The sequence below is a fragment of the Hippoglossus hippoglossus genome, chromosome 23, assembly GCF_009819705.1.
Source record: "Hippoglossus hippoglossus isolate fHipHip1 chromosome 23, fHipHip1.pri, whole genome shotgun sequence".
Taxonomy (NCBI): Eukaryota; Metazoa; Chordata; class Actinopteri; order Pleuronectiformes; family Pleuronectidae; genus Hippoglossus; species Hippoglossus hippoglossus.
The window spans coordinates 8900387-9044565 of NC_047173.1; the positions used below are offsets into that span (position 1 = coordinate 8900387).

Below are 144179 nucleotides of genomic sequence, written 5' to 3' on the forward strand. Positions count from 1 at the left end.
TCCCAAGGTATAATGTTTATGTGGCCATAAGAGACTCTCAGACTCAAAGTCACTTACGAGCACAGTTTTGTTGACCACAAATAGAGTTCAAACTTGAATCCAGTCATTCTGACAAATTGCACAACATTATCCTCAGTAATGACCTGATGGGTTTTGGACATTGAGTGTAAATAGACATAAATTTCAAGATGTTCAATCCCAGTGAACCGTTTGAATGTGTGTATGTGTACAGTACCCTGTCATTTTGTAATTATCAAGAATGAGCTGTGTAGGATTTAAATGTTTTTTCCGATGCATCATCAACGATTATTCTGTAGTTTTGCATCTAGTGTTGAGTGTAGAAAAAGTTCACCTGTACATCAACTCCACACTCACGTGACAAGAACGTATTTTAATGCAGAACTTTCATGGTCAGTCGGGATAAAAGCACAGCGATTATGAAACTGTTTAGTAAATAAACAGAATAAATCATGTGATGTAATAATGTTATTCCAAGGGCCAATCATTAGCTCACAAATGAGCAAGCTTGCTATCAAGGTAGTTTCCAAGGTGTTAGCAGGGGTTGTGTGAAATATCCTTACTCCAGTGATCTCTCCTGTTGTGAGGGAAAAAATGACTCAGTCTGGAAATTATTTGTTTTCTTCCATTGTTTTTTGTCTTTGGGCTTTGTGTTACCAGGATACAGCCGCCTGCTACATCATGTCAGTTGTTTCACTTGGCTACAGGCCAGAAGTAACTGTGTTGCTCCGTTTTGTGTGTTTTTATGAAGGCTTCTTCCTCTCGCTATCAGTTTGGGTTTGACCTGGTTTACTTGGTTCACTTTCTCACATCGTCTCTCTGTGTCTCCATGACGGACCTTTTTAGTTTTTTTCTCTTGGCTGCTGCGCTGCAACCAAAACACTGCCTCACCTGCTTGGCTTGGACTCTCTCCATGAAATCATTCTCACAGAGCCCACAGGCCATGTCGACCATATGGCACTACACAGTCTGATAGGTTGTACTACATGGCGTACATTCATGACGATGACTTGGAACAGGAACTAATTAGCACAGACTTTCCATTTAATCTAAATTTCAGTTAATTGAGCTGTGCATATAAGGACTTACCTAAAGTAAGTGTCTCTGTTAGGGGGATATCATGAGCTGGACCTCTTTGGAGCACATTAATCATTAGTAGCAGTGTGAAAATATGTGATAGCAAAAAAGCAGGATATTACCATTTTGTATGACCCCGCTGCTGTGATTAATCATGTTATGAATACATGGTACTACTTGTTTAATCCCATAAGCATTTAAAATGTTGATTGCTTTTTTGAGTTTTTTGAGAACTTAAGCAATTGTATTGAGAGTGACTGTCTTTGGTCCTCTTACTGCATTTAAAGATGGGGCTCATTCTAGTGTAAAGAAATACTGGTATCTAAGCAACCCCATAATATAAAAACACATCCTGTGTGTCCTTACACTTTTAATGGCAGGAAAACGTGACAGGAAGACACGCACACTTTCGTCTGAACTTCTTCAAAAACAGTGTGACTGCCACCACACACTGTGCAAACCTTAGAGTCAGCAAATATTAGTGCGAGCATGTGTCACTTCCTTTTTAACCTCGCCATCTGCCCTGTTCCCCTGTTTCAGTACAGAAAACTGATGACTTTAAAAAAAGATTCAGATCTGCTGTGTTACTTAATATCATCCAGCTAAATGCAACACACCGTCACTCAGTCAAAATTGACACTTGTATTGAATTAGAACATCTGTATCAACACCTGTAGATCAGGGTGACAAATATTGGATTTCTTACAGGGCTGTTGTCTTAGATTGCATAGAAATGTAAAGTTGTATCTAATACCTTCATTACCATAGATTTAGCCGTTGTCCGTTGCTACGGATATTTTCCAGAACTTTTCCTGCCGGCCCCCTTCTCAAAAATGTACGAGTGAGCCCATGAGAAAATACAGCTGGAAAATGTCCGAACATTTTTACTAACATGCGAAGGACGACACATAACTGAAAATAACTAAAATAATACACATGTGCTGTAAACAACGGTACGTCATGTCCTGCCTCCCGTACCCAGGTGTCTGGACCTAATTTTCTGGATATTTTCTGGAGTTCATGTCTGAAAATGGCTGTAGTGTAAAGCCCTCTGTCAGGTATGATCTTGCTTGTGCTGGAAGGAATTGTAAAGATTTCTGTATCTCATCATATTGGACTGTGCTTCTAATGTAGTAAAGAAAAGATGCTCTACAAGGGAGGAATCATTTTTTTTAATTCCACTACCATAAAATCCCAGTTTTATTTTCCTCCTCCTCCTCATTATTACTACTTTTCCTCCCACGTTGCTGACGGAGACAGTGATGTCCCACTTTGCATCCCAAAAGGCCCTCGTCTCATCGTACACAACTTGCGCGTGTGTTTGTTTTTTCGCGGTGTTTGTTCTGTAAATCACAACTCCTTGTTTGAATTAGAGGCATCCACCGCTGTTCCCACTGGGGAAACATCAAGTATTAAATGCCATTCCCCGGCATGCTTGTTTGAGTAATTTACGCTCAAACGAATGTCACTTGTCGTCTCCAGGTGGTCCTTTCTGCCACGTCTCCGCATTCGAGCCGACACCGCTTTTGATGGCTCCACCTGAGAGAATTGCCCAAATGTGTCTGCTTTTTCCCCAAAGTGGGTTCCGGAGTTTCCGCTCTGGGCTTGTTTACCACTAAATGTTTTTGTGATTTCCCGAAGCAACACGAGTCGTTTCTTTTATTTTTTTCTTGTTTCCTTTTTTGTCACAAGAAAAGCTGCATTTGTATTTCGTTTTATTTGTCCCCCCCCCCCCCCCCCCCCCCACACTTCACTTGCACTCAAAATGGATACAGTAAACAAAGTCTAGTTCCCATTAACCTCTGATTCCCTCCGAGAATTTCACAAACAAGTCGAGTGTCGACCGACCTCAAACAAACTGTACGTGCACAGACAAATCATCCACACACACACACACTCGTGGCCTGAAGAGCAATATGGAAATGTTCGTCCTTCCTCTCTTCCCATGCTTAGCCCTGGTGCTCTAGCCGTCTGTTTTGCCTAATTGCTTTAACACTAGCCTGGCATGCTAATTGCACTGGGCCCCCTGTCACCACATCATTTACATGGCCTGCTTGATTTGAAATTTAATCTGCTTGAAGGGTTTGTGTTTCATGCTCACTTTAAATCCCAATGCTCTGTGGGATTGAAAGCAGTCGGCATTTCTAAAATAAATCCTTGTGTATTTGTTTGGCACCACAGTTTTTTTTTTATTACTCAAATAAGAGACTTTTTGTTATATATTTTTTCAGAACTTCTGGATTTCAGTTTCAGTTGAGAAACTTGCTCTGTGGGAAAAATCAAACTTTGTAATGCCACTTTAGTTTCACTCTGTGATGAAATCAAAGGGGAAAATTGATGAGACGGTGGGCAGTACTGTGTCTGGACGCTGGGCAAAGGAAACTTGCGGATGAGGTGGGAGCGTGCGGTGCGTTGGCCGGCCCTTTTTTTACTGCAGATGGCCTTTTTGATGTGGATCTGAAAGAGTTGGACAGACAGAGACACACAGAGGGCTCATACAGTAGAGTGAGATCACATAGTGCAATTCAATCAAAGGCCAAAAGCTATTTCAATTTCTTAGAGGTTGAGTCCATCCTACAGTGGCGGGGCCTCCTCCTCTTGTCCGGCTGTGGTTTTTTATGTCTGGACCTCGACTGTGTGATGACACCTCGGAGCTCTGGGTTTGCAGTTGTTTCTCAGTCATTCTGCAGTGAAACATGACCGTCGAATTAAGAAAAGTACAACACCAAATTGCCAGTTCACTGTGAACAGGGGGCATCAACAGCATCACAGGATTTGTTGCTGGCAGTTTCACTTGGATGCTTTGTGAGGTACAGATGTTACACTCATGTTCAGGGGTCTAGTCACTTCAGGGCTGAAAATGGAGTTTGTGTATTATAAAAACTATCTCTTACTTGGAAGACTTTTTTCTGTTTGGGCATATGAAGATGTCCCAGGTGCCACAATCCCTGGTTCTTAATTTCTTGAATCTTCGAAGGCATGTTTTTGGGTTGTCCGTCCCTCCCATAGTTTGAACTTTCTTTAAATTTGGTTTTGATGTTCAGCTGGAGTGACGGATGAACTGATTAGATTTTGGTGGTCAAGGTGACCTCACAAAACTTTCTTTACCTTGTAAGCGTGACATCTCGAGAACAACTCGAGGGAATTTCTTGAGAGTTGGTACAAACTTTCACTTTGACTAGCTGGAAATTAGCGAATCAAATTTTGGTGGTGTCAAGGTCACGGTGACCTCGTTTGTTCCTATGAACATGATATATCAGGAACACCATATCCATACAGTGGCACTTCACATTTCACAAACAAAATATGGCTTTTATTAAATTCCTGTGAAGTCAACAATCCCATAATGTATAAATGTGGAAAACTAAATGTCTTTTGACTGCACTCATAGGTGGAGGCAGACAATTCAAGTAATTCTACTTTGTATATATTTGGAGGTTGGATCCAGTACAATATATACAACAGTATTCATTGTTGTGTTTTTGACTGTTCATTATGGTAATTAGTGATTTTTTTTCTTACCAATAACGCCTCATTCAAAAATCACAGCTCCTGTCTTCTCCTCTCACCTCAGAACCAAATTGCCAGCACTGTCAACAGCATCGCAGGGTGACACATACTGCACTCAGATGCTCTGTGGGGAAGTTTGAGGTCAGCGGGTACGAGTGTGTGCGTCTGCTTGTGTCTGTGTTCAAACGTACCCGTGTGTCTCTTACATAAGCTGATAAATGGAGGAGGTACGACGACAGGCGAGCTCTGCCCCCTGCTCCACCACTCGATTTGCCCCTTTTCCAGACTGGGCTGCTGTCCCAGCCATGATCAGACCAGCTCGTGATACTTTTATTGGAGTAATTTTTGATCCGGGCCATGTTTTCCAACGTTTTTCTTTTAAGGCGAGCATGACTTTATAGTGACCTTGCTGATCTCTCTGAGAACAAACTCTGAAGGAGACCTCGCAGCTACACACAAGTCAAAGTAATGCTCATTATCTTCAGTAAGGAAAACACTCACACACACACACACACACACTGCACAGGGAGGCTTATTTATGTGAAGATGGAGCTGCAGATGAAGTGGATTGTGGTATTGTGGTATTTTTTGTGCGAAAATTAAAGCTTTTTTTTTCTTTTTCCACCCCTTATTTTTCTCCTCTCCCCATACAAGTTCAACCAAACAGAGAGAATATAGTCAATACTAAGTCAATTATAAATATTTATAATCTACACATTTTAAAAATCCTGTCAATCATAAAAGATGTGGGGGGATAAGCTCACAGCAGCTGGTTGGTCCGGATGTGATTTGCATGCCACAGAAAGCCTCGGCTTGCATCCCCATTTTGTTTTTGACTTTGCATGACTGCTTGTTCTCAGCACAGATTAAATATAGAAGTTTTGTTCTCGTTGAGGGTGGATGTTTTTTTTTCCTGCGCTCCAGCACGCACACACACACACACACACAGGCAAGCGCTGGCACACACAACACAGAGGCGTAGTATTGACGCCCGATGCTGATGGCGATTCATTATTGAAAAGGAAATCGTCTCAATATGAGTGGAGTTTGTTATGTGGAGCTTTGTTCTCGTCATCTATATTGCAGGGCATCTTTGTCAGTCAGCACTGCGAGATCTTTTTCTTCTCTCTGTTTGTGTGTGTAGTCGAGAGAGTTTTCTCCCGCTCTCTGTAGTGTTTGCCAGTGTTACTGTCCTAATAACTAACCGCCTTATTTTTCAGTTGATGGAAAACTGAGATACGGCGCTGCTCTGTTCAGCCTAGCAGTTGGTCTCTGATAACATCTGCTCGGCGTCTCGGCTCGGCTGCGTGATCTTCCGAAAAACATGATGCTGCCCTCTCGAGTCTCGAGCACCTCCTCAAAGCGGCTTATTTTTCTGCTCCTCTTGCTCCTCTGTCATCGTCTTATTTTTTTTTTGTCCAGTTCAGACGTGTAATGAGTCTGTCAGGGCACGGTTAAAACTGTGACCCCAAAACTTACAGTCATAAAGGCTTTTATCAACTGACAACCAAAGACTCTTAAATTTAATATCACGTAAACAGTGTTGCAGCCAAATCCAATTCAATTGAAGTGTAAATGATGCCGTTTCGAATTTGAATGTCGGTGCTTACAGACACTTTGATGACACCACAGGAGCATTTAATGTTTTCTGTTGTTTTTTTTTACGTTGGAAGAATTTGTCCCAAGTTACTTCAATTGTATTGGATTTGGCTGCAATGCTGTTTACCACTGAAACTTCAAAAGTGTTTTCTGGAATCTTCACAGTGAACACTTCACTGATGGAGGACCATCAGGATAGTGGTGAGAAGATAATGAGGAATTTTTCATTTTTCGCTGAACTATCCCTTTAAGAAAACGGGAAAATCTCATTTATAGCTTCGAACAATCCAACAGGATATATTAAAATGTCTTTTTTTAGACTGAATATAAAGATGGACAACACGTCTTCAACTTCCTCCCACTATCCAGAAAGGAAGCAAAAATTTCCCGAAGACAAATGACTCCATTTTGCGCATTTGGAGCAAGAGTAGCAGTCTCCAGTAGCGAACTGGGGATGGAACCCTGGGTCCGCTGACACACGCTCTGGAGTCGATCTCAGCTGTCAATCGTGACGTTTCACCTCGTTTTTATAGCATCAAATAACTAATTAAAATCAAATTTAAAAGAAATAATAGAACTTGAACATACACCAGCGTGATAAGAACGACCTAAAATGACCGAAACCATCTATATAATTTTTATATTCAGTCTATGATTCATCCACACTCTTCCCAAAGCAGTTGTACACAACGTCACCTACGTGTTACTTCATCCTTTGCTCCTGCCAAGTTGACAACGGCTGCTTAAGAATTAAATGTAACAATTGGTTGCAGTAAGCGGCACAGACGACCTTTTGTTTCTTTACACTGATCAGTTTCTTACACTTGGTTGGTGAAGGCACAAAAGCTCTCTGAGTATGTTACAGCAAGTGTTTTCATTCAGTAACCAGTTAAAATGATCAAAGATCTGTGTATCGTCTTTGTGTCAATGAAACGCCCGAGTCTGAAAACAACGACGGCAAGTAATTTCATGAAATTTGTAAAACCATCTCCCAAAGTCACATGTGTGCTCTCATCAACAAGCCTCTGATTGTCACTTTAGCTTAGCATCCACTTGATGTCATAATTTATTCAGAAGTTTGGATGTGTCTCTGCGTGTGTGTGTGTGTGTGTGTGTGTGTCGGCGTTTGCGTGTTTGTGTGTGAGTGCTTGTATGGGTGGGCGAAGCGGCAAAGTGTCCCCTCATAAGAGTGCTTGTTGTGTGGCATTCTCTCTTGATTTCATGCTTTGCTGATGGAAAATTAGGCCCTGGCGTATCTCTGCCTGAAGAGGAAGAGGAGGAGGAGGTGGAGGTGGAGGAGGAGGAGTGCTGATGGTTGCTGCTATCGCCTCAGGACACTTTCCCCGACAACAAGAAAACTGGAGCGATGGGGAGGGAGGGAAGCCGTGTCATTGGCTGCTAATGCACTCTAAACAAGACGATGAGACACATGGAATCCCCAGCGCGATGCAAAGAAGCCTCAGAAACGAACACATCTCTCTCCTCAACTCCCCCTCTCTCTCTTTCTATCTATCACTTCCCCCCCCAATCTTATTTTTCTCCACCACATTGTTGTAAAGTGCAGTTATGAGTCTGGCATTCTAAAACATTTTTAAATGCACTCTGCCTTTTTTCTTTTTTTTTGTGTGTGGCGGTTTTTGAATGCCGTGTGTCTGTTGAGGAGTTCATTTGCATTTTTTGTCTTGTTTTTTTCCCGCTGCCTGTCTGTTGCCCAATGAAGCTCTGAGGATAAAGTGCTTAAAGGACTGCAGGCACTTCACTTGAGTTGTTTGGTTGTTCAAAGATACGCCACAGTACACCGCTAGTTGAAATGCAGCTCAGCCCACTGTCAGACGTGTGAGGAGCATTTTGAGTCACAGGGAGAGAGAAAAAAAAAAGGGTTCTAATCCCTCTATGTTATGTAAGCGGAATAAGAGCTTTGTATATTGTCGGGTGCCTGTGTTCATCATGTCACGAAGATCAAACGTGGCACAAACGATTGTAAAGTTTCTCTTTGATATGTGAGAAATTCAAAAAAAGTTAAGTTTTCTATTGTTGTTTGCCAGTTAGCGTTTCAAAGGGGAAATTCAGCAGCAGTTTGAGTGTATGAAATTCAAATTTAAATTCGGCTTGTTGGTTTTTGTTCATATTCGTACGACATGAAACTGTTTTAATTTGTGAATTTTTATGCCTTGGCACAAATGAGACACTTTTGGAGCAGAGTCATGTCGCCCGTCTTTATACACAGTCTCTGGTGTGTGTGTGTGCCAGTGGTGTCTATTGACTGAAATGTATTTTTCCTAGCACGTATACAAATTGTTTAACAGTAACCATAGAAGATAAGTGAGATTATTTATAGGTCCTGTTTCAAAAGAAAGATCCTGTAGAGTCAAACTTGGCGTCTGCATCATGATCACAGTGGTCACGGAAAAACACACAATGAACTGCATTCCCATCCGTTATTAGTGTGTCTGTGTGTGTGTGTGTGTGTGTGTGTCTCTGCATGCTTCTGTTCATGTATCCAGCAAAGTAGAAAAACACGACACACCCTGTGCTAAAGCTTCTAACCCAAATACTTGGCCTTTGCTATTATGTAACAATATGGTTTTTTTCCATACATTCAATTTTTCCCCCTGGAAAAACGATATGAATTCACTGCTGTGGTATTTAATGTGGTCTGTCATCCCTTAGGTCTGTCGTAGTTCTATAAGGTTTTTGTCACACTGTGTGGTCAGAGGGCAGAAACTTTCCCCAGCTAGTCCCTTGCATATAGCTTACTTTATAGTATGCATCCATTTTATAGTTTAGCCTGTGTTGTATTGTTGCATATTGTTGCAGCGAGTATGGGTCACTGACACTGTCCCAGGATTTGGAAGTGTTCATTCATGATTGTGTGACGACTGCATCAGTAACAACCCCCACAGCTTCATGCATCATGCTGAATTGAGCTGTTATAATGAGCCATTTTCAGAAGCACAACAGGCAATAAAGTGCAGAGCCACTCCACAATAATATCGACATACAGTACGAGTCAGCAGTTCACTCAGTTGAGTAAAAACTTGGAGCTTTGAGGATTTAAACTTGAGATCCACGGTCAACAAGTTGTTTTTTTCCAGGTGAAATGGAAAAGAAAAGTTCATTATTTGAGAAACGATGAAAGAGCAGAGAGGATAGAAAGAGCAGAGAGAGTGTAAAAAGGAACACGATGGTGTCTAGATTTTGAAAATGTGTCCATAACACCTGGGGCCACTCAGCGCAGTGACGCACGCAGAAGAACACTGGCTGTGGGGACTGGCAAACTGCAGCGGCCACATCTGGACCAGCTTCCCTTCAGGGAGGGGCCTGACGGAGACGACTGAGCTCTCACTGGATTGGACCTGACTCTATGTGGCTCATGAGTTTTGGACGGGGAGACGAGCTGGGTCTGGAGCAGGCGAGGCTGTTTACAGCAAAGTGCAAGTTCAAAAACAAGGATACGAGAGGCAGTGAGGAAAAGAAAAGAGAGAGCAGGCGAGAGATGGAACAGATAAACTGTAAATGTATCAATAAGTCATCTCCGTTCTTATCTTTCTCACTCGTAATGGATACCTGTAATTGAAGCTGGAGCAAATTTAGGATCCGAGATTAGCAATCTTAAGTGTTCGGTCGAGTCCTGCACTTTTCCATTCGCTGCAATCACCGAAACTCTAATATTCTATTTCCACAAAGTAATCACAGAGGAAGTTAGAGGGAATCTAACTCATTCCAACCCATCTGAGTCCACAGATAAATCAATATTCACAGACGGAGCCTAATATTTGGTGTGGGATAAGACTTTCTTTTTTTTTTTTTGGGGGGGGGTATAATCGCACAAGCAAGTGGTGGTGGAAAGGACTTGTGAGGATGGAGGGGAAAGACATTTGAACCTCAAAGGCAGAATCCACCCCTGCGAGCCAAGACTTAATTACAATGACCTTACAACGGGGCAGCAGCCTAAAGACACGCGTTCAGGCGAACTGAGCACCCCCACCAGCGCACAATAGACCCCCCGCCACCATCAGTCCTGATAAATGAGTTCTCTCCCTTGATTGCTGCATCAGGGCCGAGAGCAGGGAAGGGGCATTAAAAGAAAGTAGAGGGAGAGAGAGTGAATGGGAAGAAAAGAGGAAGATGGTGAAGAAGGGAGTAGTGAGGGGGAAATGGAAATGCGGAACATTGATGTAAATGCAGCAACTTCAGGGAAAGTCAAAGTATTGATTATGATTATATATATCTGAAACAAAGTGATGGATTTCTTTTTATGAGTGTCTGTATTTTAATAAAATGAATTTGAGTTAGTGTTCAAAGGAATATTTTCCATTTTAGGAAAAAAACACCTCACTTAGATGACTAACTGATACGTAACTGATACCACTCTGCAATGCCTGTGAGATGCCAACATGTAAAAGTTTGCAGTTTTACAACAAACGGTATACTGGAGTGAGACCAGTTTATCTCTTTTTAGATATAATGAGCTGTTAATCAGTGAGCTTCAACTGAAGGTGGATTCTTTACCTTTGGAGTAAGTCGGATTGTCTCTTTCCTCCCTTTTCTAGTCTTTGTGCTGAGTTTAAGCTGTTCTTGCTCGAACTTTCCCCTGGAACTAGGAGCCTTTGCAGAAACTCCTTGCGTTTCTACCGCATGGACCAGGGTAAATCTTTTAACCCCCCAATAAGTCCCTAGCCGCGGGGTAGCACTCTGTGAAAGTACTGGAACTTTTAGGGAGGGGCCTGTAGCACTAAATATACCTGATCGGTTGAGTACTTCTGCATTTTATTTCAGACATAATTTCTTAAAACCTGTAGCTTTGTATCATTAAAAAAAAACCCAAACTGTTCTTTTGTATGGACATTATGGAGCTACAGAAGAGAGCCAATGACAGATGGGCCGACAATGAAGTCCAGGCCCTCCTGAGTGTTTTTGGTGAGGATGATATCCTGATTGAATTGGAAATGGAGTAACGATAAAGTTTATCTCAAAGTTTGACCACTGGTTGTGTTACCTGGCTGGGGACAAATTATTCTATTAACCTAGATAGTTAAGAAGAGAAACTAAACGGACGCAGATGCTTCTACACATGTGAATTGCTGCATGTATACAAATATTGGGAAGGTCCTGTTGTCTGATTTTTGAAATGACTGAACTGACTGAGAAACACATCACAGGAGCCTATAGTCTTATAGGGAATATACAAAAGATGTCAGTAAATAATATTGGAAATGTGTGGTGGACAGTGCTTCTTTGAAGACTGTGTTGTTAATGTCATGCAGAAAAACACAAGAGCAACTCCCATGTGCCATAGAATGTCAAGGTCAGCGAGATCAGCCTGTCGACAGTTAAACAGAGAGGGATATAATAGTACAGTTGCACTGCATAAACCCCTCATTTACAATCCTCCATGTTTGAGAATTCAGTGGTGCAAAAACCATAGGCGCTGGTCGACAGACATGTGGAAAAAAGTCATATATTCTTCAGATGAGTCATCCTTCACCGTGGTTTCAACAACCGGGCACGTGTGGTGTCCGCGAAGAGAACCGAAAGGCCCCAAAGGGAAGAGAGATCACTTTTATCCTGCGATGCAACATCCTGTATCCCGTGCGTCGCTAGGTGCGTTCCTCCCTTTACGGAGTCCTTTCAGGAGAAATACAGCCACACTTTTGACCGTTTAGCTTTAGGCATTTTGTTGTCGTGTTCGACTAATGTGCTGCCAGAGCCATGTAGAGAATGTGTTGCCACCAGAGTTAAGTGCAATGTTAACTCAGTACCTCCCGATCAGATTGGATTTCAGCACCCAACACCATCCCTGGTGCACAAGGAGGCCACTGAATGGATTTAGTAGCACGTTGTCGTCGAGCACCTCACTAAAACTCTTTCTGTTGGTTTTCCCTTCCCTCATCTGTCTGTATCTCTGCCTGAAAATGTTACACTACTTAAAACTCCTCCATACATTATTTGGTTTTTACCGGGCGCCGATTTACCCGCCCTGAGAGCGCATTGTACACACTCACTCACGCACGCACGCACCCGTCGAGTCACAACATTCGCAAATTGCATTCCACCCTCTCTCCTCATCGCTCTCTATTTCTAAGACTCACTGGCTGCCACGAGTTGAACTTGGTTTTTGATTAAGTGTTTGTAGGTAGCGCCTCGGGCCTCGTCTCTCATAGATAAGAAGCAGTAATCCTGGCGCGTGTGTGTGTTATTGTGTGTTTTCTGCAGGATTGTGTCGCTGTCTGCAGTTGGGACCAAGGAACAGTTTAAAAATTCCAGAATTAGATTTTTGCTTTTTTCCTCCCACAACTGAAAATGAAGTGTCATTAACTTCCCGTCACTGCTTTTATTTTATTTTTTTGGAATGAGCCGAACGACAAAACAAATTTAGCACGAGCACTTAATCTCATAAATCATCTCTATTTAAGATCAAAACATCTGATGAGTAGATTAATTCTTTCATTTCCCTGAAGAGGATCTCGGTCCCCCCCCCCCCCAAAATACCCCCCTCCTTTTCAGGAAGTGTTCCCATGTTTGACAGCATGCCAGTCTTAACAAAGGGGAAATGCTGAGTTCCCTTTAATAGATCTATATTCATTTTCAAATGAGTTGATTAGCCAGCACAATGTCATTGGATTCAGGGGCCCATTACACATTTATGATGGTAAATTACTGAACATTTACGATCCAAATGAAATTTCATGAGGAGGGGATATTGAAAAAATGGAGGGAGAGAGACGCTTTTGCGTTCATCCCTGTAGCCTTGCCTCATTGCATTTCTCCTCCTCTCTCTCTCTCCCTCTTTCTCTCTCCCCCACTCTCTTTTCCTCTCTCTCTCCCCTCTTGCCTGTCTCCTCCTCACATATCACATCAGTGCCCCCTGTGGTCCAAGTGGGCATCACACAGTGGTCGGCAGCTGCGTTCACTCACACAGCTCTGTCGCTGACATTTCGGTGAAGAAGCTGTGTTGTTTTCTTGCTGCCAGTCAAATATTATTGGCTCACTTGCAGGTAAACACGCAGCGAAAGTGGGTTCGGGCTAAAAATGGAGAGATCCAGACAGTTTTGTGGTGAAAGGACGAATGTGTGGGGCTGAGGAGCGTCTTCTCCCCTCCTCTGTCTTGGGTGTAGTGTTACATGTAGGTTCAAACGTCCTATAGATCCCTGTGCAAACACCTCTCCTCTCCAATCAGCTCCGTGCGCCGCACAGCCCTGTCATTGCGTCCACATCAATATTTTATATCGGCAAATTTGCGGTGACACGCATTAGTACAATTAGGGGAAAGTTTTTACTCGGATTCCCATCTTCTACAAGGAGAGAGAGCGATAAAGGGAAGCTGAACTCTCTCTCTCTCTCCCTCTCTCCCTGGTTTCTGTGCTCTCTCTGTCCCTCTCTCTCCCTCTCACTCTCCAGCATGGCTGGTTTCGTTCCTCAGCCCTCCACCTCTAAATAATTCATCATCCAATCAATCATTTTCTCTTTGTTTTGGGCCCCAGTGCCTGAGATGAAACGGCCCGCTGCCAAAGCTGCTTTGCCTCATCTGAGGCCTAGAAAACATGATCTGCTGCTGAGATTACAACACACACACTCACACACAACACACACACGCACACACATACATACATACATACATACATACACACTGACACACCAAAACGCACCTAGCATTGTAGTGCTGGCACCATGTATTTACTATTAGAGGCTTACACACACATAGAAGAAGTGCACGCACACACAGGTGCACAAACAGATGCAATGGAAAGTTGAAACATTTTTATTTTTGACTCAAACTGAGAACAGATCCTTGACCCTAAAAAAACGGAATCATCAAAATATAGTGCATTTAATGAGAAAACAATTAATAAGGTACATTTATCTACATCTCTCTCTCTCTCTCTCCCTCTCTCTCTCTCTCTCTATAATATCTATATCTCTATCTATCTATCCATCCATACAACAATGTGTGATTGTCACATTGAGAGGAATGTGATGTTGAGTATCTCCCTTTGTCCAACACTTTTAATTTGTTAATTAGTTATTTTTTCCTGATTTGCAGTTTTCTTGCACAGAAACAGATCATTCTACTTATTTACCTGTGTCAAATGTTGAGCCCTCTCTTTAGTTTTTTAATGGCACGCCATTGTCAGGGAGTTCTGTAATAGAACACAGACAGTGCGTGTGATCTCCCGGCTGTACCACTCGGGTTTGGTTAGCTTATCTAAAGGGCCTGTCTCCGCCTTAAAGCCCGTGCGCAGGCAGCCTTAATAGGGGGAAATGTCTTGGACAAGTGATTTGAAGATATTTTGCTTCATCCCTTTGGAGCGCTCGGCAGGTGATGCCGCGAATGTCTCCTCCGTTTGATGTCGAACAACACAGATTCGCTATTGAGTGATAGCTTCAAATGCGGAAAGAGTGAGACCCTCCGCGTGCCGCTCCCCCTACTCCAGCTACATCAGAGAAAACTGACATCTATTATGGTAAAGAAAAGACAAGTGTTTGAAAAATTCAAGTACGCACGCTGCAGAAGTGTCAGGATTTTTACAGGGTGCAATTTTTTTTGTTCGCTCTCTTTTTTGTTAACAAGGTGGTTTTAAGCCAAGCATGTCTATATGAACTCTGTTGGATAGAGCATGAAAGGATAGTGCGAGCCCATCATGGTAATGTTTTAGCCCCCTAAAAAGTCACCACAGGTCCCTTGTGTCCTTCTAACAAGAGCAGATTAAACCCAGAGACTATGAGCTTAAATTCAAGCAGTTTTATCAGCTCACACTCCTTAACTTTTTTTTCTGCAAGGCTCCGGCCGTATCTATCTGATTTTATCGCCTGGACTGTTGGACTGAAATATTCAGATTTTTAATGTGCTCACTTTATTATTAGTTTCTTACTTACTATTTTTGATTTATATAGTTTTCTGAGAGACAATTTGTGAGTTTTCTTTCCTTTGTGTGTGGGCAGGGAGGTTTACCAGGAATAAATCATCTTTTCCTGCAACTTCAGGAGAGTGGGTGAGATGCATTTCCAGTTATATATAAAGACAGCATTAGTTCAGAAAGCCCTTGTTTTGATTCAAGGTGAAAATACTATAGAATTTATTCAGCGGTTAATCAAATTCATTGATTGCAGTGAAATAGTTAATCAGCAACTATTTAAATATAATCATTGAAGCTACTTTTCAATGTATAATAAGACTTATTTTTATAGTTAAAGCTTCTCAAATGAGAGAATTTGCATGATGTCCGGGGGACTGATGTTTATAAGTCTGTGCAGTTTGATTGCAGTTACGGGGACCTGAGGGTCATTCTTTATTGTTCATGTTGTCAGAATTCTTTTTTCATTAAAGTGTGGACAGGGGAATTTTCTTACCTTAACTGATAACTGATTCAATCAATACAATCCGTGGTGATGATGTGATGCAGTGATTCTTGCGATATCTTACCAATCCATGCATTCATCTATATCCTTTATGTTGATCTTGTCAGCTGGTGTGACGTTTTCCAGTGGGGTGAATAGAACGTGTGGAGAAGAAGAGGAAACTGATCATAAACGTGTCAGACTAGTGAGGAAAAGAAGATTAGCGTCATCTTAAAAAGGTTGAAAGCCAGCACATGTATTTGAGACTTTACAGCCCTGATGGGACAAACAAACTCTCAGAGCGATGTGTAAATCTGTCCAATGAAAATAAAGTGCCGGGGAAACAACATTCAACATGAACAGCCACCTTGGTTGTCACAGTGGCAATGGTTCTAAGGAAGAAAGGCCCATGCAGCTGTTTACTCCAATAAAAGGTGATCCGGCTCAAAGCTTCAACTCAATGTCTCCAACGTGGATGTCAAGTCCTAATTTTACTGTTTGAAAAGAGGGAACATTTCCCCCCGAAGCGAGATACCACTTATTCCTCCGCACATGAAAACTAATATCCTCGTTGAAACGTGCCGCGGGGGATACTCGTACACAGTAAACGCATGTCTGAAGTCTGATAAATAACAGAGGCGGACGAGGAGACATTAACTGGAAGTGTCCTGGGCACTGTAAAGAGACGGAACGGCTTTATTTATCCGAGTGGCAGAAAGACATTATCACGACACAACGCCGCGTTTATGGGAAGTAAATAAAACAACTTGCACAGCGAGATAGATGGAGTTGAAGAAAGGAAGATATGAAGAGATGGATTGAGGAGAGAGGAGTGAAAGGGGTGGGCCGTTAAAAAAAAGAGCGAGGGATGGGAGGGGGGCAGGCAGCAAGTGTCAGGCGGCGAGCTGAAGGATCACCCAGGGCCTAGTAATCATGCCCCGTAGGGCTCAACGTCAAGCAGCGCCGGTGTGAATGAGCGATCGCACCTACCTGCCCCCTGTTTGTCCCCCTCTCTCCCGCTCCCTCTTCCTCTTTGTCTCTCTGCTCCTCTCTCACACGCGTGCACGCCGACTCAATAACGCCACGTGCAGCAAGTGCAAGATCTGCCCCACTTCATGAAATAAATTGGCCACCTACCAAAGGCGGCCGGCGTCAGATTACCTCCAGCGAGAAGTCGGTTTATCGCAATTACTGTTACAGAATGTGTCGAGGATCTGTTCAAATATGTCATTCGGAAAACGCGGCCTCGGCCTCGTGCGCGCGCCCCCTGAAATGTAAGATATTTATTAACAATTAGGAATTAATTGAGGAAAATATTTGGTTCATATGTGTCAGTGTAATTTAGGCAGGGGAATGTGATGAGTTCTTGGTTTTTTATTAGAATATCATTAACCCTCTTGTAATTAACCTCGTTCAAAAATTAACCACATGTTATTATCAAACCAAGCAAATAATTGAAGCAGCAGCTCAATTTATAATTTGACAATTTCCTGCCTCTTTTTTTCTCCCTCTTTCATGTGTTCCTTTATTAAAAAAGAAAAAGAGGAAATGGAGAGAAACATTTAACAGCGGTGACTTTAATGAACGTGTAGCGCGGTGCAAAGGACGGGCGGAATTATCTTACATTAATGGCATCCGTGGTCCGTCCTCTTAAAGTGGACTGCGTTACCCAAGAGAGAACCCCCCCCCCCCCTCCTCTCCACTCACCCCTCACGTCAGGGAGGTTGTGTGCGAAGCGGGGCCTCCTACTTTTCTCCAGGAGGCAGACGGAGGCCACGGGGGAACCGTATGGAGATTCGGCCCTGGCGGATAACACAGCCGAGCTTATGTTTAGGTTACACAGAGCAGCTAAGCAAGGTCCACACATGTCAGGGCTCAGAGGGAAGGAGGTGCAGTGGACGTGTGTGGCAGGAGGCTGGATGGTTGATGAAAAATGTTTCACCGAGTGGTATTTTTAGACTGCCCATTGAGACTGTAGTGTTGCCAACTTGGATATGTTGTAATGTCAGAGGCAGTATGTTGTGCCAGCTTCTGCAGAGCCTCACTATAAAGGCCCTAATGCATGCAGTGGTTTTTACTCCACTCACAGTGTATAATGAATACTATATTACTGCACTATAATTAGTGATGCATTGATGTGTGCATCACTTTAATGTTGCTGCTGGTAAAGAAGAGACAAAGAGACAAGGAGGTTGTTTTATCTGCCTTTCTTTGTCTGTTGGTTTGCAGGTTTACGCAAAAACTACTGAATGGATTTCCACGAAACTTGGCAGACGGATGTGGTTATGGATCAGGGAAGAACACTTTAAATGTATGTGCGGACCCATCATTTTGTTTTTTCACTTTCTTTAACATTGCGAGATGAGCCTTTTTCCACATTTTTGTTAATTTCTCAGGGAATGATTTCTGGATCTTGACGAATAAGCTGTCACGTTTAGGGGACTGTATAATTAGGTGCAGATCCAAGTAGAAAAATCCAGATCTAGTGAATTAGAATGTGGTTTTCACGAGGGGACTGTTCTGGGATTGGCAGAAGTACGTGCTCCACTGAGTGACATTGTAGTTTTACTTACTTTATATTTGCTGCTCCTACCTCTTGAATTGCCCCCCTTAACATGTGATGATACATCTGCAAATTAACTTGTATCTAAAGTGATCAAATACTGCAGTGGAGAAATTTCGAGATCCTAGTTACATACTGTCATGTCTGACGTCCCCTATGCCACACTCAGGGTGCTCTTACACCTGGTTTGGTCCGGACCCTCTGACTTTTCAGTTTAGTCCGAACCAAAATAACAGGTGTAATAGGTGCCTCATACATAGGATCTAGAAATAAGTCAGTAGAGTAAATACAATATGTGTCCCTGAACTGCAGAAGAATAGAAGTATAAAGTAGTGCAAAAAAGAAGATTCCTGTAAATATCACATTTGAGTCAATGTACTGTTACTGTATCACCACTGCTGCAAACTATGTTTGACCCCTCTCCTCCGTCGTGAGACTGTCAGTGAACCCCATTCCTCAGAGAGGGGGAGTGGCCGCCTGCCAATTCCGCCTCATCATTGACCTCAATGGGCCGCCACCACGGAGTCTTCAGGGCAGACGTTTAACTGCCATACAAAACTCCATGGCTCACTGCCTATTCAATCACTCATGTGACAGTTAACGGCCCACGGTGGCTAATGATTTTCTGTCATGTTCAGGCCACGCTGCGGAACCGGAGGATTAAATATCGGCTGACGACGGACACATCAACCACTGCAATGGCCCCGTGTTCATCAGCCGACCCTCATCATCCCACGTTACACCTCCTGAAGGGAAAGTGAAGTATGGAGGGGCCACCTTTTGCTGCTCCTGGAGGGGCCACTTCGTTATCATCCCTGTGTCTGTGAGTAAGCTGTTAATGCTGATCATCCAAGGCCTTCGGGTTATTTTTCAAAGTTCTTAATAATCTTAATGAAGACTGGGAACGTATAAACCACTGATCAAAAACCCACCAGCATCTGGCCTTTGTCTGCAATGGTTCATGGATACAATCGCTGTTGGTATACCTGCTAATTTTGGTGTAACCTTGGTATAAGATACTCTTCCTAAAAAGTTCTTTTGGTTTGGAGGGGAAAGTTTGGAAAACAGGTGGCCACACTCCACATGCCACCCTCTAAATTAGGAGTTTTGCACACTCTCTGCTTTGTATCTTTCGTTTGGACTGTTCTCTTCCTGCACTTTCACAAGAAAAGTCTCCCTCAACTTTCTTTTTTTGCTTATGTTGCACTTGTACCATCTCCTTGCAGGAATGTCAGTTGTCTCTGTGTGTGTATACAGGGGATTTTGAAGTTTCAGGCCACTCGCTCTCTCTTGCTCTTGCAGGGCCCGACTCGCTTCCCCCGAAGCCCCTGTTCCGCTCCTGTGTTGTGTCTGAACAGGTATCTTGTATTCATCCAGGGTCCTTCCACGGCTCTCTCCTCCTCCACACATCAACATTGTTTGCCGGATGGGCATCTCTGGCCGGTGCTGTGTAGAAACTTTGGAGTATTTATTATTCAAAGGCCTTGTTCCCTATGCTGTTTTAGTAAGGGGGGGCAGCAAAGGTGTGTGTTTGGTAGAGAGAGATGCAGGGCTGACACTGTCACTGACAGGCCGAGCTTCAAAATCCCACAGTCGACTTCCCCCCCATTATTTGTTCTAGTCCGGGAAGGCACAGGCAAGATCACACGGGAGCAGAGCTCGGTGTGTGTGTGTTTGTGAGGTGAGTGCACGGCTTGAGTGTGTGTCATCGCCTGGCATTAGTGCTGTGGTGTCACCGTGTTGCACATGTGTGTTCTCTATGTATATGTGTGCGCTGTGCATGAGGTGGCACACTGCCGGGTTGTAGTTGCACTGTGTCCGTGTGTATTTTTAGTCAGTTGAAGATCCAAATGATCGCAGGTGGACTTTATTGTGTGGATTGTGTGTAGAGAAGCTTTTCACTTACCTGTCATATGGCGGTTTGTTATTACCGGCCTTGGCAGGTTAGTCTTGAGAAAGCAGCTGTTATTGAGCCGGCCCGAAAGTTTATTCGCACAAAAATCAATCCTATCGATCGGCTCAATTCATTTGTGGTTTACCCATATCTGTATTTACCCAAAACATTGCATTTAATCAATGAAATTAATCACACCCTCATGTTGTCTCTTCCTCGCACACAAGCGCGTAGACAAACACACACAGACACACACACACCGACAAAACCACACACTCTTTCCCATTGCAAACAGTCATAATGAACAGCACCAAATGTCTACAGCCTTCAGTCCTCGCGCTCTCCCACCAGGCAGCCCAACTTTGCACACTTTACATACAATATTCATGCCATGTCTGAGAATAAGGACTCACGGTCTGGTCATCTGAAAAAACCCCGGCAATCACTGATTGTCTCTTGTCGTTATGAAAGAGAATAATTCTTTAACATGCGCCAAGACTGTTCAAAAACAGCCTTTTTTGATGAGTGACACTTCCCGTCCTCCGGATGCTTTTTATGTGTCGAACTCATTAATAAAGCAGCGCCCCCGGAGAGCGAGACAGGGGAGACATAAAGTGTGTGTGTGTGCGCGAGCGCGTGTGTGTATAACTTTCGGTGTTTGAATTGTCAGGTGCGATTTTGGGACTCTGATCTTCACACAACAAGGTTCAGTCACACCAGTTGTAGTGCTATTTATCGTTTTCTTCTGTGACAATTTCTCTCCGAGCAAAGCGATGAGGCTCTTTTGCATTTTTGTCAAACACTGAATATTAAAAGAGTCAAAAGTTAGAAGTGGTATTCCCTGCAGTGAGGTGTTACCCACAAAAGAAAGAGGGGGTGGGAGAATTGTAAATTACTGTCGATGTGCTCCATCAGAAAATAATTTTGTTAATCCCCCCCCCCCTCACGTAAAATGTCATCTCCAGCTCAATATATCTGTTAGCAATCTTTTGTTCTGGAGTTTTTTTTCTGTCAAATAAGTCACACGGCAGCTCGCACTGTTGCTCCTTCCACCGCAAATACAAAAGAGTATCGCCGCAAAATTTGCTTATCAACGCGTTTCTTTCAACATCTGTCTGGTCGCTTTGTTATAATGTTCAGGAATCAAACGCGTGTGGTTATAGTGAAGCATTTAAATGGTAATCTGCCGTTCCCTTTTGTGTCCGCGGCGCTGCTGCGTGCGTGCCGGCGCCGCGGACTCAGCTGTTGGGTTGTGTTTAGGCTTCTCAGGCATCTGTATTAAAGCTTAATGCACTTCCATTCTAATCAGCCATGCAGGTTTTGATGAATGCAATGAGAGCATGTTTTGAAGTTGTACAATATGCACAGCAGCATCTTATCTGTGTAATGCATGCAAGGGTGTTTATGAAGCCTTGAGGTACAAGAATGTTTTTCTAAGTGAGCTTCTTCTCCACAGAATGCTTTTTAAGTGGCTGAGACGTACAATGCACACACACACACACACACACACAGACACACACAGGCAGTCACGCACAGTAAATTAGAACTGTAGGCTTTTAGTCAGCATATTAAATGTGTCAACTCATAAAGCAAAATGCTTTCAGTATTCATGTTTTTGTATTTGTCAACCAACATTTCATAACAAATTCATGAAAAAAGCCTCTCAAACTGCACGCTGGGAGGAGGCTTTGTGCAGTGCATACATTTTTGAAAAGACACCATCCATTTAGAACTCATCATCGGAGATTTGCATCCCCAGTCCTTTGAAGAAAAACAAAGATAAATATTTTGTATCATGCATTTTTTAAGCGCTACACCAATAAAACATAATTCCTAAGATTGGACGCGCGCCGGCGGTAATTTCTCGTTTTGTCGAAGAGCAACACTAATGGACTTTTGTGTCACTTTGTTTAGTGAATAATTAACACTTGTACAACATGTACAGTCAAACAGCTGTGTTATTGACGATCACAGTTGTTTTTCAAACATTCCAGAGCAGCAGCTTGTTGTGAATAAATAACTTTGCTGTGCTTTTAGAGCTTACTTCATAGACTGTTTACAAAGATCGACGACTTGACAGCCCCCCAAGTGTCTTGATCTCCCCCTGGTGGCTGGCTACGGTATAGGTCATAAACCCCTGCCTCCTCCATGTAAGTGGATGGGACATGGGCCAAAGCAAAAAGTAAAAATGCACACGAAATAACATTTTCTCAAAGATGGATTCTGTCATTTACTGGTTAGGGCTTCATAAAGTTATGTCATGATTGACAGCTGAGACTGACTCGCTATCGACTCGACTTCGTGTATCAGCAGGACCTCACCACCATGGCTACATCCCCCCATCTTTACTGTGCAGACTCTGGCTCCAAATGACGCTGTGAACACGAGATGGTTCGTGTCTGGGATATGATGGCTTCATTTCTTGGTAGCAGTTGGAAGTGGTGACACAACGTCCATCTTTATTTACAGTCTAAAGATTTACCAAAAAGCAAAAGCAACTGCTGTGTTATTTGCAGGTCAGATTAAGTAGTTTAAAAAATGTCTTTAAAAAAACATGAAACTAGCCTTGCAGGTGTTGTTTTGCACTGTGGCCTGTTTGAATTAATTGGTACAACTATAGAATCAACAAGTTGTGTAGCGACATAAAATCGAATTAATGACGGAGGGTAGTGAGATCAGCTTAGCAGGTGACTTTGGTTTTAGCACATGTTCACCCCCCCCTGACCGACATTGACCTCCCTACATCACTTTCTGACTTGACCTCATCACACATCTCTTTCTTTCTCTCTTTCTTTTTCCGTCTTTGGCTGCACCCACCTGCGTCTCATTCCCCGTTTTTTTTATTGGGAGAAGGATTCATGGTGAGCACATAACCCAGCATTTGAAAAACGCAACCCCTTACCCCAATAAAAACACATTCACAGGCACATCTAATGGGCACATGGCCTGCGATGTAGAAAACAGCCGCTGTAGGGTCCAAAATAGTTTCACACCCGCATTTATGCAGGTCACGAGGTTCAGGACAGACAGAGGAGCAGCGCAGGTGTTATTTTAGGGGGTTTAAGTGTTTTTCTTTTTTCCTGCTTCTTGCTTATAAACCACCACATGCACAAATCTACCCCCCGAATCTCGAGTGCAACAGAGATCCTCTAAAACCCGAAGGGTATTTACATTATCAATTAATAGAATATTTAAGTGTCTCTATGAAAATGGGTCCACGTGGAATAGCCATGAACACCTCGCAGCAGGGGGCCGCAGTTAATTGCGTTTTGAGAGGAAGCGGGTGAGGCCTCTGCTCGGAACACGCTCTGCCCTTCTTCACATCCTGTAACTACAAAGTCGACTTGAAGTGACATTTGAAATCACGTTAAATGATGTCACTCAGCTGTTTATTTGTGGAAGACAGCGGCTTCTTTTCCATTGTCTTAATCCTGGAAAAAACTGTATCCGCCATCTACGGCAATCACATACTCATTGAGCACAGTACTTTAAGTAAGTTCTGCGTTTCTTTCTTTCAGGCTGACAGTAAGCCGAGCCTCCGCAGTCATCCCAGCGACACTGCGGGGCCACACAATACTGCCGCTCTCTCCATTTCACCGGGCATCCATCTGTGAAGTGTGTAGAGCTGCCATTAGGAAGAGACAATGCACTTGCAGAAATACATATCACTCTCCCCCGATAAGAGCGAGACAAATAGGAGGAAGTGCGTTTTTGTTGCGTGCAGGCACAGGGAGACTCCACTGTTCCATTTCTTCTGCGCAGTTAACCTTTTTCATTAAAACCACATTGCATAATTATGGCGAGAGTCGGCGGCATCCTCCATTGTTGTTTAATTAGCCAGCTAATGTTGTTACCCGGTGCTGCAAACCCTTCATTTGTCTTGCTTAAGCAGCCTCTCTCCTTCCATTACCAGAGGGAAATTGAGTTAGTTATTTATTGTCAGAGGAGAACACGCACGCAGTTGTGTACATAGGCTATTAAATCTTAATAACCTCCAATATCTGCTGTTACGTTATCTCCGGTCCACTTCCTCCCGAGTGTCAGTCACATAAAGGGGCTGCGAGATGCAAAAAAAATTGGTGTTTGTTTGAAATGGGTCTGTCGAACAGGAGCTACAAAGTCCCATAAGCCTCCTGTGGCATTTCATATGTGACTTGAGTTAGCGTTGCAAGGGCTGAGCAGCGGCTGCAGTGGTGGTAGTGGTGGACCATACGTGAAGTTGCAGACAATTATCGATCCCGGCGATATTCTCCAGCTCTTAACCTTTACACTAGCCGAACGGCATATGAAGTCCCTTATTGAATGTGTACTTTTATGTTCTTCTCTGGTGACAAGCCTAATCAATAGTCCCCCTCCTCGCTCTCATTAGGGGCAAGCGCTTCCAACGCTATCTTTAGCCGGGAAATCTATCCGCCCGTGTGCCTGAATGGCCAAGATGTCCACTTCTTATTCAGCAAAGCGCTGCATTAGAAATCAAAAAGTAGAAAATTGATGATTGATATTTAATCTTTGGTCAGTTTGCTGGTGGTCAAATGTCACAGACCATGAGGTTTATCGTGTGTTTTTTCCTCAGAAGTCTTTTCCTGTAGTAAGGACGCTAAACAAAAAGACCAAGACTTTTGCTATCCTAATCGTTTTTCCCTCATGTAGGCAAGATTTTTCCAGATTAATCCACTATTAATCATTCCCATCTTCGCATCTGTTCTTTCTTGTACATTATTACCTGAAAAACTCTTGTGCTGGGAAAATAACGCTCCTCCTCGCAATCGCCTGACACATTATCTCATTAAAATGTACAAAGAAAACTCCTTCTCTTTATCTCTGATAATCTAATTAGCATCAGCCAGATGGTTTAATAAGGGATATCGGCGCCGTTTAGCCTCCCAAACGGCCCGCTGGAGGAGAACCGTGGAAGAGGCTCCTCTCCACTCTCCTCTTCACTCTGAATAGCTCTCCAGGGTTCACATTATTGCTTCCTCTGCCTGAGGCGAACCACTCCAACTCAGGAGTTTAGGGAGGATGAATGCATCCAGGAGAGAGACATGCTCAAAGTGAATCAAATAGGCAGAGATGTTGGATACTGCTGGGAATGTTTTAAACCAAATAATGGCAGATAACTGACTTCACCTTTAGTTCCCCCAAGGAGCGAGAAACATTTCAGATTAGGCTTTAAATCTTTCTGAGCTATATCAGTCTGTTCGGTGTGTGTTTAATTGTTGCCTAGGTAACAATGTGCCAGTTGTAAGATAGCCCGGGCTTCGGGTGTGCGAGTTTTACATCTTGAAAGCACAAAAGACTTGCAGAGTAAAGCAGCTCTGCAATGCAGGGAGCTCCGTGGACCCCTAACTTCAAGCTGTTAGGCCTGACAGGGCACCAGTTAAAATAAAGTCAGGCTATCATATCATTAAGCAGGAAAAAGTTCTGTGTCCAGATTACATTAGAGGAGTCTTAGTCGTCTGGTTTCTCCTGTTCTGACACTTCTCTCTCCGTAATGAGCGGATGCTGCCGCAGCCGAGACATGAATGCTCAAGTGAAGTCCGGTGGACAAGACATCCTCGGCCAGGCCCCTGCATCGGCAATCTAGGCAAATACGTCGAGCAGAAAGAGGGGCTAGCCAGTAAAGCCAGGCAGCAGCCAGACAGTGGAGCCAGTCGCTGCAGCCCTCAGAGCCAGCAGCGAGAGAGAGACATGCTCAATTAACTCCCCAACTTCAGCAGGGCTTTTCCTGCTGGCCAGTGGAGAGGAACAATAATGACTGGATTTAGAATAAAAAGATGTGCACATCTACAAAGAAAGGGGGTGTGAGCGGGGGAGCAGATGAGATAAGGGGCTCCCATTTAGATTGACGGTTGGAAATTGTGGAAGGTCAGCGCGGTCTGTGAAGCGTCACCCGGGCAACTGCTATGGCAAAAAAAAAAAAGGGGGGGGGGGAACACAATCCAGGCAAGTCTGATCAGGGTGTGAGGCTCCGCTACTTAGCTCTTTTTCCTACTTTCCCTGTTGCTTTTACTTTTTCTCTTCTTGAGGCCTGGGGCGTCCAACCAAAGGATGATAGAGGAAACCTCTCAGTGAGGCGAAAATAATGGGATGTTTAATTTATTTTTGCCCAAAGAATATCGAGAGAGTGAGTGATCACAGTCAGATCGCACTTGCAGCAGAAGTTTGAGGTGGTCTTGCACGCTATTATCCACCTCTTCCAAACTGCTGACCAGTTTTTCACGCCACAGACGAAGTGCACTTTCTACCTACTAATTCCACAAACGTCCGTCTGTATGTGGAATGCATATCTTGTAAATCGTTCGTCTTATCCGCTTCACACTTGGCATGTGGATTCTTGACGTGTTGTATTTGGTGCGATTTGGTCGACAACTGTGTCAAACCGTGAGTCAACATCTCTGCCACATGATCTTGATTGTTAGATTATTTTTATTTCACCATATCAGACTGAGAAACAGCCAGCACAGGGGCTGATCTCCGTCATGGCAGCAACATTAGAATCTTAGAATCACTTCCTGTTTGACAATTTGTCTTCAAAGTCAAAGCACAGTATCCGTTTTATTGCTTCATATCAAGATTTAAAAATAACGTCAACTTGGGTCTGAAGAATGTGTCGCTTGTTTAGCATACGTCTGAAATACCCAACATGCAATGCCTGTTAAGTAAATCATTTAAACTTAGATTTAAACCACACACATTAGCAATAATAAAGCAAATTCAGTTTAATTTTATTGAAGATATTGACAATATAATATTCATTGCAGATAAACCAGGTGGGATGAACTCAAAGTTTTCTAACTTCACTCTGCACAATAGACTGTTTATGAAAAGCTCTGCACACAATTTCCAACACACAAGCAATAAAAAAGTGACAATATATTGTAGAACTGTTTGTGAAGTATTAACACAGACCGAGCAAACAGCCATGTTTAGAACGGGCACTGCACCAGTACACTGTAAATGCTAATGAGCTGGATTAGTATGGAGTAAACGAAACTCTGAAGGTGCCGCTTAACAAAAGGAAAAATGGATTATTTCTCCATCAACAACATTGAGAGGATCATTAAGAGGAGTTCTGCACAAGTGGGGTAAAAGAAAAAGCGCCTGCACCCGTCACCGGCATATGCAGACCGCCACATGCTAATTGCACTCTGCTGCGAGTTGAAACAATATCTAATTGTCGGCCAGATTAATTAGGGACACGTGCAGTTGTGCATTCTTAAACAAGGAGCTGGATAAATAACAGCAGGTAGAGCGCAACAGATGGGGCCACTTAAGAATCCCGCATGCATAAAAATGAGATGGTTTTCCCTTTAGCGGCAGACAAATTCTATTTTAGTCGAAAAAGCAAATATTCAAATGTTATTGTTTATTTTATTGCAGTTGTGTAGCTCTTTCAGTTTAACATCTGACATGCAACTGTTGAAATTAGCGTCTTCTGCAGTAGCACTTCTCCTCTATTTGACTCTTTTCTGGGGGGGTTTTCAGAAGCGGTGTGCTGCCGTGTTTACATACACCGTTTGACAGTTTAAAGGAATTTGTGGAGTCAAATCCCCCCCTCACGTCATAACAGTAATTACATCCTTGAGCACTCCGCACAACCTCAGTCTTTTTGCACTTCCAGCACTTTTTAAACTGTTTTACAATCAATTAGACCCCACAGCCCCCTCTGCACCGCCGCTCCCTCACTCAGTGGCTTCAAAGACGTCTGTGATTTTCACGTATACGGCACGCTTTACAGTTTCACAATGTGCACGTGTGTGAGTGTGTGTGCGCGCGTTCCGTTCGCTCGTACTCGCTCGGTGAACTTTTCCAGGTGCCGAGCACAGATCACACACGGCGAGCTCTTATTAAACTTTTCTAAAGACCTCAGTCAAAACTTTGACACAGAGCTGAGTTTGCACGAGGAATATTAACGCCCATATTAATTTCGTGTTGACCTTTTGCCATCCGCGGCTTCCCGTACGGCAGTCCAAACAGAAAGGGGCTGTTTTTAATTCCGTGGTCCCGGGGAGGGAAACATGTACATTTCCACACATACACAGCGGCACTCTAATGAAGAAGAAAAAAAGAAAGTCTCAAGCTGGAAGCTGCCTGCTCGCACAACACAGTATGAGAAGTCAAATCAGAGGTGAACTCGACACGGTCTCAACTTTATCTCAGCTCACAAGCAGAGATCTTGAAGACAGACATGAGCTCTGACTGCTGTATTTGTTCCTCGCTTGTTGTTATTTCATCTTTGCAATATTTATGCATATATCTCTGTTTGCTTTTTTTTTGGAGATGGGGAGGAATTTTTGTGTCTTGATTTGTTTTCCCCATCTACGGCCTCTATGTATTGTGCAGGCTTTGTAGTGCTGTTGTTCCTATAATGATTATGATGGTGGTGATGATAGTAGTGGTGGTGGTAATATAATTATGATAACAATAATTTGTCTTCCTAACCTTCTTATTCGTATTATTTTTTCTTCTTCTAATTCGTATTCTTCGTATTCTTATTCGCATTCTCATTTGCATTCTTATTATTTTTTCATTATTCTTCTGACTTGTATTCTTATTTTTTTCATATTCGTATACTTCTTCTTGATATTCTTCTTATTACTAATGATGTTGTTGTTGTTGTTCTTTTTATTATCTTATGGGTTTTCTCAATCATATTATGATTCTTATTCAAATTTTTCTTCTTCTTCATACTCTTGTTATTGTTCTTCTTTTTCTTCCTTTTCTTCTTCTTCGTCTTATTATTATTGTCATTATTATTCTTTTGTTTCACCTGCCCACGAACGACAGATGCAAATTAGCTGCTGAAGGGGCAGGGGACAGAAATGACAGCAAAAGGCCTGTTGGAGTTTAACCTGAGTTGCTGCTGCAATGACTCAGCCTTGATACATGACACAAGTTCAACCCCTCATAGTTAAATGTTGATGGAAAACAAATGGGTTCTTTTTTTATAAAGTTTTGCAGCAATTAAGTGGTAATTGTTCCCGCCTCAGCGTGTAGGGGCATTGTGCTGGATTCATAAAACGACAAAGCAGCTAAGTGTGAAGAAAGTTAAAAGAAAATTAGTCAGACATGCACACACTTTTACAAAGCAGGTGTTCGGAGCTTTAAGACTTGGAAGAGAGAAAAAAAAGAAGCAAATTGCTTCAATAAACGGCAGCAGACACATCCCAGTGCGTGGCCTCTTGACACGACAGATGCTAAAAAGCTCGCGGACACAATTTCCAATTGTTTACGGCTAATTTGCAGCTCCCTTTCCACACATGTAAACACACCAGCCGAGGAAGCTGCGGTGCTTCACGGCAAGACACTTTTTTCTCCCTCCTCCTCCTCCTTCTTCTTCCCATTCCTGAGAGGATGCAGTGAGTTGGTTTACCTCCAGGACACGGAGAGGTTTGGGGCTATAACAAGCGATAGGCGACGTGACAGGGACAAAGGAAACGCATTAGTCAGCCATGTTGTGTGTTTCTGGGAATCCACTCTGTGTATGGTTCACTCAGGAGAAATTACATTTCTGCTTTGATTTAATTAAAGCTAAATATTGGGCAATCGTCAGGCACTTGGCAGGGTATGCTTGACACTGTAATTATCTCCTGAGGTGCTTTTGTCTTAAAGGCTGCATTCATGCGTGAAACCAATTCCAACATTGACTTGTCAAGGGCTGCACTTTTTTCTTTTTTTTTTCGTAGAGAAAAAAGAAAGACAGTGTTTGCGAAAGGTTCCTCTAAGACGTCTCTAACCTGTCACGAGGACTGAGACGGACCTGCGGGGCTGTTCAGAGTCGTGGGACGAGGTGCCGCTAAAAACCAAAACATCTGCTGCTTGTAGCTTTGTTGCAGTGGAAGAAAATACAACTTGGGTACTTTCAATTTCCTTATTGATTTGTAGTTTGAAGGAAATTAACAGGAAAATGCATTTATCGTGGATTAATGGGTCTTTACCGTCGTTGTCATGATGGTATACAGGTGTGTGTGACAAGGTTTATGATTTATAAAGGAACACAGTATGTACAGTATGCATTCAGACTGATGCCTCCCCTCCACTTTTTATTTATTGTACATATCAACCATCTTTCTAAGTTCCTTTCTGTTCACTACGCTCTCTCTTTCACTCTCAGTTTTCTCTTGAATTATTCACCAGTGTCATCATGTTGACCTGTTCCTTGTCAGCACTGTAGCTGTATGTATGTGTGTGTGTATGTGTGTGTCTGTGTCAGGGCCAAGCAACGCTCCCCTCATCCAGTCCTCGCCTGTAATTTGTGTCACTGACTTGAGTGTGACGGGTGAGCAGCTCCGCACAACACTGTGTCACAGGGGTGTGTGTACTTGGGTGTGTGTGTGTGTGTGTGTGTGTTTTTGCGGTGCCCTGCATGACTTTGTCTGTCTCCATCCTGAGATGTGTCCACGTGAACCAGCTGCAGCGTGTGTGTCTAAGTGAGTGTGTGTGTGTCTGGGTGTGTGTGTGTGTGTGTGTGTGTGTGTGTGTGTGTGTGTGTGTGTGTGTGTGTGTGTGTGTGTGTGTGTGTGTGTGTGTGTGCACCTGTGAGCGCGAAACAGCAGTGCAACTCTCTCCCTGCGTCACCTGCATCGGCACCATGTCACAATGAGGAGCCCGGAGGAGACAGCCGAGGCCGCGGTGGTGAGGCGCTCACAGCTGCCACTTGTCACATTAGTCAGCTCAAATTTGGAGGAAATCAATTCGGGACCTTAATTCGCTCGACGACTCCTACGCCGGTGCAAGCCGAAGAGCCCCGGCCACCGGCGGGCTCCCCCCCCTCGCTGCCCCCCCCCCCCCCCCCCCCCCCCCCCCCCCCCCCCCCCACCCCCTCTCCCGAAAAGATGAGGAATCGACTCCCGGGGGACACAAGTCATCAATCTTAAATCACCTCCTCCAAACTAATGGCAGTCCTAGCCCGGCCAGTCCTGCTAAATTGAATTATTACTGGATTGACAAAAAACTGCTGAGAATATTTTGAAGGAAGGAAGGGAAGGCTGAGTGTGTCTTAATGACAGGAAGTGGAGGGGAAGTGGTCGGGAGTGAGTCATGAAGGAAGGGGGGAGGGTTTGGAAGTTGTACTCACACACACGCAGACACAGCTCGCGTGTGCAAACGTTCACACGCGCGCACAAAATTGCAGGCGCTTTAACACCACTGGCCCACTTAAGCGCAAACTTTCACTTGCACGCGCTCGCACACACACTTGCACACCAGTTTCTCCGGCTATGTGCTGTATGCTAATGCTCATCATCAGTCAGGGCAGATTAATGGCCCGGCTCTCAGTGAGGCAGGCTAGGCAGACGCAGGTATACTGCGTAGACCACCTACTCATTCAGACACAATGCATGGAGACAGGATCCGGGATAGGCGGCTGCAGAGCTGCCTCTGCAGCTCAGGAACCTCCAAGTCATAGTTTGAAGCTGAATCCATGAAGAGCGAGAGAGGTGGAGGGAGCTGAGGTGAAACAAGAAGTTCTGGCTTCTGGTCCAGAGGCGAGAAAACCCAATTCATTGACATTAGTTATAACTACCGCATTGGTTGGAATGGGCTGTTTTTCTTGGCCTGTGGTGATGCTGGTCACAGCTTTTCTTTGTGAAACTGTAAAAGAGACCTGCAGTAATTGAGCGGCTGCAAGGAAAGTCCGGCTACAGGAACCTGAAGCCAGCACTGCCGCACAAAGAGCTGCTCACTCCTCAATTCAAAGTTCAAAGAAGCTTGACTCAGATCGCAGACCCTGAATGTATCCAAATCACACCAAATTCAACACTGCACTTCCTGGGCCCTTACAATCCAATGCCAAGTGTGAAGCTGATCAGATATGCTCACCACAGTCCGACTGACTGACGAGATTTCTGGTTTACTATGCTTGAACTTGAAGAACTTGAGAAACAAAAAGATAAATATCTTTAATTCTTTTTGATTTTAGCGGCCTTTGACAATGCCTACAAACAAGGCAGAATAGTTTTAAGCATCACAGATACAGCTGAGAAGAAACTCCTTGAGGATATGTACGATATACATGCCGTCAACCTTGCAAAACCTTTTGAATATGACCAAATTTAGATTTATTTTGGTTTAAAGCAACAAAATTGAAATAGCAGGTGCCTTTAGTAGAAACATACTTATCTTGAAGCAGGATTGAAAAATTGCATTCACAGGTTTGAGTTTGTGCCACCGTTAAAGAATTTCATGCCCTGAAGCATCTGTAAAACACCAGCAGGAAGTCTGCACAGCCATGTGTACTGTTGCAAACTTCACCCACAGTACATGTCCGTCTTTCAGATGTATGAGAAACACTTAAAAGGGGGTTGACGTAAATCTTTATCCTCCTACAAGGCACCTCCGTACTCTGCATTCCTTGACAATGAAGCAGATCAGGCTTGATCCTAACCCTGCGCGCGTTCACCGCCGCATGTCTGTCAAGTGCACGCCGCTGTAAACACAACGACTGTGTCAGCCGAGTCGCTTGTTGAGACTATTACTGTTCCTCGCTGTCACCGATTCCACGACGCTGCTCGGAGTTACGGCTGCCTTGCGAGGGACATGAAAGTGATGGATGAAAGTTTTCCTCTCCCAGGGCGCGGGGCTGAATTAAATTGAAAGCTACTGTTTATTCCCCCCGCGCGTCGTTGCAGGAATCAGGTTTGTTGCAATTGATTTAAGCCGGAGAAGGGGTGGGGGGTCTTTTGTGGAGGAAAAGGCTAAGATTTTCCTATTGATGGAAAAGATGATTGAATTTGTTTAGTCTCACGTGCCTCTCTCCGCTTGCTCTCTTCCTATCTCTTTGCCTGTGTCAGTAAATCAGATCATCTCTCTCCCCTGTCAACACACGCTCCTGTTGAGCAGTCAAAGTTAATTTGCAAACGTGCTCTTTGATATTTTTTTCTTCCTCTGCCCTCTTCTACTCTTCCTTCCCTGGTTTTATTTTTATTCTGTTTGCCCACAGAAGGCCTCATCGGTCTTTTTGCAGAGAGTTTGTCCTCCTTTCAAAACAGAAGGACTTCATTATTGTTCGCTTGGTCGATTCGGCGAAGCAAAAGTGCCCAGTTCACACGCCGCACACTCTTTGATGACATGATCCTGTCTCAAGCAGGTGACGTCTCGCTCCGTATCCAAGAGCAATCCCCAGCCCACACGAGCCGTGGATAGGGTTCGGTCCCTGGTTAAGGGGAACTTGTCAACCGGACTTTTACTTGGTAGAGGAGCCAAATAGAGTCTGAGGGCTTCCTGTGGGGAAAACAGCTACGGAGTCATTATTCATCATCCAAGGCCTTGCTCGGGCCCGTCATGCACTCTCCCTCGGCAGCAGTCCATCTCCGCAGCCATTCATCATGGACCCTGAATGCAGCTGAAGAGAGGGAAGGGAGCCGAGACACTTAGGCCCCTCTGCTGGCGAAGCCCCTAATGAAGGCCCCTCTCGTACAAACACCTCAGCGATATTAAGCTGGGTCAATTATCGTGTCGCTCTCAGGCAGCCATCAAGGTTGCGGGCGTACATCTGAGTGTTTTAAGTCAAACTCACGGTGGAATCGTGTATGCATTAGACGGAACTTAAACACTGGTGCCTTAAATATCTTTCTCCAGTGCTTTTAAAAGTCAGAGCATAACTTTTCTGCTACGTTTAGCTGCGTATTACACCAGGTTATGATGGAAGATTCTGTTAGTTTTGTGTTCTAGCTTTAATCACTACTACTATGTACTCAGAACGTAGTATATAAAACACGGATACTAAGTTTTATTGCACATAATGAGCCATGTGGCTGGCAGATTTATTCTAAGTATAGTCATTAAGGGGTACATTCACTGTGTTTTAAAAGTGCATGACAGTATTTTAAAGGCAGAAGTGCTTATTTGCTGCACAAATTCCCATTGTCACTGAAGCATCAAGGCCTTTTTTGTTACAGTAATTAGTCAGCACCGAGCAGAGTAGCCGCAGCATGTTATTGCACTGAAACGTTCAGTCTTAGGCAGTCTCTGGCCTCACAAGTTTCAGCTCAGCCGAGTGCGCTCACAGCTACGAGCGCAGCCGCAGGTGAGTGTAGAATAACGTCGTGTGATTATGCATCTCCTCCAGGCTAATCTGATGAAATGATCCGTTTTTTTTTCAGTGGTGCTGCTCTTCTCCCAGTCTGGGGAAATCTCAGCGCTTTGTTAGTCGCCCCTTTTCACGTTTGTGGGTAAATCTCGATGTTCGGCGGTCCGCGGGAGGACCCGTCAATACTCTAGAGCTGTATGGGCCGTGGCAGCCTCACTTCAGGGAAAACGTTTGGCTTGAAGTAGCGGTCTTTCCTCATCTTCAATGTCAGCCCCGGGGCTCCAAGACAAACATATGTTCGCCGCATGTCCCCAAGACATGGCAGCCTAGCGAGCACTCAAACGCTAGCTACAGTCGCACAAAACGCATCATCACACGGGCTACTGTCTTCCTCGCAGCTTCACTTTTACCATCTCCCCCTCTCTCTCTCTCTCTCTCTCTGGGAACAGATGGCCGCAAATTACAATGGCAGTTGTTGCCTTTAAAAGTGCTCCTGACAAACTCACAGCAGCCCTCCCCGTCACCGAAATGACAAAATCATTAATTGGCATTGCGTCAAGGGCTGGCTGCTTTAGCTGTGTCTCGCACAGCGTGAGTGCCTGTCTAAAACTCACAGATGTAAAAGATTAATCTTTTTGCCTTCAGGTAGGTGAGCTGAAAATCAGTGGATGAAAAAAAAAAGAGAAGAATGAAAAAAAAAAGCAGCACTCCTAGCTGTTTGGTTAGCGGGGAGAACAGAGGAGAGGGCACATCCGAGCGCTACTGTAGGAAGTGCTCGATAGTTTGTCCTTGAACGGACGCCGTGTGACAGTTTGCGCTGCTCTTGTAAAACAAAACAAGGAAGTGAGGGGAATATTAAACATTATTGATGATTTACGTCGTCTTTATTGGAAGAGATTAAAGACGTTTTCAGTGTAATTGGTTGTCTTAGATGAAGCTGGGTTCAAATATTGTTGAATTTAGCGCGGCGTAGTGATTAGTGTATGTAGGGCATGCCCTCTAACACGAGATAGGATGTCGTATATTACAACCAAGATTAAAGGTATAAATATTAACAGCTGCTCATTGCTCTTTTACTGGTGTATCAAGATGAGTGTGTTGTGACACGAGTAGAAATACTGCATAATGGCCACTCTGCGTACGGAGATATGTGCCAACATGACACGAGGAGTAAAATGTGAATAATTAAAAATAATTAACTTAAAGACGAGGTTTGATAGAAGACACAGAAGTCTTCCACGGGGGGAATCTACTCTACTTCTCGCCGCAGAGACAATTCAGATGTCTGTCTTCTTTATCTCCCCTCTCTGATCTGCCATTACCCGCCGAGCCACGCCACCTCCACCAACCCAAATTAATAAAGCTGTGTGTTAGATATTAGCAAGGCAATAAAAGGATGAATATTTGATAACAGAGATTCAGACGCCGTTATTACCCGGCCATTACATCAGCACCGCGAGCTCCGTCCAAAAGATGGGCGCCACTTCCTCGTGTCAGCACAAACAGGCTCTGACAATATTGGATTTTGGTTTAAAGTTGAATCGCAGTCAAACGGCTGCTTTTGTTAAAGAAGCCAGAGATGCACGCAGGATCACGTGCGCTGAGAGGAGATAATGGGAGCAACTTCTCAACTGTTATGTCGGTGCATCACTGTCCTCACCCTCCGAATTCCTCATCTCTTTCTCTCCAGATCTTTCTTTCTTTCTTCTCCCTTCTCGTCTGTTCCTTTTTGGCTTTTTTTATTTCCATTAATCTTTTTCGAGGGCCTTCTATAATCCATCTCCCAGCCGAGAGGTATTCCCCGAGGGTAAATTACTCTGGAGGCCTGCCTGGCCCCGCGCTGCATCAGATTGACCCTCAGCTTGTTTGCCATTTTGTATACTGCACTGTTTATTTAACAAGGAGCAGAGTGAGTGTGATTTCCAGGGACGGGTCCCTGTGATAGTAGCTTTGACACCCTGCCTGAGTAATGACCCTCATTATGGAGCCTCTGACAGCTCCCTGAAGGCTCGATTTATGAATATGCTGGGACCGCCGCCCCACAAGCCTCCACGCACCGCCTCCGAGCCTGCTATACCTCCCTCTGTCAGAACCCGTGCGCCATAGATACCACGCGCGTGGGCGTTTGCACACATATGGTGCCTACACATGCGCCAGAAGGTAAATGGCATATGTATATTTAAAGCTATAGACGTTTTTTTGGCTTCAGAAATGCCCTAACTGTTTCTGGACCATCCTTCCCTTTGCCTAACTTGCAATGGTCCTTCGTCAAAACAGCAGGAAAATGTGCAACCTCTCTCAAGCAAAGAGAATTTGAAAGTTGAATTTAAGATTTTAGGGGCGGAAAATAAATTCCTCAAAAGTTGATTTCATTCCCCGATTTGTTTTTTTGGTATGCGAAAAGAGAGTCCCGTGGAGAGATGCCCGTGCCCCAACTTCCAACTTTCATTTTCGTCTCATCTCATTGGTCAGTGCTTCATGAAAATTTCACACGGCTCACCCCTTAAGGATTAACCCTATACATATTAACCCTTCTAAATATCCACCATATCAAAGGGCAGCATAAATAAGTTATGAGGTATATATCTCCTTTTTGCCCCAGCAGAATCAATTAAGCGTGCAGAGGAGGAAAGAGGGTCTTTGGAGGCTTGGCCGGGCCTTGAGGAGACCAGGCCTATTGGAGGGGGAATCAGAAGGAGTGAGGAATGTAGGGGAGGAGAAGAGAGGAAGGGATGGTTTCACAAATGGAGAAGGTAGACAAGAGAAGTGATACAGGCGAGAGGGAGGAGGGCTATCCAAAGAGTTGGGAAGAGGAGGTATATCCACTGGATATGCATAAACCGGAGATGAACAGGCGGGCGGGCATGAGAGCGAACAGCGGCGGCAGCAGATAAAGCTACACAGGCTTGTCAGAATCCAGCAGCTAGGCCGGTGATTTCTGACGATCCCCAGTCAAGACTTCCTCCAAATCCTCCATCCATCAGCCTTTTGTTCGCAGCACAGCACACCCCCCCCCCCCCCCCCCCCCCCCCCCCCCCCCCCCCCCCCCCCCCCCCCCCCCCCCCCCCCCCCCCCCCCACCTCTCTCCTCTCCTCTTCACACACACACACACACACACACATCAGTATGACCACCACCACTCAGACATGCACATGTACCTGCTTGTGCATGTACATGCTAAAAAGAGCTGGACCCATTCTGGAATTTTAATATGGATGTCAATATTCAAGAGTTAAAGAAATCTGATAACACAACCGTTCTGACCATTTTCTGTCTTTTACTTTTCGATTATTAAACATATATGTGACCAAGCAGGACACTTTACAGTAGTGCAGGAAATATTTATAACTATATATACATATTTATTTTTTTATTGAAGTACAAGAGCTAAAAAATTTTTGCTGCAAAACACAGAAAGATGCAGATCTCAGTCAGAGTTTGGCTTTTTTATTTTTATAAATGACACATCATTTAAAGATTAACAAAAACTGGTAAATTTTTCTGACAAATAATTATCAATTTATCAATGAGGCTGGGAACTGATATTTTTTTTCTTTTAAAATTCACAGCAAATTGCACACACTCATAAATCATCAGTTCCAGACTTAAGTTCCTGAAAAATGCCTGATTTTTTATTTTCATCAAGATCCATGAATTATTCTCGGAGAAATCAATGCCTCTAAAAATGTGAAAAGAAGTGGAAAAGAAAATCCTCGATCTGCACCAAAATGTTATGGTTCCTCCTTGACCCACAATGCATCCTTTTCACCAAGTTTCATAGTAATACGTCTAGTCATTTTTGCACACTTTGCTTAGAAACACACAAACAACTCGTAAAAGTAATTGTTTCAGCTGTATATAAACTCCACTGTTGATCTGAATTAAGGAGTAATCATCATTAGGTTTTTAAAACAGCTAAACCTTATTAAAACACATGTAAATGACCACTCACACACACATTCTGCACATGCACCTTCTCCTTTGCATAGTTATCATTTAAAACACCATTCCGATGTTAATCACAGTACTGCCCCATGGCACAGCCGCCCCACTGCTTCATTTATTCATGATTTTTCACTACACTCTGCACATTATTTTCTCTTTCCACTGGTCTCTCCACACTTTGACTGACTTTCACTGGGTTTTACAGACAAATGAAGACTCCTAAAGAAGTGTTTTGTATTTGCAGCATCATGCGTCAAAGAGTTTAAACTTAAAGTCATGAAATGTCCGACATACTGGCTGTAATTTGCAGGGGTGCAGATCATGGAGTTGGTTTGTCTTTGTGACAGTTGGCTTATTGAGGACATGTAGATAACTGATTGGACACACACATGCACACACTCTCTCTCTCTTTATGCCCTGCATTAAAAAAGCCCTGGATAAAAGGTAAGGAATATGCTTTATTAACTTTAAATATGCATGATGTTTCAGAGGGAAAGTGCAGCACAGCATCAGGAATGTCCAAAAGCTTGACTACTTATTTCTCTTTTTCCTCGAAAAATGTAAATAATTAAAAACAGCGAGAAGGGGGAGAGAGAGGGAGGGGAGAGAGAGGAGAGAAAAAGTCAGAGATACTCACACTCTCTGCATAAACACATTTTATTAGTGACCTCGGATGCCCAGAGACATCGAATCATTAAGTTACAACGCAGAACTCTCTGCAGAAAGAGTATTGTCTGTGTTTGTTTGTGTGTGTGTTTGCTTTCTCTGATCAACACACCAGTGTACACACATACACACAGAGAGGGACACAGCCGCTTATGGAAAAAGCTCCTCTCTGTCTTTTTATTCCAGTCCTGGCCCGTTTCGGGGGGACTCACCCTTGCTGAGTCCGTACATTTTTCTGACATTTCCCGGAGCATTTCCTGCCAACGCTCCAAAAATACAGAAAATGTCAGTGAGCGAGTGGGTCGTAGGGTTTCTAACGCACGACTGACGCAAAACAAATTTTTATTTTGTTTTATTGCAAAGGCCAAATCACAATGAGACGCTGCAGTTGGACGTAACTAGAAAGTTTACTGGCCCCTTGTTTGTGCACTGTAGTGCAGACGTATCGTCGCTTGCAGGAACAATCACCTCAAAGCGTAATGAATCCTGGGATAGGCGGGGCCAGGGAGGATCCACCTGTTGGAGCCTTAGATTCTCTTGGATGAAAGGACAGAAGACGCTGGACGAAGATGTCAACTTGGAAAGAAGACATTCTACAGTCATATCCTGTCTCCTACATGCTCTTTACAAGCGCTACCCCTCACCTGAATGTTCCAGACATTGTCCTGTTGTTGTGAACGCGTCTGAGAATCTCCAGCTGTGTTCTTCATATGTGAAATGCAAACTCCAAACCATATTTTCTGGACATTTCCCACAGTTTTTGTCTGACAGTGGCTTCACTGTGTCTCTAAACCGATCCAAGCCCAAGTTTTCTTTCACCTTTGACCTTAAGAATCATGATTTCTTGAGCGCCAACAGACGTTGAGGAAAAATTGCACGCAAAGCTCTGATCAAGGTCCCTGGAGTTGCGGCTTGTCAAGCACGCCCTCCCCACAGCACAATCCTGTCCTCATCCAATAAAAAGCAGATATTGACACTGTGACACTCTCTTATTAGTCAATTGATTTTTCTTTTTGATGCCATATATTCAACCAGAGACTGGGAGAGCTTAGCTCCGTGGCTCCAGGCTAATAAGAAGAGGCTTAGCCTTATTAGCAAACAGGGATTCTGCAAACATGACAACCGCACATTCACCACGGCTCCCTTGGTAATGTAAATAGATAAATACATAAATACATAAACAGGCTGTGAAGGGCTGATCGCGTTAGTCCCTCTTGATTTAGAGGAATGCGCAGCTGAAAATGAAATCAGTTCTGCCTCCGCTGCAGCTACACCAGTGTGTGTCAAATGATATTTCCCCCCTCTGTAAATGGAAATTGTTTTTTGATATCATTGCTTGTTATTTGGCCCCTTAATCTCCCGCTATGGCAGCACTTGTGCGTCATGATTATTTCAGCCATGTGAGCGATATTTAAATGAATAAACAGCAAGTATTTACCCAGCATCATTGCCTTGTCATGTTGGCTGCGTCGCGCTAATGGCCTTCTAGACTCCAGCTCTATTTATGGGAGTCATTTCACCCTCTGTTATTTACCCCCCGCTGCCGCTTCGCCCCAACATCCTCCACTCTTTTTTCTCAACTCCATCATGCAAGTGCCTTGCGTTCACTTCTCCCAGATGCATCGTCTCCCTGTGAATTTTAATTTCAGCAACGTGCTATTAGACGGGGGTGTAATCCCATCACTGCCTGTCCTTCATGCCTCACACAATGATGTATTAACGGCAGGGCACACTAATGAATGGAAAGCACCAAGTTGTTAAGTCTGTTTTAAGGTGCCATTTCTATTAATTTGCTCTTTGCTATCGTCTCTGTTTTCCCTTCTTCCTGGTCGGTCCCCCCCCCACAGATAAATCACAACCACAATTTATTTTCACAATTTGGTTTTGCTTTAACACGTCTGTATGTGTGAGAATATGCTGTGATTTGTGTCAAATTATTACTATGAATAGAAGCAGTGTGTCTTATGCATAATGAACTTCCAAAGGATATAACGCAAGTCAACAAAAATCACACCGACATCTGTGCAATTCACGACACAATGTTGTGAAAAACTGAATTTCATACTGTGTTTGTGCTGTAGAGGAGGAAATCAAAGCTGAGAGAAGTCAAAGCTTTGGGCCTATTAGCTTATGAGGAAAGAATAGATTTAATGCAAAATGGTGAAGGGGTTTACCGCAGAGGGAGATCGCATTTAGGAATAGTGGTGAAATGATTCTGAAACCAAGATGATTCAAAAATCCACAATCTCATACCATGACACAGGCTGATGAGACAGTGATGCCCAAACATACCCACCGCAGCAGCTGCAGATGTTGAGCTCACATTACTTTTTTCATTCACAATTAACACAAAATCACATGTAAATCGTTTGAAATTAGAATACTCTTTGTGTGCAGGATGATAATAAAAACAAATATTAATAGTATAATAGTCACCTGACTGTTTTGGTCCAATCACAGCTGAGAGATGATACGTGTGGACAAAGTTGGGTTACTTTAATTAGCTCAACATGGATCATTCAGTTTAACATTTCTGGTCCCCCCCCCATAATAAATCACGCATCTCCACTGCTTCCCATTTAGGAAATGAAGCCAAAATATCCTGAATACAGGTGCCGCCATCTTGCCATTTTGATGTAATTTGGGCCAGAGTCTCTGCTGTGGTGATTGTGGAGTGGAGCCAGCCACCTGGGGGCAATCAAGATGGTTTGGCTTCACTTTTAGGGGGCTGTCATGTCGTACATCTGTATATACAGTCTAAGACACAAACTTTAATTCATTGCCATTTTAACTTGGAAAATATCCCATCTGCTAACATGGAGGAGGCAGGGTTTATGACCTACACTGCAGCCAGCCACCAGGAGGCAATCAAGAAAACTCAAATAAAGCCTGTATTCGGCAGGGCTCTGTGGTGCAGTTTATCCCTCTAGTCTACCAGTCAGTCAATACCCACCACTTTTTAGCGGATGAATACTGCATGGCTTAATCTGATCTCTGGATTGCGCTATACCGGAGCAAGCTAATCTGCGGATCACATCACACTCTACAACCTATCTCCATATACATCTCCATTTCCTTCCAGCCACGTCCTTACAATGATGAGGAGAAAAGAAAATCCATGCTTCAAAACCCACAAGCGCAGGATGGGCTAAATTACCGGAGTGCAACACGGGAGAGGCTCCATCGTTTGTGTTTAATGCCGTGGCTGCAAGAGAGCGTGCTGCCATTCCTTTGACGCTTGACTGGGCAGATTATGCTCAGGTATCAGCCGCAGCCAAGAAAGCGGATTACTTGTGTCCAAATAGAGTTGTCAGTTTGGAAACTCAAGATGCAATCATTTCCATTGGAAGGGTAATTATAGGGGATCAGGCCCACGATTCTGTCAGATGCTGGCACAGGATGAGACAATCACTCACTAATGAAGGATTTTACATGTGTGAGGTGAACGAGGTACTCCCTCCCAATCTGTGCACGCTCTCTGTCTGTTTCCTTACTATGTGCTTCTCATAAATGTTGTTTCATGTTGGCTTATAATTGCCCATGTGCAGTATTTGACCTGCGGTTTTGATTATACCTCTGAGTGCTTAGGAGAGAGGTCAGTAGAGCATCCACAGAGGTAAAGTACTATTTTTATTCTTTACTTAGATTCAGATCAAGTACCAGGTTGAACTATGAGTCTTGTTAATAGTTTGTTTACAACTAATCAATAGGAGTTTGATTTTTTTCCTTACAATAAATATAGTATTGCAGTAGAGAGAGATTTTCTAATGTAATGAAAGAAGTCACCCATAACCTTTACCAAGGAGGTTATATTTCTACCCCTGTCCGTTGGTTGGTTTGTTTGCTTATTAACAGGATTATGCAAAAACGAAGGAAATTTGGTGTGAAATTTGAAGCTTGGTTGAATTTAAGGGGACTGTTGGGCCTTGATGGTGTTTTGCACTTTGCCATTCTTGGTTGGTTGCTTTGTTTGTCGCAGGATTACGCAAATAATACTAAACTAATTTTCTCTGGACTTGATGAAAAGTTGGAACATGGGCCAAGAACGTTTCTTGGCGTGGATCCCTACATCTATATATCTATATATAAAACACTATGTAATCCAGTCTTTTCCCCCCACTTTCTGTTATATTGGGAGATAAGGCCTTCATATATAAACTAATAACCAAGGAAATAATTGATGGATCTTGATGAAAAGAAAAAATCATGCACAATTAGGGGACTGATATTTATGAGTGTGTGCAACTTGGTTGAGATCCAAATCCAATTTTGGATCCAGTGGAATAAAATGTTGTTTCATAAGGTTGTAGGCTAGAGTATGGTTTGTCTTCTTCTCAACCCATCATGCTTCCATAATAGTTTTGTTGGCTTGACGTTAAGGCTTGATTGCATTAAATGGAACAGCTCAAACTTGGCTGAGGTATTGACTCCATTGAGACTGGTTCTGATGCATCAATGTATAATTTAACTGTTTTAGCTGGTGAAGCTGGAGCTATACTGTTGGTTTATCGCATGTTAATCTCACAAGATAAGTCTAAGAGGTTGTGACATAATTAATGATCTGATCGTTGCTGTTTTGCTAAATACTATATGATCTCACATACTTAAACCTCAAATTGTTTTTAATAAAACCTGAAGTTCAGGAGGACCTGTTTCTTTGGTGTAACGTATAGACATTTGACATTTGGCCCCTCAGACACTGGTAAAGTCAAGGCAGACTCAAGCAGTGGTTTAATGCTAATGTTTTTCGTGTGTTTTGAAAGGAATTTATTATGGCCATAGCAGAGAGACTTTGTGGTCATGGTCGGCGTTTTAACCCCTAAGCTACAGCGCGTCCTTTTATGTAAATATTAAACTGAAACCTGTAACAATTGCTGTTGGAAAAACAAAGTGGATTGAAAAGTGAAATAGAATCACAGTGTGGTATTGACCAGTTATCGCCCAAGTATAAGAGCTCCAAAAGTGTACTTGGGTAAATATACTTAGTTACTTTCCACAGCTGCCATTAGGATGCAAAGTGTGTTTTTTCCCTCCTGCTCTCCGACCACATGTTCCCTGAGAAAGGAGATGATCATCTGTCATTACAAATTATGGGATAGCTGCCAACCGTGTTCCCAGCCTTTGTCTCCGCGCCCGACCTTTGGCCTCAACCTTGACCGTGACTGAGCCGTCACCTTCATAAAAATGCAGGAGGAAAACCCTGATCAAACTACCGTAGCTCAGACTCCTCCTTAGCAAACACCTCAGCAGTCTCACACACACACACACACACACACACACACACACACACACACACACACACACACACACACACACACACACACAGTCACACAAATGTCTGTTTTATTATGACGAGCTTGTGCATCGCACATCCCGCCAATACCCAATCACTCACTTTCCCACCAAATACCTCCCTCTCCCGATGCTCGGTCGAAAAGGTCACACAATTAAATGGCTAAGGCCTTCTGTTCATGTCATAGAATGGTGATGTATCACTCCGGGCTGGCTGTACGTGTACCTGACACACTGTGAGCATGAATATGATTTCAGAGATCATTAAAAATTTAACAGCGTGACCTAATTACCCGAGCTCCCTATTCAGATTCCAAGCAGTAAGTGAGATGGAGAGAGAGAGAGAGAGGGAGAGAAAGGAGGAGGAGGATCTGCGTATGGCAGGCTAAGCCTCATCTGGAATCAATTATAATTACTTTATGTTGCTGCTTTGTCAATCAATAAGGAACGAGCTGTAATGGATCGCTCAGGTGCCACATACTGTACTTAGAGCGATGGAGCGCTGTTGTTTGTGCGTTTGCATATGTGCGCAGAAGGCATCACTATAATTAGTGGGTTAGTTTAGTGGTATATTTAAGTGGATAAGGTTTGTTAGCGCCATCACTCATCTTGAAGTGGGTTTTAGATTTTACCGTGCCCCATAAAGTCAACGAAGATTCAGTGTGTGTATAAATAATGATCGCAAATCTAAACACTATTGTTTTTATTCAAATCAACTTCCTCTCAGGATGCATGACTTCTTTCTCCCCCTTCCTTACCATATTGATTGCTCAGCGGCGAGTCACAAACAAGGCAGATTACCATTATCTGCCGTTACAAAGCGTTTCAGGAATCTTTGACTGAAGTCGTAAAAACCTGGGGCTTTTCATGTCTCCCTGCATCGATTTAACGCTTGTGAGAATGAATTGCAGATCAATTGGCTTTACCTCTGGGCAGACTTAATGAGAGAGCGCTACACTGGGGCCTGTTGTTTGTCGTCGTCGTCGTCCTCCTCCTCCTCCTCTGCATAGGAGGAGAACGATGAAGAGGAAGAGGAAGAGAAGAGAAGCAGTAGAGTGATTTCCAGTTTCCTTTCGCATACTGTCCTGGAACCAAAGATGACTTAAGGGCCTTTATTTTTTTACCGAGAGATTTTGCCCAGTAATCTGCGTGACTGTTGACCTTCTGTGAAATGTTGTACTCAATAAGCATACCTCATTACTCACTTTCTAACGCCATTTAAAAAAACTTATTTTGGCATTTGAATGGGACAACTCCCTTATCTATGAAATATCAGTGCAGTAATTACACTCCACGGATAGAATGTCATATAGCCGAGCCTCGTGATGCCTACCAACACTCCATTACCCTTTTGTTTATCCTATTACATCACTCCCACTCCTCTGCCAAGTTGTTGTCACTGCCACATTGTGTTGAGTTTCAACTCTAATCTCGCCCCGTCGCTGGCCTTGTGATTCACTGTTTGACTGCTGTGTTTGAATCACCGCTCCCCCGCCTTTCGCCCGAGCGACGCGCTATAAACATTTACCCTCTGCCCACCTGGGATCAATAAAGCCTGTTGCCATGTGGTAATCAGATGGCACAGCGAATCTTATAATCACCGTCTAATACCCAGCAAAAGGAGGGTGGGAGTGTTCAGCTGACAGTTCCTCATCCCCCTCCCTCCCCCCCCCCCCTCTCCTCCCTTGTCTCGCTGGCTCGCCCGTGTGACCAGAGTCTCTGTTTACATCCACGGGATCCTGACTGCAGGACGCTGCCTCCGCCCGGGCCTCCCCCGCTGCCTCGCTGGCCTCGAGTGGTTCCGCAAGGTTCACCCAGGAGTCACAGGGGGACGGCGGGGCTTTGAATTTCTATCAAGTTACTGTTTAGGTTGGAGGGAATGGGAGGGTAGCGCCTCAGTGTGGCTGGTGAGAAAGAGAAGGAATTGAGAGGGAGAGAAAGTAGACCAAAAGAAGATAAGGGAAAAGATGAGAGAGAGAAAAGTGAACAGGAGGTTGAGAAGGGTCGACTGAAAGGACAGATTACTCTGTAGTTGTTTGTGTGCTTTAACTATTTACACACTGAGAACTGATTGATTGATTGACCATGCTTAATAAAACATTTAAATAATTCTATTAAGTGCATATGAAACTAGAATGGCACTCAGACAGCGAATACCTCCGCCAAGGCCCAAAAGTCAAACTGCACCAAATCAATCCCATAAATAGGCCACGTTTTTTTATCATCAAGATTCTTGTATTCTCTCTTTAGTAATTCACAAAATGAAATGTTGGAGACGTTGAAAAAAATATTCCTGGAATCCGCCACCTGACCTGATTTTTTTTTTTATAAATATCCATTAGAAGAAGGTCCTCTGAGAAATCAATGCAATTGTTGAAAAACTGTTTTGCAATGTTTAACAAAGTGAAAAAAAATGATTCTGGATCTGCCCCCTGATCTGGACCAGTACCAACATTTAATGGCTTCTTCCCCAAACCCTACTGCTTCCTAGTTTTTGCATAAATCTGCTAAATAATACAAACAAGCAAACAAACAAACACCAGTGAAAATGTAACCTCCTTGGTGAAGGCAATTACCGAACAATAAATAATGTAAATAGTGCACTTGCTGTTTATTGACGTTGACCAACAGATGCATGCTAGAAGTGAATAGTTATCGAGTTTCTACCTTTATCTTTCTTTCTCTTATATCGTTTCTTCTCCCTCCTTCCCTGCCTCGTCCTCTTACTTTCCCCCTCACCCTCTCTGTCCTCCAACGCCACACGGCATTCACCGAGTCTTAAGCCGCCATTTCTTTAGATGAAGCACGCAGGAGTTCAGAAGCTTGTTTTGTTACCGCCGTCTTCCGGTGGCCCTGGACCCGGTAGACTTCAGTGAGATGAGCGGTATAATATAAAAAGGGCCTCACAGCGGGGGGGAGCACAGCCGAGAGACCTGTGAGCAGCGTCATGTTGAGCAGGAATATTCAGAGCTCCTGTAATTGCCCCACAATGTTTAGAGTGCATGGTGAACATGTCTCCCCATTGTTGATCCAGACTTTATTGTATCACAGCTCAAAAAAAACGAAGTCTTGGTTATTGTATGAACGTGCGACCATTGAAAGGCACACTGCTCCGAATATGCAGAAAGCACGTCAACAACTCTCCCATACCCTACCATTAGCCTCGCCTTCTCCCACTCTTATCCGGCTATTTCTTCTCTTTAGAAGAAAATGGAAGGGGGCACTGGATGGACTGCAATTAATGGCGGCTTCATTGTATGCAGTAATATACACTATTAAGTGGCAGCATATAGAAACAAACCTTTGATTAAATGGATCTGAATCACAAAGACACAGCAAGACCCCTCCACAAGCTTTCAGTTAATAAGGATTGCTTTTATTTTTTATTTTTCTTGCCCCGCTACCTGCGCATGCTGACTTTTTGACACCCGTGGTTTTCAAGAGGGGCAGTTTCTGAAGACTCTCGTGTGGCAGCAACCCCGGATTAAATCAAGTCGGCTATAATAAAGTATAATGTTATATTCATTTTGTCATCATTACTGATTCTAGTGTACTAAAAGGCTTGTGGATTATAATGAATTCAAATAAGTTCAATGTGCTAATGGGAAAAGATGGAGAGCAGTGTGGATTACTAATATTAGTTAGGGCTCTATGTTTCATTAGACTGTATTAGGAAGAGAATATTCAAATAGGATTTTTTTTTCTCAGTGTCAAGTTGCTCTTTGATTGTTAGACAGTCCTCTCGTAATTATTCATTGTCAATGAGATCTTGAAACAGTGTTTAATGATAAACCTTATTTATGTTATCCTGCTGCACAGACCCCAGCTTATGGGAATAAACAATACACAGCGCCTTGCTTGGAAAGTGAAAGGAGATACGATTGAAATAAAGACAAAATAAGATAAATAACAATGGCAGCGGCTGCTTAAGAAACCCAGTCATTCTATACATAGAATTCAAGAGCTGTATTTATCTGAGAAAGGCGTGCAAATCTATGTAAGTATCTCCACTGTTTGCATAATAGATTAGAAATTAGCATTTTTGTTCATTTTCCATGTATGCACAGTGCCTGGAAGAATAACACTCCATGCATATCAGATCAGCCTGCCTACAATTTTGCGCAGTATATTATTTGACAATCTAAAATGTGTAATTTGCATGAAATTGCTTAATTAAAACACAGTCACTGGGGGTATTAATTTCTTTGTCTGACAGTGGAGTGGAGTGAGGAGAGAGAGCAGGGGAGATGTAAAACGCTGTCAGATAGCGCTGTCACAGAGGCAGAAAGGAAATTCTGCCACATTTTTACCCCCACGATCCCACACCCCTCCACCTCTCTCTCTCTCTCTCTCTCTCTCTCTCTCTCTCTCTCCTCCTCTCTCTCTCTCTCTCTCTCCTAGCGGCACAGAGCGATGGAGAGGATAACGCCTGCCCAGCTAATTTGGGTTATGGTGGTAAACGGAGGCCACTGCACTAGAAAGATACAAAGGGAGGGGGGGGGGGGGGGGGGGGGGATGAGGGAGGGGGATGAGTCGCTGAACAGATACACAGACAGAGACTAGCATGGCTGCCTTTGTGCCACGGTATCATTGTTGTCCTCGGGGTGGAACTATGCCAGGAAACTGACAACGATACAACGAGTGATATTGCGACGTATCAGTCATCGTCACAACTGGCTTGTTTGCCAGTAACATACCAAATGTAAACTTAAATACAGCTTCTATAAAGTCGTACCTTTCACTCTGTGGCTCTGCTGTTTAATCGGCTCGACTGCTAAAACTCTTAATCTCTCCTCGCAATTCATTCCTCTGTGCCCGCTCTCCTGTCACAGAAATATAACACCTCCTGTCATGGGTTTGTTTCGCTGATGCAATCAGTCGTAGAAGGCACAATGTGCGCAGTGGATCGAAAACAGCCACCCATTAATTGTTGCCCACCCCTCCGCGCCGCACTGCGCCGTGCCATTATGAATGCAGGAATTTTTCAGCGGAAAAGGGCAGAGAGGTAGGCGAAGGATGAACCAAAGAGATTCAGAAAAATACACAGGGAGGAGGAACTCTTTGGAGCATGACAAAGAATGAGATTAAAGCTCCTTTTCCCATTTCCAGTTGGCCCTGTGTCTGTGTGCGTGCAGCCCGCACATCTGTACCCTTTTGTCTTAAATATCAAAGGCAGCAAAGGCACGTTAACATTTCAGTAATTCCAAAGATACATGAGGAGGACATGGGAGGGTGAATGGTGCAACAAAGAAGTTATCAAACTAAGGGGGAGTGAGAGAAGGAGGGAGAGCGACTGTTTCTTCTTCTTCCATAGATGCTCAGTTCTGAGAAAGCTATTTGCCAGCCTCTTGTACTGTACCACTGACGGGTGGCGCTGTGCAACTGCCACATTTAAAGCTTTTAAAGATATAAGACGTAGCAGTTCTTCATTAAAACAACAAAAAATTACTCTTATATTTTGTTGACGTGTGTACTGTAATTATCCCAAATTTTTCAACAATGTTCAAGGCATTTAGGTTAACGGGACATTTCATTTTTACTGATCACATATCCGCGATGTCGCAGTGGCAAAACTTAAAAAATATTTGCTTCCTGTGGTAAGGCAAATCACAGCCTGGCTTCGTGTGGAGTTCAACTTAGTGAACTTTGACCAGCGATATTCGCTTCGTATTCGCAGATGTGCGACCGTGCCCTTACCTGTGGCTTTTTTCCCTTCCTCTGTTTTTATTGGTCACTTCTAAGGGATCACGATATTTCATTTCTGAAAAATTCCGCCGAAGCTTTTGTTATTGTTTTGATTGAGAGACCCCAAATGGCCAAATATTGTACATTTAAAAAAAGGGAATAGATACAGAAAGATAAAAAAGAGATGGACCAAAAACTTTGAGAGAGGAGTACAGGTTGCGAGAAGAAGAGCGGGGGGCAAAGAGGGGTGAGATGAGCAAGAGAGCAAACTACAGAGAGAGAGAGGGAAATGCATATATCGGGGTAACCAGAATCGAGGTAGACAGGCAGGCGAGCGGGCAGGTTCAGTAAGGGGTCCTTGTCACTAGTGTCAGCAGTGTGAAGTTGAGACAGAGACAGCAGCGCTGAGGGCAGGCTAACGCTGACAGGACCTCCACTTGCAGCCTTGACGGCCAGCTTCACTGGGACCTTAATTGGTCCTTTGATGTAGCTGGAAAAGGTGGTGAAGGCGACGGAAATGAATCTGTCCCTCTCTGCTGGCACACCATTATATCACTACGCACTCTGTGTTTATTTATGAATCACGACCTTATTTTATTTTTTTGCTCCATGCTCCTCGAGGGTGCCCCATTTGGTTTTACACCACCCCCCACACACACGCACATACACACACACTGCCCTTCATCGAGCATGTCATCCTGCTCTTAGTTTGTATCATAGCTGTAAAGTTCCCTTTTCTCCTTGTCAAAGCTGTCACTTATTTCCTCACTAAAGTAGCAACGAATGACTGTATTTAGAAAGTTCATAAATATTGACGTCGCCGAAAGTGAAGCCGAAGCGTCTGTATTGCCCTCTGGTGGCCGCCTGCAGTATAGCTCATAAATCCCACTTCCTCCATATTAACGGTACATACACTGTACACGTTAAATGATTTTTCCCCCCAAAGTTGGTTTCTGTCATTTTAGGTAAGATCTTATTATTCTTATGTTAAGCATGTTGAAGTGTTAATTATTGTTATTACGTCATGATTGACCACTGAGACCGACTCGCGATTGGTCGAGCGCTTGCATAAACAAGACCTCGCTACTGTGGCTTCATCCCCCGATCGCTACAGCGCCTACTCTGGCTCCAAATGCACAACATGACGCCGAGCATATCCGGGATATTTTAGCTTTGTTGATAAATAGTCAGAGGAAGATGAGACAATTCCTCCATCTGTATTTACAGTCTATGGTTTGCATGTGTATATGCGTTCACATCAAGGCTGCATAAAGGGTGTGTTGTGTTAGCAAGGAAGGGTTTGCTTGTGTGTGTGTGTGTTAGTCAAAACCCCTGCTGCCTTTGCTGATCAAATGGCGCGACAAGGGTAAGTCTCGTTAATGTGGAGAGCTGTTTAGAGCCAGGGCTTCTTTTGAAATGATGATGATAATGGATTCAGTCCCTCTCATTAATGGAGTCCGAGAGCTCATTAGGCAGCAACAAACAAGCCGGCCTTGTCGACGCAGGAAATGCCCCCGTTTGCCTCTGTCCCCCATTTCATCCGAGAATGTAACCATGTTACTGTCATTTACCTCCCACTCCTCTCCACCGACACAAATACACACCGGGGGGCAACACACACACACACACACACACACACACACACACACACACACACACACACACACACACACACATATACACACATATACACTCAAAGCGGTATTTTCCAGACCTCAGCTGATCTACAGTACCAACCTCCCAGCCTCCCTGCCCCAACTTCAAAGTCGCCTGGCCTCGGCGCACTCGGTCGGGACTCCCTGAGAGACTCTCTCCGGGCTCTGGGGGTCAGGGGATCAAGAGCATTGAAATTGGTCTCGTCTCTTTGGTGCCGCTCAGCCCTCTTTAGCCTCTTGTCACCACGCTCAGCTCCCTATAGAAGCCGGGTATCACGGCACCTGCAGAGGAATTGAGAAAAGGAAAAAGTGTCATTTCTTTCCTCTCCCTGTCTGCCCCGATGGAAATTTCTCCCTCTTGTTCACGACCACTGACAGATAAAGAGCACAGAGGTGTGATCACGGGGTCGACCGTCTTCTCAATATTCCACTTTGGTCATTTGTCATTGGGTTGCATCAGTTTTTTGTGGGAAAAGATATGTCTCAATTGAGGACGTCTCGGCACATTTTGTCCATACTGGTACATTTAGTCCTTCTTGCATATGGGCGACAGCTCTGATGGCTGAAGCGCTGGGTTCTGTATCCTTAATTTTAACCTCCAAGCTCCAGTGCCAGAGCTGTGGCACTTAAGTGAGACTGCGCCACATTGACAGACGGATGGAAAGTTGATCTTTTGTGACTTGGAACTTATTCGCTCAACAGGTTGCCAGACAAGAGCTTGATTTATTTTTGATCTTTGGTTTTCTTGTACTTCACCCTTCCCGCTGACCATTAGCGTGAGTGAGATCAGCTGGATTGGAAATGTATCAGTTTAAGTGCTTTATATCCATCTGTATTATCTTGATTAATATAGTCAGTTAAAAAACTGTTCTTCCCACATTCATACTTTTGACTCACTTTGTCTCAATGGATCCATAATTAATTTCCACTCATCCCACAATGTAAATACCGACATTAATTTTATCCGTGCGTCGCCAGCACCCGATGGTAAGATCTTGGAAATCATTTCTATTTGTAGAAACCCCAGATACAGATTGACAGTAGTGAGTTTTTAATGTCTCCTTCAATTAACCATCTCTTGGAGTCCAACCGAGTCATCTGCGGCGTGTCAAAAACGACACACTGCAGATGAGAAAGTCTTATCTGCGCACCATTCCTTCACCATCAGGAAAGAAGTGATAGCTCCTTGTCAGGGAGGAGGAGAGATCAGAGAGTACGAGCTCCCGGAGAGCGAAACTCACAAGGGTCCATTCCAGCCTCACAAGGACTCCATTACGGAACATAATGATACACACCAAAATTATCCATCAATACTTGCCATTCACGGGCGAAAAAATGCATCATAAACTTTATTTCTCTTCCCCTTTTGACACATTTTTTCATCAAGTATTAATTCATTTTTTCGAAAGTACAAAAAAAAAAAAAAGGCATTTCCATTATAGAGGACTGTGTTTCCATCTCATTCTTTTTACATTATAATTATGGGGCTTGAGGGATATCAATTAAATGTGTCCAATTACGGAATGCTTCAAAACTAGAATATAAATCTGCGCCTCCTTTTTTGATCTATTTACTCACAGACGGAAGCAACAGAGGGAGAGAGGGAGGAAGAAGTTTCAAAAACAGCCTCTGTTCCACATGAAAGGGGCATTTGATCATATTTTTTTATTTTTGTCTTAAAGAGAAAAGCTTGCCAATGAGGAGTCATTCCCCATTAAAGTCAAGCAAAATTATCAGGCCTGCATTAAGGAGCTTTAAAAAAAAGAGGCAGATATGTATCATGCATGTGGATATGCATAACATGATGGAGGAGCTTAAGTAGAAAATGAGATCTGATGCCGTCGTGAAGAAGAGAAAAACCGGCGTGCTCGGAATGCATTTAAATTTAAATATTCATGTCATTATAATTCTGAGGAATGTGGAGCGACCGTATGATATTTTATTGAGGAGTGTTTTAAAAATGAATGCTGTCCCTACTCCTTAATAAAAATCCTTGGCTTTCACTCGGAGTAGTCACACGCTGCCGTGTCTTTGCTTGTGTGTCAGGAAGGGAGTGAGTGAGGTGAAGAGACAGGAAGACAGGTCGATGTAGACAAACGGATATACAGACGGACGGACGGATGGACTGGACAGCAAGTATGACCGTCTTATAACACACAGTAAAGGATGTTTCACACTGTAAATCAATAAAACATTGTTCTCTGTGCTGTGCAAGGAAGTTCACGATGGAAGAGTGAGAAACGGGTGGATACAGACCCAATCACCTCATTCATGCACAATGTGAGATAAGACTGAGAGATTGTGGAACGTTTCCAGCAGAAAAGCATCCACGTCCTCCACATTCCCTCGCTCCTTCATGTATCTGTTTGTTGACCTCTTTAAAGGCTTCTGTTTTTTCTAATGTTGGCGATATAGAAACATAAAGCTAACTGCAGTCTTAAATTCAAAGTCCCGATGACACTTTTAATTTTAATATTTCAATGGACAATTTATTTGATGTGGTCTTTTGATTTTGTAATTTGGTCCATATCCCAGACACTAACACGGAGGAGGCAGGTGGCGATTGAGACAGTGTGGCTTCCCTTTTTGGAAGCAGCCATGTAGTCTATCTTTATATAAAATCTATGGACTGATATATTTCTCCTTTCTCATCATGTTATGAGTCCTATATAGTCTGGTCTGATCTCCATCCAGACCCATAGACTGTATATAAATATGGACGACATGACAGCTCTCCACCCCGCCTGGTGGCTGGCAGCAGTACGGACCATAAATTTAGCCTCCTCCATGCTAGTGGATGGGACATGGCCCGTACAACAAAATCAAGGTAGACGTCAGATAAATGAATGTGGTTTCATAATGGGACTGTTGGGCTTCGGTGGAGGTGTGCACTCGACTAAGTGTTAATTTTTAATTAGTTATTTGATGCTATTAAAACAAGATGAAACATCATGATTGACAGCTGAGACTGAGTTTAAGCACACGTACCGGCGGGACCTCGCGACCTCGGTTCCATCTCCAATCGCTACTGCGCAGGACTCGCACACAGACACATGCTGTCTGTGATTCAGACAGAGTAGAGAGAAGTGGAGAGAAGAGAGGAGATGGAGAGATTCTCTGAAAGAAAAGTGCCCATGTAATTATGCTGTTTGACTGACAGGGAGCTGCACGGCGTCTGGATAGAACCAGGATGTAGATGAACAGTTTGTGAACTGGGAGGAGGTGGGGTTAGGATGGCGGTGCTCATGTGGGGGGGATGACTGTCCCGCATTGCTCCTCGTGTTAATTATCTTTTGTTTGCCCTTGATAAATCCTAAAGGCCCGGTGTGTTGCTGTAATGAAAACCCTGAATCACAAGGTCTGCGTTTAAGTAAAAGGAAGGGGAAAAAAAAGGGTTGAAAAACAATGGCGTTGTCATTACCACATCATCAGCGCACGATCAATAATGAATGAAATGCACATTAAACAGGGAGAAGCAGGAGTTTATGAAAATGACTTGTGTGAATAGATTAAATTACAACTATTATTACTGTGCTTTTGATGTAGTGTGTCGGAGTAATTACAAAATGTTAAGGAAGAGAGGGGAAGAGAGGAGATGAGGGAAAAGCAGGGAGTTATAAAATGGAATTTATGTTACTGGGGGAAATCATGTCACAAGTCGAACAGCGCTGAATGTATTACTCCGAATAACATTTTCTTAAATTCACATTCCTAAAGAAAGATCCGTTCATTTACATCCATATGATTGAAATGGGAACATAACCTCTTTTTGTGTGTGTTTGCATGCATTTGTGTGTGTGTGTGTGTTCGGCATTGAGTAACACTCTGTGTGATATAACCTAACCATTAGTAGTCCGTATCATATTTCCCTCTTCTTTGTCCCTGACGTAGCTTTACGATCGCCATAAATCTCGCCAGCAAAGTTATCGAGTCGCAGTGTTCAAACCTGCCGGTCCATTAGTTTACAACTCCACCCCGGCTTTTTCTCGCAGAAAATACACAAGGAATGGCATTGGTTATGATTACGCCCTCGTAAATCATCGCCTCCTTCATCTTCCTCTGATAGAAGCGTGTCATGGTGAATAAGCAAACAAGATGTCCTCCCTAAGAGCGGCGTCGGCGTCAACATGGTGTTTGTGATAGTGCTAGTCAAAGGCTTTGTCAGGGGGATTAGGGTGTTGAAGGGAGGGCTGCGGTCGGAGCAGCTAATTATCTATATGTTAATGGGACGTCACCGCATTCTTCACGCCGTCTCGACCCAGTGTGTGCCTCCTTACATGTTTGTGTGTGCGTGCGATCAGGACGAGTGCAGCGGGGGGAGGAAGGAGTTTTTTTTCATTTTTTTTTTTAAATGACATGTATGGCGGTGATTCTCATTTGTTCAGGGGAAGTTTTCAAACTGTGGAAACGATGTTATTACACTTTGCCACAATCGCGCCTGTGTAATGTGCTATTTGCCATGCCAGGCCCGGATTTTTGCAGATGGAAATTAGGGGGAGAAAATTGCCACTAACTACTCAATTACAGCGCTTGATGGTTAGGTTGACCCCGGTTGGCAGCGATGGCAACACAGAGCCAATCACCTTCCACAGATGGCATTAAATTAGAATAGGGAAAGAGGACAATTGCACATATTCATCGGAGAAAGACATTTGAATTACCTCAGATGCTTTGGCTTCATATTGAACAATTAAGTGCAGCGATGGGATTTTATGGGATGGTTTGGAGGCAAGGCGCTATGTTAGCATGATGGAGGCATTGTGAAAGCGCTCTGTCCTCTGATTTTCAATCCGACAATTAAAGGTAACGTCGGTAATTTGGAAATTGTGCGAGAGGCTGTATAGTCAATTAATCCTGTGACAATTAAGGAGACATTTAGTCGTCGACTTAAATATTTGGTGTGATATTTATCAAGCTTTACATCACTTATTCAAGTTTGACGAATTAGGCTGCAGGCAGGCCTTCGTCTTTGCTTTTCTTGGAGTAGGTAATACGATTTGAATGAACTGTTTTTCCTAATTGAAAAGTTATGTTTTTTCAAAACCCGTCTTCCAACGCTGGCTTCAGTCTCTTCAGCGAGCGCCACTGAAAAATATTTTTGATTTCTTGCTCCGCTCTTTCCCTCAGTGTTTATGCTGTTCTTGCAAGGAATGGATTGAGGTATCGCGCTTTGATCGGTGTAATATTTCACATTTAAGTTGATGTTTGTGCTGCGTGTGATGCGTTTACCCAGCTGGGAAAGACGATCTCTACACAGCGCTGGAGAGCGTAATGCAATTACCTGATTCATTTTCCAGCGATCACCCCCAAAGAGAGCAGACATTTAAGACCACAACTCGTGATATATGTTTTTTTCTGGTACAATAGTTGGACAAGGAAGTGTTGTCCCTTTCCAGTAAAGCAGACCATATCAAAATAGAAAAAATTGAAAACCACCTTTGTTTGGAGCTTAATCTCAAAAACCGTTAAACTGAGTATAGAGACTGTGGAAGTTAATCTATCGCAAGCAACCGATCCCTGCTCCGCGTTTCGGCTCACTTACACCAGAGGCGTATAACCAGAGCCAGGAGCAGGCCCGCTGTGGTTTCACCTGACAACTGGAAGTCGGAGGATCCCTCCTCATGAGATGTTTTTCTCTGACAGAATCTGCAGCATCTGCAAGCCTGTAATCAGTGCAAACCACAGTTTAGCCAAGATGTGTTTTCCCTGCCAAGGGTTCACATGTGTTTACATGGCGGTGGCAGACAAAAGCTTTGACTAACTGCAGTCAGGAACAGCAGTTTGGCAGCCACCGAAACCGCTGGCAGGCCCCATGCTCATTCATCTCGTCTTTATCGCTAAATCAATGGCAGAACTCGTAAGGAAAGGAGGAGATTAATTGTTTTAGGGATAATTCGTCTCCCCTCTCGAGGCTTTTATTTTGATGTGTAATGTAGGATCAGGCAATCATTTGCTTTTCTCTTTTTAACTGTGGAAGAACATTGTATCCTTGCATTAGAGTCAGTGAAGACACCGTGGATGCATGTGTGTGTGTGTGAGTGTGTGAATCTGCGTTGTGCATATTCCGCTCTGGAAGTGACAGAAATGCTGATGGAATTCTAATACAGTGGCTTATTCTCACGACTGCAGGCAAAAACGGCTGCAGCAGCAAGAGCAGCAGATTTAGCCAAGGAGGGCACTTTTGGTGCCAAAATACACAGCACACACACACACACTCACCCACACACACACACACACACACACACACACACACACACACACACTATTCTTCCCAACCGAATCAGTAATAACACTGATTCAGTTACTTTTTTGTCCCCCTCGCTTTGCCTTTTTATCTTGTCCGGGCTGTTTGCCTATGCATCGTCACTGGAGGGGCAAAACACACAGCCGTCCTTCTTCCATATTCAGTAGGTGTAAGACATCAAAACATTTTCATCATTAAAATGCTTACCATTTGTGGCCTTTGTAGCGCAAGAATATACAGTAGATTTAAATCTCCCCCATCCTCCCGGAGAGCAAAACAAAGAGTGCTATTAGTTCTTTATAGTAACAGAGCGGCATCCCAAGGTTCTTGCGTGGGGACCTACCTTTTGGGATCAATTATGTGGCCACAGGCTCTTTTTAAAAGAGCCGCACCTGATTAAAACTCCCCCGGTTTCCCAAGGTCCCTTTGTGTGGAGTGCCGAGGCCCTCGCCACGGCTATTTATTAGCATATTGTCTTTTTAAAGGTCATTGTCTGTTTTGCACGGCCCCACTCTATCTAGAGTAGGTCGGCGTCAGATTCATTTGCTATTGTTCTGCACCACTTGCTGGTCGAACGAGGAGGAGGAGGTGTGCAGGAAAGTTGTGTGCTTTTCAAACCCCCCCCCCCCCCGCGGACTGCAACAGAAGTTAACAGTATTGATGCAGAGGTTGTGGCACATAGCGAATCCATTGTGCATGATCATATAATGCTGTCACTTCTCTCTTTTTCATTTCCCTGCAGCCTCATACGAATGTAGTCCCCTCCGCCTCGCTCGTGAGCAGTTATCTCTGCCTAAATCAGTTGCCTTGGAAGTGCTACGACAAAAGAAGGGAGCTTGTTGAATATTGGCACATCAAAGGGAGGCAGAAGAAAACTTGGTCCGGCGAGCGTGGCTCACCGGGGCCGGCGACGGGAGCGTTAAGGGCTTTCTGCAGATGAAGCCGTTGGAGATGGTGGTAATAGAGAGGAGCGCACTGGGAAAGCGAGGGAAGCCCTCTGTGGGACAGAAAAGCAGAAGAGACCTGCCTGTTCGCTTCAGATGTGGTAAATGCTGGCTCCCTGTAGACTCCATTAGAGCTTCATCTGGCTCCCACACCAGGGGGGTGAGGAACGAGAGAGGGAGGGGAGAGCAAAAAAGGAAGGAGGAGAAGCAGGAGTTCGAGAAGAGAGGAAGACGGATAGATGACAGAAGTGGAAGGAGGGAAACAAGAAAGAATGGAAGGAACAGGACAAACACAGTCGGAGGTGCAGGAGGCTCCTGGAGTTGCTGCTCTCATGTCAGGTTTCACCCATTTTCCCTCCATATAATGACAATTTGTTTCCCCCTAAGACCCAGATTGCAAACAGCTGCATCTGTCGTCTGTTTCCTTCATGTTCGCAATTGCCAAATTACCCAACGACAGCTGATCAAAGTCTGCTCTGGGGGCAACAACGTCAAGCATCGAAATAACTTCCTGTGACAGTCTTGAAGACTTGAATATGGTGCGTATGGTGTGTGCAAGCTCAGGCTGCTGCCGCTCAACAAGCAACAGGTGGACCAACAGTGGAGGCATCGGTGTGTGTGCTGCCGTTAAAAGTAAATGCAGAGTACACAGTACCCATTCATATGCAAACTCTGGAAATGTTCCGGCAAGGGCTTTGAAAGTATCTGTGCCTCTTCTGGACAGTGTTACCTGCTGCCCGTTTCAGTGACATGAGTTATATCTGGTATTTCCGATGTTTCCGGACATCACTTGCAGTATGTGGAGCCATCACGTCCTTGTCACTGTCAGGCTGAATCACTGAATGAGACACATGGCTGACGAGGACAATGCATTTGCATTTGACAAGAAAAGTGGAAGTTCAGAAAATGCATAGTTGAGAAATCAAGTAGTTCACCAGATGTGTATCATCCTTTTTGACTGTATAAGTATTTTTGTACCGCGTGAAGAGTCTCAGGAGCAGTGTAAATGAGAATCAAATGTAAAGCAAAAACGTGGAGGTAAGCAAACTGCTCCTGATGAGACATCAAGAGACGACGAGGTGCCTCTAAATCTGCTGTTTTTTAAACTCCCCCTTTAAGCAAAAGTGCCACTTTGACAAATTTGCGGCGATGATCTGTGCATTTTGAGGTCACAGGGGAAGGAGGTGCTCACTGTTTTACATCTTGTTGAAAAGACTCAACTTCTCACCTGCTGTTACGACTTTTACTTTGACTTGATGAGGACGGCACGGAGCGTGTGTGTATGTGTGGGTGTGTGTGTGTCTGTGTGTGTGTGTATTCTGTAAGTTCTGTACGTGTAAAACCGAATGTGTAACATAAACAAAGTGAGGACAAAAGTGGGGATCCTCACTCTTACAATTGGCCATTGAGAGGTTAATGCTTGAGTAAAGGGACATTATTCAATGAATCGGAAGTAAAATTTACCAAAATGTGGAATTGTGTGATGTGTATGTCTGTGTGTGTGTGTGGTCCAGGTATTACTCATGTTGTGGGGACCTACAGTAAATCTGTTCACACAGTCACATTATGGGGACTTGTCTTTCTTATGGAGACAAAAGGCACGTCCCATAACATAAATTATTAAATGTTAAGGTGAAGACGTGTTTTAAGTTTAAGGTTTAGGTTTAGGATTGGGCAATTGGTTACTTTGGTGAGGGTTATAGGAAATAAGAGGAAAGTCTCTCGGAAATAAATGTAAGTCAATGTAATGTCCTGTAATCATGGAGAAATTACTCTGTGTGTGTGTGTGTGTGTGTGTGTGTGTGTGTGTGTGTGTGTGTGTGTGGTGTGTGTGTGTGTGTGTGTGTGTGTGTGTGTGTGTGTGTGTGTGCGCCTACTTGAAGTATTCATGAAACACTCACCTCCTCTAAGCTGAAGCAACCAGACACAGACAGGTAAAGAAATGGCACGGTAGAGGAAAAAAGACACGAGGAGTGTGTGTGTGTGTGTGGTTGTTTAGGGAGGGGCAGTACAGGGATCATGTGTGACTCCAGGCATCCAGCCACATCTGACTTTGATTAATTGGCCTGGCGTTCCTCCGTCTCTACTGGGCAGCCTGACAGAGAGGCAGACCACAGGACAGCACAACACCACGAGGGATGATCCGTCTTTTCACTTTCTTTTTTTTCTCTGTCTCTCTCAGTGTCGGGCTCCTTCTCTCAGACCCTCTCTCTCTCTCTCTCTCTCTCTCTCTCTCTCTCTCTATCTCTCTCTCTCTCTCTCTCTCTCTCTCTCTCTCTCTGTGCTCGCTGTCACCATTTGAAGAAGACACACTCCACAGAGCTTCGCCACGTTAGCACAAAGCACTCCGGCACACCCGCAATGACTTGCCACAGAGGTGGTGGTGGGCACATAATGCAGTTCATTGTTTTCTGACAGAGATTCAGGATGTACATAGCTTTCCATCAGGAGGAGGGGAAAAAATGAAATGAAGGACACTCAAGATTTCAACAAGTGCTTGAGGATGTTTAATCGTAGAAGTTATTTTAAACCACATCTGTAAAACACACAATATGTCACTATCGCAGGGTCGGCGTGTACTTTTCTTGCACTTTGTCATCTGCCAGAATTGAACTTGTTTTAACAATGATTTGCAGACTCTGATACAGTTTGCTTTTAAGTGGCCTCACAGGAACGAGACTGATGGGCGAATCAGTTTCTGCTTTCCTGTCTCAAAAGTTCTGTTCATGCTTTGAATCAAAGGCAGAAGTACACACCTGTCGCAAGAAGAATAGCACTGACTTCCCCCGGATCTTTAAATATTAGCTTTGTGTGCGTTTATCATCAGACTCCTCAATTAGCTTGTACCGTGACCTTGAAACGCTTTAATCAGGAGAGAGGGTATGAACTGTGTCACATGGCGAGATAGGGCGGAGAGGTAAGCGCTCTCTTAACAATGTTCTAGTTGAGCATATACTAAAGTCACCAGTAAACTCGTAAAACACAGTAAAAGTTTGCCTCAGTTTTGTAGCAATGTAAGTTTTCATTCAAACATTAAAACTTGTTAAACATGCCCACTTATACTTAACAATCTGCACATGTAAAACCACCGGATCCGACTCTGAATCACAGAAACTGTAATTCTAGGCTTAAATCCAACAGGTTTGCTGATTAGCTAAAACCATCACTGGAAGATTCCGGTGCAGTGCATTAGCCTTTCAGCTCCTGACAAGGGGCTACACGGTGTTAACATGCAGAAACAAGTGGCATGTACCACTGCCAAGTCCCCCCCTCTCCTCCTCCTCCTCCTCCTCCCCCCATCGCCACCTCTTTCCCCTTTTTCCTCCCATCCCTTCCACCATCAGTGTTTAACCCCGCTCAATTTGCCCGTCTGCGTGAAACAATACTTGTGATCAGCGCGTGTAATGGCACCTTATTAACCCCAATTACCACAATTAAAACCCTGCTGCCACTGGGCCCCTTTCAAGTCTTAATTAATCAGATGGCGGCGAAGAGGCCGGTTTAGTGTGTGTGTAATAGCCCCCCCCCCCAGTCCTCATATACACAACATACATACACACACTGGCGCGTTGGCACACACACCTTCTCCCCAGCCTTGACCGACCATGTGGCCTCGCTAAAAAGCACATCTGGCGGAACAAAACGTCTCCATGCTGGCAGACAAATGTCTCCACGTTACAAATGAAAGGCAAGGGTCTCTCTTTCACTCCCTCTCTCTCTCCATCTCTGTGATGTGGGTATAATGAACGCTACAAGCCCCCTTGGCACAGTGCCTTATTGGGAGGGTTTGGAAAGCTGCCCAGTTTGTTCCTCGCTAATTGCTTAATTGATGCATTGTTTTTACTGATGATACGGATTTGCCTCCCACCTCCCCCTACCCTCCCTCCCTCGCCTCCTTCCCCTCTCCACCGGTGCACATGGATACAGATACAAAAGGAATTACACCCTATTAGCAAGTCATGGTCTCTTTCAGCAGACTGTATTAGAGACTTAAAACCATTGTGACGGCTCCTTTAATTGAGCACGAGCACTTGATGTAACATAATGCCGTGTAAATAAAACCACTCTCCCCCCTCCTGCTCATAAGCAGCCGCGAGAGACAAATGAATATGTAGCTGCTATAGTGCTAACAAGAGACTCTTTTAGAGCCATTGCAGAAATCACTTAGATCACATTGAAAGAGGCTTTTATTTGTTGGTTAGGGATTTAACTCCTATTGCCTCCATGTGATTTCCTCCACCGAGGCAATCACATGCTCACTGTGTATATGCATGTGTGTCCAGTAGGTGTTTCACAGTGCATAGTAGACTAGTTGTGGTTGCAGAACTAAAGTGGTCTACGGCAGATATGCAGCACGAGGCGCTGTTGTTATCAATAAGTCATAGTCGTCATGCATGACATTCAGATGCTCGACTAAAATCAACAGTGTGGAAATATCATCGAAAGCCACACCCGCTTATGGATAATTGACATGGTTGAAAAATCGGTCTGCTGCGGTTAATTCACTAGTCGACAACTTTTTGGGAAAAGTTGTAAACTACTGAAATGCAGTATTTGTGAACGCCCTAATGTCCAGTCAGGATAAGAAGTTACTTTAATTGGCAGGCTAAGGGTTAATGAAGGCCTCTTCTGGGACAGAGCCTTGTTGTAGTGTTGCTCAGGAGAATACACACCCTCTGAATGCACTTCTCTAGACGTCTCTCTTTCCTCCCGATCTCTCGGAGTGGCTCACTTCGACGAATGCAGAAATGGGCGCACACACACACTTGGGCTCGCATGTGCGTGTACACACACTGGCACAGCCCTCTGCATATTCCTACTGAAGTCTAGGATAAAGAGGATGTTTTTTCCCTCCATCTGTGTGTTTGTCCCCAGCTCCATCAGTGAGGGAATGCTCTCTGACGGTTTCCTGCCAAGAGGGGCCAGGAATCAGCTAGATGAAGGAGTGCCTGGTCCACTGAGAGATGCTGAAGACACACACACATACACAGTGTGACACACGCAGTCACAAACAGGAATGCTTGTACACATACACAGCATGCACAACAACAAAAAAACGCACACACAGGTGCAGGCGTGTGTGTGTACACACACACACACACACACACATGCATGGGTAGATGTAGACGCACACACACTGAGACACACACAAACTTCAAGGCCTCAGAGAGAGTGAGAGAGAGCTAGAGAGAGTTGGATGTTATTTATTCATCAGTCTTTCTTGTAGTCAGGAGGCAACAAGCCCCCGGAGCTGTAAACACACAGAGACACAGGCCTCAGTGAGCTCCAGCCCTGGGAATAACAAGTGGTCCCCACATACAAGCATGCACATACACATGTGGGATGCCTGCACAAACACACACACACATGTGGGGTGTCAGAGCCCTGACACCGCAAAGACAAGACAACATCCTCCCTGGGAGTGAAGGAAGACAAAAGCCCGGCGCAATGCAAGACAGGGTCTCGACGAGTGAACCCGCGTATGTAAACCACCATTACACCATCACAAAAGAACAGCAGACTTGATTCCGAAGCATGATAAATTGATTTCAGTACTTTCATACTTACCTCTGTTGAATATTAATTGAATCAGGCGGGCAGGATGAGATAGGAGGGCGGACAGGCAAAAGAAATAATCAGAGTGTAAAAAGGGAAGAAAAGAAATGTGCTGAAGGAATGGGATCTGGCATCCCTGCGTAAAAATAGCATCCCCTGCAAACACATTTGCTATTATCTCTTCGGTGCGGCGCAGAGTGGCACAGGCTGCACCCCGGCCCCCTACGGAGCCAGACGGCAGCATTTACATGAAGCCGGGGCAGGAGAGGGGGAAATTACAACTATTGTGACTTGTCTTTCTACAGGGTTTATTGCATAATGTGGTGTGAGGGCACAGTGGATGTGGCGTCCGCTGACATCTCTGCCGCCTCTGCATGGGCCTTCAACTGTGACTCTCCGTGTTCTGTCTTTAGTCGTGCTCTTCTTTCGCTCTTTGATTTAAATCGTCATATGATTACTGTACAGTTCATATATCTGTACTTTAGGTAGATTCCAGCAGCAGCAGCAGCATTACTGGTGAAGAACACCACCAAGACTCAGTTGTAATGAGGTTTTGAAAATCCATAACCTCCTGCTGTATTCTCACAGGGGCTCATTCGGACATTATCCTGAGTTTTGAAAAGGGGGCTGGTCGGAGAAACTCCTGACAAATGTCTGCAGCAACCGACTCGGACATTTGCGCTCTCACATACAGCCCCTCCAGATAATTTCATGTCTGAAAGCAGCTTATGTGTGTGTGTTGGTGTGTGAGAATCGTCAGCAGCAGGGCCCACCCATGCAGGCCTCTCTGAGCCAAAGAGGACCATAGTAGTCAGATCTACCGGGACCTGCTCCGAGCAGATGTTCACTTCCCCTTTGAGTGTGTTTGTGTGCACTTACATACTGTGTTCTTGCATTTACCCTCTACAGTATCCACGCTGAATGCATTTTAGTGTGTGTGTGTGTGTGCATTCCCCCTATTCAAGCACCTACACATGCGACAGCATTCCGATCCACTTTGTGGTTTCTGCCACTTCAAGCACCCTCTCCTTCAATGCTCTGTGACCGAACACCTGCTGTACAGCGATCTTTTAATGAGCAATCCACCTGAGAGAGGAGCGAACGAGGAGCGGGAGGAGGAGAAGCATTTCATGGGTCTTTATTTTTTCCTTTAGCGGCGCCACCTGTGCCGTGTTAAGAGATGTAAAGCGTCATCCCTCCGCGGAAGCATGCGTTTGGCTTTGATTAGCATCGCAATCACAGCGCAGATGCACAAAATGAGCGATGCATTATCAAGAGGAGGCACACATGCAAACATGCCCCCGCGCACAGGGAGACTGTCCTCATTGCTCACATGAGCCGCCTATTTACCATTTTTCATACTGAGTTAAAAAAACCAACAAATGGGTGTCCTCCATAGCTTGCTACCTAGGAGAGAGTACCCACTCTTTCCATTATTCTCTCTCATCTCCTCTGCTCTCCTCTCGTTATTTTCACTTCTCACTCCTTAATATTACTCAGTGTGTGTGTGTGTGTGTGTGTGTGTCTGGCTACAAGTATGCATGTGCTCGAGCGCATGTATGTGTGTGTGTGTGTGTGTTTCCAGGGTGTTTGGGCAGTGCTCGGTCTGAGCAGCGAGGAGGTGATTTGTAGCAGGGGCCTCCACTACAATGCTCACTTCAAAAGCTCCTTCAGGAGGCTGCACACTCTCGCGCTCACTCCGCACTCTGGGCCCAAATCAGCGGGTGAGTTCCTGCTTTGCGCGGCATTAACCTACCATTTCCCTCATCCTTCTCATGCATTATGTCCTTTGAATTTGTGTACCTAATTAGACCTTTGGGTTTGCTCAAGCTGCTTGTCTAATTTACTTGGCCCACGTTCACCAAAGGTACATGCACTTTTTGTCCTCGCTCTGTGTCAAATAAACGCTGGGCTCATACTTTATAAAGTAACTGGATTTTATGTGTTTTTTGTTTTTTTATTATTCTGGCAGAGAGATTATTCCATGAGACAAAGAGAGTTTTGTTTTGTCTGTACCTGTAGCTAAAATGAGCTTTCTCCTCCTTTTGAAATTCCTTTTTAGCACAAAGTGAAAACAAGTTTTCTCCTGAAGCACCAGACAAGCTACACTTTCTACAATATATCACATCTTCTCCGAGATCGGCGACTAATTTCTTTGGCAGTGAAAAGACTCCAGACTGACACAGTCATTGAACGCACCCGCGATACTCTGAAGGCTGATCAAATGGGCAGATTTTATTTGTACATATCCCATTAGAAGCCTCTGCGGAGATGTTTTCTCTCTTAAAGGAGGAAGAGGGGGGGGGGGGGGGTCTGCAACGCATCCCACTAGTGCAATTTTATTTCTTTCTACAAACAGTCTCAATCAATTAGCCGACCGCATCTGGCTAAAGCACCATTTATTACCAGATGAGGATTTAAACGTACATGAGAGGGGAGGGAAATGTTACAAACTGTGAAATATTGATGGTGTTTGTGTAAATGCCGTTGCTTACGTCTCTTTTTAAACTGTTTATAAATTCTAATGCGGGGCCTTTGGACTCCTGCAGTTTGGGTTTGTTAGCATTTAATGCAGAAGGGCGGGGAAGCGATGAGCAAATAAGCAAAGGCCTGCAGAGATTGCTAAATCGGGCTCTGAAGTGCAAATGAGCTTCCTCCTCTCTTGGTTCGAGATTATATATATTTTTTAATTCCCTGCCACTGAAACACGGGACATGGGGAAACATGTTTATTTCAGTTACTATTAGCATCCGCTCCACAGCTACAACCAATGAAAGGGATTTTTCCCCATAGGACTGAGGTGGTTAATTAAATTACATCTCAGTTCTGCTAATTCCTTGTTGTGCCATTAGCGCTGTGTAATGTCAGTGGGCACCGCGGCTCACTAATGACTTGAAAGCTCAAACAACAAAATCCGGATAGAAGCCGGACAACTGTGTCATGAGACAATTATAAAATATATATATATATATTTATATTACTTCCAGCTGCTCAGCTGACTAACACACTGTGCAACGTTTGAATTAACAGCCCGTCAGTGTTTATATTTGGGCCAAACTTTGTTGGAACCTTTCACCCTCTAAAAGCTACTGGCACAGTTTGACCTTCTTTTTCCTCTCCGCTGGAACAGCTTGAGTCGAGGCCTGATTAAAAAGCACAGACGTCGGCTGTGTCTTCCTGGGAGGTAAGAGCTAGCTAGGAGCCCGGCCGGGGCCTCGGGGAAATAAAGATTCGGATCGGGCTGATTTGAGTAGATGAAGATAGTGCGGTAATTACAGGCATCCCAGATCTCAGCAGTAGATATAGCGAGCCGGGCTCAGCGCTTATGGGAGTGTGATAAAGATGGAGTCCTGTGTATTGGCAGGCAAGCGTGGTGGATGATGAAGGGAGTGGGGAGCCATTCTGTCACTGATCCACAAAATCTCATGAAATGGGACCCGGGGTAAGTCGCTAACTGCTTGACATCCTGTGTCATGGTACCAAAATAAATGTATGCCATTTGACACAGAAGAAGAAAGTGGTTGTTCTGTATGCATTACTAATGTGGTTATGATTCCTGTATTAGCTTTTTTTCCCCGCTGCTGTTATTAAAAATCGTATTAGTCGAGCCACATTTTATTCAGTTTTACGCTTTTGTCTCCGTCTCTATTTGCATCCTTCCTCAGTTCGTCCCTCCCTCTCCGACCCTTAAAGTCAATTCATTTTGGAAAAATCTGATGAAAATTATACAGGGGAGAATGATTATTGAAGGAGAGTAATTTCACCCACTCCGGTGATCGACACTAATAGGACTCCATTGTTGTTAGCATTTAGCCTGTCCTGATTACCTTGTTTTTCATGGCTGCATCCTGTGCCGGGTCTCCATCCCGCCAAACCTCCATCCCTCCTCCTGGGTGACATTTCAGACGGGGCCCTGAGGGCATTCGGAGGGGAGGCATCGAACAAGGTAATTGCGACGAGGTTTCCCCCCCTCGCCAAATTAACCTCTGCTCTGGAAATTTATTGGCCAGCCGCTCTCCGGAATTTATTTAAACGTAGCTGTGATTTTTGCGTTGAGCAGTGAGACACCACGGCTTTGTGAACTACATTTATGTTTGAATATTTCTTTTCATTTCTTCCTCTTTTCGTCTCTTCACTCAGACGTTTGATTATGTAGAGATGGAGGATGTTTTGAGGAAATGACAGCAGCCAGTAATTCATTAGACAGACCCCGGCCTTTTGGAACGTTTTTTAACTACTCACCTGTGGAAATATACATGAGGTTGCGTCGTCTTGACATCTCGGTGAAGTCAGTGCACTCCCGAGGGTCAGAGCCAGGACACAGCACAGTACTTACAGACTGGCTAATGCATGCTGCTTGGGAAGAAAGCCAAAGAAATTTGTCCTTTTTTGCCATTTCCCCTTCTCTGTTTGGCTGCCTTCTCCCTCCCATTCTGTCCATTTGAACCTGACTCATGACTTCAGTTTAATAGTTGTAATAATAGGCCTTATTATGGCCATGACATTATACATAACATTCCACCATTTCCCTCCATTACTCTCAAAATGGCAGTTTTTTTCTGAGGGTGGCGAGCTCCAGGAACAAAATATGCACTTCCACCTGGACTTTACACAGTGTTGACTTTCTCCTAGAAACACAACTGGCATTGCTGCGCGCCTCCAGAGACCCCACACATGCAGTCTGTTCTTTATGGTACATTATGGCAACTGTGTGGAAATCTAATGTGCACAATATTAATATTTAAGAGGAATATTAAGGCTTGTCAAACCATTAGGAGCCACAAACCTGACCCTCTCTAAACTTTCCTGGCCACTCTTTAAAATCAGTTAGAGATAAATGGATGTGCTGGAAACCTTTTCGGTCTCCTCTTGTCCCCTATGTGGCATATTAAATTATCCCGAGTTCACTTTCAGGGGCTTGACTAATGTTAAAATGTCTCTTTCGCCGGTTGTGTAACTGAAATATGTCGACCGCCTCTGAATAAACATCAATCTCCTCCGCTCGTGCCTCCAGATGAGATGATTGGCCAAATCGTAAAGCGGAGACAGCTGGTGGGGTAATGTCAGCCTGGGCATGGGACGCACGGCCGGCGCATCGTGATTTACATTGCATCTGGCATTTCGGCCCAACCGGCGGAGCGGAGTATCAGTCAGATTTATTTGACTTTTCTTTCCTCTCTTCCTCCTCTGCTCAGCTCTTTTTCTCTGCTCGCTGACAGGCCATCAGTCATTCTAGTGTATCTACACATGTAAAAGGCTCCTTTAATGAGGAAGTTAGGAGGTTACACTCTCCCTCTCGTTCTATCGCCCTCCGTCTCTCATTGGAGAGCTGCCAATTACCGTTGACGAGGGCTGCAGATAGGAGACGGGAGACAGGCAGTGTCGGAGACGGGCAGTGTCGGAGACGGGGCGCTCTCCCCTCTGACCAGGGCTAGTTGTTGTCTGTACGTTACAGCACAACCGCTCGCCCATTTTCCTCCACCACCTTGTGTCTTGCACCTCGTTGGCCCCCATCCCATCATCCCTTACTGCGCAATTTGTGAATCAGCTTATGATAATGGCCCTATCATAACAGAGCAGGCCCCCATTGAAATGAGATTGGCTGCGACAGTGCTGACCTTTCGGCGGAGGCAGGAGTGGTAAAGCGCCCACACCGTAACAAGGTCTTTGAGTAAGAAACTTACAAGGCAAGGTTACTGTTCCTGGAAAAATGTATGAAAGAAGAGAGAGAGAAGATAGAGACAGTGTGTGAGTCCGAGACAATGTCCTGATTGTGATTTCACAAGTCGATTACTTCTATGAGTGCCGTGTGTGTGTGGTGTTGTGGGATGTTCTGCTGATGCCGACGGTTTTAAGAGGACACTGAACGGCCGGGGCGGTTGATGTAGATGATCTTTACGCATCAGATGGAGACGCATCAATCTCAGTTGAATGGCCCTGGTTCTTGTGCTGAAATCCACCCCTTTATCCACTTGGGTAAGAAGCAGAGAAAGTGTTGCACATTCAGCACGGCATACAGTGATGTTAGGGTCGCTCATGCAGAAACTATACATTTTAACATTTGCCACAGTGTGTTTGTGAATGCGTGCGTGTCTGTGTGTGCCTTTTCCGCTCATCTTTGTCGATTTGAGGGCGCACACGCATTCACACCCGATGCGTTGGCCCTCCATAAATAAAACAGCTTCCTCTTGGCCTTGTTGACAGGACCTGTAATGGAGTCTGCATCACCAGTCTGACTGACTGACTGGTTTATCGAACTGGTAGAGCATGAAGCAGCCAGATCACTTTTTACCTGAGGCCTGACAACAAGCACGGGCAGCTCCCGATGACTCTGTTTGTGTTCCGTGTGCGCTGACACTCGTGTTTGTGGTTATTCTTATGCCTCTTCACGCGTCGCCCTCTTGCCGTATGGGCGCATGCACGAACGTGTGTGTCTATGCGTACATCTGCCTGCACGATGACACAAAAAGAGGTGAGAGGTGCGCGTGATCAATCTTCATTTGGTAATTTATGAAGGCTTCCGCTTGTCAGGTATCCAGCGGTGTCTGGTACAACTCATTCTGCTGTGCTGGAGGGGGGAACCCCGGGGTATCTGCGCCTCCTGTCACCTCCCCTCCCTCCCTATCGCCCTCTCCTACAGCGCCTGCTGCCGTCAGCAGCCCAGAGGCATAGCAGAGAGAGCGAGACGGAAGACGGAGTGAGAGAGGAAGCCAGGCGGGATTAACCCTGTGGCCACCCACGGCAGGTGCTGAGGCAGCCACGCGTACAGCCTCATTAAGGAGAGCGAGAGAGGGCAGCGTGGCAACAAACACGATGCAGAAACGGGAATGTGTAAACTGCAACTTGTGAACACAAACACACACATCGATTAAACCACTGTGCCCTGGCTCAAAGACCGGCAACTACGGAGCTAACACTCTTTTCTTTGTCCCCTGCTCTCCCCCTCCACTTGTCTACTTTCTCTCCCAGGATACACTGCATCATGTCGTCACCCCCGTGGCTCCCTGAGTGGGCTCATTTTGGGGTTGGCTCGTTCTGACTGGCAGGCATGTTAGGCCCATGGGCACCTGGCCGTGATAATTGTTGACACTCGGCGTTCTGGGTTCACAGGAGAAATTGTGAAATAGCAATTTGGTCATAGACAGCGGAACACAGCACAGCCCTCGGCCACAGGGTCAACAGGCAACAATTAGACCCCTAATTAGTTAAAACATGTGACTTGAGTTTGTGTTGAATTTTTCCAAATGCTGACTATCACGTTTTTAATGATGTTGAGTCCTTATTCTGGTCCAAGACGTGTTTTATGTCTTCTCTCGAGTTCAGCCTTTGATGGGAAGCAGCTACAAAATGCTGCACTGCAAGAATTTAAGTTCAGGCTATTGCCGGTAGTTTCAACATTAGTCTTTTTACATCACCACTATTTAAGTTGAGCGTGTTAATAAAGTGGGAGAACTGCCCTCCATCATTAAATCATGAAAAAATATAGGAATTAGAAAAGATTCACTTTGATCTTGATGCGTTACTCTATGCTTGCAGTTCTTCCTATTTGCTCATCTCCCATTTTATCAGTTGATTAAAGATTGAGATGGAAGTGTTTTTGAAATTAGTTTGGTCAGGATGAGGATTGCAATGGTCTCCTGGTATCTTTTTTTTCTTTAATTTCTGTGGATGGTCCGTTTTCGTGACGACATATCGGGTGGTGAATTATTCAAGGCACTAAGCAGCACTTTGGGCCAGTTTCCCCCCAGTCGGCATCTTTGATTGGGAAAACGGGGGCTGATTTGTGAACGATAGCCTCAGGGCTACTGGCCTAAGGCGAAGCTTGGGGGGGGACACTGGCCTCCGAGCCCCTCCTGGCCCCAGGGAGGAAAGAGTCCGGCCATGGCCGCCAGGCCTTCCGGTCTCCTAAAAAGAGCGTCCTTGCTTGTCCGCACCCATCAGCCCTGCCTCTGGAAGTGAGGTGTGATGCGGGAGCTGTTCCACAGAGAGAATCAGACGGATGAGGCGCTTTCTGAGCAGCGTCTCTCCCCTCAGCCAGAGCCTCTGTCTCCCGCGGCTGCCTGGGCAATTTGTCGGTCGACCTGCCAGGAGCAGAATGCAAATCCTCACCGGAGGAGATGCACAAGGGCCTCAGTGCCTGCCAGCTGTGTGTGTGTGTGTGTGTGTGTGTGTGTGTGTGTGTGTGTGTGTGTGTGTGTGTGTGTGTGTGTGTGTGTGTGTGTGTGTGTGTGTGTGTGTGTGTGTGTGTGTGTGTGAGAGAGTGTGTGTGTTTGCCCAGCAGTCTTTCCTTTAACAGCCTAATAGGATAACTGTCATCAAGACCTCAGTGTATCATTGTGATTATGTGTGTGTGCATGTGTAAGGTATCATCTTTCTCTCTCCCTCCATCTCCGAGCGTAGACACGACTCTCCTTCACTGCTCATCAACCCACCGCTCCTAATTTATAGACGGGCATAAAAACTCTGTGTTTTCACTCACCCTGCCCACCTTCCGCCTACCCCTGCATAGCACCAGCATGACAAAATAGGACACATGCTGTTAACCATGTAAAAGTTTTTTTATTTTTTCTTCCCTTTTCCCTCCATCTCCCATCCTCCTATATTTTAACTCTCCTCAGACAATAGGGCTGCACATTCATCCCGCGCTTGTAAATGATGACTGGGCGCTCATCTGGTGATTCGACTGACCCGTACCACCCGGGTCAACCTCTGGTTTTCGACATGTCGGGGTTTTCACAAACAGATTGAGCATGCAGGCAAAGATAAACGACTGAAATACCAAGACGAGCAACACGCTGCTCTCCAGACAGCGCAGAGTTCAGAGAAGTTTTCAAGGACAACTCTCTATACACAAGATGAAAGTGATCTTCTGGGCTCTCATCTCATCTCCACCGCTCATATCCAAATACCACCTGGCTCATTCTGTGCTGTCAGCACTTTTTATCTCAAAAATTAATACTTTTTTTCTCCCTGGTCAGATAGGGGTACTTTATTCGTCGCGGTTTGCCTGGAGTTCTCCGCATCTTTGGAATGTGAAAGAGTTGAAGGCACGGATAAAAGGCACTTTTCTAATCAACATTTTTTTTTTCCTTAAGCGCTTCTTTCTTTTTAAAAGCTGTTTTTCATTATTTATAAGTGTTCTGAAGGTGCCACTGAGCTGATTTCTTTCACGAGGCCTGATATGAGGCCGATGGAGCTTGCAGAATTGATTAGATAAGCTTGGAAATTACAATGTTGGGCACGCAGTGCTCTGAAATGTGCTCTAAAATACACCCAACGTGAATATTAATACCCAGGGCTTATAAGCACTTATTTGAATGCATGGGGGGAAGTTGAGACATGAAGTTTCATGAACTGTCCGGTGTGTATTGCCTTATATTACTGATCAAATAAAATATTACCCCTCCTCCTTGAACGTCATAAGATTCATAGTGACGGGTGGGTAATCGCAATTTCATCATTAGCAGTTGAATGTTGAGAGCTAATCTCTGTTTTACTGAATAATTCTGAAAGATGTTAATCAAACATACGAAAGCATATTTGAAATATTTAACCAAACGATATTAATGAAGATCAAAGGGTGTGCTGTTTTTAGCGGATGTTATGCGAAAAGGCCTGGGTAATAGCTGGGTCCATAGGAGCACATGAACACACTTTGTCTTCTGCTAAATATTTCATGCCCTGTACCCTGTTGTATGGGTGCTTAATGAGCTATGGGGGAAAAAAGGTGATTTATCATGCAAAGTTTTCAAAGGAAAATGCAAATCCAGATACACACAGGAACACACATCCCTCGCAATTTTCTACACATTTCTCTCCTCGAGTAGCGCAGCCGCGCCACATTTTCCTGGGTGAATATTTTAGCCCCGAAGAAAAGCAAACTCAAGTGAGAGCAAGAATCAGGGGTCAATGGTGTGTCTTTAAAGAAACTTTCCCTCTCTTCGCCTCTCTACTCAGGCTCTGTTCCTCCCGCGAATACTATATCAGCCGGAGAGGGGAGAGATGACAGAAACGCTGTGGACGTATGTGTCAGGGAAAGGGGTCAGCTCTGGGCAGACTCATGTTAATGCTCGCCCATTAATAAAATTTATTCTACTGTTCTGTCGACTCCTTTCAGCGGCGTTGGCCCAGAGTGTATTCCATTTAAATCTTCTTTGTTTTTTCTGTTATATTGTTAAAGAGAAATACATAAGAGGAGACAGGTGTGGTGACGACACAGGCGAGAATTAATTGGATAATATGTGAAGACAGAGATTAAAACAAAAGAGAGAAGTGTGGAAGGACGTGGAGTCGGGCAGTGGAAGACCCCAATGCGATTATTTAAAAAGAAACTCCATTGCAAATAACATTCCTTCATTCCTTATATTAATATTAACCATTAATGAATCAAATATAATATTTAATGAAGGAATACAGGTAGAAAACTAATTGAATTACACATAAGAGTTTTTTGGAGCCATTAGTTGACAATTATTTCGTGTGTGAGGGGCCAGTTATATGTAATACATACATGCACAGTTCCTGAGTCACTAAAGTGCACATTTAAGTCATTCCTTGTTCACTGTTAGCTCTATAACTTTGAGCAAAGACACACATATTTGAATCCTTTTTGAAATTGTTCCTCATTCATATTCTGTACTTATAAAATAAGTATATAAATTAATTATTTATTGTTAGTATTGTTATTACAAAAACACCCTGGCCCATGAACCCCCAATGATTTTCCAATGAAGCCCGCTTGCTATTGAAGTTGAATAGCTCTGCAGTAACGTGTACCCTGAAGTTGAATGTTGCATGTGGTCAAGGTGGTGCTTATTTTAATCCTTTTATACATTGTTGACTTATCTATCGAAATCTAAACTGATTTTACAAGCTCCTCATGCAGTTTGTATAAAATTGGAATTTGGTCATGCACAGTACTCGGGTCCACATTTTGCTGCTATTTGAAAAATATTGGTTCTAATGCTGATGTTAAAGGATTTCTGTCCAGTATTAACAACGGAAACCAAACTACTAAGAATGTAGACAGAACAAATATAATCTGTGGAATCATTCAGTTCCAACCTTTTAGCTGAGTTATCGATAGACGTGCACATGTATTATTTAAAGAAACGAGGGAAACGGTGTAGTTAAGAGACATCTGTGTCTATGAAAGAAACGAGCAGTAGTAGGTCGAGGTAAGAGAGGGAGAAAGTGTGTGTGGGTAAGAAGACGGAGTGAAACACTTGGATCCTTTCCAGAGCGCCGGGGCCGGGGAGGAAGGGCAGGGCACCGGTAAGAGAGCGACAATCGTCAGGTGATTAGAAAGACTCGGAGGCTAGGTAGACCTACAAAATGAATAACGGCGCACGCCCAAACTGCGCCATAAGGCTCAATGGTTTGTGATTTGCAAGTTGATAAGACAAGAAGATTAATAATGCCGCATGATAATGGCTGGCTGAAGCTCAGCTGGGGAGATGGTAATGATGGGATATTGCTGTAGGAGCAGTTCACTGAGCCACAGTGGAGTGAGGGAAAGAGAGAGAGAGAGAGAGAGGGCGAGATGGAGGGAGAGACAGACTGATAGAGAGGGGAGACGGGTGGAGAGAGGGAAAGAACGAAGCTGCAGCCACATGGGAGGGGAAAAAAGCACTCATCCCAATTGGCCCTCAGGATATGAGAGTTTGAAAAATGAGAATGCAGTTATCATTTTAATTAGATATAAAGTTTTTTTTTTATATATATAGTGTGTGTATATAATTTTGCTGAAATAAGGACTTCAAAGAACATATGTATTTTGCACGGTGCACTGTCCCGTCATAATTCCTGAATGACTGTTTTTGTTAATTCGCCTTTTTTTTCTGTCTTGCCTGCCAGGTGGGTTACTGCAGCAAGAAATCCTGGCTGGTGGTGAGGAGGTAAATCATTGTGCAACTCACACATACCACCCCCTGAGTAATACACACATACCTGTAGGTACTTGTATTTGTCCGACTCCAGGTTCTTGTTGTTTCCGGGTTTCATCTCGAGATATTCCTTTACTAGCATGGACAATGCCTCCTGTACTGCTGAAAATGCTTGGTCGGGCATCAGCAAGTGCACGGAATCATTCCGATACCACGTCTTTAAAGTATTTTAAGCCGTCAGACTTGAACTCCAGGTAGTGTCCGCACAAAGGGGTCCGGACTTTCTCCGCATTTTGCCTTCGACATGTGAAGAACGCTGCCAGAGATTATCGCTGTTGCCCCTTATTACCGCCTTTTCAGCCTAACATACTATATTATTTTTTTTCCGTTTTGCGTCCATGGCGTGTTAGAAACGTCACCAATAAACTCGCTCATGGTGAATCCCAGTACATCACTTCTTCGCCGCTCCAAAACAGCAGTTGTGCAGCTTTTAAATTGGCCAGATCTCACTAAAATGGGAGCAATTTGACAATATTTAATGATGGAAAGAATTAATTGTTGTGATTTCCTTTTGTCATTATGACTGTCAAACTAGATCATAAAAGAAGTGCTCACACTGTAAAAGGTACTGATGCTAACTTACACTGTATTATTACTCATTATTCAATTCACTATTCTGATTCAACTCAGTTTTCTAAATTCTTCGAGGTGAATTCAGTGAAGTCCAACAAACTTGTTTTACTTAAACTGCTAAAACTGATTAATTCCACTTGCTATTTTTAAGTTGGAACAGCTTAAGTTAATAAAACATAGTCAATAAAGTAATAAATAAATAAAATATTAAATGTAATATTAATATGTTTTATGTCAAATGAACAAGTAGACATAAACGTAATTTAAGACAAATAATTGTATTTAATTCCCTTTTTCAAGGTCATCTGTTGTCTACATCTTTTTAAGTGAGATCAACTTGTCAGATGTTACAGTTTATTGCATTTATTATGTCTATTTGTTTTTCAAAGGGTTAAACCTGAACAACAATGATAGCATTCATCACTTCCATACAGGCCTAGTAGCATACAACCGTTATAATAGTTTGTATATGTACGTATATATATATAAGTTGTTGGTTTTCATATTCACTGGTATCAGAATCTGTATCAAGAAGTGTAAAATGTTTACACTTGTTTTATCATGCACTAGTAGTTTTTAGAGTTTGGCTTTGATAGTTTGTGACAAGCTCCAGATGGCCCTCAGTGTGACGCAGTCATCATCTCGTCCTCTGTATCACTGCAGATAAAATCATTTTCTCTCCCCTCATCAACACAAACATCTCATTTCCCTGCGAGAAACATGGAGTCTCATCTCCCATGGAATTTCTACATTTTTAATGATCTCGTTTGATTATGACAAGCTGTTAAACGCTGTGATCTATTTCCGCCGTTTTCCCTTCAGTGCTGTTGACTCGTGTGTTTACACCTCAGACAAACATTTTGTCAGATCCCTGATTCATCTTAATTGCACCACTTTGTCAGCGCCTGTTGATGATCTTTTACCGTACCTTCACTCAGTCGTTCGGCACCACGGTCTCTATTGTTTTAGACGTCACGCTAGCCAGAGCGACTTAGATACTGATCAAAACTGCTTTTTATCTCCAAGGGAACTAGTGATTACACAGTCAGTTTTGAAGCTGAGACAGTTTTTAGAAAGTATGAGTGGACTTGAGGGTTGTTTTGCATATCCCATAAATGTTTTCATTGTTTACTTAAAGAGATGCAGCACACTTTAATGTGTTTTATCAGCCGAAAACTTAATTATATGACTCTTCTTTGATAAAATACATTAATGCTACATTTATGGGTTGAACATGGCCAAAGTTAGCCTAGTGTCAACCAGTTGGGACGTCTCTACGTCATTACATCTATATATGTTTGAAAAGTCTCTAATCAAAGATGGAGGGTCCCCACCACCAGCGACTGCTCGTGAGTGAGAATCAGGAAACCTGCGCTCAATGGTAAATTTATGCCGAAACTAAATCCATAAACCACATTGTCCATTCAGAGACATCTGCCCTCCTTTACCACTCACCTGTCCCACACACACATCATTTGAACCGCTGGCTGATGCAGCTGCCTGTGCCAGCAGTTCAAACGGCTGGGGGGGGGAGCCTCAACTTCATACGGCATTTCTGTGAAGTGTGTGCTCCTACTAGAGTCCTAGCTCATTACTAGACAATATAGATAACTTAGCTTTAGCAAGGTAATTGGTATGTGGTGTGTATGTGTGTGGGGACAGGTAGAAACACTTCCCCCTACATGTAGGGGTGAAGTTACAGTTTAAATGCTTCAGACTGGACCAAACTTCCCCGAGATACAAAACAGAATGGACCAATACCAGTATTTGGAAGAAACATGAGGGTGGATGTAATGCTCAGTGAGTGGTTTCAAACTTGGTGCTTAATTATTCAAAAAGGGTTTTTGAACCAAAAAAGAAGTTAAATTGAAGAGGTGACAGAGCAGCATTTCAGTTGTTTGAGGTCAGCGCAGCTCCAAACGATCTCCCGAACGTCCGTTCATGAATCAATAATGGTCATTAACACCTAATTAAAATCGCAGAGCGGGGATCAGGGCAAATTGTAGCTCGAGCTGCACCTCCGCTGTGTTTTTTCTTCTTCTTATGCTTGGGAAAACAGGAGATTAGACACAACCCAGCCGAGTGTAGAGGCCCAATTTGTGCAGGTAATCGTGCTAACGAGGGACAAGTTAATTATGTGACAAGTCGCATTTCTATAGATCAACCAGGCTAACAGATGTTGTTATTGATGGCGGTCCCCGAGAATAGTCATGGCAGATAATTTGCTCATTACGCAGCATGTTAGCAGCGTGTTGTTTTATTATACAGTGTATGATGCAGTGGTGATTGTCACTGTGCCACAGATGGCAATTCAGCAACACTGTTTTTCTGTTTTTGAATGATTCTCTGACAGCTGGAGGGTTTGTTAAAGTAAAGTGAGGAATGGAAATAATTATGTTTTTTTCCCCCCCATCTTTATTCAAGAGCAGGACTTCATGTATCATGTTCACATTTTGTGATGCTTTCAGTCAAAGCCCTGCGCTCGCACTCAAATGTACCCTGCTGTGCTTTTTTTTGGGGCAACAAGTCGGAATTCCCAAACCAAAAGAATGCGAGGTGTAGTAATGTTGTCCCGACCTCACTTTGGTAACTTAACTGACGCTGTTCTCATAAAATACTGGGGAGAAAAAATAGAGCGGTGTCTACTTTTTATCCTTGCAACAGCATTAAACAACTTAAATAATGACTTTAATCAAGCTAACACACCCTCAACAAGGGTGGAACATTTCACTTGTCAACACTACACCTGGCATTCTATCTATATTTGAGTGCGAGCGCAGGGTTTTGAGCGAGAGCATTACGAAATGTGATATCAATAAGTCCTGCTCTCAAACTGAAAGACCACATGTTTGAATATAGTTAGCGATAAAGCCAGTACTCGTGTAACATGGACAAATGTTGAAGAGGATAAAAGAACAAACCTATATCCAAAGTGCCTCTTTTTTTATAAAAGTTACGTATGGTACAATTAGATCGTAATCCTGTCAGCATTCTCGTTTGTGTTACTATTTAGATTTCCTCTCAGATTGCGATAAGTAATTCGTAATTTCTCTGGCCCTCACACTGTCTGTACATCATTTCCTCTTCCTCCATGTTTGTATGATGGATGTGTTGGTTGCCCCTGGCGCTAGTGATAGCGCTGACAGAAGGGTTGTTTGTCCAAAGTGAGATTGACACTCAGTCAGGGCCCCGCCGGTCGCCCCCTATCATCGACATGACACAAAGTGGAATGAGCCACATTAGTGACACGCAGCCGCACGCACGTGCTGCGCCCCTGCCGTTTACACCCATTAAATGCCCATGATGATGTTCTGAGCCTGTGGCCCCACATACCCCACTCCCACCCCCGTATCGCTGCTTCCTGTGTCTCAGCGCGGTAAGCAGCGATAACTGATGACGAGGGGGAAGACGTGACATTGTCAATAACCATAATCGTCCCTTGGCAGGAAATAATGAAGCGTATGTGCCATGTCAGCCCTACATGCCTTCAATATCCTCTAATAAAATGAAGTGGAGAGAAGGAGGGTGGGAAAAAAACAACAATCAATAAAGCCATCAAATGATAAATATGAAATTGCCAAGTGGAGTGAATATTACATTCCCTCCATGAGGATGCTGGGCAGATTATTAGGATGAAGGGGAGAAGCCTATTTGTATGTAAATGGGAGATTGATTATATTTATTTGCAGACGGAGGGGGCTCTGAATGGCTCAGCACTCGCACAAAGAAGAGTGAGAGACATCTGCAGAGAGTCGGGTCATCAGACAGCTGTTTTTCTGTCTGTTCTGCGTTCAGGCCCTCGTGACGGAGGGAGGAAATAATACAGGGAAAGACAGAGGGAGGAGAGAGAGATCAGTCTTGTGGCTGCCAGCTCCAGCAGGGCTCACCTCTCCAGAATATTCTAATTACCAGCCCTCCTCATTACAGATGTCATGTCAATGAGCGAGGGATGAAAAAAAAAAAAAAAACTTCAAGCAGAGAGGACCAATTCTGTAATTTCTTAATCACTTTTTTTTGGCAACCTTTGCACGTGCCCCGGTTAATGCCTCCAAATTGAATGTTTCTTTGGTTTCTCTCTAAATAGGCTATCACGCTGGCGCTTAGCGAAATCTATTATTGTCATTTGCATAGGGGCCTTTTTTTTTTAGTGGCAGTATCCTACAGAAGGGGGCGAAGAACAAAGAGCTCATGAGGGAGAAAATAGGACAGAAATGATCCGGCGCTGCCTTCGAAAACGTGACGTCAGGTCCCTAATGAAATCTTTTGACTGGAACCATGGCGAATGGCGGAATCTATATCTGACACCTAATGGTTTGCATATGAAATTAGAGGCAGAGCGTGAGCGAAAGGACCCCCCCCCCCCCCCTCTTTCGCTTGATGTCCCCTGATTAATTTACAGCACTTTTGTTGCATCGGCATCGTCCAAAAATAAATTAACCAACGCTGGAGATATCAGGAAGCGGGGGGGGGGGGGGGGGGGGGGGGGGGGGGGGGCAATTTATTAGAGAGGGAAAAAAGTGAGATGAGATTAAATAAAACACCTAATTGACAGAATAAGTCGCCAAGCGCAAGAAGTGTCGGCCATTGTTGGAGACGAAGCGCGTGTATGTGTTTGGAGGAGGAGGGTGTAAGAGGAGAAATAAAGAGAGAGATGGAGAGAAAGCGCTGGCCACTTGATTTCCTATGAAAATTAATCGGCTATCAAACAATCTTGGTCTGCCGAGGATGATTATACAGCAGGGGCAGCGACAGAGGAGGCGGGGGGGGGGGGGACGTGAGAGTAGGGGGGAGAGAGAGAGGGGGAGAGAATGCCCTTTGTGTAGGTGAAATGTGTCGGGGACTGTCATCGTAATATACCTCAGTGAAATGAAGGTTAATTCTGATGTACAGCCTGCATGGCCGTCATTATCGGCGAATCATGAAAATAAATTAAGCCACTGAAATAGATACTCCTCGGCTACGCGGCAGGGATCTCGTGAAGGATGGACGGCTGAACTTTACAGATTATTATTGGGGAATAGTGCCGAATTCAATTAATGCACCTAAAAGACACCTTTATAGAGGGCAGCCATAATTTAAATGACAGCGGGGTGTAATTTTGCTTGTTATAAGTCAAATTTGCAGAGTTTCATGTTTCGGGCATTCTTCTCCTTCCCCCCCGACCGCCCCATTCTTCCCGCCCTTTTTTCTTTTTCTTTTTTTCCCCCTGTTTGCTGAGGATGTTCTCGTCCTTACTCCGGGAAAATTCCTGGAAAGAAGAAAACAGTGAGGTGGGCGCTGCCGTGCAGCTGAAATCCGATTTATGAAATGAATAAATAAATGTAAAAAAAATTCACTATCGCATCCACTCCTCATCTCCTCCTGAGTCTCAAAGTATATTTACCGTAATCCTCTGCGGCAGATCCTGCATCGCCTGTCCGCTCCTCCACCTCGCCGCGCAGGACCCCCTGTGCGCATGAGCCCCGCGAAGCATACAGATGCCGGAGCCTTTTTATGCAGATCCCCACCCCACCTTGAAAAGTGAACGAGAGCACCGATGAACTGGGTAAATGGTTGACCTCTCACCTGCGCGCAACGGCGAGCGAAGCCGGCGGCTTAATCCAGGCAGGTGTCTGACAAGCAGGCGAACACAGCCAGGGCCGTATCGCGCTGACCCTCGCTCAGACCCTCCCTCCTTATCTATTAATCTACACCTCTCTGTAGCAGGGGGGTTGAATTAACACCTCGACGGGGCACGGAGGCTCCTGATTAACACGCATCACCCCGCCACGCCGCTGCCCGCCTGCCCAAATAGAAGCGTGGGAGAGAGGGGAGATCAGAGAGGAATCTGACGCTCGCATATGCAAACATTCATACATGCAAACACATGGATAAAGTCATAGGTGCAAACTGTCATTTTTGCTCATGCATACACATCTGTCTGTACTCCTCCAGCACACACACTCTTTTTTTTTTAACCAGCTCTAACATGGCTGCTCCTCCGTGTTTTATTGCAGTTTTCTGAATAACCAGGAAAATAATGTGCAGCCAGAAATAAAATATTAGAAGAAACGTTCCAGTCTGATGAGTTTCCCTCCGTCGAGCACCTCTGTTGTTTAATTTGACATGAATAGTTTTCCCCGTCTAAACAGAGGCCATGTTAAATATTTATGTGCCTGTTTTTTTATTTTATGGAAGATTTGTGCGACGCAAAATAGAAATGGAACTAGTTGTTTCTTTATGGCGCATGAAATACACGGCCGGATTACGGAGCTCGCAAGAATGCTGTATATTGGAAATTGTGTCATAAAAAGCAGAAGAGCGGCGCGTGGAAATAGGTGGAGGAAAACTGTTCATATAAAAGTTGGGGGAGTTGTTAAAAAGTATTTGGAAGAAAAAGGAAAAAGACTTATCCCACTCTCAGCCCATTGAAGGAAGCCAAATAAGAGTAATTGTATTTGAGGGTAGAACGTAGTAATTTAGACTATTAAAACCATTGGTGTCATCTTTATTTAATCTCACCCACGGCGAGAAATCATATCCTTTTTTTTTTTCCAAAGCCAAACACACACAAATCTTCACTTCCTCTTCTCTCACTTCTCCTCCTGCGCTCTCTCTCTTTCCTTCTTTTTCCTCCACTCATTTACCCCCCCCCCCCCCCCCCCCCCCCCCATTCTCGGCTCCAGCAGTTTAAAGAATCCTTCCACTACCATTATTAGTATTGAACTCATTTCTAAATTCAGAAATTGGCTGAGGAAGATCATTCATTGCGGCAGATAGTAAAATCAATACCTTTTGTGTCAGGCGGCAGGGTCTGTCTCTGTCTCTCAGGGTGGGTTGGAGCTCTGTGTGTGTGTGTGTGTGTCTGTGTGTGTGTGTGTTTGAGCAGCAGAGTACTGTACAGAGTGTAGACAAAAGGCGAGTGAAAACTGGGGGAGTGGGGCCACCTCTTGACGACATGGATACACAGTCTCACGCGCACACACACTTTTTGACTCTCCCAGCTGGGCTGCAGGTCGAAAGCCACACACACACACACACACACTCATTTATGACAGATGTGTTTACTCACACAAACACACACATTTTGCATTTTAAATAAATACAAACACAAACAGAAATTTACATATTTTCTCAAATGTTTGTTGTGCAAATTCCCACATAAAATCACACTTACAAAATATTAAAATGCTCAAGTTTACAGGCACATGTACTGAATTATTTCATTAAAATTTTCTGCATCAACACACATTGAATACATTCACACACGCACACTTTTTTTGTGCAGGCACAGCCCAGTGACGGAACGAGGACAGCTTATCCCAATGAGAGTCAAATCAATCAAGTCCTTTTAATCACCACTCTGCTTTTATAGTGTGGCAGTAATGATGGAAGCCTATGTAGGGGCAATCCCCTAAGACCCCCTCCCCACCCACACTCACACACACACTCACACACTCACGCACACACTCATGCAAACCCCCCCCCATGTGGCTCAGATTGGAGCCGACGCACACACACACTCAACTCTGATGATTTTCATTTCTCAATTACATTATCTTATTAACCAATCAATTGCCAGCCTTATCAATAATTAATGTCTCCCCAACTATTAGAACGTAGATTAGATTAAACGCCAGTCTCTTGTCTCCCCTCTTTGATACTTTTAACTGGGCCCTTCATGGCCAATGTAATTTCAACAGAATACTTAATGTATAAATTGATTTTTAAAATGTATATATGTATTTGTAAACTAATGTTGCTCGGAGATAATAAATTAAAATGTATTAATAAATAATGTTAATATTCAATGCACTAAACAGAAAAAAATAAACTAAAAACATGCATAAAAATGTCAGATCTGACTCGCATTCATTAAAACATTTTAATTTGAAAACCCTATTTCACTCACTTCCAGCTGATAATTTAACCTCTCTCCCTTTTTCAGAAGTATAAGATTTGAAGACAGCATCAGATTAAATGACTGCTTAAGAGGGATATCCTTTTCCTTTTTTTTTTTTTTTTTACAGTGCAGTGCCCAGCTCTGGCAATGCACCGCCGCTTGCTCCTCACCGCCAGACGAGCGCTCGGAGGGGTGCTGAGGGACGAGCTCGCGGATCGATGTCTCACTCTGCTCGGCCCAGCTGTAGCTGTTGTTTCTCACACAGAGAGGCTTTGTCTGGGCTCGACAAGAAGAAAAAAAAAGAGAGAAAAAAAAAAACAGCCGATAACAACTGTTTACCGTCTGCCGCCTCAGGCCTGAGGCCGGGCCTTGCAACCCGCTGCACGTCGCGGTGGTAGCCGCTGGTACGGCTCGCACTTTGAGGCTGTTAATATGAGAAGTGGTCTGGGGGTTGGGGGCCGGTGTTATTGAAACATCAGAATTTTTTTGACCTGCGCAGGAAAAAAAACCAGTGTGTGTTTATTTGGAAAAACACTGAAATACCTGCAGACAAACCAGCTCATTGTAAAGTCGTTTTTTCCTTTTCTCACTCCTGCTCAGACAAGTTCAAACACAAACACACACACACACACACACACACACACACACACACACACACACACACACACACACACACACACACACACTCACAGAGACAGAGGGGTCTTGACCTCTAGACTGCAGGCCTGTGTCACTGTTAATTAAAACCCAGTACATAGGCTCCACGCAAGGGATGGTACCGGTGTTATACAGGGACAGCTAGTAATGGTTTTCTTATTTCCTCGTCATGATTTGTGTTGTAGGTGTCTGAAGGTGTCGGAGGCTACACGAGGAAGCTGGACGCGCTCGGAGTGAGGTAAGGTGAGAAGAAAAAGATGTGGAAATGTGGTGAAAAAGTGAGGGAGGAAGAGAGAGGAAAACTCCCTCCCTCATTTTTACTTCTTAGCCGGGGCTCAAAACATCTGTCAGCACTCAGACCACGGTGGCGAGGAGGAGGAGGAGGAGGAAGCGTCCAGAGGGCCTGGTATGCAGCAGGCCCGCCCGGCCCACTGCAGGAGAATCAGTGGAGCCGCTCAGCTCCGGCAGAGGCCCGCCTTGTTTATTCGCCCTGACCTCGCGTTCCCTCCGAGGTTACGGGGGACCCGCTTTAGTGAAAGGAGCCATTGTCCTGCAGGAAAAATCTGTTACAAATATTTACCGTGTGAGGTGGTGGTGGTGGTGGGGGGGGGTAATGCAGAGCCATGGCTCGCAGCCAGCCAGACTCAAGCTGTAAAATTCACCACGGTGCATTTTTAGAATTAGCCATCCCCACACTCATGTTCCTTTAAACCAGGGGTTCAAATTATACCCCCACATTTTTATTAATGAGATCGCACTGTCAAACATTATTAGTCGTCTAATAGCCTCAACATCAGGATACTATGATTTCTTCCAGCCTGTAACGTCTCCTTTTCACCGAGCAGATACAGTGACTGTGCAGTTATGCGTTTAATGACTCTTTGTATTTGTGAAATTAAAATCTCCCTTAATTCTAAGTATTTTAAGCAAACACACACACAGATTTCTCTCTCAATATTTTTTTTCCTGCAACAAAATCTGGAGCACATCCCCGCACTGCATTTCTTATTCCGCGGGGCCCCCCTGTTAGGTCAGTAGTAACAAATGCATTTTCAAAAAGGCTGCATAAATTCTCTTCCCCCCCCCCCCTCTTCCTCATATGGCTTTTTCTTGAAAATGCCATACTGGTTTTAGCTGGAATAAATCTGCTGTTTTCTATCACGCCTGCCTTTCTTTTTTTTCTACCCTTGCAGCCGGACCGGGCGGACAACCTCACCGGCGCATTGACATGCAACAAAGCTAATGGTGGCCGGGACAGGAGGGCCTAATCTTCACTAACTGACAAGATTTAAATTGAGGAGACATCTTCCGCTGATTAGCTCCCACACCCACAATTATCCAACTGGGGTGTCAAGCAAGGTTTAACATCTCCACTGATTCTTCTCTCCTGAGACATCCGGGAGGCAATGCAATCGCTTTTAATAACTGCCTCCCTCCCTCCGTCCCTCTCTCTCACCCCTTCTCCTTCCCGGCGCCCATTGCTCGTCGCTGCCCCCCCCACCCTCTCTCTCTCCCTCTCTCTCTCTCCCTCTCTCTCTCTCTCTCTCTCTCTCTCTCTTGATTTCCTTTTCTGCCTCCCTTTCTCTCCTCCCCTTCCTCTTTCCCTCTCTCTCCTCCCCTCACTCCCCAACCTGCTCTCAGTTCCCAGTCATCAAGCTCCCTTCAAAATTAACCTTTCCTGCGAAAATATAATTTCTCACAAAATGAACCCCACTGAGCGATTTCTTTTATTATTATCTGGAATAATTTATTCAAATTGCCCAACTCAGAACAGCAGAGCAATCTGAACACCGAGCGGACCCCTGAATTTGGATCTGTCTCTCTCTCTTTTTCCATCTGAGGGTTGAAGGGGGGAGAAAAAAGAAAGTTTATGTACCTTGCTGTCTTCTGGCAAATAAGGGGACGGGCTTGCCTCCACCTTCCATCCCCGGCGCTCTGGCAGCAGTATCCCCCTCGAGTGTACACCTCATTAAAATTCATCTGATCTGAATATTTTTTTGCAAATATGGTCTGATTGCTCACCATGACATGAAACATCCCAGTGTGTTATTTTAATCACACGCACCCCAACGGGCGACGCATGTGACGGCTGTGACATTGAACCCCTCCGCTGCTTGACCCCATTTTACGAGCGCACGTCATTTTAGGAGGGACCGGGGGGACGGTGGGAGGTGAGGTGGGGGACCGGTCGGGGAAGTTACCTGGAATGATGGACACGCTTGATAATTCTCTCCTCTTTTTTCTTCAAATGTTCACACGGCATCAGCTCGGCTTAAAGCCCCTCTCAATCACGCCGCCGCCGCCCCCTGCCCGCCTCCCTCTCCCCTCTCTCTAATGAACTGTTTTCTTCCGGTGATGGAACGGGGACACAAAGCAACGCGATTAATAATTTACTGTTTAGTTTTACTAATTGATCTGTTTTGGGAGCCGGGATAAAAGCGGAGGATGCATCCTCGGCGCACAATGCCTTTCATATGGCATTTATCCACAAGTCACAACCGGCTCCCTCAAGATGAATAATGAACTAAACAAGATCAAATAATTATCGCTTGGGAGTATAGGAGGGAGAGAGAGAGAGAACTCCCTTACAAACAGCAGCGAGTTTACCTTGGGTTCTTTCTACAGATCACACAACAGGAGGAGGAGGAACACGAGATGAGCAGGTTGTTATCGGCAACAAAGAGCCAAGTAAGGGCTGGCAAGGACAGAGCTTGTGGTTACTTACACTTTTGTAAAGTCAAAACTTTTTTCTACATGATAGATTTGAATCATTATACAGCTATTATATCAAAATCTGTCTTTACCTTTACTGTCTTTACCTTGACTATGTTTCAGAATAAGAACGCTGTCTGGACCTCATGCTGTTCCTGAGCCCTTAAGGTTGAGGTAAGTGTAAACTTTACTGTGGTCAAAGTCTATGACAATTAACAACATAAGCAACATAGGACAACTAATGGAACTCAGTAGAGTACATACAGTACCTCCGCCCTAATGAAACCACATTTAAAGTCACTAGATCGGGATTTATGTTTGTATGCTGCACCAAATTCCACAGATATCACAGAACCGATCCTGAGAAATCAATGAATAGAGAAACGGATAAAACATTTCTGAATTTGCCCGTTGTTTGGATGCTTGTTGTTTGGTTTCTTGGCCCACATGTCATCCTTAGATCAAATTTAATTGAAATCCCATTGGGAGTTTTGGTGAAATCATGTCAACAAATCATAAAACAGACGACAAACCGACGGCTGGAGGTAAACATGTTCTCTTCAGTGATTATTTCAGTTAAAATAAGAATTGATGGCTTTCTAGAGGATTTACAACATTGTATGTCGTCACTGAATTGAACTATTCATTTAAATTAGAGTAAATCTGAGCTCTTGTCCTCCAACTTGTCTTGCACAGTTGGCCCCGGTCAGTCATAACAACTCAGCATAGTTAGTGAAAGTACTTCCTGCTGAAACAAATCCAGGCTCCTTCTCCCTCCTGCACCTCTCCACAGCGTTATCATGGAGGAACAAAAAGTAGACTGGCCCGAGGCGTCCTGCTGGCTCAGCAGGGGAACGAGCGTACGGTGTATTTGTGACGTCACGAGTTTGAAACCGACTCATGACTTTTGACTCCCTGCACTGTCTGATAAAAATGAATAGAAGCAATGAGAAGAATACAGTGGAACAGCACTACAGCAGTTTTATACCAGGACACACAGCTCACCTGCACGCTTTTATTTTATCTTTTAACTTTTTATTCCACGCATTATAAGACGAAGCAGGTCTATATAATTATTCCTACATAATTATTTCTGTTTCGGTTAACATCACATTAGCAATTCTGTTACAAAACTATCTATCTATCTATCTATCTAGCTATCTAGCTAGATCTCTATCTATCTCTGTATCTCTGTCTCCATCTCTATATCTCTCTGTATCTCTCTATATCTCTCACAATCTATCTCTGCATCTCTCTCTCTCTCTCTATCTCTGTATCTCTGTCTCCATCTCTATATCTCTCTCTATCTCTCACAATCTATCTATCTCTCTCGATCTCTCATGATCTATCTCTGCATCTCTCTCTCTCTCTCTCTCTCTCTCTCTCTCTCGCTCTCGCTCTCGCTCTCGCTCTTTCTCTCTACGCAGCCTCTTCAGTGCAGTCTCTCTCTCTCAGTAACTTCTACACTGAGCAGTTTCCCTGTGCTAATTTTCCACGGGGTGGGGAGGAGGGCTGTGGGTTCGGCGAGACAATATATTTATCTCCAGCACCTTAACACCGAGGGGGGATTAAAAATGAAATGAGCAACATTCCTTCCTTGATACGCCAAGGTCTTAAAAGAGACAGAATGGGAGGGGGGGTGGGGGGGGGGTGAAGCATCTTGTATCACAGAGATGTTCATCTGTTTGCAGATGAGCCATGTGTGCTTTTTTCTTTTCTTTTTTCTCCGGCGTGTGTGAGATTTACTCAAACGTACCTTTTTATCGTTTTGGATTACACGCTGTTGGCCCATTGAACCTAATGCGGTTTCCCCGCCGCCGTATCGGTAATGGTTCTCGCCGTCGGCTTGTAAATAAGGTTTAATACAGTGAGCCGGTGTGAAGTAGCAATCTGTGTACGTGTGTCCGCACACTCTCAGCGGTCTCGTATAAATATTCCCCCGGCTGGGTGGAGAGTGTCATTATGTGTTAGCTGCAAGTAGCAAAAGATTAAAGCAGCAACTAAATGCCCATATCATTACCCTATTAGCATGTGACATATATGTGTATAGGTGCCTGCTTAATTAGCGTTGATTGATTGGAATCAATGACTGTAAAGAAAAAGGAGGCTAAGCGGGGGCAGGGTTTGTGGGTGGGTAAGTCTTGTGAAAGTATCCAGAATTAAAGCGGAGCTAGTCGTCTTATTTCTGATTTCATTTGGCTTAGCTGTTAAACAGGAGGCAGACAATCTAGCTCCCTTTGATACTCGACTAAAATCTATCCCGCCTGCTCCCCACCACCTTTAAAAAAAAACAGCCGCCTAATTTTGTCATGGATATTACGCAGACACATGCATGAATCAGTGCTGGTTGTCACAATTATGTTAACAGAGGGGATATTAAATGAGACAGGCCTATTTCCAAAGGTGAGACTGTAGAATCAACTCGGCGCTCGACGAACCCCGGTGTCAATCACGCGAGCGATTCATATTCAACCGAAGTCAAGTGCATCTGCCCGGATGCATTATTTATGTCGGGGAAATAAGCAGCTTAAGCGAATCATGCTAGCAGCTATTAGCAAGAGACGCACACCTTGCTCGCCTCCCCCGCCTCTCTTCGGAGGCCATGTTTTGAAGTCTAAGTTTGATTGGGCCCGGGGAAGCTAAAAGTGGCCCCACTGAAGTCTGGCGTTCTGTAGCGCCGGAACAAAGGTGCATTTGTGTTTGTAGTTGTCATTAGGCTGTGTTTTCCACCTCTCTCTCTCTGTCTCTCTCTGTGGGCCAAATAACAGCGGAGGTTAGCGTCGCAGAGTTACGGCTCTATATCCTGCTGTCAGGAGTTGCGAGGCTCTGTTTTAGATCAGCCCCGTCCCCGCCGCGCCTGATGGACAGCTCCGAGGATAAATGGATAAAAAAACAAGCACTGTTGACTGCGACGAAAAGCGCTCGCTGATGAACCGGAGATTGCATGGAGGCGAGGGGAGGGTGTGAGGAGGGGGTTCAGGGTTGTGAGAGGGTTAAGCGTTGCCGGGTCTAAGGGGTAAGTGAGCGTCCTCCTCCTCCTCACTGTTCATATCCACCTTTCAAATATATCTCATTCATAATGGATAGATCCGGATCTCTGTTTTGCATCTTCAACTGACAGTTTTAGTGTTTCCTCTACCTCCTTACCTTCTCTCTTTTCGTCCCCTCCACTTGGTGTCCGGGATATTTGTTACTCCCCCCCCCTCTCCCCCGCCTCAAAGCCTGTGATCTACAGCCTATACTTCTAGTTCTGTGCCCGTGTCGGACAACCAGAGGAATACAGGCTTATTACAGATAAAAACTATCACAAGGGGCTTTCACCCCATTTGTCAGGTAACGCTGTCAGGCTCCGAGCTACAGGTACACACCAACAGTGAATCATTTCCTCTTTTTTTTTTTGTGAGCGGGACAGAGAAAATATCACACACACACACACACACACACACACACACACACACACACACACACACACACACACACACACACACACACAAACACCTGCACTCAACCTCATAAACCCGGGTGCAACAAAGCTGCATCAGGTGGTCCCTACAGGTTACCCATCATCAAGCCTAAATACAGCACTCTATCACAGGCGGGCCTCCATTTACCGCCACACACACACACACACACTGCAGCCCTGGCAGCAGTCCGAGCACCGGCTGCCTTTTTACCCCTTCTTATTTAGATGCACTCGAGGACACAATGGGGGTGCATTAGCGGCGCTCGGCCTCACAACAGCTGTAATTTCATTCTGGTTACCACATGCATCCTACTTGACTCTCAATACACTCTGGGATGAGGGCCAAATAATGGGATTTACCCTCTCTCTGACGACAGCCCCCCCCTCCACACACACACACACTCTCTAACCCCTCTCCCGCTCTGTGTGTTTTTGTGTGTGTGTGTGTGCGTGCAGGTAAATGTGAGTATCTCATACATACCAATAACCACGGGTGTAGTTAGCAATGTTTTTGTGTGCAGTCTCGGGCAGATGCCTATATGCAGTTGAACACATGCATATGTGTCAACGTGCGTTTCTCGTCAACTCAGCCGGTCTCTGCTGTCATTGTCAACATCAGGGGTAAATGCTCCTCTACTCCTCCACTATGGGTGAAGCTTGTTCTAAATGGACCACAGAGTAATGGCTTCATAGGGGAAAAGATTTTGGCTGAATATGTGTCAGACTGAGCTTTGCTTGTGTTTAAAAGCTCGGCTGCAAGCGTCATGTAACACAGTTGCACTTTAGTGCATAAAGAAGTTCAGAAAACTAATATAAATATTGAAAATGAAGTGACTCTATCGCCAACAATGATTTTGCTGAACCACAGAGAGAGACGCTGATAAAATTTCCATTGACACCATGTCTGCGTTGTGTGTTCCAGGACGTCCTCCTTCAGATCCTCAGTCGTCAGGATCCGGCCAAAAATGTTTCCCAAAGACTGGACTGTCAACAAATAAGACCACACACACACAAACACACACACACACACACACACACACACACACACACACACACACACACACACACACACACACACACACACACACACACACACACACACACACACACACACACACAGACAGACAGACAGACAGACAGACAGACAGACAGACAGACAGACAGACAGACAGACAGACAGACAGACAGACAGACAGACAGACAGACAGACAGACAGACAGACAGACAGACAGAGAGAAAGAGAGGAGAGACGATAGGTGGCTGTAAAAGAAATAGAAATGATAGAGTAATTACATGGTGTGCATTTGAGACCACTAGATCATGAGGACATGCAGATTATACGCTGTTTTCAGAAGAACACTGGAAAATATTTGCAAAATTGGTCCGTACAGTTTGCCTTTCACATATGAATGCATGACCTGCAGCCAAATGTCCCACAGGGGTCAATCCTGTTCACAAACAAACAAAGATTAAAACATAACGTCCTTAGCAGAGGTTATGAAAAAAGATGGCAATGTCCATCTGACGTTTTAGAAGTCCTGGTAGTATGCAGTGTTACTGAATCACTGTTGAATATAGGACAGGACTATTTGCCGGAACAATCCAGAGCCTGAGAGTTTGTCACATTTCTGCAATAAGCAGCTCTGCTCTTCTTCACCTTTATTTCTTAGTAATTAGACGAGAAAAGACGAAAGAAAAAGGCTTAAAAACTTTTAATTTGTATTCATGAGATAAGAATGGTAAGAGAGGGAAGCAAACAGCTCCCCCATGACAATACAGAACGCATCACTTTCATCATACAGTCAATTGTTCACACACACACATGCACGCATGCACGCATGCCTGCACAGATACACATGCGTGCACACATATGCATACAAACAGTACAAGAAACAAAAAAGTAATCAGGACGAACAAAGCCTGTCTGAACGTGTTGTACACACACACAGGAGGCATTAATTTATTCAGGTTAGTGGTCTGCTTTAATTATTACAACAGCCCCCCCCCCCCCCCAGTAATAGCCAGCACATCTGTAGCTGTAGCTGTCAAAAACAAGCCGAAACAATTTCATCTGCGAGCATGAGAAACAAATACTGTCTCTGCTCTCCCTGTCTCTCTGGCTCTGTAATGTAAAAAGGCCTTTAATCAAGCCCTGGTGTATTTTCTGTTTGTTTATAACGCGATAGCGAGAACACAGCCTCCGAACGTGTTATGTTGTTGCATGGCTTCGCTGAACATTTCCCGGGGAAGAGGGGGGGAAATTGATAGGGAGTTTCATAATTAAGCAAATTAATGAGTTTATTCGGTGAGCAACCAAACACTATACAACGCCGGCTCGTATCTCCACAGAGACATGAAAAGTCTCACTTTGTTGCCGGAGTTATTTGTGCCATGAGCTTGTGCGTGTGCAACTGTATGTGGGTCTGTTTGAGTTCTCATTCCTTTGTTTTTTATTCGGTCTTAAAGAGCGCCGCAGACAGACAGACGCACAGAAAAAGCATTGTGCTGTTTCCACTCCCGACTTTTAACGCTATATGCAAATAGACTCAGAAACGCTCTACAAAGGCAATAACATTTTTTTAACATCAAACACGCTGCGGCTCATCCTCAGCTTCTGACCGTTTACAGCAAATACTGTGTTTTTCTCTCTCTGTGTTTTCCCCTGTCATAAACGGCCCCAGTGACAGCAGGCTATTAATGAGCGGCCATTTTGTGCCTTTGACTGTGGTCGCACTTGGCTTTATTGGGTCTTACAGGTCTGAGAGGTGAGGAGGGAGCGAGAGTGTGTGATGGTGAAGGCCGTCGTCCTCAGAGACGCATCACGGCCAACTGAATGATTCATCAGATTTTATTTTCTCGTTGTCGGTGCAGGAACAAAAATTGTTTTCACCACTAATATGTGCATATTTGTGTGTATCATGAATATGACCATAGTGACCACCCCTTCCTCATTTGTTGGCTGTTACTTCAGAATAGAAAACAGAGAAGCAGATGCACAATGATAGATGGTGCCCCCCCCGTCCCTATTCAGTAACGGCGGCCCCCTCGCCGCGACACACAGGGCTACCCCGGGGCCAAAGGAGGAAATGAGAGGCTCTTTAGAGGACAAAGACGCCATTAGGTCGCCACAGGTGCCTCGCCTACTGTTTGTCTCTCGTTCGTTCGGCATCTCACGCTTTTCTTTTTTGGTGCTCTCTCTGTTTCTCGCCCTGCTTGTGTTTGGCAGTGGCGACAAAACAGGTGTCAGAGTGCAGGGGAATGATATCGCGGTCCCGCTGAGCGTGACTTTGTCACGTGAGCCAGTGTGTGTCTTTGTACAAGTGCGTGTTTGAGGAGACGTGCAGATGTTTTATTCCAGTAGAGGACAGAACCTGAAAATGAGTGGTTATGTTTGCACTGAAATTAAATAACTTTTTTTGTACTTTAACACTGTGATATTCTAAAATTTTAGGCCTTAAAAAGTCTTAGCTATGTTTAGATAGGTCTTAATTATTGTTATTGTGCATTCAGAAAGAAAATTGACAAAAGACTGAAATGTTGTAAGGATATAATAAGTACATAAGAGGCATTTTCTCCTTTCCTTTCATGAAGGATGGTCTGGTGTTTCCTATGCTAAAGGAGATAAGCAAGGAAGCATTGAAGCTCCTTTCCTTATCGTCCAGAGAATTCACAGCTCTTGCTATGGTGGCCATTGAAATACGTATTGGTCATTTCGCTCAGTAAGGAACCTTCCTTAGCAACAAGAAGTATTTGAACACACCCTGTGTATTACACTTTAAAACCTTTCTATGTATGTCACTTACCTGTATATGGATGGTTTATATCCTTGGTTCTGGTGCAGCCTGAGATCTTTTAGTGCGAAGCCGTTGCTGGGACAGTCTTGCAAATGTTTATTTATATCTCTTCTCATCCTTCCATTTCTTTGAAGGATCTGTTTTCAACATTGCACATAAGGACTTCATCCGGTCTGACAGACAGAGTGCTGACATCGCAGTCCTTTGTCATGTGTTTATTGTGGAAATTCACATCTAAAAAACCATCAGCCTCTGGGGTGAATTCATATATACATAAAAAGTGGTGGTGACCGCTAATGGTGTGAAGGCAGAGAGAGATGTTCCAGTCTCTTCCTCTTCATCTGTCTTTTCTCACCTCCCCTCCCTCCCTCCCTCATTCATCGCTGATATATCTCTTCACATTCTAACCACCCTGCCCCTCACCTCTGTCCTCTCATCCTCCCTCGCTCCCTCCCCACCGGCGCAGACAATAAATATCATGTCACGAGGATGGCAATGCTCCTTCATGGAACACTGCATGTTTATTAGAGGCAGGAGAAGTTTAAGAGAAATGCTAACAGTGTTCATTAATGGGCCGCATCCGCGTTTGATGAGGCATGGCACATCCCAGCCACCAGCCGAACGGGGGAGAGAACGGGCTCGGGGGGGCGAGTTCGGGAGAGGGGAGCATAACGGCCACTGGTAAACGGCTGGTAATTGTGTCCAAATTGTATGGCGAGAAGGCCTCTCAAGGACTGACAGTGACGGAGCAATTATGGCGAGCCAAGCGAGCTGTGTCAAATCAGCCCCTCTCGTCCTTTTTCCTCTTTTCCTCCAAAGCCCAACCCTTCCTGCCGCCCGCTGACAGGGACTCATATTTCTTTTTCCCTGTGTAGCCAACGCGGAGTGATAAACCCCTTGATTGTGAATGATGGGAAAGAAGCGCCGCAGTGGCTTGATGATTCAAATTGTCAATAACTTTGGTCACGTGGCTGTCTGGCCAGGTATAGAGACGTTGAGGACCCAGGAAGTTTAGAGGGAGGGTGGGCGGGATTGGCGGGGTGGGCGTGTCTCGCACGCTCGGCGACCCAGCTGAGGGGAGTCTTTACCCGGGAAGGTCATCAGTCAGCGTCGGCTGTCAGGGATGGATCACACACAGTGGAGTGCGCCTGACTTTGGTAATTACATGTGACTGCAGAGTGGGGATGTCTTCTTTTGTGGGCCCACAGTGACTGCATAATTTATAATTAACTGCAATCAGTTCAGTCACAAGGATGTTCATCAAGGCTCTTTTGTTTTAGGGCGGGGTGGTTCATCACTGGATCATCATTCAGCTTGTCTGAATGTTATAATTTACACCAATGTTAGAAATGTAGAAAATGTAGGAACATTAGTTTTTCCACTGTAAAACAACTTTTGTTTTTTTTTCTTTCTGTATGCACACGTTTCTCTTGTTTATGCAAAGCAATGGGGGGGAGGAGAAAGAACAACGTATTGGCTGCATGTGCAAACTTTAGATGGAACAAATGGGTTTTATGAAGATCACAGTGGAGAGGATCAATAGCACTGATGATTCAAGGTGTCAATCCATACATGCAAACACATTCTAATTGATTTTTCTCCTATTGATTTCACTGGCGCCTCCGCCGGCTCTGGTTAAGACGGGAACATGCATTTGTGTTTGATGATAGAATTCAGACAGCGATTAGTCTTGCAGCGTGTCAAAATTAGTGTTCCTTATGCTTTGATTTATGATTATAATGCATATTAAATAAAGCTCAGACAACAGTGAGCACGGATTAAAATCATGATGAAAGCAGTTTGATTTATGTGCTGTAATGTGATCATCATCATCTTATGAATTATGTAAACAATTATGCCCACAAATCATATTCCCTAAATCCCCTAAAATAGATATTTGATTGGCATTCTTTATATTTCCCTTTTAAATATAGAATTATGATTTAAATTTCTCCTTTACATTGTCGCAGTGACTATACAGGTATGGAGCTCACTCTGTGCTCTTCTGTGTGTGTGTCTCTACTTATTTTTGTTACCTCTTTATGACCTTTTCCAGCATAACATTGACCTTGTCAGGACCAGTAGACCTCACTGGGACCAAAGCCTGGTCCTGGTGAGGCAAATGTGTCATTTCTGTTAAGGGTGGTAAGAATGGTTGAATGAATGGCAGTCAATGCAAAGTCCTTATAGGGATAGCTGCACAAACCTGTGCGTGTGTGTGCACGCATGTGTATGTGCATGGGTGCACACATGTGCCTGCCTGCCTGCCAGTGTCTAGCTTGAAAGTCCAAGTATATCAATCTTGTTACTGCCATTAATGTCACTTTCAGCTCATCATTCTCAAATAATATTTAATAATAGATAGCTTTTGGGCATAAATGTTAATGCATAATTGCATAGAATTTTATGTTCTGAAAATGACATGCCTTAGTTAACCTCTCAACATTTAGAGAGCCACTTTGCTCCGAAAAATCTAAAATGTATTTTAAATAAAATTGAACGCAGCCTCGTAAGTTTTACTGCAAACTTTCCTCTTAGTCTAAACCAAACATCCCCTTCACTGCGCTCAGGGCTTTTGATTGTGTCCACTTGAATAGTAAAAAGCAGGTTTGATTATTGATTTTAGTCCTGAGAGCAATTTGAGCTAATATGGCTAAGATAACATGTCAGCTTTCATTCTTATCCAACTTTATGATGCAGCTCATTTCCAAGAAGGTCAAGTCAACGGTAGGTTTTGCATGTCAAAGCTTATCATGCCGTCATCGGTGACACACTTATTTTACATAACACTCACTTTGAGAGTTTTTAGAAGTTAAGGTTTTAAATTGTAGCTATAAAAATGAATGAAAGACACTCATTAACCTCCTAAATAGCTGTAATCCCCAAACATATAGATCATTTAACACCTTTCCACTCTTTACAGTGACTGTCTATTTAAATCCCTCTTCCTTCCCGAGCTGTCTTGTACTGTATGTAATTAGGCGGATTAGACAGTTGCTACCTCATTGGAACACGTATTGATTAGCTGTTAACCCTCTAACACCAAATAATCCATTTTAAACATCCCCACATTTGGCGGCGGCGGCGGCACACGTTTGATTTGAGGTTGCCTCAGGACATAAATGTTGATTTCCCCCTCTTCTTTCTCCCCCCTCCATGAAAGCTCGAGGGTGAGAAGCATCTCTGCAGCCCCATTACATATTAACGGCATCTCCAGTTATGTTCTTAAAACATGATGAGCACACTGAAGCTAAGTTGCCTGCAAGATTAATTATTGACACTGTCCTTTGCGCAACCCGATCTTAAAAGTGTGTTCGCTGTTCCATTTTTTTTCTTTAAAACATCTTCTAATATGTAGATATGTTTCTGCTGTTACTTAGGAGACATGTTTTTTGTCTCTTGTCAACATGTTGGAACACTTTTGCTTGGATGCATATGGTATGGATTGGGAATTGTCAACCACAGAGAGCTATGGATGGAAGTCATCATTATCGCGATTCTCATAAGCGCTGCACCCTGGTCTCGCCTTTGATCGTTGCCTTTAAAGTATTTGCAACAATATGGTAAAGAGATTAAGACCCACTTTGTATCAGTTTTTATAAGTCCATTTCCAGCAGGCCGCTAGGGCTAACATAATGACTCTCACGTTGTTAGCATATAACAGAGGCTGGTCTCAGCGTGTCTCGTTTCCCTCCTGTCCTCTCCAGCCCCTAGTGGTATCATTTTGTTTATTAGCAGGCTCCTCGGCTCCTGTTGTCTATTCATAAGCCATTGTTTTAAAGCACGAACTGCTCTATTTTGAGGGGTTCCATATTTGTCAGCTGAGTGTCGGCGGATGGCACCCGCACGCCTCCCGACACCTCCAGAGACTCCCGTTCTGACAAGGACATTTTTTTCCTCCCCCATCCTCTTCAAGCTCCCGGTGTAATGAAAACTAAATACGCACATCTTCCCCTTCGCTGTCTGTCTCTTATCCCAACTCTCTCTTTCTCTTCTCTTTACTCTATCGCTCCCTTTTTCTTCCACCTCTTCCTTCTCTGCTTTCCTGACACCTCGGCCAATGGGAGTTGTTTCTGTGCCCGGCGGTTGTCAGTAGAGACAGCCAATACGCAATCAAAGTGGCGGCCAGTGGCTGAGACAAAGGAGCACTCTGCTATTTTCTGAGGTGCTGCAGCGGGCCGTACAGAGGGGGCTTGCATGTATAATTAAGTGCGAGAGGAAGCCGGGGCCACTTAATCTTCCCCCTAATGGTGATCCGAGCTCCATCACCCGGGCTCCTCTGGGGGGGGCGTACCCCAAAGACCCACTCTCTGGGTCAACGCTGTCCCCCAATTGTCATTGGCAAATCTTTTTTATCAGCCGGAAGAACTGTTTTCCTGGAACGCTGGCATTGATCCATTCATCATGGCTTTGTTCCTTTAAGAACTCCGAGGGCACACAGAGGGTCCGCCGAACCAGCTATTTATCATTCGGCAGAGAAAAATAGAGAAAGAAGTGAAGAGATGCATATTTCACACAGACTTTTCCTCAAAGCTTACAATAGCCTGACATATTTTCAGTTTGGGCTGGTATTGTTACGTGGCTCCCTGTCACCTGTGTGATTAATAAGAGCATTAATCACGTTGAACTGAATTGTACCTTGAATATTGATTCTAATGAGCAAACCTGCTTTGTCATTGTGGAAAACAGATGATAGGTTCACAGGGCGTTACACGATATGTTGTACGACTCTCTCTGTGTCTGCCCATCATTATATTCGCTTAATACTTAGACGCTTTGGGACCACTCTTGTGTCTGTATGCTAAATATGGAGTTGAATTACTTAGCTTGGCAGAGGGGAACAGCTAGCCTGCTGTCTACAGATAAAAAGATAGAAAGATAAAAAGCAGAGCGGCATCCCTCAAGCCTTTTTCAGACATGATATTGGGTCCAGACATTTTCTAGACTTTGCCTTTCGCATATGAAGAACGCTGCGGAAATGACATATTCCTATTTACAGCACCTCAACACCGGTGTCGGTCCTCTCGAAACTCGTTAACTTTCCAAGTTGAAATCTTCATTAGCGTCTTCTACACGTATGGCCACTCTTTTAACTCCTGAGATATTTGTATTCTTCCACTTTTTTAGTCCACCATGTGTTAGAAACATCATCAACACGCCCAATCGCTGGCTGAGAACATAGACTCACTCATTTTCTGGGTATTTCACTTGGGTTCTTAAATACAGGCCTTTTTCAGAAAAATATTCAGTGCATATTGTAAAGTAGCTTCGGAAGTAAAGTACCATGCAATATCTTCTTTGCTCAATCCACATAATTAAATGGCAAGCAACAAGTTGTGATTTTACATAGCAGTTACATCCTTGACAATTTCCTTGCCAGGTCAGTAAATGTCTCTATTGACTGATGCATTAAATATAAAAACGTATGTGATGTCCAGATTATTTGTACTTGAAGTTAATCAGAAGCCGGCTAAATGTTTAACCTGTTTCCATTGTTTTTGCGAAGCTAAGCTCAGCGTCAGACATAAGAGTGGAACTGATCTTCTCATTCAGCTCTGAGAAAAATGCGAATGAGCGAATTTCCCGAAAGGATGAACCTGAAGATAGTTTAACATATTTGGTGTGTGGGCTGAACTTGTCGTTATTGAATGTGGAAGCTTTTTGTATCCACACGGTTTAATTTACTTAAGTGATGTCTCTGAAACTATTACTTCCATTTCTTATCGCACACATGCTGGAACATGCTGAGCAAAAGCAGAGACAGACTTCCTCCCCGTGGACAAAGCCAACCAAAGTTTAATTCTCCCGTTTCCTCTTGACAAAGCTAAAGGCAGCATAATAGGCCTATTACAGGCTACCTGCATCATGCTTAATTCATCGTGGTATCTTTGTGTCTCCTTATGCAGCAGTGATTCAAAACAGCAGCAGCCCACAGGGGAGAATCCCCCTGCTCAGGTCCTTTATGACTTCCAGCCACTAGTGACCCCCTCGCTTCGTCAGGACGGAGGTGAGGGTCTTGGGATGGGGACGAGAGCGGAGCAGAGAGGACCCGTGTGACTCAGTCCAAATGGAGCGTCTTGTGGTTATCCCTCTAATACAGTCTATTATGTGGTCCCGCCACTGACACTAATGGGATGTTACAATGATTTAAAATGATTTAATGGCTCCCAGGTTGGGGCCCCTAATGGCCCTCTTTATACGCCAATGCGTATTATGAATGGCAGTGACAGTGTTGTGAAGTGCCTCTGTTTCTCTCGCTTTCTTTTCTCTCTCTCTTTTTTTTCTGTTTTAAAGCCGCTGCTCAGGGAGTGTGACAGGTGTCGTTGAGCGGTGATAGGGCCGCAGACACTGCAGTAAGTCAGCGGATGGTTGACGGACTCCTTATAGGCGCCCATAGTGTCGCACGAGTGTTCATTAAATGTCTTATAGCATGCTGCCTCACTGAAGTGCACCAGAGCGCACACTGAACGGTTTGTTTGTATTATGCGTTCACCAGATCTATCTATAATTTCTGATACTATTCGGCAGAAACTGACCGAAAACATGCAACAAAATGATTTTGATTATTTTGAATTTTTCCGTAAGTATGATATGGTGCATCAAATAACCAAAGCTCTCAGAATGGCACAGTTTTATAACAACAATCTCTTTTCTGCCATTTGTGCTTTCTCTGAGGGGAAAATGCACCTGACAGGACTGTACAGATGTTTGCTGTGCCTCAGTTTTAACATAAGACAGTGGCAGAAGAAGTACACAGATTCCCAGTAGTGAATATAAGACATAATAAAAGTCCTACAAAATAAGTAAAAGTCCTAAATTCCAAATCTAACTTAAGTTAAACTTTAAATTATTAAGAACATGGACCAAAAGTATCATAAATAAAGAGACTGAGTTTTGGGGTAGCTCATTTTAAATGTAAATACTTGGAGGTACTTTAATCTACATTACACTCAGCCTATTAAGTTGGTAGACCAAAGTAAATCAACTACAATGAGATAAATGCAGTGTACAACAAGTGTAAAGTAGCATAAAATGCAAAAAATAAACAACTGCACAAATCACTCATGTACAGAATTGAGTAAATCACTGAAAATAAGCTGAGCTGTTATAAATGCTAAATGGAAAATATGTGGCTGCAGCAAAGAATTTAGGAGGAGACAAAACTGATGAGTTTAATTTTAAAGTTCTCTCCTTCCCCCTCCTTCCAGTCCTCGTGGACATTTCACAGTGTAGATTAAACCTATTGATCACCTCCACCAAGCCAGGTGGAGAGGTTAAGTGGAATTGCTCATCTCAGCCACTGTATAATGAACAGACGTCTGCACCAAACACTCATTTAGGTGAAGTCCCAGAAGTGGAGAAGGAGATTCCTCAGGTCTTCAAGAGCAAATTTCCCCATTGTACAGTATGATGTGTTAAGATGGCCCTGGATACCCTGTGATTCCACTGGAACTATGGGACATTTCAACCACTTTATACTCGTCTATGGCTGTTTTTATGGCAGGTCAGATGGCAAGAGTGAGCTGGGGTTTGTCAGGAGTGTTTCAAGGGACTTTGGGGGCCCTAAGAAAAAGGGGTCTAGGGGGCCTTACATCAAACCAAACCCCCTCCAAGAAACAGTTGGTAGATGTTCTAGTCTTTAACCAAACCTCTAAAATTACTAATCATCTGGCAGAAAGCTCGGCCTCTTTAGGGGATTTCCGACCATGGTATCGTTGCAGTCTCTTGGAAGAAGCCGATAATTGAATTAAAGTGTTCTCACAAGATTGTGGTTTCTATGCATCAGCTGTTCTCGAGGTCTCCCCTCTCAGCTCAGGGCCCCTGGTTATTACCAGCTTTGCCTATCCGTTTGCAACGCCCCTCAGGGTCGTACGTGCTAAGCTTGCAACAGATAGACTAACTTGATAACGACTTTGCTGCTGCTAACATTACTGTTGTTTACACGATCTGCCCTCATGGTGTCTGCAGCTGTGGAGGCCGTGTTGCTGCCTGTGGTCGGCTTCGGCCTCCCCAACCATTTTCAAATATCCAAATATAAAGATATTTGGACAATTAGCAAACACTAGCAGACTTAAGGTGGTTGAGCCGCAGTTCGAGGCACCGAAGCACAGCTGGGTGGAACAAGGCAATGCCTCAGACCTGCATAATTTCCATCGCCTTTTCACTGAGTGCACTCAGCAAGAGTTCCACAATTAAATGACTCCACATTTATTATTCAGCTTTCATCTGAGGGTGCAAAATATTAAACTGAGGGTGCACGGTTGCTTTTGCACCCCCACAGTTCCGGGGCTGAACCGAGCTGTCCAGCAAGACTCGTATTGTTCAAAGCACAGAGAGAATGAGATGTTTGCTTATATATATGCATGTGCCAGCGTGTGCACATGGGAGTGTGTGTGCTCAGTCGCATGTGTGTGTGTGTGTGTGTGTGTGTGTGTCAGCGTGTGTGAGACAGAAAGAGAGCCCAGAGGATTGACAGCTCTAGCAGTCATTACACGCTGGATTGAATGCTAGATTAGTCCAAAGTGGCTCAGGGTCAAGCGGCTGCCTGCTCCCTTTTGGCACTCAATGACTTTAATACCCGCTACTGTATTAGTCAATTACTTCAAAGGCTGGGCTGCCCTCTCGTTACCTCTCCCACAGTCCTGACTCCATACCTTCTGCAGAGGCATCGACTTTTTATGGTATTGATTTGCCTTTATTTATACAAGATATATCACTGGAAGAGAAAGAAATACCCTAGAAATGTGTGGTCAGGACTTAAATTCATGCAACACTCTGTCTTTTTCATCAGGGGAAAAAAACATACTTTATTCCAGCCTGTATATGTTAAATTGGCCTCTAACGAGTGAGTATATTAGATTATATCAACAGAAAATTCCCTTTCCAGACAAAGCAAATGATAAAGTGAGTATGTTCAGTTCATGGCAGCAACATTCACAGAATCACTTCCCCTTAGCAATTAGTCTTCAAAGTAAAGGCACAATTTTCATTTTATTGCTGCAATCTTTCATATCAAGCCTAATAACATTGTTTTTATGTTTAGAAGTTGTGAACTTCTGAAGATTGTGTCGATTGCTTAACACAACTGAAATATCCAAATTGCAAATTACGAGAAGAAAATGCTGAAAAAACAGCATTTCAGTAAATCATTCAAACTTATATATAAGCAGCAATAAAGCAAATTCAGTTCCATTTTATGAATCAACCAAAAAATCTTCACTGCAGATAAACTACGTAGGATGACAACAAAAAAAGTGAAAGTATATTGTCAAACTGTCTGAGGAGGACTCGCTAACGACAAGGAATCATTTTGAAGTAGCTTAAGAGAATTAAAGGCCTAAATTTCAAACTGGTCGGTTTAGAAATAGTAAATTAACCAAGAAATCAAATAAAGTTTTTAAAGTTTTTACAGATTTGTTCTCCTTCTGACCATCAACACATCACGTGGACCTCTCCGTCATGAGATCATGCTCCTCCGCTCTCCACCTCTACTGCCACTCTCTCCGTCTATCACAGCTCCACTCCTCCCATTAGCTCCGATGTTAAATTGCTCTCGTGTGATTGTGTCATCGGGGCTCTCCCTTCCCCTTTCTCTCGGGTGACTGATATGACCTTTAGGTACACCGGCTGACAATTACTGTCACAGAGAAATTGAATTATTAGCTTTCTCTGCTGACGGAGCCGCGGGTCGGTGGTTGGTAGTTGAGAGTAAAACGCTGTAATTACTTAGCTAAATTGCCATATTATTTCTTTTTCGCCACTCCTTTTCCCTTTTTCATTTCTCCTCTTGAGTGATATGAAAGCAGCGTTTGAAAGGACAAGGAAAAGAAAAGCTGAGGAAGGGTGTGGAGTCGAGAATGCCTCCTGTAATCTTTTCATTGTGTTGATTGTCAACAGGAACAATTTAGAGATGACGAGGGGTCGGGTCAATGGGAAAGGTTGCACGCTGTCCTTGCTTTTTTCTCCTGGTCACTCTCTTTTTATACCTCCCCCTCCTTTTCTCCTCACTTTCTCTCTGCCATACCCAGAACAATTGATTTGACCCTAATAGTCTTTTTCCTCTGCGGCCCTCCTCCTCCTATTTGTCACACACAACACTTCTACACCCTTAACCGTCCATGCTGAACATAATTATTTTTTTCCCCCAGCTCTTAAGTGAGCAAGTGGTTTTTCTTTGCTTAGCAGCTTGTATCGTGGCCTGTCAGCTCCTGCTCTTTGATTACAGCATCCAGCGAAAAGCCTAAACTGCGCTGTCGTTAATTAACCAGCATCCGAGAGGGGGAGAGGGGTGGGTGGTGACTGCGAGGGCCTTCGGAGGTCACACGGCTTCCTCAGAAAACGAGGGAGACATAAACGACAGAAGGGCCCCTTGTTTTCTCCTTCCTCTCAGTCACACTGCGAGGCCCCTGGCACTGTCATCCCTGCGTACACATCTGCATTAACCTTTTCCAACCTTTTCCCAAACACACACACACACACACGCATGCATGGAAAAACACATTCATCAGGCCTGCGCTGAGTAAACACTCATTAAAAAACACAATGCGTTTTTTCCAATCCGAAATGTCAAAAGGTGATCTCATCATTAGACCATTTGTAATTAGTGTCTATTGTGTGTTTATAATTGTGTGTTTTTGTATAATGAATGTGAATCATGGTTACTTACTGTAAGTGAAGACCTGCCTCAGACGAGTTGTTGTGTTTTAGCTTCCAACGAGGTTTTAAAATGATAAAACACACGAATGGTTCTTTAAATGCTCGGTTCGGCTGAGGGAAAGGAAGAACGCCACCGCTGTCATGTTTTCTGTTTGTGGACACAGTTTAAGAAATGAATGATAAATTATACGGAACTTTCAGTATTGACAGGTACAGTGGAACTACAGTATAAGATCTGAACATCAAATGGTCAAAGAGAGAAGGCGATTAAACAATGACCTTTCAACAAACCCCTGTATTTTAAAGATCCCCACACACACGTGCAGAACTAAGCTATTGGAAGTCTTTGTCAGAGGAAACTACTTTCACACTAAGTGACACTTTATTCACATTTGAACGCCAACTCTTTGTCTTTAAGGGGAACAATTTTACCCTTCAAAGTCTGCTACAGGTCTTGGAGAATAGGCTACAGGTGGATATGTAAAATAAAACGTTCAAAGCCTTTTATTGTGTTTTTTATTTTATTTAGCCTGTTCGGACCAAAAAATTGAAATGACAATGGTGTTCGAGTCTGTAATCAGGGAAAACATCAGGCTCAGGTCGGGTGCGGACATAAAAAACAGAATGCCTCTCAGGTTCGGGTTGGGTTCAGTTTATTTTCTCTTAGTCTCGGATAGATTCAGAAAGAAAGGTGCATCCTGAGTCGATCTCTGTTGTGTGTTATTCCCATTAACACTTTAATACTTAACCAGAAGCTCTTTAAGATATTATCATTAGAAATGTGTATAATAATGTGTATATATAATATATAATCTATATTTACTTTATTTCTACATATTAATTATTACTCCTTTGTCTACTTTGTATACGACACATATTGCATGTCAAATTGATTCAACTGCTGGTTCTGTTTTCCTTTCTGTGGCATTTACCTCAACATCAGAATTCGAAGAGATGATGCAGTATGTTGCACAAACTGAAAGAAGAAGACTGGTAAATGACTGAACATCAAAGTTTGTTTTGGACCACTTGTTGCAACTGTGGATTTGGAACCATAGGTCGTAGGAATCTTGTGTTTGCAGTTTTGACTTTAGGATCCTGGGAAAGGCTTGTGATGTGTAATGTGTAATGTGATGGACAAGTAATGGAGTCGCCTTTGTCAGTGTCATCTTTATTTTCTTCAGTAAGAGGAATTGAGCAGCAGGACCGTGGGGTTGGGGGTGTTACAGGCAGTTTTACTGACCTGCCATGAAGTTTGTTGCTGATTCCAATCCTGGTGGTGAACCGAGTAAACAGCATTTTACATTTACATTTACTCATTTGACTGATGTTCATGTCCAACGCAATTATTTATTTGTGTTGCATTTAGGTTCTATATGTTCTTACCAGCTGCACATCTACAATACATTCACTGAAACAGAATATAAGTAATATTATCTCTGTACTTAACTTTCCTCCTTGTGTAACGTGCAAATTTGAATTGTTACTGCGCATGCAATTGAACAAATCCTCTCCTGAGCCCTGAGTGTTAGGTCTGTGGCTTTATGACCAGAAATATGCACTAATATTGAAAAAACAACTAAGACTGTACAGAGGCTTTTGATTTATCCCATCAGTCACCATGTACAGTTGAGAAAAGGGGGGAGTGAAATAACAGTTAAGCGTTGGGAGTACAAGACATGGACGTAGCATGAGAAGAACGCCTACGAAAGAGACGCTGTACATGAGAAGACGCAGGAAATACGGGAGATGAAGAGGGGCGTCTGTTAGATTTTCCTTCCTTAAGGTCGAGCCTGCTCAACCGTCGTAAAAAAAGGGACAATTTGCACGCGCCATAAAGGACATTTATGCTCATCGCCGTGTCCCAGCAGAACCCCATTGCTCTTTGTTTTAATTGTCCATGAACAAGGCATTGTTCTTCAAGATCAGGGTCTGGAGGAAATTTCCTCAAACTCGTTCATTGTTACAAGGAACACATTATAGGGCCTTCATTATTTCCCCTCTGATATAAAGAATATGTTATTTGAATTTACATAATTCTCAGAGCAGCTCCGAAGCCCCTTTCTATAAATAGCTTTATTCAGCTTGAGCACAGATTCAAATGAAGGAACAAGTCATAATCTCTTACAATGTTGCGTCTTTGTCTCTCTTTCTCGTCGCCTTCGTGCGTCTGGTTCCACACACACTCAACCGCACAATATCCACTCTTTGTGTGTTTTGTATTGGGTTTGTTATGCGTGTCAAAATCACCCAGTTTTTTTTTTTTTGATGAACGCTTGTGTGCATATCAGCCAATGGGAAGATTCATTTGTTGTCCGCTCGCCGGATCAGTCTCGTAACACAGACGACTTTCTTCTGACTTTGTGCGGTTCTGAAATGAAGTTGTTGTGCAGCACAATTGGACGGGCTGTCCCACTTTTTCGAGGGCGTCGCTTGCTTCTGAGATTGGCCTCGAGGTGCCTTGACAGAGCTTCCCCACAGTTCAAAACAGACATGAATATGAACTCTGGAAAATGTCCGGGCTTTCCCCCGGACTTTGCCTTTCGCATGTGAAGAACCCAGCAGGAGTTTGTCCGAGTCAGACGCGTTCGCAACAACAGGAAAACATTCAGGCATCTTGGGTAGCGCATTCACGAGGAAGGAGACACATTCAGGACATATTTTAATACCAAGTGTCCACAGACAAACTAAACACTGTCCACTTGTGATCTGATTCCTGTGGACGGATGTTAATTGCATGTCTGAACAGGACAATTGTCTTTCCAGGTCGACATCTTAGACATGTTAGATATTTGTATTCTTTTAGTTTTTTTTCTCCACTTTTTTGTTCTGTTGCGTATCTAAAATATCCGCCTGTGATTTGTTAACTTTCGTTCTTACCCCCTCCGAGTAAAGGTTCAGTGCATGTCTGACAGCAGCTAGAGTCACACAACCCTACACTGTCGAGCAAACACAGACAAAAGAAATCACACACACACACAACCCCTCTTCCGAGATGCACTCATCCTCGGCATGGTCTGCCCTGAAGTTTGGTTAAAAGTGTTTTATAAGCTCTCGCTGCTTCTGCTTGGCTAGCGCGGCAGTGCCCGAGGACGTGCACTTGATCAATGTGCCATCACGGACAGAGGCAGGACTACCGGCGGCGCATGACCGACTCCAACCCCGACTTCTTGAGGTGTAATAATTCTATTTAGTGCGTTTTTTTTGGAGTCCAGAGGTTTGGGCACAATGCTTGAAGAACATCAGTGTTTTTCCCTGCTGGAGGAGTTACTCTCACAGGCGACGCCATTTTCATCCCGCTGGATGTTGGCCCAGGAGTTTGGAAAGGAAGGATGTGATATATTAGCAGTACGTTGATCCCAAAAGAATGATGGAACTTTTTTTTTTTCGGAAAGGAACGCCTGTTCATTCTAATGTTGTTGGTGTGTGGCGCAGCGCGGAACAGTCCGTCTGTTATTCACTATTCAAAGTTTATGTGTTTTCAGAATTATTTCACGACTCAGCCTTTTACTCCCACGGCCAGACCTCGCTGCCGGGCGCTACAGTCTCCATAAACTCAGCCCGCAGTCTCTCACCTCTCGCCTCTCATTTCTCACAGTATTAATAATACAAAGGCATCCATAAAGTGGGCACTGTGCTTGTATTAAAACAGCCCCTGCCCAGGGTATATCCAAGGTCGCCACAAGGCTGAACTATTATTCTCCCTGCTCGCAGCGAGAGGCGAACCACCGGTCATTCCAACACATGGAGGTGAGGGCCCAGACTGGAGCACTTATTTCTCTCTCTCTCTTTTTTTTTTTTAAAGTAGGCAATGAGAAGGCCACGAGAGACCTCCCCGGGTTGTGCGCCGCGTAACCTTTTTATGCAACAGCGATGTCATCTGCATTCTTTGTTGTGTTAAGAAGAGTTAAATGACCTCCCGGGATGGATATCGCTTGACCTTTAACCCGTGAGGATAATGAATGAGATGAAGAGCGTCAGGTATAATAGACTGTTGAGCTTGGTAGCATAGCAGAGGGCAAGTAGGCCTTTCATGCGCCCGCTCATCTCTGCTTTCCGTCTTTTTTTCCTCATTGGTATAGATGATGCAGACACAGAGGAGCAATTACAGGGGGAAACGGACTTCAATTTCCATCTGACAATGGAGTAAAAGGCCTCGGCTTCCTTGCTTAGGCATGCAGGCGGCCAGAGAGTTGCGGGAAGCAGGAGAGGGTGACAAAGGCCAGCGGCGACCGGCATCTATTCTCAAACTAATGGTCCTCGCAGGTCGGAGAAATATGGTCTCGAGAATGAATCCCGTGATGTTTCTATTATTCATTCATATCCCAGACAGAAGTCGAGAAAGTGAAGGAGGAAGAGGCAGGCGGGGCCGTCTGTGATTATTGATTGCCGTGCTGAAAATATAATGAACTGGATATGAGGATTGAGTTTTCCTCATACATTTCATAACCCCCCCCCTCTCCACCCTTTACTGTCACAACTGTCTCGCCCGGTGTCTCTGTCTCTTTCCAAAAGGGCACATTTGTTGTACCCGTTGCTGTTGTGTCACGAAGACGTGTGAGAGAATAGATCCCTTTCCCTCCTCGCGTTTTTTTTAAACAATCGCACGCCGAGGAATTCATTTGTCTTGGTTTGGCTTTGTCCCGGAGGTGACACGCAAGCACAGGCTCCTTTTGTTGCTCAAAATTGATGCTGCTAACAGTGTAATAAAAATGTCCAAAAGCTGCAACGCCGTTTGAGGGAGAGCTCCTTTTGTTCCTGGAGGAGCTCTTGTACGGGGGAGATAACTGCACGCCGCGTTGGTGGCAAGATTAATATGTTGCCCGCTTGGTCCAGGGTGTTTTCTTACACCAGCCATATCTCTGGTGTCAACATCATAGCTCTTCCTTTTGTATGTTTTCACTTTGAACCCGGTGCTTGATTGTCGTCATTCCGCAGAGCAGTAAACAGTACAGTGTGCCAGTAGATAACACATTTATCTTGATATAGGCTCCTTTGGTGCCAAATGATATTGCTGCCATCCGGTTTAAAGTACCCGTAATGTGGCAGGATAACCTCATTTAATCATTAAAGGTTGACTTATCAGGGGTAGTGGGAAGATAATTATCACAGGCCCCTTTTTCACTGGTCAAATACCCAATGACACCCACTAACATCTGGATTTTGCCTGCAATGGAAATAGATACAATCGGCATTTACTCGGCAGTAGATGTGGGTTTTTATCTACTCCGGCAGTGATTGAACATGTTAATTTCTACTTCCTCTTCTTGGAAGTATAAACACTGATGCTGCACTTTTTCCGGCATGATGTTATGGCGCGCATTTAATTTCGTTGGTGTTTAAATATCTCAAGGGATGGGTACACAGACTAAAAACATCACGCCACAACTGCAGTTAAGAATATGATGTCTGACTGTCTACGTGGACGGTAAAAACTTAATGGACGATAGCATGAGCATGTGGTAGGTCACTGTAGTGTGAGCGAGTGAATAGTGCTGGAAGTAGCGCTGCAAACACGAAGTTCGATATCTCTGTCTCTGAGTACTTAATATGTTGCATGTTCATATCTTTACACTGGGAATTAAAGAGAAACAGCATTTCAATCCTGTCTGTCCTAAAGTTGAGTTTGACTTATGTTATTTTCTGCACTGTGCAAGATGCAACACTTTGTGGTGAGTTTATGACGCAATACATGACACAAAAAAACACTTCTACTGGCAATTAGAAAGGAGTCAATCACTTATGAACACGCTAATTTTAGTAGAGTTTGCAACTGCTCATAATGGCCCTCAGTAGAAGAGCTGAAGCCAGTTTGTGACAGGAGTTAAAAATCCTGATGATTTTTTTTCTTTATTTTACTTTCACATACCTAGAAAGCTGAATTCTGCTTTTTCCTGATTCATCAATTTATTCATTTATTGTATTGTTTTTGTCTCATGACAAACGGTAACCTGACACGGCTGAGTTACTCAACTGTGTCTGAGGACTAATGAGAGAAATTTCCCCAGGGAATCTTTTATCTATTGCTCCTCAGAGAGCACCTTGGGACCTCGCTCTCCTGTCTGTCACCTCACTCACGCACACACACACACACACACACACACACACACACACACACACACACTCTCTCTCCCCAGGTCCACCCCACCTCTCAACCCCTCTGCTGTCTGCCCATCATCCCCTCTCTAACCCCTCCCCCCCACCGCCACCTCCTTCACTCACTGACACCCCTGTTTCTTCTATAACACTATCGTGTCGCGCAGCCATTTCATTTTTGCACCTTGCAATTAAAACCAGAGGAGAGGCGGAGGAAAAGAATACACTTATACTTTCAGTGGCCCACCACCTCCACCTCCTCCTCTTCCTGCAGCAGCCACCGCTCTCTTGTCAGCAACACAACCTTTCAAGATCCCTTTATTATATTTTCTCTCCTACGTGCGATACACATGTACACGCTATGTGTTAAAAATTTTGAGTTTACGAGAACGTGGCAAGCATGGAGTTAATTAACAAAGGAAATCTCACCACGACTTTCAGCCTGAGGAAGATAATTTCTGCTTTTGAGTTTTTGCCCCGGCGACAGCAGGCGGAGGCTGATGTGGTGAACACATTAATACAAAAGGTAAAAAGTGAGACTTGTTGTGCAAACTGGCTGCCCAAAGGATTTAAGACTCAGAGAAAGTGGTTTAATGCAGGTGGGCAACACAGAGGTCTCCATCTCACACACACACACACACACACACACACACACACACACACACACACACACACACACACACACACACACACATATACACATTACAACACAAAACCCACATAGATCTTATATGGGCAAGTGCACATAAAAAAACACTGTTGCAGACTCAAACACACACACGTGAAGTCAAAGAAGACTTTGATCTTTGGTGTTGCTATACTGACCTCTGCAGAATCCTCCCCAAGCTCTTGTGTGTGTGTGTGTGTGTGTGTGTGTGTGTGTGTGTGTGTGTGTGTGTGTGTGTGTGTGTGTGTGTGTGTGTGTGTGTGTGTGTGTGTGTGTGTGTGTTGTTGCACCAGCAAATCAAATCCGCAACTGCAAATAGTTCCCAAATACATCTTTATCTTATATACTAACATTAGTTAAAAACTACAGTGCGCAGCTGTGTGAGGCAACAGTCCAACCTTTTTTGATAATGAAAGAATGAGGCTCACCAATTTTCTGTCTTTGTATTTTCAAGTTAAGATTAGTTTTGGATCACTCAAACTCTCGAGTGAAATGGAAGCCGTGGAATTGTACGTGTTCTAAGGCTTGGAATAATGTCTGATTGTATTTTCAGACGTTAGAGATGACGATCAGAGTAATAAGACGATCCACATGTGGAAAACATTGTCTGTTTTGTGTGATTTCAGCGTCAGAGTAATCCAAAAAGTTGTTCATGGTGAGTAAGACATCCCACATAATGTGGATGACCTGGGAAATTACACGGCTGCCAGCAACATGAAACAGATGGTTAAGTTATCTGCAGAGTTTTTTCATCACAGACGAGTTCAGAGCTGTGTCTGCGTTTTAATAAATGTTAGAGTGATCTGTGCCGTGACAGTGTTTGGATGGAGGGAAACTGGTCCTCCAGCTGCCCAGTGTAATCTAGAAACACACACACGTGTACACAAACACTCACACACACACGCACAGAGCAAGGCCCCATGGGAAAACATCATCACACATGGAGTCAGGGATCACAGCTATGTAAACAACAGCTCCTGATTAGTGTTGCATTACTGTTAAATTTTTTATTTGTTCCAAACTGGAAATCGGAGGATGCTGTGTTTTCGTGCCTCCTCTTCCTCCTCCTCCTCCTCCTCTTCCTTGTACGCCTTGATATTAAACATGGATTAGCGACGTCTAAAGTCTCGTCGGCCCGACACGAGGGGGGAAAGACACTGCTCTTCCCCTCAGAGGCCATTGATTTCCAAGCTACTTACGCCCTGTTTGTATGTGCGGACACACTGGAGTGTAAGCTTGTTAAATGTGAAGTGCATCACCTGTCACCCGCAGGGTCCCCGTCTCATCTTGCTGGGGCTTATCAGCACATAAACACACATGCACGTATACGCATGCACACACAATGGGTAAATCTCGCCATTTTGCAAAATCAGATTTAGATATTGTATGCACTGCAGCGTCCGGTTACAAGGCTGCTTGTATCAAGGTTTCATCTGTGGCGATGAGGCTCCAACACAAGATTGTCCGGGCGACACTGAGCAGACTAAATAGGTGCGATCATCAACCTGCCATTCTTCCTCAGGCCCTGCTGATGGACGCGGCGGCTGTTTCATTTTAATTTTAATGGAGCACGGTTATGTATGGACGGCGTCTGTTCGTGCACTTGATCTGCTGTTGATGTTTTTCTTTGAACATGGCAGAGAACGCGGGTCGAGAATCTCCTCGGCGGATTAAAATTCATGTCCTGTCATTTCAATCAGGTGATTACTCCCCATCATTCATAAGTGCACGTTTCATCTCATCCTCGCTGTTGTTTGATTCGACCCCAAAACTATTCCTGGGGGGGAAGAGAATTTTGTCTCTCCGCTCCAAAGAAACTACAAGTTTGTTATTCTCATAAAGCGAGCTTTCTATCTGGCCTTGGTGTTCAATACCGAAGGATAGCCCAGGTGATTACAGTCTGTAGTCTGCTCCAGCTTATTATGCCAAAACATCACTGGGCCCTTCTCCAAATATATCATAAATAATTATTACAGAGTGCATGTTCAGTGCTCTGGGCCATGGATATAGCTTGTTTAGTTTCAAACACACCCCAATCAATACAAGCCTGTCATCTAAAATTTATGAGAACACCAGCTTGTATTTTATTTATCCAGTTATTTATTTTTTATTTATTTATTTCATTTGGCTTCTCGCTCTTCAGCCTCTTGTTCCTAACTAATCTCGCCGAGCATGTGCGTACCGTGTTTGTGTGAATTCTAGAGATTGTGCATACCTTTTGTGTGCATGCAGCCAGTGTGTTTGTGTGTGTGTGTGTGTGTGTGTGTGTGTGTGTGTGTGTTAGTGCACGTGCTCTGCAGCTCTGGTCCAGCAGGCAGCGCCACTCGAGGGACCCCTGGAATTATGGATTGAGGACAGGAGTCACGCGGTGATTGACAGCCGCATTCCGTTGGAGGTGATTAGGTGCGCGAGGCCCAAAGAAAACAGACATGATGGAAATTTCAACATCCCTGCTCTAATTTCTGCTGCGGGTAATTATGATACATGATGATCTGCAGACATCGGTGGCCACACAGCCCGCTGAGCTCCATCTTTCCTGCCCTGGCTGTCTCTCCTCTCAGTAACACACTCACACAGACAGACACACACTCCATAGCGTCAGAAAGCAGCAGGGCATCATCTTGTAGCAATGGAAATATGGAGAGCATCTGTACTTGTTAGAAAATAATGGCTTCTTTTATTGATTTAGTTTTCTAAGCAGTAGTACGACGTTGACAGAAGCACCATTATTCCCTTTTTTTTGCGGCAGATGAGATGATCAATACCAGTGTCATGGCTGTAAAGTGAATTTTTTAGCTGGAGGTAGCTATCAATTAGCTTAGCTTAGCATTAAGACTGGAAAGGGAGGGCTGTTTTTTAGTACATATATGTAATATCTTGTTAATTTGAACCTATACACTGCACAAACAAGGTATCAAAATATACTAACTAGGATGTTTAAAGCTTAATAATAAACATGTTATATCTGTTTATTTAAGTGTGAAAAAGTCATGTCATGTGTCCAGCTTAGCTCAGCAAGAGTGGAAGGGGCTGCTGTAAATTCCATATAAACAATATCTTGTTGATTTTAATCTGCACAGTGCAAAAAACATTATTTTATGTTACGAGATCATTTTTATTATTACGTTTCAGAGGTTCTACAACAATAACTTTAGTTATATAGCACATTTCAAATTACAAGGTGATTCACAAAGAGGACAAATAAAAACAAGAAAACAAAACATTAAAGGCAACAAGCAGAGTAACAATATAATACAATTTAAAATCAAAGGCTGCAAGTGATATCTTGCAAAATCTAAATTTTGTATCAGTACATGAATAAAATGATACAACATCATTCAAAATCAGGGGCAAAGTAAAATGATCAAATTAAGTCAGTGCATGGTGGCCTTCAGACAAGCTATTCCCCTCAATTTCTACTCCACCATGCTAAGCGAAGCAAACTGACTACTCCAGCTACACAATTACTTTACAGACACAAGAGCAATATTAATCTTATTAAATTTTGTGCAAGAAATGGAATTGCAAAATGTCAACGATTCCTCGAAACAGTGGTTACAGGGTTTGAACTGTGCATCTGGGATTTAATCTTTCTTTGGTGACCGTAGTGCACTTTATTTATGGTGAAACTCATCTGGGTGGAATGTAGCTGCAGCATTAAATCACACAACCTGAACACACACGTGCACTCACATACAAGATCTGTGTGAGCCACCGGTCCACCATCATTGCTCCCAGGCCGCGGTGGAAGTGTTGTGATCTGAAAGTTACAATATTCCACCCAACAGTTCCTCTCAGCCTCTCCTCTCTCATGTGCTCCTTGCTTTCTCCCTCTCTCTCTGCTCCCTCCATCTGACAAAAGCTGCACGTCCCGCTCCCTCTCCCCTATGTCAGGTGCGTTTAGCATGGCTTTGAACACCGTGCCTCCATATTTTATTGAACACTTTGTTGGTTGATGCCCGGATTCCTCCACAATGCCTGGCGATGGGTTCATACATTAGAGATGTGAGCTTTGGAACGGGGGAGGAGGCCGGAGAGGATGGAAAGAAAATATAAAAGATCAGGGGAGGACGAGGGGGATTGTGGTGTGTGTGTGTGTGTGTGTTTCTCTCTGTTTTGGTGGACTGTACAGAAGTCGTTGTTATTTAGCATTTCAGCATTAGCCTCATGCTTTCTGCAAAAGAAAGAAGAAAATCCATGAGCGCTCTCACCGATTCCCTCTCAAGGATAAGAGCTCCATCAGTGCTCTCATCCACAGTGTATCTGACTGTCGGCCATTGACTTGTTTTCTTCTCTCTGCAGGTTTGTCTATAATATTGTTTTTTCATGGTTTTCCATGAACGTGTGCTCGGTTTTGACAGTGTGAGGTATTTGACCACCAGGAATTGAGAGTCTTGCCTTTACTCTCCACCGCTCCTTTCCGAACCGGTGCTTCATCTTGATGTGACGTTTCAGTCCAACACGAGAACAACTCGCACCAGTTGCTGTTATTATGACTCAGCTTTGTGACCTTTCGCTTTCAACTGAAACACAATCTTGAGTGTTGCATGTATAGAAAGGGCCTCATTTGCATATCTCGGGTTAAGCCCAATTGCCCTTCATATACACTGGGTGTGAAAATACTGATTAATCCCTCCCCAAGGGGTGAGTGTAAAACGCATATCTTCCACCTCCTGATTGTAATGTGTAGCAATTGGAAAACTAGACAGTGAAATGTGTTATACCTTAAATTAGCGCTCCATATTTTAGTGTCACTTCCAACAGTGGCATCTGCAGAGGCCTCCACAAACAAGAGGTAATCTCACTTGTTGTCAGACAGCCTCCCGTCCCCTCGGCGTCACTTTTCACTCATTTGCATCTGATCTGGATTCAGCGAGAACCATTCACGGAAAGATTTCTGCCATTTCTTTTTTCTTTTGTTCTGAGCGTACGTTTTAATACAGTGTCTGGAACATCTTCAGTAGAAATGAAACTGATTAAAGCTGTTTCCAACTGAAATTAAGTTTTTTAAAGCTGATATTAGACATTTTAATTTGGTATTTACCAGGTGGTGCAGCTTTTCTTTTTCGCACATTGTTTCCGACTTGTAAATTAAACTACAGAACAGTGTAGTGTTATTTTCAGACCAGTCGAAATGTCAACAGGACTCCGGACATTTTCCAGAATTTGCCTTTCACATTTGAAGTAGGCGGCAGGAGATTGTCCAGGTCAGACTCGTTCACAACAACAGGACAATGTTCAGAATCTTCAGGTGACTACAGGCGCCTGGGCAGAGCAGGCAGGACGTGGGACATGAAATATAAATTCCTCCGAAGAAATCACACATTTTTGTTGACAGAATATTGACACCGGCGTTGGATCTTATGGCCAAAAACTCTTGAATCGCGACTTTTTGTCAATCCTTTGATTTTGCCTCCATTGCGTGCATTTACCATTCATTAATTTTCCTGATGTATTCTCACATAGGATCACTTGGACATTTTCTGGGTGGGCTGTCAGGAAAAGTTCCGGAGAATGTCTAGAGCAATCGAGTGGGACATGCGCGTTCTCACATACAGCCCCTCCGGATAATTTCAGGAAAGAGTCCAGACTTCAGTGCATTTTCTGAAAGCAGCGAGATAATGCTAAAGTGTGTGTAAACCAATTGGATTTGTGAATGTGCTTCTAGAGAATCTGCTAAAAACTTTTTAATACTTCCCACACACAGTCGCTTATTTGTCTGAGGGCTGCTGTGATCGGTGCGTCATTCTTTCACTGCAACGCCGCAGCCAAGCAGATGTTTCATTTACAGCTAACAATTACACACAGAGAAATGCTGGAGAGAGGGCGGGGGGGGGAGAAAAGCACAAGTTTATTTAAACAAAATCTTCACATGGCATGCCCTCTCCCCAGCACCTCCATCAGATTTATTTGAAACGAAACAGTTTGTGCTGATTCTCTCACTTACTCCTCAACCCCCTCGGTCCGGGAAGCAATAATCTCGCTTCCTGTAGACTAAACATAAAATTAAAAAGCAATCTGGCTGCGCCGTATGTTTTATAGAAATCTGGGGAGAGAGAGAGAAAGAGAAAAAAAAAAAGAACTCACATCAGCGACTTTTACAGATAAAAGTGCCACGGCTCGCCAAGTGAAAAGACGGATAAAAAAATGAATATATCTTTTTCTCTCCTCCTCTTTTTCGCCTTTGCATATGTTAGAGCAGCTTGATTAACGGCCGGGCCGTCCAAAAGCTAATTATTTTATTGAGTTGGGGGACGAGGTGGGATCTCACCCCGGGGATTTGGCTTTGGCTTTGGCTTTGGCTGCAAAATAGAAAAAGGGCCCCTCGTGTGATGTGTGATTCCTCCCTCCTCCTGGTGCCCGTCCTGCGCGGTGACAGCAGGATGAGCCCCAGGTATGGGTGGTCTCATCTCTCGTCTATCAATAAGGAGCTTACTAGCCGTACTGGAAATGGGAGGGAATACAATACCGTTGCAATTTGATTTTAAGCCCCACAGGTCAATCTCCTGAACCCCCTTTTCAGGCAGTTCCTTTTATCATTATTTCTCCCCATCTTTCACCTCTCTCTTTTTGCTTTTTTCTCTTTCTGAGTCTCTATCATTCTCTCTCTTTCATTCTCCTTTGCTTTCTCTCACTCACTGACTTCATCACTATTTTTCTCTCTGTCAGTGTGATTTTATTCTTCTCAGAGCAGCCTGTCTTATGGTTCAATACTAAATATGCCAGACTGGCAATGTCATAATGACATTCCTGTCCTGTTTCCAGGGTGATCATCAGTCTTGGGTGTAACATGTTGCTGTGATTACTAATGCAGTTATTCTTCTATGCTTTATGAAAATCGAGTAGTTACTATACATAAATTGCAGTTCATTATTATTTATTTTAATTTAGTTTTGATGCCTGCAAAGTAATAAAGATGTATTCTTTCATTTGAAGTTTCTGTCCAAGATCTGTACCCAGCTCAACATTTCATGTAAATGAACTGATGCCCTCATGGGTGTGTGTACTTGCACAAACTGTATATAAAGATGGACGATGTGTCTCCAATTAATCCCACAATCGAGAAATCAAGCAAAACTATCCCATCAAGGATGACCTAAAATGACAAAAAACTTCTTCGAGAAAATTGTATTTGACGTGTTCTGACATTTTAGCTCAACTCATGTCCCATCCACTAACATGGAGGAGGCATGGTTTATAACCTTTACTGCATCCAGCCACAAGGAGGCAGTTGAGATGCTTTGGCTTCTTTTTGAGGAGCTGTCATGACGTCCATTTGAGACAGTGTGGTGTAAACTTTATCAGGGCATTTTAAGTTATTTCTTTTCTTACTTTGATATTATGAAACTGAATGAATTTGGCTTGGGCTTTATTTATTTGTGGTTACATTTCCTAATTAATCTTTGCTAATAACAGTTGTTAAGTTAATATTGTCCAAGTCAGCTTGCATGCACTTGCAGGTCTGCACAGTTGTGCGTATGCTTGCCTTCTGTGTGATTGTGTATTGGCCTGCTTGTCTTTTGCCTTGTCTCTGTGTCACAGTATCGGTAGTATCTGATTGACCCCTGCACCCCTGTCAACAAGATGTGGCCCCCGGGCTGCGAGCTGCCTGTGAGGAAAAAAGAGGGAGGGAGAGACAGAATACCTTTATCTGCGGCTCTGTATCGAAGGCGAGGTGCATGGTGGACAACAAATTGGCTCCTTCTGGTCTCCCTCTCCAAATGCTAAGGTTAGGCTTTAATTGTGGCACCTGGGCTGGAAAGCAGCGGAGTTATAGACAAAATAGCGACGCTCGTGTCAGCGGACGTGTTGTGAATAGTTCACATAATATCAGTGTATACACAGCGGACACGGAGGCAGCCACCTTTGCTCCTCTCCCCTGTTCTCGCTGAATAAGAATCTGACATAAATTCTGCACATATAAAATTAGTAAATGCCACTGTAGCCGTAGTTAAATATCACACAAACCCCCGGGGAGGGGAGGGGGGTTGCTGGCAAGTTACCTTGGCCTATTTGTGTGTGTGTGTGTGTGTGTGTGTCTGTGTGTATATGTTCGGGGGGTGGGAGGGGGTAGTTTGACTAAAAGAGAAAAAGGGGTCGGCAGAAGGTTAGAGAGAGAGAGAGAGAGAAGGGTGATGGGGGCGGAAAGCGGGAGGGGGAACACCTGTATGTTGTCAGCGATGGCGGGTTGGCGGCTGCGGTGGCGTGCTGGCTGCGACACAAACGTTGCCTCCAGATATGGAGCTGTCATGCTTCACACTCCCTCCTCCTCTCCCGTGCCGACCTCCTTCATTTCTTCATATTGAAACTATCAAATAAAACAGCGGCGCGCAGGAAACCCTCCTTTCTTCAGCCTCTCATATGGCATCATTAGAGGTTAAGTGCAGTCTAATCTCTCCCCTAATAAAGTTACTTTGAAGTGAGGAAAAAGGGTGGAGTGGGGCCAGGGGTTGTTCACACAGACTATTTAGTAAATTAGCTCAGCCCGAGCATCACCGGCGAAGCCTGTTGAATGTGAAATTTGATCCACACTCGTGCAGCTATCTTGAACCTCGACGCAGCGGAGAAGTGATTCTTGCTTTCTGGTCAATTTGGTCTTTGCACACATGCTTTTTCAATTTGTAGATCAAGTGTTGCTTTATTTCGATAGTGATGTTCTTTGAGTGGGAAGCTTGTTGTAGGTATGTGGGTTAGGGGCCTAACTCTGCAAAGCCCCACCAGTCCTCTTAAATTCAATCAGGCTGCACCAAATTGCACACACACATACATATCAGTAATATGTTCATCAAGATCCATGAATTATTCTCTGAGAAATCATGAAAAATGTTGAAAAATAGCGGGATAAGAACCCTGATTCAGATCCTCACCTAAATTGAATAGGTTCTGTCTTTACCCATACCACATACTTCTGATCTGTTCAGTAGTTTTTGTATAACTTTACCTACAATCCCACCAACACACAAACAGACTGGGGGGGGAAACACAATCCCCTTTGTCGGAGGTAACAAATCTTACTTAATAACCTTTGGTATCTCTCGACCCCCTCACTGTGCCTTCCACCTAAACCCTCCACCCTGACATCCCTGCACCAGCCCACTGCTTCCACTGCAGCCTTGAAACTGGCAGCATGCCAGCTGCATGGGCGGGAGTTGCCCCCTCCTCATTAATTTACCAACAGATCGCTGTGGGCTGCTCACAGTTCACAGACAGGGTGTTTACAGCAGTTAAGCGACGAGCCGACAGCCATTAAAACCTTAATGTGGCGCAGTGTCGGGGAACAGAGACTTCCACTGCCCCTGTTTTGTCTGGCACGCGTGATGATCCAACAATCCAGCGCCGCACGTGCTGTTGGCATCTCGCCCTAATTGGAAGCCCTGGGCCGCAGCCAAGACGCAACAGGTCCGTGGCACACGGGTCTGCCAACAAACAAATACATGCAGACGAATCCGCGAGCGCAGTTTCCATCACAACTGGTGTCTGCATGTTGTACATGTGCGGAAATTTGACTTGTTAAATGTGTCAAAATGCCCTTGTAACTGATTTATTACTCGCTAAGTATGTTTTAACAGGAAATGTCTGCAACCCTGCTCAAGAAAAAATTCATTAATAGAAACATAAAGTGCAATTCACTATATGAGCCGTTATTGTTGAGGCAGCGTACCTGACGCGGCTCAATGTGGTAGTGATTTGCAGAGTAAATGTTATTGCACTCACACGCACCAACGCCACATGTTTTGTTGGGAAACTGGAAGAGGCCAAGATTCCTTCTCCAATGGGATCATGTGAAATTACTCCAAACCGTTTAGTGTCCAACAACGCAAAATGTCATCTCCTCCTGGCCATGTGGAACGCTTTATGCGTAATGTTGTCGATATACAGAATCTATAACAAATGATAATGGTTTGCAGCTGTGCAGCGGACGAGGCGCGGTATCGAACGATGGCCCTGATGGTTTCAGTATGAGCTGTGTGACCAATCATGACGCATGCCCCAACAACACTCGTCTTAATGTGAGGTTTATGGCTTCTTTATTGTAAACTGCCGCATGGATTGAGATTTCGGAGAAGGTGATTACAGTACTGAGGGAGCAAATTACCTTCAAATCAAGACCTCTGGAGTGGATCCACTCTCATGTAGACGAGATACATATTATTGCAGCTAATGAAGAACACAATGTCTCTTTTAGCTGGTCTCCCCCTGTCTCCATATTGATTTCTTCCATATCCGAGCACAGACAAATTGATTTTTATTGATTTCTGACAAGTCGAGAGGCTTAATTATACCTGAAGCACATCAACACAACAATTTAGCACGGCTGAGATGACTGACTGTACCGTTATGAGACTGAACAGCTGGTGACCTCATGACCGCCGATATTCTTTATGCATATAGATCCTGGTATTCACAACAAATCACAATCGAAAAGATAAAGACGCCGGTGACGATGTGACAGCTGCTTTTCCTCTGATGTCACCTCAAGGAAGGTGAGACATGCGGATGAGGAAGAGAGATAAATGTGCAGTGTTCCTTTGTCAATCACTGCAAACAGAAAAGGGGAGATGGTGTAAAAAAAAAAAGTAAAGTAGCCTCTCATGTAGTGTTTGTCTTCTGCGGAAGGTGCAATTCTGTCAGCGACCACCAGAAAAACGCAGGCAAAGCGGTGACAAATTGCATTACGGGGGAAAAGGCCGACTTTTTCAGAGGCTCCAATTTGTCTTCTCCAATAAAGGCCATTGGTGCTCAACAGTCTGGGCTCGTTGCCCAATAGCTGGTCAGAAACCAAACTGATTGGACGTAATGTCTGACAGCTGTCGGGGGCCGACGCGAATTGAGTCAACTTCCAAGTGTCGTGCCAAGTTTCGGTGCATCAATATGTATAAGGGCGAGCGCGCGGAGGCCGAGAGGGCAGAGGAGAGCGAGGAGCAAGGGAGGCCGCTTTACAACAAATGCATGACTGCCTGTTGTGGTAACAAGAGGCCCCATCTGGCGCTGCTTTAGGTTCCCCAGGCTCCATGTGTAGACAGAGAAAAGGAGGTTGGGCGATGGGGGGGGGGGGGGGAGTGATGGTGGTATGTGAGGCTGGAGGGTCGGGTGGGTGGGAGGGTGGTTGTGCGGTTACGGAGGGGACACCCCGGGCTCTGCAGGCAGTTGGGTGAGAGAGTGTCTGGGTCAAGAGGGTCGACGCTATGCACGGCGTCGGGGGGGCCCGGAGTGTGACGAATGAGCTAATGTGGTGGTAGAGATGGGTGGGCATTGCATTAGCCCTGTAGGATGGGTTCAATGAATGTATTGTGCGTGTGTGTGTGTGTGTGTGTCTGTGTGTGTGTGTGTGTGTGTGTGTGTGTGTGTGTGTGTGAGTGTGAGTGTGTGAGAGACTTGGAGTTTTGAGAAATGAACAGTGTCCTAAAATGCAAATAATCTGCGCTGTGAACAGAAAGTGAAGGAGACATATTTTCTAAACATTGAAATATTATATCAATAAGACTGTATTACTGGAAGGGGCGTTACAACACACAGAATGACGTTACACCCTGTGATGTCCATGCTACATTTATTTCCTATTACGTTATGAGACCTCAGTAATGGATGCCAACCCCGTCTTGTAAAAACTATAACAGAAAATATGTTTCACGAGTTATGTTATGTAAAAAGGATTCAATTGGACATTATAACATCACTGTTTCTTAAGCTGTGTGTGTCCCTAAAATCTTTCCTGATCCAGAGCCGTTGGTTGTAGCGTTCTGCAGTCGCTGATGTTTCTTTTATGGTCTGGTGCAGGGCTTGTAAATCCTGAAGGTGGATGTTGCTGCAGCCAACCTCTACTGGACGGTAGCTTTGCAGCAGTGTTGTTCAGCCGCTTCCTCTCTAACATGCTACGGGTGCGAAACTGGACGAACACAGATATCTCTGGATGAGTAGAGGATGCAGATGAAGGTGTCAACTTGGATAGACGATGAGATTCAAGAGCTTTTGGCGGATGTGCCGCAAACAAAAGACGCGGCAGAATTTAGACATCATGTCCTGCCTCCTACATGCTGTAGCCAGGCGCCACCCCTCGCCTGAAAGTTCGGGACATTTTCCTTTTGTCGTGAGCGCATCTGACCCGGACTGTCTCCTTCTGCGTTCATGTCAGCAAACAGAGAAAATGTTGAGCCAAATTAAAAGCACTTGGACAAAGTGAGGAAAACCCTTCCATCTTGATGAAATATTTCACGAAGTCAGCAGTGACATTATAAAGAATTTGTACACTGATTTCTTTCTGTGTGTTTGCTTTACATGCATTTTCATTGAAGTGGAGGCAGACTGCTTCATGGACGTGCAACAGTATCACTCCCTTTTCCCTTCCTCTCCCCATCGCTCTGTGGTGTGAGGAGCATCAAACCCCCGGGCTTTTAGTGGCTTTCCGGGCTCACTGTCAGCGATCACGCAGCCATTAGCGCTCTCCGTTTGTTTGATTTCCTCTTATCGATTAAAGCTAATCCCCAATCAAACAAGCTTTATTGATAAACCAACACAAACCTGCCGGCCCCTGAATAAACACAACACCTCTTGTTGTGTACGCCGCCATCATCGCGGGCGGGGGGGGGGGCGCTGCTGCGGGCGCTGCTGTGGCTCGGCGCCATAAGACACTTGCAGAGGAATTACCTTTGACAGCACAAGCAAACGCATGTGATAAGATGCCATATTGTTAGTGCTGCCGTCTTTTACATACAATATTTATCCTATTGATTTCTTTTGATTAAAAATCTAAGCAGGCGCTGTTGGCTTGTCACTGCGAGCGTCTTCCCATTCCCCTCCTTTGTGAGGGATGTGTGTCATGCGGATTAATATTTCAAAGTCTGGTAATTCATTTATGACAGGCTGGGTGTTGTTACCGTGTAAAAAAAGAGAAAGAAAAAAAGAAGTGTTTTCTCAGGATACCGTGAGAAAGAACAACCTCTGTGTTGCTGTTGATGTTTTCATTTATGTGTTTGTCAACCAGGCGCCGTGAATCGACGACGAGGGAGCGAGAGGGGGGGAGATAAAAAAAAAGCGTGCTAAATAATACAACAAATTACACGGCAACTTTCTTCCTCCGTGTCAGGAGAACAGATTTGAATATGTATTATTCAAACAAACATCTTGTTAGCTGAAGAGTAAGCAGTTTGTTTACTAAATATGTGTTTTGGGGTTCGGGTGAGAACGCGGCGGTTGCATAATTCAAGGAGCCAGACGTTGTTTGTTCGCGCAGCTCGAGCCTCGTAAACTGTTGTGTTGTCAGACGCATCCCCGCACATTAAAAATAGACCAGTGCAACAGCACAGCTTTCCAGTCACTTATTCAGAGCCGCTGCTGCACATTAATATTGCAGATTGTGCGTGTGTGTTTGCATGCGCCTGTTTTCACCGCCTGCTCGCTGGTGCCCTTGGTCTCAGAAAACACAGTATTTTTGTGCTCCTTCTTTCCATTCTTCTTCTTCTTCCACTCCTCCTGCTTCCCTCCATCCTTCCTCCCGCCAAAAATTAATCCTCATTTTAAACGCATGCTCTGCCAGCAGATCAGGCCAGGTGAAAGATTGTCTTCCCCTCTCGCCTTCGGGGCATCTCAAGCTCCATTTAATCCAAATGCCAATTTGTAGCACACAAATAGGAAGAGGCTGGAGCCAGCTGCCTGGTTGGATGGCTTGTTTGGGCATTTTGTGCACATATAGTACAAAGGTGTGTATCTGCATATGTGTGAGTGTGTGTGCACGTGTGCGTTCCTCTGTATGAGGGGTGAGCATGGGGCCCTCTCTGCTTGGTGCATCTATAATTGGAGAGCAGGGAGCGTCCGGAGGTGTGGGGTTGTCAGTCACTGTTTAGGTTGCCCCGGGGCCCCTGGCACTCCTGTGGGTATCAAAGTGGTGCTAATTAAATGTGGGCCCCGCCGTACGGCCCTCCACATCACGGGGGCCAATGGAGAGCCCCCGCTTGGCTGTCCTCTCCGTGCCTTTGAGAATCTGCTTCTTCGCACTAATTACCCATTGTCCAATTGACTTGCACATTCAACACACACATACACACACATTTCATTTGCCGCCATTCTACCAACCCCCATCCCCACACTCGCCCCCGCCACCCCCTCCCCTCCTATATTTATTATTTTATATTTCCCCCTGCCCACTCTGTCTTTGGCTAGCCGCACTAATTAATCTTATGGAAATCTCCTCCAGCCAAGGTTGGCCTCCGATGTTTGTAATTTGATTTGGGGATGATAAAAGTGAAAGCCAGGGTTCTGGGATGGCGAGGGAACAGTGTCATTTCTCTGTCCTCTCGCCCGTCCCCCCCTTCCATCCACATCCCCAACACTCGGGAGACGCGCAGGGGCTATCAATCTTTCCCACGTGCCCAGCAAACTGATATCCCAGAAAATTAACTTCAATTAATAACAGAAATCCCCTGATGCGGCTGCGGAGGCAAGCCGGGGCTTTGAAGGAGAACCTTCAAAGATGTCTCTCTGAAAGTCTTTTATAGGCCAGCTGGGGAGGGGTTTTCTTTTCATTATCATCAGCCACCATTTGAACACTCACTTTTTCTTTTTTTGTCTATGGCTGCGGACATTTGAATAAAACCGCTGTCAACACCCAGAAATCGATTAGATTCCCTCTGGCTAGAAAAGCCAAAACAAAACGGTTGCTTCTTATGAAACTGCACAACTCTGTCTTTGTGCGTCCGGTCAGTGTCCCCAACAAGACCTTGTTTGTGTGAGCGGAGTAAACACGAAGGTCAGACATCACATCAGCTTATTGCTCTTAATCGTGATGAGGAAGTTGGGAACCTTTGGCAGAGGACGGAAGTTTGACTTTAAGTATCGAGGCTCCTCATAGGTCAGAATTTACTGTGTTCAGGAGGTTCATGATGGAGGCGACTGCATGAGTCTAAACTCTAAAGATCATGTCTTTCAAAAAATATGTAAGGTGCTCAAATGAAGGAATGTGCGTTGCTCATGATTGTGATGTTTAAGGAGGTGGACATGCTTTGTCCATCTTTATTTTCAGTCTGGGGTTTGGATGAAAGCTAATTCCTATAATGTTGTTGGACTGTTTAAAGGCCCTGCATGCTCTTGCTGCACCTGTACAGGTGTATTTACTTATTCTTAACCTCCTCTGAGGATTTTGCTTGATTAACCAATCCCTGACCTTCCCTTTAGTTTGCTGCACCTACAGGGTGACCTCATGTAATTTCAGTTTGACTCTGCCCAACTCCAACCTGAGCAGGAGACTAATTAGCCTGAAGAAGTGACCTGTAACCTGTGTGGTTAATGGGCTTTTTATATTTAGCATTATTCAAATTTTTATTTTTTATGATGCACCATTAGACAATGGAGATATGTATGAAAGATGTTGGAGATTAAATCTTTTAATGAGACAGTTATGTTTAAATAATGTAAACAAAATCATATTAGATCTGTAAAGTGATCATGTTCTATAATAAACAAGAATTTATAGTTATATTGCCTCAAAAAAAAAAACTCCTGCGGCAGTAAATGGTCCTTGCCCGAGCAACGAATTCCTCCATGCTTGTTGTGTCCTCACACGCCCTCTCCCTTTAACATCTATTCCCACAGACGCAGCTTCACTTTAAGTGGCACAAATACAACAAATGCACCATGCTTATCGAGTCACAGTCCCCTGCCACCCCCGACAATAAAACACAATTCTGTTTTCTTCACGCTGCCTTCTGGAGTGCTCCTATTCCATGGCGGTCACGTCTGGGGAGAGGGAGGGAGAGAGAGAGAGAGAGAGAAAGAGAGAGAGAGAGAGAGAGAGCGCTGCTTATTTATTTGTGGCTGTTTCCTCGCCTGTCAGGATAAAGAGGGCAACACGGAGCCAGTCTGAGAACATAATTTCACTCTGAGTGCCTTAGCCTGAAGCGCTGAGTGTGAGCACACACACAAACACACACACACATGCACGCACACACACACACCAGCAGACATGCACGTGCTGCATACACACAGGCACACACAAACACACAATCGCGAGCAGGGAGAGTGGCTGTTGACCTGCTGAATAATGCTTGTTTGTGTGCGGGCGTGTGTGTCTGTGTCTGTGTCTGTGTGTGTGTGTGTGTGTGTGTGTGTGTGTGTGTGTGTGTGTGTGTGTGTGTGTGTGTGTGTGTGTGTGTTAGAGTGGCTGGTTAGCAGCTTAGCCCTCCCCCTGACTCCTGTTAAGGGCTAAAGGGATCCATGTCAACAACAAGCAATAAAGAAGATGCCTCATCCAGAGAGATACGTAGGAGGCAGACAACACGCACACACATACACATGCACACACGCACATGCAATGCACATCCACAGTCGAATAGCACATAAACACTTGTACACACAACAGACTTGGCATGTCTCAAATAAAATATAGATAGAGGTGAGTGTGTTTGAAGGGTCTATTAGCGCGGACTGTCGGGGAGCGATAGGGGTGGGATCAGTGTCACAACTCCACTCGACTCGGCGGCTCTGCTGCACGCTGTGGGGAGTTTGGAGAGCTGCCAGCTGCCTGTTTACAAGCCAGACACACGTTTGATACTGGGCTGCTACCACTTGATAGCAGCCAAATCCCCTTCCAATGAAAAAATAAACTAGAGGGCTTCCTCTGAAGTGGAATAGGCCGGAGCAGAGCGGAGCGGCTCAGCCAGGATGCTGTCTGAGAGCTGCTGAGTCAGTTTGTTTGGCCGCCCGGGGGTGACTGGCTGCTTGGATGATTTAACGGCTTGCTGACTGGTTGGATTGACTGCCTGGCTGACGGAGCGCCCGGGTGGTTTACGGGGCCGTTCAAGGCTGCGTTTATCACCCCCCCCAAAAATTTGATTAATTCAGAGCCTTAAATTTTTACCTCACTGGCTGATGTAATTTTATTTCACTTGTTTCCAATTTTCTAAGTTACTTGTCTTCATCTTCATGAGGACGTGAGGTTTCTAATTTGTCATGTTTCTCTGCACTTTCTCTAAGAAAGACAGTAAACGTGAATAATGCCAGTAAAATATATTTTTACAGTTCATCCAACAAGGTCCTACGAGTCGCACTGGTTCTATATTATCTTTACTGGAACAAAAATATAAACATGATAAATAATACTCTGAAACATACAAGCAAACTTTTCTTGCTTCTTTTTACGGTTTCCTGCTGGGTCTTAAAAAGTCCTAAAAAGTAATTACTTTGAATTTCAGTCCTGAAAACGTCTTAAATATTTAAAAAAATATTACGTCCTAGGTCTTAAAAAGTTTAAGTAGGTCTTAATCGTGTTCATGTTTATTCAACGCCACTTCCATCGCACTTTTGCTGAGTGCATGAATTGTAATGTCTCTAGCAGAGTGAAGTAATAAATATTATAACATTTTAATTAAATATTATTGGGGGGGGACCTGCAAACAATACCAATTGCCCCACTACACTTGACTTGGCTGTGGGAAAGAGTGTCTGTCTGTAGTTGTGTTGCGTGTCGAGAGTTATCCAACTTTTGGTCCAAACAAGGTAGGTTATTTCTAAGGTCCAGGTTAAGGTTAAGATTAAGATTTTAGTTCAGCTGCTTGAAGTCATTGGAAAGTCCTAACAAGGGTAGCTGCTCGAACCTGTGTGTACTGTACTTTCCCATATTCCTCTGTACTGCCCGCTCGTTTTGAACTATTCCCTCTCATTAATTAGCAGCAATGTTAAAACGTTAATTCAAAAAATCACTTCCTGCACACTCACTCCGTTAATGGAGTTTTTACTCACTCACATCACATGCACGTCTCCCCTTCCTCTCCCACCGTCTTTTCTTGCCCATCAAACTTTTGTCTCCTGCCGTACGTCTGTCCCTCTCTTTATATTCAAACATGTTGGAACAAATGAGAGGTTTTTGATATGAAAACTGGCAAAGGATCAGATATCCGAGTCATAATCACTGTAATTTCCGCCTGTGCAGACACACACACACAACTAAAGACAGGTGGATGTATATGTGGCTGCACAGGCCTCTGCTTTCTGTGCAGGAACAGTGCAACACTTTTCTTCTTCTTCTTCTTCTTCTTCTTCTTCTTTTTCTTCTTCTTCTTCATCTTCTTCTCCTCTTTCCTCGTGCCTATGTATATTGTAGCATTAATCATTTTCTGCAAGCTGAATGTCACAGAGTCTGCCTGCTAGCCCTGAATAAACACTGTCATCCCTCTGCAGGAATAACCTTCACATACTGCTGCTGCTGCCGCCATGTGTACTTGTGTGTGAGTGTGTGTGTGTGTGTGTGTTTGTGTGTGTTAGCCTGTGTATGTACTGTACAGTATGTATGCATGTGTGTGTCCGCAAGCCGCACTAAAGGTTAGGAGGGCATGTAAATAAAAGAACAGTAGATGACAGGCTGCGAGACACGAGAGTTGGTCTCCTTACATCCTCGCCCGCCATTTATAGCACTGTGTTGTGTTTGATTAGTCTGAGGCAAGGTAGGCTAGCTCTACACACACACACACGCACACACGCACACACGCTCGCTTATTTTTGTCTACCCCTCTCCCCGTCCCTTCCTCTCTTTCCTTCGCTCACTCCAACTGTATCCCTCGTTTGTTTTCATTAGTGTGATTGCCTCAATGTCTCCCTGACCTTCAGCCATCTTCAGCGCTTTTGCCCTCACACACACACACACACACACACACACACACACACACACACACACACACACACACACACACACACACACACACACACACACACACACACACACACACGCGTGCGCACACAAACATTCCTCTGGATAATCACTACTGATTTTACTGCTCATAATTTACCTCCCATCCCTCATTCTTCGGCTGTATCTTTTTTTTTTTTCAGAGATGGAGGCAGCTTGTCTGTTGTAGCGAAGCTGTAGATGTTTCCAAGCTGATAACAAGTGCCGTGTTATACATAGAAAAAAAAAATCAAAAACGAACATCCTAATAAAACTTTCACTCCCTTTTTTTTTTTTTCACGGACCATTTCTCAAACTCTGTCCAGCAGAAATCTTCAAATGATTTCTGCTGGACTTATGACTCCGGTGTCTTCTGTGTAGGTAACGTAGCAAAGGAGGGGGTTGGAAAAGAGGAGTGATGAGAAGGACGGGGCAGAGGAAGGAGATGTATCGCTGAGTAGCCATGACCTTCAGCAGTGATTAGGGACAATTAAGTCGTGAATTGCAGTCGGAACCGTAAAGCCACTGGGAGAGAAAGATGAGATTTTGCCCGTTGCCAAGGTGTGGTCACTGACGAAACGCGTACGTCCACGCATCACATCTGTAAATCCTTTATTTGCCGCTTCCCTTCACATCAGTATTTATCAGCCGCAGCGTGCTGAAGAAGGGCTTGTTGTGTGCGGGGGGATGGAGGAATGATTAATATTAATTCGAGGGCTGATTGAAGGCAGCACTCGAGTGAAGTGGCTCATGATGATGTCTCCTGAGCGACGCCCACGCACTGTGCTCCCGTCACGAGGGGAGGAGGAGGAGGAGAGGAAGATGCTACAAGTGACAGCGTGAGGAAGATGCGACATGTGCCACCTTCCACCATCTGCCCGCCCTCTCATCCTTTACTATATCACAACAGTGTATTTCATCAGAGTGAAAAAGATCACCTGTCCTCCTGAGCATTTAGAGGGCTTTCAAGTGTAATAATTAAATCCCCATGTTGTTTTAGCCAATTCTACACAAGCTAATATTGAAACTACAAGAATATTAATTATTTTTTCAAGCTGAATCTCCAGAGTTTTTCATGCCAGTCCCCTTTTTAAAAGTCCAGAGAATGACCGAAGAGTCATACTCATAGAAGACGGTGACGAAGATGCCTGGAAAATTTTGATTTGAGAGGTTTGTTGATAAGGGCCGAGACCAGTGTCGATGTGTGATTAACAATAACACAGCACCCCTCACCTGAAAGTCCAGATCTCATTGTCCGGACATTTTCTGGAGTTCATGTCTGAAAACGGCTTAATAGTTTTATTTTGAAGAGTTTCCCGATGTTTCACGTAACTGAGAAAAACAATGACACTTGGTGGCTTGAGGTCAATAGAAGAATATTCACTGTTTTCTGCTTGCATGCATTTTATTGGTCAATGCACCGACAGTATGTGTTACTTTGCAGGATTCCTCAGCATTTGGACCCAAAGGACAGAAGAATCTGGGGAAGGAAGAAAACAGCAACAACTTCACCAATCTAGTAAGTGCATGGTAGATTATTTTTTAACGTCAATGCTGTTTTTCTAATGTTTACTTTATCAAAGGTCAAAGTTGTGAAATCCTGTCTCATTGTATTATAAACCACTGTGCAGTATTTAAGCATCTTATAAACCTTCAAACTCTGATCTTTAACTCAAACTGGCCGTTCTGGATCATATTCCATCATCTCACTGGAAACAACAAAGTTTATCAATGCTGATATACGGTTAAAATCTGTAGGTATCGGTAGAGGAGGATTGACATTCCCTGGGAAATGTAATGTTTAGTATACACACAGAACACACATGTTAAATATATGTTTTCATAACATATTTCTTCATATTTCTCTAAGTTATGACCCCACAGTTGAGTGCATTATATTCCTCTGGGTGCCAAATAACTCCCTCTCTCTCTGTAGTGGCTTGTAAAGGTTGACCAGAGGTGCTGGGTTAAGTTATGCTAATGTTGCAGGGATCATCAGAGTGTACAGGGAGATAACGTGTTTTAAGGTCCATATTGCTCGGAGGTTGGATGGTGCGGGGGCTTGGAGGGGTTGAGTTGGCAAAGACGGTCTTTTGGGGATGTGTGGCGTAGCAGGGGGAGGCCAGAGGTGCTGGATTGGTGAACGCAGTGGGCAAGGAAGGGCACCCTGAGGTGCTGTGTGAAATTAAGAATGATTAGGAGGCAAGAGAGACCAGAAGCGGTGCTTTCAGAGCAAGGCTTGCTTAATGAACATGGCTGGGGAGAAAGATGAGCATGGTGGAGACTCAGGAGAAGATTTATATGCATGAAAAGAGACGGTTCAGCAGAGAGACAAAAACATACACAGTTAGAGTGAATGTTCAGAGTAAGACAAGAATTACTTCAACTGAGGCTTAAAAAGACCTTCAAGAGTCGATGCATAGAGCAGAAGCAACATGTATGGTGTTTGTGGCCTTTAGGTATTAGTTGTATGGCTCCTGCTACATGCATATGCAGTTACATTCTTTGTGTGATTGTGCAGAATGTTGAAGAACTTTTGAAGTATTTCTATTTCGGGTAAATTGCAAGTCAGCTTTCAAAATCAGCCTTGGACATCAACCCTCATCGTCGGCCTTCATGCCTTCGGGTTTATCACCCGGGGAGGTTCAAGAGGACAAGGTGGCAACACGAAGGAAGGGTGGGTCTTCTTTCTCGGGGGCTGCGGAATTCAAATGTAGCAGAGAGGGCCTGGAAGCCCCCTGCCACTCCTGTGAACCACTTTTTGCAGCTTCCAAGATGTAGACTTCTAGAAGAGACCTGTATGCTTCACAACAGCTGGAGTCTGTAAATGTAGGAGGGAATATGCTGACAAGTAAACATGCCAAGTTTCGTAAAATCGACTCCCTCTACCTTAATGTATTAATCGCCCCTTTTTGCATAGATTCATATCCAGGTTGTGTGCACTCGGACGTCTAACGTAAAGCAGGTGAAGTGCCTGCTGAGAGACGAGGAGGTGTTGCAGCGTCCATCAGGGGCTGACATTTATTTTGGCTCGGACAGCTAATGCAATTAAGCTCTAGACCTTCCTGTTCACGGCTGCTTCCCTGGCAGGTGCGCCAAGCAAAACAAGCCACAACTACCCCAACCCTCCCCGTTACCCTTTTAAACACATCCCGTAATTTTTCACACGCACATTCTTCTTTTGTTCGGCCTCTTTTCCATCACTTTTCCCTCCTTCTGTACCTCCGCAGCTGCCCTGACTCTCACTCCCCTGCTCCTCTCTCTTCTTCCCACCTCTCCCTGGCTGTGTGTAAGCGAGGTGTCTTCGAGCTTCGAGTCCTCGTAACCAACAGACGTGGCTTTTCAGTCCCCCACCCCCCACCCCCTCCATCGACACAAAGCTCTTCCGTACTTTGTAACAAATGGTGTTCTCTGGGGAGAGGTGCTCAGTAGGCCCACAAGTTTACTTCAACCACCGTGACACTCCAGAGTTGCTGAACGCAGCACTTTTTGTTTCATCAGCCTGGCAGTTTTTGCATTGGAACGACTGACAACACACAGCCATCTGCCGCGTGTTTGTACCTCGTGTGTGTCGAGTTTTCCGTAAGTTCGAGTTTTCACAGGTTCCTCTCCTTACACTAACCTGGAATTGGCTTTTTTGTGTTTCATGATGAGACGAATAAATGAATAAAAATGGATGAATTCCATATGTGGTAATGATAGCGTATCCTTGTCAGTTGCAGCTTGAGTAACCCGCCACACCTGCGAGTAGCATTCGGCATTTCCCCTGAGAGATGGGGTATGCAGCCTGGGTCGCTTTGTGGGCATCTGCAGGTGTTCTCTGTAAACTGCCCCCGACCTCAACCGTATCATCTTTAATAATGAATAATGATAGTCGAGGCCGGGTTTGTTTATTTGCTGGCCTGGAAACAGGATCTGGCTTATTTTGCGAGAGAGGCTGATACGAGGCAGATATGAGGTTATAATGGCTGGCAGATGCAACCGGCTATGCGGAGCGAGCGAGGTGTTTGTTTGCACAAGCTGATTTCTCAGACTAAACGGGTGTCGCGTCCTACCAGCTGCTTTGGATCAAAATGGTCGGTGCGGAGCAGGGAAGGGCCCCCGTCCACCTGGCAAAACAAGCCGGGACCTCGGCGTGACAGCGAGTATAACATCTCTGCTAACAAACGAGCAGTTTGCTGAGATGACACATCTGAAAGGCCGACTCTGTTTTCTTAGCTGTAAATTCAGGCACAACTCCGACACTGGGAGGGGGAGGCATAGGATAGAAAGAAACAGACAAGAGAATAATCAGCGAGCTCCTGCTTTGTCTTCAGATCAGGGTCAGACTTAAATATTGGATCTAATGGAGGCTACAAGAGCCAAACGCTATATTTAGTTTCGAGGAGTCATGAGCACAGAGAGAGAGAGTCGCCACCTCTTCTTCTCTTTACTCCGTCTGTCTATTCTGATTCACACGTCAGGTGATCCCGACCACAGCCGCCTTCCCTCACAACTCCACTCTGCAGGGAGACATTGCTTCGCTCGGCACTTGCATTTGGTCCGCATTAAACTTTGCTTTTACTGTGCACGTGAAAGCTGTTTTCGCGGTCATGCACTGTTGCACGTGGTCAGACGCCATCAATTCCTGCGTCGTTGGCTCTGAAAGAAATAGTAAATCACGTTAGTTATTCGGGTAAACAAGTCAAGAACGGCACCCCAGAGAACTGTTGACTCCGCTCAGCAGTTTGCCTCGCAGTGGCACGGCGAGAAAGAAAAACACGGGCGAATGTGCTCGTTTTTAACGGCACATCATATGTTAATTTTAACGACGGGTGCGCAGGTGCGTCGAAAGCAAAGTTTATGCTCCTGGTCGCACAAACTTTAAGTGCGGCGAAGGGCGGGGGAATTTGGAGAGAGGTGAAAGTTGAGGCGAGGAAGAGGACGAGCAGACGAGCTTGAATGAGTTCTGTGTGTTCCAACAGGTTTCTGCTCTTGAGGAAACGTGCCGGTCTCATTGGCTGACAGGCCGCTGCTCTGGGGAATACTGAGGAAATGTCCTCATTTTCTGTTTTTACAGGCGCACCTCTATGTATATGTGTGTGTCTGAGTGTATGTGTGAGTGTGTGTGTGCAAAGTACCCGAGGTGCAGGTTCGGTTTCTAGAAGATAATTCATTCACAGGAAAAATACGTTTTTCCTCACTCAATCCCGACTAAATCTAAGTAGTTATGAATAAATAAGAATAACAAGGTTTAAATTGTTGTGTGAAAATATATTTTTGTTTATTATTTAATTTAATTTTGTTTACTTCAGTGTAAACCAGAGAATTTAGTCTCCAATTATCCTCACCCCAATCTGTCTTTGGACTGTGGGAGGAAGGCAGAGAAAGCCCCTGAAGCCACGGGGAGAACAAACTCCACACAGAAAGACACCGGCCTGACCGGGATCTTTCTTGCTGTGAAAGTTTTGCGACGTAGAAAGTATGTTTCTTAAATCTATATTGTGGTTTTCCAGTAAACATATTTACAATTGTGTCCACTTGTAATGTGTTCCCAATCAGATGAGGCCTTCAGGGACGAAGTGTCTAACTGTTCCTGGAGCAGAATGAGCTGATCTCTCTGTTATACACTGACCTTTCGTGCAGTATTTCTCACTGAGCACAACCGATGTCATAAACTGTCATTTTAAGGTATCCTCTTCTGGATTAAATTAAACTTTGGACGTCATGTAGCTACTTTTTTCCATTCGACTTCTTTAAAATCCTTTTCTCTGTAAACAACCAGCAGTGAGTGAATTATCACCTCCTCTACCTCCTCCTGCCTCTTTCTCTGCAGTATTTACCTCTTGTCTCCTGCTCCTCACTCACACGATGAACACACAGCGTCAAGTGGTATCAATCTTTTAAAAGCTATAAGGACAGCATAGCTGCAGGCCACGGCACGGCACGCACTATCTCCTCCTTTATCGCCTGCCTGATACTCGCCGGTGCCACTTCATAAATAAAGCCATTACAGCCGGAGTGAAGCAGCGCTCTGTGTTCCTGTAGACAAACACACATAAACACGCTGACACACACACTCTGGGCAGGTACTCTGTCTTTCCCGTCGCTGGGGAGCTTTAACCCCAACCGGCTCAGTTCAGAGGCGAGGGGCTTTACGGGACATCGGGGAGCAGCTCCGTGGAGTAAATAATCCCCAATCTCAGATTAAGCCCCAAAAAATCTCAGCGGTGTTTCACTCTGACAGAGGTGTGTGAAGACACATGAATGTGTACATGCACGCTTTCAACGCGCCAAAAACAACATACAGTGTGTGTGAGCAGGTCCCAGTGCAGCTTAGGGTTTTATGCTGACACTAAAGAATGTGTTCATCTGTGAGCGAAGGGCCTCTCGCTCCTTGTCTCTCCGCCTCGCTGACGGACTGACTCACTGACTGACTGAGTGAATGAAGTGTAGTGTGGTGGGGATCTGACAGGGATCTCCACACGATCCGCCGCGGCTCCCGGAGGGCCCGAAAAAGCGAAAGCCCCCTCTCCGAGCACATCGGCGAAACATTACACCAGTTGTGCGGCACCGGGCTCGCAGGGTGGGCGCTGAGTTTAGAGAGTCTTGTACCTCAGCTGAAGAGTGTGAAAGAGTGCGTTTTGTCAGAATGTGCTCCAGCAAAAAGGAAACACTATTATCCGCAAAGTCAATGGAGCTTGCTCTGGATACGTTAACTACACGTTGCCACTTTTTCCTCTGCGTCAAACCAGGAGGTGAATGATTCAAAGCCGAGAGAGTTTTGAAGAGGACTGGCCCTCCTTCAAATCCTTGGTCTGCAGAAAACAGAGGACGCTGTTAGAGCAGGAGAGGGAAGGAGAGGAATGGAGTTGCACCACAGTGGTTTCAGAACAAGTGCGAGATGAAATCTGTGCCACTCTCTCCATGTTTCCTGCTGCCCCCGTCCTGGAGACAGTAAGAGAGTAGAGAATGTGAGATGGATCATTTATAAAGCAAGTGCAGGGAGTTCACGAACCAAAAGAAATATGAAAAGCATAGAGTTCAAAACGGAGTGAGATAAAGAGCAAAACAGACAAACAGACGTGGTGTTATTGGAGTGGATGGGAAAGATGACAGGTACGGGGGGGAAGAGGTGGAGTGTGTGCACCCCGGAGCAAAAACAAGAAAGAGGAGTAAAAGCTGATTTGCGGGGAGAAAAAAAAATCAATTTAGTTTGACACAGTGTAAGATCTAAATATTTATCTCTCTGTCTCTTTGTTAGCTCAGACAGCTCTGGAAATACTTTTAAAGTCACTAATATTTATGGTTTTTACATACGGGCTCGCAGCGCGTTCAGAAGCGGTTTAGGTTTCCTGCGTGACGCGGCTTTTCACACGGCGCGCGGCGTGATTGAATTCCAGCCTGCACGTAAAGTGTTTTTTGATCTAGTCGGCTTGATCCTGGCACAGTAAAGAACCGCCACACACATGCACACGCACATGCACGTACACACACATCACATTATACGGCATCAGCCAGCCAGGCACAAAGTGGATCATTATTTACTAAACAGGTTGCCTAACAAGAAAAGACTGATTCCCCTGCAGGCTTGTATGGAAAAAAAATAAAAAAAACCTGGAAGCATGGCGGCGGAGCAATATCCATCATAATTGATGTGTTGCAAAGCAGATTACACACATTAGCGCACACTGTTCTAGCTATGACAGCTCCAACTGAACATGACAAATTCCATAATGTGGAGGAGAAAAAAAAGAAGGTTTTTTTTTTTTACTCTCTGGGTATTAGAAGGCACGACAAATAACAAAGAGGCATTTGCATTTGCAGGAGGAAATGTGAGGGGATGTGTTTGTGTGTGCATGAGTGTTAAACTACACCTCCTCCTCCTATATGCTCTCATCTCTGCTTAATTGCATTGTGTTTGTTCCACTCAGGGCGGAGGGGTCCTGTAAACTGTTTTGGCGCTTTTGGCACATCCGACGTAGCTAATCCCGATGTAGCATTAGCCACATTGGATGACGACGCGCTCAAGGCCGCGGCGTTATTTACCGAACGCAGCCACGACAGCTAAGCCCATTGAAATTGCTGCGGCTGGTTCATTGTTGGGAGGCATTAGTGAGTGTCGGTGGCGGCCTAATCAGTGGGCTGGATGCTGCAGGAATAAATAAGCTTCGGGGAAGAGGGGGCGGCTCGACTCGCTCGCTCACTCCCCTCCTCACTTCTTACTCACTCACTCACTCAGTCTCTCAGTCACTCTCCTCTCACTCGTCTAATCAACTCAACAGCTTTACGCCAAATGTGCCACTGGAATTACAATTCCGCCGGCTGCCCCGGTTTCTCTACCAGTGAGTTTGAGTTGTAAAATGTTGGAGATAATATATCATTAGGATAAGATAATATAAGATAAGATAAAATAAGATAAGATAAACTGTATTAATCCTGAAGAAAAATTCCTGTGCCAGCTTGCACCAAGATTATAGTAACACAATATACAGTAGAGTATAGTACAATAAAACAATAGAGTATGAAGTCTAAATAAATTCAAGTGAAAAGAAAAATATAAAGTAATGTATACGTATTAAATGCAGAACCATTGCCTATAAAGAAATAACAAGAGAAATTAAAATGTCAGACAGTAAACTAATGCTAAACTAAAGTGACAGTTAGTAGTATTGAATATGAAAGATGGAATATTGCATGTGATGTTGAACATAATAGGATGAAAAAACATAGTAATATTGCACATGGATAGTAGTTTTGCACATGAGAAAACTCCACAAAAGTAATATTGCACATAGTGTTGGTATTGTTTCTCAGTGGGGGTGAGATATACAGTTGTACTTGATGCCTGAGACTCACCTCGTTATAAATATTATGATTATTATTAATAAAAACAGCCTTCTGGAGGTTATAGGTTCTATTAAAAAACACACAGAGCAACATTTTGTGATGTCACTGATGGTCACGGTTGCAGGTGCAGTTTAAAATAAATGAGTTAGGGTCTTAACAGCAGCTCGTCCAAAGTATTTCACACACTGTCTTTCCTCAGGTCCTCAGAAACACACTCGCCAGGTTTGAAGTGGATTGGATGACAACATTAATAGTTAATATTAAGTTTTATCATTTAGAGTTAAATGTTTATGTGCTCCTCTCCACACAAAACCACATTTGCATTTCTGATTATTTGAGGCTGTAATTTTAAATCACAAAACACTTAACCGCCATAATTCTATCAGTAAATAACACTGAGTGGAGGCTTGACTTGAATTGTGTTGCACTGCTTTCCTTCTTCATCTTTAATGATCTTATTTATTAGTTTCCCTAAAGATATAATGCCACATAATTTAAATAGACAATTGCTTCTAATTCTTGTTGTCTTTAATGGTAAAAGTCATAATTTTTATATTATTCGAATAATTTTGGAATTGTATTGGACATATCCTCAGATGTGTGTCCCTGAAGGTTTTTTTTGTAGCTTCTTTCTCAAACCCAAAACATGAGAAGATGAAATTTAAATGATTTTCCTCTGCGTTAATTCTCATATAAATTTTTATTGTTAAAGAAGGCCTGAGCTGGGTGCCGCGTGTGTGTGTGTGAGTGTGTGTGTTTATGTGTGACCGAGCTGTTCGGATGTCGTTAGCCACACACACGCACTCCTCGCAAACCCACTAATTAACACCCCATGTTAATCACTCTCAACCCAGCCAATAACCAGTGACATGCCATCATGCAGATCACTACATCATACCGCAGCACAGCATGCACATCCAAGCTGAGGCGATATTTTCCCTCCTTCTCCCGCATGCATGCACTGCGTTGTTGAACCATCTCAGAGAGTATTTTGACTTCCTCCACAGTGTGAGGCTGAACTGTTTTAACTGTTGTGTTTCTTTTTTTTTTCCCCTGAACAAGAAGTTTGTATTTAGCCCGGCTGTCATTCACAAAGTGATATTGAGGTGATATAAATACTCGTAACGGTGACAAAGAAACATGTCACCGACACCTCGGCTCCTCCGAAACCATCTGTGGCTTTAAATTTAATCTGTGTGTTTCCCCCCCCAGCGCCATAGTTTCTAACAGCACATTTATTTTTGTCACTTTGACGAGCGCCACGTGCATCAGATCAAATCCATCCCTACTTTACATACAGTGGTTTGAAGTTCATGTTGGCGAAATATCTTCCCGCTGAATCTGCCGTTCTGGCCGAAACTATGATTTTGATATAAGTTAAGCTGATTTGCCTAAGCTACCGAGTAATTAACTGAACTTAATCATTTCATTTCGATTCATTTCCATTACCTGAATTATTTTCCTATCTTTTTTTGTAATGTCTGCATCTGCTTTAAAGCTCAGTGTTGTCTGGTTGTGGGAGAGGAAAAGGGGGCGTCTGAACTCTGGGACAACACTGACCTCTAGTGTCGGTTTGGCCCGGCTCCTGCTGCTGCTGCTGCTGCTGCTGTGAGAGTTTTCCATGTGACATTTCAGCCGGCTCATTGCTAGTCCTATCTAAGGTAATGAATCCGCTTTGGACAGACTGGCGAGTTTGAAGCTTTAGCCTCCAAACGCCTGGAGCGGGGATTGCCCAGGATAGGGCAGAGGTAGATTAGGAGTCAATGTAATGAGAGGCAAAGCGTCGCTTTAGCTCACCCCTTTGTCTTTGCCTCCGTCCACCAAAGCCTTGAAGGAGAAGCAGGGAGATACTTCTCTGGCCAGTGGCAGCCACACGGGCATTGGCTTTATTTTTCATCATCCTCTTCTCCTCCTCTCTTCCCTGCCGGCTTCCTCCTCTTCCTCCTATCTCTTCTTTTTTTTTCTCCTCTCCTTTTCTCTGTCCTGACTCTCGCTCATGCCAAAGCGGCCTCTCGTCCTCGACAGGGGATTGTCAGATCTTCTAGAATATGGTAAAATAAACCACACAGCCACACACTGGTGTGCGGCACCCGGGTAATAGGCATAATAGGGTCAGGCCTTGCATTTAATAAACAATTACCCATCTATAATAGATGAGTCCGGCTCCTAGGGCCCGGTGCCTGGCCTGGGTCGAGAGGGGAAAACGGGGGAGAGAGAGATGGAGGGGAAGATGGATGAATAATGCAGACGAGATACCCATCAGAGCACCCAAACGCATGGGGGCCCACGCAGCGCCAATTATCTTCCCCTGCTAATGATGATCATCTTGATGCCCTCCCCCAACACCACCCCGCACCCCTCCATGCCTAAATCTGACATTTGCCCAGCTGCCCCTGCACCTCACCGGTGAGCGATGATTCAGAGTAAGACGGTTTTTATATGCTTTTTATTTATTTTATTTTGGAGGGGCAGCAGAGGGGGGCAGAGTGGCCATCGCTCTTCGTTTGAATTACAAATCAATCAGGGACTTCTCTCCAGCAGCTTTAGCCCGTTCAGTCCAAGGTCACCCAGATTACACAAGGTTAAAGTGCGTGTGCATGCACACAGACCTGAGGGTGGGGATGGGTGTGTGTGTGTGTGGGGGGGGGGGGCTGTCACTCGTTGGATTAGCATACAACTCTGTGGAAATTAAAGGCAGCACAGAGGTACAGTGGCCGAGCAAAAACTAGTCCCCCACTCTCTCCGGCTGCCGTATTTAAATAGATTTGTGAAAAACAGAGTGGCGGTAAGGAGGGGTTGGGGGGGGGGGGCTGCCCTTTGGCCGCCAGGATCAGAGGGGGGGACCTGTGGTGCTCAAACTGACTACTACTGAAGCAGATAGGGCCCCGGTGGACTCCTCCAATATGGGCTCGGGGAAAGATACACAGCCATTTTTGCCTCCCTGGGGGACCCAACTCTGTGGTTATAATGGGATCAGTGCCATGACCCTCCCAGGACACCGTCCCAATATTGGATATTCAGTTAGTTTCCTGCGCAGTGAAAAGAAATCCGTGCTCAGCGACTTCTCTCGCTCCGGAATCACATTTGTTTTACTTTTATGTGGCTTTAACGGTGACTAATCAAATTACCGAAAGTTTCCAGGAAGAGACTTCATTAACGGCGGAACAGAGTGTGCTGCTGCTCATGACTATTGTAAAACCTTCTAATATATATATATATATTTAAAAAGCTCTATACTGTGGGCATGTTCTAATCATATCTAATGTTCTTTATGTATGCAAGGATATTGTAAGCTATTAACATATGCACAAAAAAAAGCGAGCCCCATAATTGTTCCTTTCTACCATTTAATCCCAGCACTGGAAGATACAGCGGAGATCACATTAACATTTACATTTCTGAATCCCCCCCCCAACTCCTTGATACAGCTCCAGCTCTCAGCCGCAGCATCTCATCTGCCTTTACATAATATCAAGCTGTATTAATGCTACATATGGAGCTGCACTGTCTGCGCTGTGTAGATTTACATTTTCCTAATGATGTGCTTTCATTTTTTTCCCCCCTCTGCTATCCCCCTAGCCTGTCCTTCCCTTCACCTCCAGCCCGCAGCCCATGCACAGTGATTTAAAACACATACAACTGTACTGCCGTTTCTTTTTTACGGCAGAATAACACAAAGCGAGGGGGCCGAGACACCTTTCAGCCGCCCGGGCCCCCCATCTGTTGCACATCTGGAAGTGGTGCGCCGCAGCAATAATTGGAAGTCAATTTGTTTGAAGTTATGTATTTGGCATCTGGCTCGATTCATAAAAACTCTGGAAATCGCATTAATTTTATAGCATCTCGAGAAGGCCCGGGCCACTTTTTTTTCCTTCCCTCCCTCCTTCGTCTCTCTTGCGTTGCGTCGTTAATGCACGTGGGGCCGAGTGATGTGGGAGTTTGTCGAGCACTGGTCAGGGTGTGGTCCTTAATAAAAAACAGCACGCAGGCCAGTGCCCAAACACAATCCAGGGATGAATTACTGCGACGATGCCGATTGCTCGATCATTAAAAAGATTTGCTCGGATTTTTCCTGTCAAGTTTTTCATAGTTTCACCTTTAGCTTTGACCCCAACCTCAGATCATTTCTCATTCTTTTCCTTAAGGGGGTAAAATCTCATCCGGGGGCCTATAGTTTGCCACATTTCCAGACTGATTGAGAAGCAGCATGGTGTTGTTTGTCACACAGCTCTGAGTC

The 144179-nt window shown here is 44.3% G+C and overlaps 1 long non-coding RNA gene across 1 annotated transcript; it reads left to right on the forward strand.

The window, feature by feature from the left end:
• Positions 1 to 18897: 18897 nt before the first annotated feature.
• On the forward strand, positions 18898 to 92246 carry LOC117757343. Its single transcript, XR_004613095.1, has 7 exons — positions 18898 to 18929; positions 75873 to 75913; positions 84544 to 84820; positions 85259 to 85316; positions 87699 to 87761; positions 87909 to 87959; positions 92171 to 92246. It is a non-coding gene; the product is annotated as an uncharacterized LOC117757343 (long non-coding RNA).
• Positions 92247 to 144179: the final 51933 nt, after the last annotated feature.